At 40.0% G+C, this 117,993-nt stretch overlaps 3 protein-coding genes across 6 annotated transcripts; 1 reads left to right on the forward strand and 2 right to left on the reverse strand.

Moving 5' to 3' along the window:
- Window positions 1-28,429: 28,429 nt before the first annotated feature.
- On the forward strand, window positions 28,430-39,649 carry tecrl2a (trans-2,3-enoyl-CoA reductase-like 2a). Its single transcript, XM_084340486.1, has 13 exons — window positions 28,430-28,558; window positions 32,018-32,068; window positions 32,319-32,370; window positions 32,887-32,931; window positions 35,268-35,371; window positions 35,532-35,647; window positions 36,669-36,774; window positions 37,625-37,697; window positions 37,813-37,856; window positions 37,953-38,010; window positions 38,213-38,301; window positions 38,400-38,445; window positions 38,559-39,649. The coding sequence occupies exons 1-13, from the start codon at window positions 28,535-28,537 to the stop codon at window positions 38,684-38,686; spliced, it is 936 nt and encodes a 311-aa protein (XP_084196612.1). The 5' UTR covers window positions 28,430-28,534; the 3' UTR covers window positions 38,687-39,649.
- A 113-nt stretch (window positions 39,650-39,762) lies between these two features.
- abca4a (ATP-binding cassette, sub-family A (ABC1), member 4a) lies at window positions 39,763-77,525 on the reverse strand (the record flags this gene model as incomplete). The annotated part of the gene is made up of 50 exons (XM_084340485.1): window positions 39,763-40,501; window positions 41,217-41,466; window positions 41,584-41,676; window positions 41,764-41,867; window positions 41,979-42,113; window positions 42,991-43,132; window positions 43,223-43,329; window positions 43,413-43,475; window positions 43,556-43,676; window positions 43,846-43,975; window positions 44,604-44,727; window positions 44,817-44,964; window positions 46,298-46,413; window positions 46,576-46,753; window positions 46,889-47,058; window positions 47,222-47,296; window positions 47,409-47,514; window positions 47,723-47,755; window positions 48,054-48,148; window positions 48,329-48,518; window positions 48,618-48,716; window positions 48,865-48,989; window positions 49,218-49,387; window positions 50,653-50,733; window positions 50,912-50,966; window positions 51,406-51,611; window positions 52,430-52,532; window positions 52,839-53,017; window positions 54,040-54,177; window positions 54,370-54,509; window positions 54,692-54,823; window positions 54,948-55,125; window positions 55,975-56,175; window positions 56,336-56,413; window positions 56,502-56,706; window positions 56,929-57,150; window positions 58,341-58,563; window positions 58,688-58,864; window positions 58,950-59,155; window positions 61,003-61,200; window positions 62,022-62,138; window positions 64,769-64,908; window positions 65,809-66,043; window positions 67,665-67,754; window positions 71,804-72,001; window positions 72,953-73,080; window positions 75,302-75,441; window positions 75,651-75,792; window positions 75,936-76,029; window positions 77,460-77,525. The coding sequence occupies 50 exons, from the start codon at window positions 77,523-77,525 to the stop codon at window positions 40,382-40,384; spliced, it is 6,966 nt and encodes a 2,321-aa protein (XP_084196611.1). The 3' UTR covers window positions 39,763-40,381.
- A 921-nt stretch (window positions 77,526-78,446) lies between these two features.
- arhgap29a (Rho GTPase activating protein 29a) lies at window positions 78,447-115,774 on the reverse strand. Of its 4 annotated transcripts, XM_084340875.1 has the most exons (23): window positions 115,544-115,774; window positions 113,795-114,192; window positions 98,356-98,499; window positions 95,186-95,282; window positions 94,426-94,498; window positions 93,900-93,960; window positions 93,268-93,414; window positions 91,848-91,912; window positions 91,637-91,747; window positions 91,458-91,538; window positions 90,577-90,759; window positions 89,736-89,873; window positions 89,425-89,615; window positions 86,356-86,525; window positions 85,779-85,907; window positions 83,802-83,900; window positions 83,421-83,584; window positions 82,262-82,450; window positions 81,752-81,889; window positions 81,240-81,475; window positions 80,812-81,127; window positions 80,561-80,669; window positions 78,447-80,391 (listed from the first exon to the last, which is right to left on the reverse strand). In XM_084340875.1, the coding sequence occupies exons 2-23, from the start codon at window positions 114,093-114,095 to the stop codon at window positions 79,436-79,438; spliced, it is 4,098 nt and encodes a 1,365-aa protein (XP_084197001.1). In that variant the 5' UTR covers window positions 114,096-114,192; window positions 115,544-115,774; the 3' UTR covers window positions 78,447-79,435. The 4 variants fall into 4 exon arrangements, with proteins under 4 accessions (XP_084197001.1, XP_084197003.1, XP_084197004.1 ...); XM_084340877.1 differs by lacking the exons at window positions 98,356-98,499; window positions 113,795-114,192; window positions 115,544-115,774 and adding exons at window positions 96,258-96,282; window positions 96,365-96,417; XM_084340878.1 differs by lacking the exons at window positions 98,356-98,499; window positions 113,795-114,192; window positions 115,544-115,774 and adding an exon at window positions 96,365-96,559.
- Window positions 115,775-117,993: the final 2,219 nt, after the last annotated feature.

Raw genomic sequence — 117,993 nt, forward strand, 5'->3', positions numbered from 1 at the left:
CAAAAACGGGGGAAGGTGACTAAATGATGGATAAAAAATAAACATGAGCAAGACCAAAATAGAATGATAGAAAAATAAAAAATAAACATTAGATACTATTTCATGTACAGATATGATCAAGAAGCACAATTGTAACATATAATTTATGGTAATATAATCTTCACACATTCAGTTACCCTTACAAGTCACGCTAAAATGGACAAGAGGTGTATACACTGAAAGATGAATGCCACGTCTTCATTGATCCAGCAGCTCAAGCCCACAAAAACATGGAATTAATCCATGTGAGCTGCCATCTCATGCAGGTCTGTATATCGAATAGGATGACCTGCTTTGAGGTGTATAATTCATTGCAATATCAAAAATAGAGTAAGGTTGGAAAACTGTGGTTCAGAATGCTTATTTGCATTCATGTGTGCTACAGCAACAAACCATGGTTTACCAAAGAGCTCAGGCAAGAGAGACACATTGAGGGAGCTCACAAAGCAGAAAATAGAGAGAAATACAGAGCAGCAAAGAACCAGCTCGACAAGAAAATAAGAATGCAAGGATATGTTGGACAAGCACTTCTCCTCGGGCCACTCGCTCTGTCTGCAGGCCTCTCTATAAGGAGCCTATTAGTAACTGGTCATTTTGTATCCCCAGTACAATTTCCATACATGTATGACTTTCAGTATTTTTTAATGCAAATAATGCATTTATATTTTACATAAACGCAGCAAATATTTTTTAATACAATATGTGCTCAGTAATTGTGGCAGGTGAGTATTAGGAAAGAGCCATGATTTGATTTGAGCTCCTTAACTGGTTCTGCACATCACTGTTGCATGGCAGTGTGCTCTGAAGGCTCATTGCATTGTTTTGTTGTTGTCTCTAAGTCCTGTTCATGCACACCCTTGACCGACCCTTCACCTGCCATTCACGCTAATCGCTCATCCTTCCTCCTCGTGCTCATCACCTCCCCCTCTAGAACTTAAGAAGAGTCCAAATTAAGTGATTTTCTTTTTCTTCTTTGTGCACTTGTGAAATGTTCCATCTTTCTTGGATTTTTGCACATTCCTGAACTTGTGGCCTCTTGTTGCAGAATATTTTCATTCCTATCTCCAATTCTGGTTTTATTTTTTGTCTGTCTTCATCAATCAATAGCTCACAGTGCAGTCATGTGCACAGCACATATTTTATTGCTCGATGGCAACAATGCAACTGCAGTACAGTTGAAAACTTGGTGTAGAAAGGCTTGCATCAAACAGGACCAATCAAATCACCTCCTTTCCCTAAACCTATAAAACAAGTGCACTCTATGGCCCTGCAGTCAGACTGTTTTTGTAATAGGGACAAACAGCTGTGAGTGGATCTGCAACAAGGAAACTCTATTCCTTGAGTGGAAAATGAGATAACAAAAATGCACAGAGGAGATAACACTGGTTACAGCGTGACTTTGGTTCTGGAGGAAAGATTACCAACCATGGCAAACTTTTATCGCTATTTGGCAGGAACAGTTTGGCAATATGGGAGATTCTGACATCTGGCTCCAAAATCCCACTGCGTGCATACTAACTGTTCTAATGTGAATGACATAGTCAATATCAAAAGTCGAACAGATGCTATTTAAATTTGGTTGGAACCACCCACAAAACATGGAATTTCAGGGACTGTTGTATGTTTGTATGAATGAATTATTATAATGCCTATGAGTTCTCAGCTCAAATACATTTCTTTTATCAGCATTGTCAGCAAGTGGTTTATTCTTAAAGTGACAACATGGTTTTGGGCCACAAGCCAACTGGTAGCCAGTGTGACTGTGAGGCAGTTGGCTGTATGGTATTCAACATGCAACCCAGTTGGCAGAATAAAATGCTGCAAATCAAAGACACTTGTTTTCTATGTTGCCTTCATAGCATATCATCGTTTCTACAATACATTACATATTATGTTGAGATTATATGAGCTGACTTCCTTATCAGGAGGTGGAGGAGGGGATGCGAGACCACTCGCACAGCATGTGACAACCTAAAGTTTCCAAATATGAGTGGTTTGCAGAAACTTACATTGCCAGCATTTATTTCGGCAATTGGGTCGAAACATAAGGATATATTCTGCCCTCTCTGCAACCGTCCAACACTTTCTCACACTCATGTAGTCAAATAATGATTCAAAGGTGGCCCTACACTTGAAGGTATGATTCTCTTATTATGCCTCTAGAGTCTGTTTTCAAAATAAAAGCTTTCTGATAAACATTTCACATATTATGACTTTTGGACTGGCATTTGTTTGGAATGCAGTTTGGTTAGGTTTAGGCACAAAAATACGTGGTGAGGGTTTAGGGTTAGGGTTATTTATGTAGGTTACTGTACTTATGTACCTTAAAAAGAAAGTCTTGCCGCTTGGTCACACACAGGATTTGAAACCTGCTCTCCTGACGGAAGGTCATGTGTCTGACCCAATAAACCACCCCATCCCAACCCCCCAGCTCACTATTCATACTACAGTGATGGAGGAGCATGCCCAGACATTACGCTATAGAAGTGTCACAGCATCCTACTTTGAGGTGTAGGGCCGGGCTGCTGTTCTTGAGGCGGTTAGAGTGAGAATGGACAGCCTCACCTCTGCACAAGAACAGGCTCCACTGTTGTGGCCCACATTTCTCAACCTTCCGCTCTGTCCCTGCGTTGCCACAAAAGAACTCAATTGTAATGATGTTTGTACAGAGAAAAGAAAATGTCAAGGCTGAATAAAGAATAATTCAGCACTATACAGCCATTATACCCTACAGCTAGCATTGGTATTCAAAAAAAAACCTTTAACTTACAACTGTAAACTTAAATTCTTCTGGTTCAAAACATACACAGCCCCCATCCTGCAGGATGAAGATATTATGTGAGAATGGACAATGATGCATTCATGTACCACAGTGAGGTGGGCCTGGCAGCATCATGACAGACTTTTGGCCAAAAAGGAGAATCCCTCTTCTGAGTCTCTTACGCTGGTACAGTATATATAACCAATCTGGGATTTTCAATGCATTACAGGACTTATTTTGTGATGACGTGCTGTAATTTACTTTCTCAATGTAGCCACATTTTTCCTCAACCTATCTGGTCTACTTCCATTTCAGCTCCTGATTTTCAATATTCTCCCAAATTACTTTGTCTGCGATAGAGAGTGATGGCAAGTTTTTTGTCTGTATTGAGAAAAAGTGAGAAGGAAGAGAGCGCAGACAGTGTTGTGCCCATTTGTTCAAATCACAAAAAAGCTGGCTAAGAGTCTTTTGTTTTGCACCAGCTGCTGATAACCAATCCACGAAGATGCCGTTCTTGGCTGCACAATTTATTCACAGACGTTTAACAATCCCCATTCTGTCCAAGTGGGAAAAAAAACATAATATTTACTCAGATATTTGATTGCACAACAAGCACAACACATGAAACAAAAAATCAGTGGTGGAGTAATGTCTTTTTTTTCCATTAAATCACCAGTCCCTTTGGAAGTCTCTGCATTAGCCTGCACTCTTTTTTAATTTGTTTAATTTCAGAACTTAGGTGCAAAAACAACTAATTTTTTTTAATTCCCAAGGCCCTAAACTGTACCAAACATTTAGTGTTCCCATTAGTTGTTGGGACATTTCACTAAAAACCACAGAGATATCAACTGTTAGATGAAGAGTCAGAGGGTTACCAAAGTTATACAGGAGCCATGAATGTCTATACAAGGTTTTGTGCCAACCCATGAAATATAGGTTAAGGTATTTCACAGGAATAAGTTTTTAATATCTGGTGCAGGACAGAAAAAGTCAGGGGATCACCCAGATCATTCGGGATTCATCCTCTGGATCCGTACCAAATATAATGGCAATCGACCCAATAGTTGTTGAGATATTTCAGTGAGGATCAAAGTAAAGGACTGCCTGTTAAGCCAACATTGTCATCACAGGAGCCGTTCTGCTAGCGTGGCCAAAAAAACCCTTCTTGCAACAAATAGGCAAAGAACATCTCTAAACCTAGATGGATGTTTGCAGCAAGTACAGCAAGTCATCATCTTATCCATCAATAAAAACAATGTTTTATCACAGGTGGATATAACTGTGTAGTAGCAGATTTTCTGAACTCGCTTTCATTGCTTCAGCATTGCCAGGTGTCTTGTTGACAATAAGGTCAGACATCTTAAAAACCTGTTGTGGTTAGGATAATGTTTGTACGTGTTTTGAAACATTAGCTATATATCATATATTTTTCTTTGATCTCCACAAAATCTTATCTTTTCAGGCATCTCTTTCAGAAACATTATGCACCGCTATTGACAATATCTCAAAGACACATCCTTGACAAAGTTTTTCGGCTTCAAAGTACAAGCCGTACTTTTAAAAAGGACACCTTGTCTGCACCACACTGCATTGAAGGCTTTTTTTTATATGCTTTCTGCTGCACCTGGTGTTATTCAGTGTTGTATATAGTAAGTGTCCTCCAGTGTGTCAGCATTTGGCACCAATCAGCCAGGTTTATGTGCCTATTGTGCTTGGTGAGTTTATGTTTCTGGTTCCGATGTGGAAATACGAGTAGGTTTTTCAGCCCTTTGCAGATTGTGATAGTAGTTTACCATTGCTGAATGAAATAATAGCTGTGATCTCTATGATTATCACACTCTTGTGAAACTTTACATCCACCCTCTAATTGCCCTTTTTGCAAATGCATATATGTTTCAGTATTGGAATGAATATCTCTTAGGTACTGTTAAGATACATTTTTATACTTACTACTTATAATAACTGTATTACTTTGCAGTTTTTTAAACCCTTAACCACCCGTAGGTGCCTTCTAATCAGAAGGAAAGGCCTGCTGCCGCTGCTGCTGCTGCTGCTGTTGAAAATGTACCATTATTTTCCAAGTCAAGCCTTGGTTGAAGACTGAAAGCTGATGAGGTCTCGTGAAGTCTCAGCACTCTCAAAGACATTTCCTTATCAGCTGAAGATAAGGTAACTACATTCATTTCTAAAAAAAAATCAGCACATTTTACAGGAAGGTTTTTATAAAATACTTCAAAAACCTTTCATTTTTGTCGTTACTTTACCCCATGCTATTTTTTTTTTTTTTTTTCAGCTGCTGTTCACACGCAATTTATTTTGCAGCCTTGTGGGTAGACAGGTAGCCGGAAGGCTCCGGGTTTAATCTTGCACCAATCAATGTCCATCGACAGACATGTGTCCTGAGCAAGTATCCCTGAGCAAGCAACTGACCCCTTACCTGATCTCTCATTGTAAGTCGCCGGAGGTAAGAGTGTCAGCTAAAGTTTAAGTGTACAGTAGTCCCTAAAGATAGGTCCTCTGTGCAAAAGCAACCCAGTATCATGGCTATTTGTGAAATAATGATGAAATTCATCTCATTCATCCATCTATAGGATTTGTGTGGATGGACATAATGTATTTATGACTTTCATCATTATTTCACAAACTGAAGAAATCACTGTCTTTCCTAGGTGAACCTTTTGATTACATTTTGTGACTGTTTCTTGTCCTGATCTCAACTTAAGTGCTTTGTACATTTCTGCAAACAGCTTTACAGTATGTAGCTTTACGATTCTTTAGGTTCAATTTTAAATTTTATGTGGTGACAATGCTGTACTTAGTCTCTGGTTAGGTTTAGGTACATACAACACTTGGTTAGGGTTAAGAAAAGATCATGTTTTGGCTTGAAATACCTGTTTTGTTGCCACAAACATAGGTGGAGATGTCCCAAGGTCTTGTCACCCCATTTTTTTGCAACACACCCAGCTGGAAATTGTCCTAACTGTCCTTACTTTAGTCACTGGCTTCGCAGTCTTCTCGCTTAACTCCACCGCCATCCCTCCAACACATTAAATGCCAAAATGTTATTCTGACCACTGGGCTGTGCCAAAACTAACCAAATACTGGATGCTAACCTTGGAATCTTCATTCAGTCAAAGAAATGTGGAGCATCACAACAAAAATTTAATTTTGTGCCCATGTTCACAAATCCTATACATTTTATTTTTGTGACTATTTCATGAATTGCTGTGATCTATGTTGGTAAATGTGATATTTTAATATATGCAAAAAGCAACACAGACATATCTTGTATCACACATCATCCACAATGAACTTTCCTTTCATTGTATACTACTTGCATTAACCAGGGTACCATTTCATATTGACATTCAAGAGTGCAGTGAAGAAGTTGTACCTGCAGGCAGAGCGAGCAGGGGTCTTAATTAACATAAGTAAAGGGTGGTGACAGGAAACAAATGAGCCCACACATGCCACTCCAGGCCATTTATCAAGAAATTATACAAGCAAACACTGCATTATCTCTCTATCTTTGTATTTCCCACCCTCTTTCCCCCATCTGCTCAGCCTGGCCTCCTCTCTCTATCCATTAGTCATTCTTTATCCATTTTGTGAGCACGCATTTAGGTGAGCATGGGGAAGAATAAATACAGTGTGAAGTATATTTGTATGGCACACATTGAACACTTGCAGGAGAGATGACAGTACAGCGCTGGTGGATGGACACAGGGGGGAAAGGAAAAGTGTGAGGACAGGGTTGAATCAAACAGTCAATCGAGTCAGCGTGCACCTTATCTGAAAGTGCCACCCGCTTCCTTCAATGGGAATCCACTTCCCCCGCACCATTATGAGAAAGCGAGACTTCTCTCCATAAGATAATCTATACGTTGTGGATTGAAATGACTGATAGATTCTTGGGCTGCAGTGACATTTTTAAGGGTCAACCATAAAAGACAAGTAACATCTGAGATGGAGGAAAATCATTACTCTCCTGGTTTACGCCTGCTTATCATGCTTCAGCAGCCTACGCTCGGAAACATATGCAGAGAGGGGGAATAAAGAATATGCTTGTGTTTTTATGCACGTCAGGTGTTGAGGCTGCAAATCAAATTTCATCTCATCATTCCCCCTGCTAACGTAAATTACACACTTGAACCAAAAACTTGGATGCTGCCAGCACAGGGAAATAAATCTGATAACACTGATACATCTGGCTGGAAGGAAATGAGTCGCGCTACAGAAACAGTGACACGTTTTGAAGTGCTATTAGCAAATCAAGCCTATACTGTACGGAAGAGATTATTCAAATGAAATGTTGAAAAATGTGTACCAATAGTGGTCAAGGTTTACAATTGTCGGTCAAAGAACCTTTTATTTGAGACACAATAGCGTGGCACGAAGATTTAGGAGTGGCTTTATGACACAGTCTTTGATTTCAAAGAGCCAGCCTCTTGTGGTCCAAGATAATAAATCACTCATACCATGCACAGTCCATCCACATTACACCCTACCAAGGTAGAAGCATGAGAAAAATATGTGTAAGAAGAAGCTTTTTCCATTGTTCCTTTCTGAGGCATGCTTGGCTTTGCCTCAAGGCTGAGCTTTGTCTTTGCCTCCTGCTTTCCTTCTTCTGACAATCCTTGGGGGTTGGTGTGCATAAAAAAGTAAGGAACTGATTGAACTTATAGCATGCTGCTATGCTTACAGTCTCTCTGACACACACATACAACAGCTGTGCGAGAGCAGCAGGCTAGTTCTATTTGCGATTAAAAAGGATACAGTCATAATGGCATGCAGCAACACAGTGTTGTATCATTAAGGATTCAGTCTGCTCCGCTCCCAATCGGAGGCTTCTCCAAGCAGAATGGCAGATTGGTCGTAGCAGTATATAGCGAGCTATTCCTCACATCACCTTTCTCATTAGCTGCACATATTAGTGCAGGAATTAATGCTTCAAAACACCAGGGAGGATTGTTCATTTGTAGATCCCTTGTTAGCTGCTACTCTGCTTAGTGGCTCAGTTTGAAAATTCAAGAGAACTGATAGTTCAACGATAGGTTCCTGTCACTGCTGGATAACAATCACTTTTGGGATGCACACAGATCATTTAGCTCCAGGCTAGGTCACCTCCACCCTATATACATAAAGCTTTAATCTGACTTCAGTGGGAGAACAATAGGCCTCCGGTCACCTTTACTGTCAGACTGTCTTTATTGCTAGAATAATGTCGAGAGGAATTTTGGTTTGATGAGACATCAAAGCACATAAAGTTTGAATAATTCAAGTATTTCACAATCACATTTCAAACTTGAGCGCGTCCTTAAAATCCGTTCAGATACATGAACTGTTTTGAGGTTTCAAGAATGTTAGATGGGTGGGTCTTACATTTTTAACGACCCCTACAGGTCTATACAAAAATCTCTGAGATAGATTTGAATCAGTTTCACACAATAAATTCTGCATTGGCTCAGTCTGGCAATGCACGCGTGACAAATTAGAGATGGAAATTACAAATCCCTTCACATTGGTTCAGATCAAAGCATAAGTTTACCAATATGGAAATTCAGTCATTATCTGCTCTCTGGGTGTACAGAATTTCCTAAACAACTGAAGTAGATGGGGACTTGTTTTAAAATGCTAATGCTTTTAGCTTAATGGCTACAGTGAAGATTTTGGCTCATTAAAAGGGTGTGAATATTGTATTTTCAAATAATGTGGGACCTCAGAGCTTCAGATGAGCTATATAGCCATTCTATGTCCGTTTTCAGTTGTAAAACAAATCACCATCTACTACTTCGGGTTTACAAGAATGCTGCAACGCTGTTTTGCTGTGAAGCTCCAGAAATGTTTTGTTGACTGTGAAACTGAAGCCAATTTTACATAGACATTGGAGTGGGTAGATAAAGACTAGATTTTCATTTTAGCTGCAACAATTTCTTCAGTATCTGTCTGGAGTCTGTTTATGGCACAGTGAAAGGAATTTCCCAACTTTGGCTCCACCTGCAAAAGTCCTGATTGTTTGTTTCTCAATTCATATAAAACAACACTAGACCTATGGTTTGAGACAAAATTGGTGATAGCATGGTAATTCCCATGAAAGCTGCTCATTCGCACTTGAAGCCAAACAGATTGGCTTCCCAGGTGTAATATTACCCAGATTAGTGCCTGGTTTAACCCTCTGCTACCTTAAATGAGTTGAGAGAGCGGGCCTTCAAACAATGTGTTGGGTGGAGAACAAGCGATGGTGAGAGAATGAGAGATTGCCACTTCAGAAACATGCACGTGTTCAAAAAAGAACTCATTACACGACAATATATGTGGTGTCATTTGCTAAATATGCTTTTGTAAAGACAAACCCAGCTTCGTGATGTTTTTCATTTTATGGAGGGGTAGTAAAATAGTGAGTAGCGATCTATAACCAGAATCATCAGAAACAATGAACTCTGCAGAGCTGATGGAAACTGCAGGGTTAGCTGATACATTCTCCTTTTCCTAATACATACAAGAAGTGATGCATTGCATTGAATTAATTAAGGATATGGTATCTTATAGATGCAATGTCTTGCCAACTGTTCTAAAAGTAATACTGTTGAGGTAAACTTTGCCTCCACTGAAAGCCACTCCTGCACCAGTCTGCAGGGTTAATATTCACAACCATATCCTGACCGGAAGATGAGTGTCAAACACTTTGACAGTGTGTCAAGTACAAGAACAGAGTGTAATGAACTCCTACATCCCACAGAGATATTATTGTCCTTTCATCTGCGAGAAAAAAAATCAACAGTATGCCTCTGCAGTGAGCTAGAGGCTTGCTGAATAAACCATGGATGAGTCTAAATGTGTGGACATTTTTTGTGTCATGGCTAGGGACAGCAGTGTTGAATCAATCCCTCCAGGCATGGAACAGCCTCAGGCAATTTTAAGGAGAGCTCTTACTGTCAAGCCCAGAGGAGTAACAGTGCTGACAACAGCACTGAGGTGTCCTGAATCAGACGCTCAGATTTGTCTTTAAACTTTAAACTTGTGCGTAGCTTCAGCTATAATTGTGAGATGCAGAGATAAGGGCTAAGAATTACCCTGCTAATCAGTGATGTCTGATTGATCATCACTCTTTACAACACTCGTGTTCGCTTTCTCATGAACTCAGTAGAACTTATAAAGCGCTCCACTCGATCAGCACCCCTGAGCATTTTTGTAGCTACAGCAAAGTAAGCATACTCCAAGCCAGATTTATGGATTTTCCAAAGATATAATAGTGCCTTAATTGCATGTTGACTTTTTGGGGAGAGTGTGATGAAATCCAGAGAAATCTTAAGAGCAATCTTATGCATGTTCAGAAAGTGTGGTTGCTAGTTCATCTGCTGCCTTATTTTTTTCAATCAACAGTATTTTTGAAGTTTATAATGAGGGCGCCAGGGAAACAATTTTAATGCACTAAAAGAGATCAAATGAGAAACAGAAGAAAAACAGCAAAGAAGTCGGCATCATTCAAGGGACCAGTCGCAGAACTGCAAGTGCTGCATGAGCAGCTCTGTGTCAAAAAAGCTTTATTGCATTAGTACCATTGCATGACACAGAGTAGCTGAGGCTCATACATGCCGACCGACTCTTAACAGATCTTTCAACTTAATCCAAATATTCCATTGAAAACCATAATGCATGTCTGACTCCCATTACTTGACAATGCACTGTCATGGTTTTTTGCAAAAAGGTCCTTGAATATGAAAGAATTTGCAACATTCAATTCATTTTACAAACAAAAATAGGGCAGCATATTACAGCTTACTACTGCTAGCTGTGGCTGCCATTTCCAAGCTAGTTAGCCCAGTTAGCTTTACAGGTGTCGGTCCCAATATCTGACTCTGACCAGACTGGGAGCTCCAAACCCTGGTGGAGAGTTGATGTTAATTACACTGCTAGCACAGGAGCTTTGGACCACCCAGAGCTGGTAATGCTTGAGAAAGGTCAAGGCCAAGATGGGAACCAGAACTTGAACAAGGCGAGAGGGCAACTTAATCGTGGCTGCTTAGACTGATGGAGTCCTTTTTGAAAATGTGAAAATGCAGCGCAGAGGTGCTTTACATCAGTTCCAACCAGAACTCTGGCTCCAGGGACAATGAAGACAATGTGTTCAAGTAGCAGGACAGGTGTGAAGTGAAAGAACAGTGAGAGGGATGTCAGGTATCAGTCAGTGCCCATCTCTGGAGAGGATCTTACGACGGGGTCAGCCCCTGGGTGCCAGGAGCCAAACACAGCAAGAATTCCTGTTGTGTGTTGTTTGACTGAGGGCCAGACAGGACTACAGTGACTCATTGTCCTTTAGAAGTATTGCAGGAAAGGACAGGCAGGGGCTTTAGTAAACTTTAGTAAATATCTCTGCAACACAATACATAGACATCTTTGACATAACATTAAAACTGTTTTTTTTTTCACTTTCCACGGATAATCTAAAACCTTAGTGGTTGGAGCCCCATGTTTTAAATTAGATATCGTACAGGCAGCTTTAGCTTTTTATGTATTTCAGTGTACAATGAATATGTTGTCAAAAAATAAGATGACAAAAACTGTGGTGTTGCGGATCATGTAACTTTGAAAATTGCTAGCATAATAAAAGGTTGGCGTGCAGCGAACAAGTCCTGTGATGTGTTTTCAAAAAGTTTACAGCTGCATTATTGCATTTCTATAACTTGACTATTACACAAAAACAAAGGCAGTGAGTTATTCACTGTGATGGATGATGCCTATCTTAAGCAAATTGGGTTTTCTTGGACATTGAAATTAACTGAAACTAATGGCTGCCTGGCAGGTAGGAAATCAATCTAGAAACTTGGGGTATGCATTGGAAAATGGTTGACAGCAATGTAAAGTATTAGCAATTTGTAGTTAATGGGCCAAAGCATGCAAAACCACTGGTGCAGTTTTTAAATCCACCAGGCTGACCCATTATTAGTGGAAACAACACTACCACAGTATCAAGATGTGTTGACATTTCTAGTAAACCTTTGGTCAGCAGTTTGCTTTTATTGCCTCGGGATATGATGCACATTGTGAATAAAAAATAGATGATTTAAAACCCTGACCACAAGTGGGGCTAGACTGTGCTGAAACATTCATTTTGGTTCCAAGCTAAAGATATATTTCTCCATAACGATAATATCACAGACAAACAAAACACGGAATTCACTCAAAACCACAGAGGTGACGATGGAAAAAGAGCATTAGGCGTACCATAAAAACGTCAGCATTGAATTCATGATATACAAAATCATTTTTTAAGAATCAAAACAGGGAAGAGATTCAGATTCAGATGATTATCTTGCTTTAGTCTATAGAACGAGAAGTCCCCTTAATCCAGTTCTAAGGGCTATCATTCCCCCCCCCAGCCTGATCAGAAGCATCCTTTGGACAATATGAAAATCAGGGGGGATACAGAAGGTGATTCAGGAGAAGACTGAAGAACAACCGTCAGACATGCATTTCAGATTTTAACAAAGGGATTATAAAGATGAGCTCCTCAAGGGAGCTTATAGAGAGGCAATATTATGTTACTGCAAAGACTTGCTCATAGAGAACACAAGAGTCTCGAAACCCACATCAGCTTACTGCGTGAGCCAGAGGTGTAAAGTGGTCTTGAAAATCAAACACATAGAAAAGGAAGAATAAGGCAAGTCTTCAATCGGACCTTAGTCTATCCATTGCTCACATCCTCTTTTTTCCCATCTGATTTGCTCAAGTTTCCAAGGTTTGATAAAACGTGCCCTCTGCGTGCCAGAATGAACACAGCCTTAAGAAATCAATTTGATTCACTGGACACAGTTTAAAAGTTACTTTTATGGCACTGCTCTGCATATGTATGTTTTTTCTTTGGACCTGGGGGTCTCCCACAATTTCTGCTCTGTTATCTATGTTAATTTGGCCAACCATGAGATACATCACTCAGGTCCAGTTCTATGTCTGCAAGCCAAGTCCTGTCAGTAAACGCCAAACTAATAGAAAACAAGTGTTTTAATCCCAGAGTGATGATATATTGACATTTTGGGAAATACTGATACTCACTTTCTTGCTGAGTGTTGCATGAGAAGCGCAAAACATTATATACGTGAACCAAATACGGACGGCATTGCTTCAAAGGTGGGTGCTGTTCAAAGACCTGTAAACTGCTGGATTACAAATATTGCGTCGCGAGTGTTGCCCTGAATCACTGTGATTTGTTGCAGGGGTGACGTCTCACTCTCTCTCTACAGTGTTACTCTAAAAATGCGCTCAGTTACCAAAATTTGGCACCGATTGATGTAACATGAATTTGTACTCTGTAGTAGTGATGTGATTTGGTCGATAATGTTACTTAAACCAAAACACAATTGGCAACTGACTTATTCTGTCATTTCTTTCACGACGTGTTTAACGAGATAAAGCGTGTTGATTGGTAGACTGTAATCGTGCTGGTAGGTGAATTGTGCTACTTTTGGATGGAGCCAGGCTAGCTGTTTCCCTGTGTTTCCAGTCTATGTTCTAAGCTATTAGCCGCTAGCTTTTGCTTCATAGTTACTGTACAGACATGAGAGTGGCATCAATCTCCTCATATAACTCTCAACAACAACATGAATAAGCATATTTTCCAAAATGTCAAACTATTTCTTTAAAAATATAATGTGCAGTTGTTGGCCTCTTCCATTTAAAAGCTGTTGTTCTCCAGTCAACTCTAAGTCCTGGAAGATGACTGTTCCAACAAATCAATAGCAAAACTCAACTACACACACAGGGCATCCTGCAGTGGACTCTCTACTGTAAATCAAACAAGATAATGCATGTTAACATTGTTCTAAAAGAGACATGAGTGGAGTAAAGGAAACAGTAAATGCACAATTATGTAGCCAAGAGCTGAGGTTGAGGGGAAGGTGATACTCAATGCTGCCACTTCTGCTCGCAATGTGCAAAAGGAAAAAAGGCAACATAGTAAAATTGCAGTCTGCCTGATTTTGTAACCCCTGCTGGAAAGGATGCTTGCATGTGTTGAATACCTAACTCAAAAGGACTGTAAACTGCATAGAAGCACAGCAGCAGGCATGTCACAGCTGAATACAGACCACCATTGTGAGGTCACAGAGGGAGCCATCTGTTCAGGCGGCATCTGTAATATCCCCCCAACATTTGAAGTGGGACACACGCGTGGCAGGTTCTTGACAAAGTATCAACACATTGCCCTCTTTGCAATACAAAACACACTGGGTAACTTTTAAATAATAATAATAATTTTCACCAACCTATGTATTCTGCCTTTTTTCTTTCCAATGGCTGACAATATTTCTGGGGGGCTTTGTTTGCACAGAAAGAAATTTTGAAAAAATAATCAGTTATCATGAAGAAATAATGCAAAAAAAGCCTGAAGCTGCAAAATCTCCGGTGAGAAATGCAAACGCAACAATTTAGTATTTCCCAAACTTTAGCATTTTCTATTTTTCAATCACCCAGTTTCTATCAGATGTCTCACGTTTGTTTTTTGCTCCCCACTCGAATCCCCTCTGTGCACAATTATCTATTTTTATCAGTAATTTGTCTTTTTCCTCAAATTCTTTGTCCTTGTCCTGTCTCTTATCCTGCCCGAGTCATTGTGTTTCTCCTCTAATAGAATTCTGAAGTTATCCATTAAGGTGCTCTTGTTTTTCTGCTTCTTATCTGATGTTTCTAGCTGCCTCTCTGATTCAAGTGTGCTTCACTCTTTCCAAATCTGCTTCCATGAGTGGCTTGTCATTTTCTCTCAGCTATTTGTTACCTTTCTCTTCGCTTGACATAATGCATGGTTTTCAGTTTCTGCCTTCCATGTGGCTCTGAACATTCTGTGCCAGTGGCTTTCACTTTCTCATGTCTGTCTTAGCTGTTCCACTTTCCTGCTCCTCTGAGTCTGACCTTTACCACACACTGCTGCTTATTACCCATAAGGTCATTTCTATTTCCTCGTTTTGACTTAAGGGTCTTTTCTTACAGTTAACGCCTAGATTTTCTCCCAGGTGGCTTTTAGTTAACAAGGCAGTCAGAGAGTGCAACATCTCATCGCCTGCTAACATGCACAGTAAGCCCATAGGTCAAGGTCTTGGATTTGATTTTATCCTAAAGCTCCACGGAGCATTCTGAAGCGCTTTTGTTGGATGTTCCTGCTGCCAACAGTGAAAAATGTCTTGGTGACTGAAAAATATGAATTTAATGTGATTGATGAGTGACTGTAATAATTTGCTTTATCTTTTTCTTTCATTTTCACTTAAGCGATTCTTGAGTGTCCACAGTAAGTTATACTTTACTGGTCATCATTCCAAGCGTGTCACAATACTGAGCCATTGATTCATTCATCATTATATTTTTGCCCACTTATCCTGAACTAGAGACTGGGTAAGATTGCCTGTCTCTGCTCACATTGGGAGAGGCGGGCTAAAAGCCTGGAGCAATCTGCAGTCTGTCACAGGGACATATACAGGCAGACTATACTTCATTTATATGGATAAATTAGAAACTCACGTAACCTACATGCCTCTGTGTATGTAGATAGATAGATAGATAGATAGATAGATAGATAGATAGATAGATAGATAGATTTTTTCATCCTTGCCTAAAAACATTTATGTATCACATGCAGTTTTGGCATTAAACACAGGGTGGTGCATTAATTCAGGAAATGCATATAGCTAAGCATCAAGTGAAAGGGACAGGTGTATGAAACAGAAAACAATCATCACTGACATCATGTCAATCTCGCTTTAGCAATGTTATATTGGTTAAAGTTAATTGACAGTCGTTTTTGACAAACAAAGACAAACTTTGCAGAATCTAAAGTACAGTGGTTTAATTATTCCTGTATTCGATATTTTTCTTGAGTCATTTAAAGAAAAGAAAAAAAACAGCAACAACATAACAATATCAGCTGAAAGGTCCCATATTATAGAAAGTGAGATTTCCATGTCTTATTAATTGTAAAGCAGGTCAAAGTTTTATATAAATACTGTGAAAGTATTCAAATGTCAATCTTGTGCCTTTAAATGGGCCATCTGGACTTACTTAAGGTTGTAATGTCAACTGTACACTTGCTCTCAGCCTTGGTTGCAAGAACACCGGCAGAGCTTATTTTGAAACACGATGGGCAGAGCCTGCTCAGGCCCGTGAGAGCTGACCAATCAGAGCAGACTGGACATTTTAGGAGGGGGGCGTTGAAGAGACAGGCACTAAAACAGAGCATTTAGACAGAGGGTGAATAGAGGTGCTGCAGCAATGAACAGTAAGGGAAATTAAAGCATGTCAACATTTTCTAGTGGACACCCTGAATAAAGGTATGAACCTGAAAATGAGCATCATATGGAACCTTTACAATGATTGCACACTAACATCAGGAATCAGTATCGCCAAATGCAAATTGTATTGTTATTATGTAACCCCACACAAAGATATTTCAGGGTTCCTAATTACAGTAAGAATACCGGTGTCGATATACAGATAAAAAACCTCATTCAACTAAACCAACATTGTACTTACTGGTTCAAAAGTATAACGGAGTATCACTGGCTCACTTTATTATTGACTCAGATCTAAGCTGTAGATGAGGAATATGAATTTAACCGCATTGTGCCACTGCAGCACAAGGTCAGAGCTTTTGTGTCTCAACTTCAGATTAACAAAGAGTCAGCTCAACTTACTGTTTATAATGTGCTCAACTCCGGCCTGTTCAAAAAGTCTTAAAAAACAAATGACTTGCTGCTACAGATGCCTTTATCATATAGAGTGTTATTCATTGAAAAATGACTTTCCTGATTACAATATTTGTTGGAAATTTCAGTTATGTTTAATCTATGACTATGTATGTATGTTCTATCTATGACGTTGACCTGTAAAGGTGAATAAGGAACTGATATATCTACAAATTGCTGGTATATGTCTTGGTTTATAAACTGATAAAATTACATACCACAGATCAATGCAAAATACTGGCATGATAACAAAGCTTTGTCATTTATTTTTTTGCTTTGAAAATGGAGCTTTTTAGCTCTAGTGAAATGCTGAACAACGCCAACGATGCACTTGTAGTGCAGTGTAGCACCATTGTCGAGTAGTTGAAAATGCCTACTAAAATCCCAGTTTTAAAAGGCTTTTTCATCCCAAAACAGAGGCTAAGTCAGAAAGTGAGTTCTGAAAGTCAGAATTCAGTGCACTCGGCCAAGTAATCATTGAGTCATTGGTATTGATCGACAGCTCTATCAAACCTACACAGATATACTATGGTCACCTTTGCTGAAATGGGACTTTTGGAATTTTGAAGGATGAATTTGTGAAGAAGTGCAGGTAATGCTCCTGCAGCTGCTGTTTGACATGATGTGCTATACTTTCACTGATACATTCTTAGACTCCATGCTTTCTCTCCACGTCCTGGAAAACTAAACAACCTTAGACAGCAGAGTGTTTGATTTATGTCTCTTGTGTCTCTCTCCCCTTCTGCTGCCTACTGTCTAAATATTGTAAACCTATAAAGGATGATGTGATTGAATTGTATCCTGAGCACAAATTGTTCCAAAAAATGAAATAAACGGTATGACTCCACCAAAAAAGAAAAAGAAAAACGTTATGGAGGGCATAACAAGGGCTTTGAAAAGACATTTATGTATTACTGTCAGGAATTGAAATTGCACAACTTTATCCACATTTTTCCGAAGGATTTGTAGGAAGTTTTCTGGAAAGAAATATGGAATGTAATCTTGCGCTAATATAGGTAAAGCCCATGTTCTGAGATGTATGTTTAAGCTCATGAGTGAGGGTCTGTTGTCGAATCCTGGAGGATGGTGCGTCTTATTAAATAAAACTTAAATATGACTGAACAGCTGACCTAATAAATAAATAATAATACATGGAGGTGGAGGACGGACTCACGTATGTTGACACTCTAGAGGTCACGCTTACTCAATTTTAGCTCACTAGTCAGTTAAGGGGAATGCAAGGTAAGAATCAATAAAAACATTTCATAACAAATTCAAAAATTATGATCCTGAGGTACAAAGAGGATCAGGAGGCTGTTGGATGCTTCCTCCTAGAGCTTTCATCACCCACGAAATCAACAAACACATGCAGAGAGGAGTACTGAAATCCATTCTAGTGTGGAAAAACATGGCGAATCAAAAGCTCTTTAAAAAAGAGAGAGGGGCCAGAGATGCTGTGAGAGTCAAACTTGTTTCTTACTGGTGCCTGTGTAAAAATGAGCCCTTCAGTCGTAGTAACACTGTACCAGTTTAACTACCAGAGGGGAAAAAGAAACAGCCATTTACAGCCAACAAAAAATACCGTAAAGGGGTCTGGTGATGACATGAGACCTTTCAGTTAATGATACTCAAGTTTGTATTTATATACAGTAAACAAAACAAAAAAAAATCAGTGGTGGGTGGGGGGCAAAGCTGGTGGCGTGTTCCATAGTCTGGGGGGCTGCAATAAAACTTTTATAATGGCTGCCACTGCAACTGACTGCTTTACCATCTGTCTGGACAATGAAGATGACATTACGTAAGTAAAACTAATGAAAACAATGATGTGTGAGGTTGCTTTGACATGTCGTAATATGTTGACTGATTACTTGGGATCTCTTCCGCAGCAACGGTAATATCTTTTCCCCATAGCACTGACAAGGCAACAAAAAGCAGCGATGACATCCCTCCTTATGAGAGCCAGCAGTTAATGTGCCAAAACATTTACTTAGTCTTTGTTGTGATGCAGATCTCACTGTTGTTAGCAACAGACATTATTGTCACAGCCTCTATTGTTTACTCACGGCAAACTCCTACTGTAGATGAGGCCAACTGATGATGATGTGTACATTTGAGTGTAACTTTGTATTTAGTTTATGTGATGGAGGGGAATTGAATCATAAAAAATGCATAGAAAGTGAGTTAGCAAACTGATTTGAATATGTGCTGCAGTCGATGTTTGGTTATTATCATACTCGGCCCAGTGTAATATGTTGGCAGTTCCCGTTTCTGCAGACCACAAATACCAAATTGACATTTCTACAGAATGTGTCTTATCAGGTTCACATTACATGTAAATGAGCTGACTTGAGAGGTGGCAGAGATGGCAGTGGCGTGAAAGCTATTGACCAGAAGGCCAGGGACTGTTGATAGAGATTGCCTTTTAATATTTGTACTTGTGAAACCATTGGATATTTTTGACAGGACATCTTGACATTTTCCAGCCTTGTTTGTGGCAACAAACCAGATATTTTTGACGAGACATTGGGACATCTCCAGCTCCAGGTATTTTTAAACCAAAACGTGATATTTTCCTAAGCCCCACCAAGTGTTTTGTGCCTAAAACTAACCAACCTAAGAAGAGCACTGTCACACCATAAAATGGAAAACTTAACCTCAAGAAATGTGAAGTTGAAACACAATGAAATGTGATGTAACAACATATCCGTGGTTTACAGAAACGTTCTGTACATTGCCTACATGTATTTTGGTGACTGGTTCGTAATACTAGATGTAATAGTTAAACTATAACTATTTCTGTGCATCACCTGTCAGTGTTAGGGTTAGGTCAGGGTCAGGTTAGCTCTTACTTGTCATGTTTGTGTTTGACAAGGTGCTGTACTTGTGCCGCCTGCCACTTTTTGGCTAATATGGAATTGATCTGCTCTGAATTAGATGGTGTTGGATCGGGGGTAGTTTAATCGTGTTCATCAGCAATATGTTTTGCAGCCTGAAGAAAAATCAATCTGTCTGACATTGTACTGTGTTGAATGACTTACCTGGCTGTCTGGAGTCTCCTATTTTTCTTCCTGCAAATGGATTATCATAAAGATCATTTCACAAAATTCTCATTATATTTTGAGCAAACCCATTAGCTTTCTTCAAAATTAAAATTTAAATATTGGGTTGTTTTTTTTGCCTTTATAGGTGTATCAGTGTCTCCAGTCTTTTGTAGCATCATCTTAGTTCTTTTGGTTCTTCACTTTGAATGAATGAATTGAATTGTCGGAGGCGGCCCAAAACTAACAAATCAATACTTCTAAAATGCTATTTAAGTTTGATAATTTACCTCCGTATGCATGTTATACTATAATTGTACTGTGTATAAATGGAGTCAAAACTACAATGTCTACAGCTCATACTTAACTGTTATGCATGCACCTACTAATATTCACAGGCCACGTTCCTTCTTACAAAACAAGTTAGAGAAATAAATAAAATACAATAGTAAGATTACCATTTACTGTGACACGATGTTATACGATGTAATCATTAGTCTCCTTTACATTTGATTCATAGCTGTCAAATTGGGAATTTCCCTTTTTCAAGTTTCTTCCCATCTTTAAAATGAAATCAAATTCACTCTCACCTGCTGTAAAATTTGAACAGTTGACTTTCAGTTCACTTTACTCCACCTAAACAGTAAGAAGAACAAGAGGCAGCCACAATAGTCCCCCATGAGCTACATACCTCGACACAAACCAGAATCTGTAAAAAATCATCAAACAGAAAAACATAAAAGAAAGTAAGTTAAGAATTTAAGAGATTCCTGCTCTATCCAACCACTGTTGTGCAAGGTCACCATCTCCCCCTACTGGAGAAACACCATTTGTACTGGGGAACATGATCAAACAATGTGCAGCAGACCGTATTAGACTAATACACAGTCTCTACACTGCAGATTAGTTTATGGATTGTAATTTGCAGCAAGCACACTGCAGTGTGAAGAGGTTGAACAGTGTAATTGTTGGACTATAAAATAATAAATATATGGCTGTAAGCGTGCACCAGTTTTAATGCAAAGCAGACTGTTTTACATCAGCATGCCAACTGACAGGCTTATTTGTATTCCAGTCCATGCCTCTGTAACCCTTCCAGGCACCGGCACATGAGGCTCACATGGGGACTAGGTGGGATAACTGCTGCAGGGCCACCAACCTGTCTATGTCACAAAATGGGTGGACTACAATTTAGTCAAGGAACGTGCTAATGATTTTTACTGATTAATGTTTTTTTTTTGGGAATATAAATAAAACTTGTATGATAAACATGGGGCTGTCTGAAAATTGTAAAGGGAGGAAAGGGGGTCAAAAAACTTATCTTTAGGCTGAAGGTAAGGCAGCCTGACATATTGGGGGGAGAGCAGAGGAAGGTCTTTAAATTTTTCGTCCTAAATTCCAGCCTTCCTTTGCAATGCATTTAATAGTTAAATAAATAGGTGCATCATGAAGACAACATTTACTGTGCCATGGTTCATAAAGGTGAACTTTGCCTTGAGTATTTGCTACTAATGGGTCGGACTCGACCTTCATTTTGATCTTAACTACACACCTGTAAAGTTTTGTGACTGCATCTTTCACAATTGTGATGCTATCGAACTGACACATTTATCTACAGACAGACAGACCGACATATAAACACATTTCAAAGTACACAAAACTGCTTCTGTGTCACTTCCCAAAATAAAAAGTGTCTCCATATGTTGACATGATGAAACATACACACACACACACACGCGCACGCACACACACACACACACACACACACGCACACACGCACACACACACACACACACACACACACACACACACACACACACACACACACACATTTTTTAAATCAAGATGAGGATTCAAAGAAGCATATTTATTCCCACTCACCACCCCAATCATTTTCATATAGTCCCTAAATGGATGTCTCCATGGTGGCAAGCCTACACTGTCATATCATGTAAACATCAATGCACACACATATACAGTGTATTTTCTTCAGTCTTCTCCAGCATCACAAACCTGTCTTCACCACTTCAACATCAAAAGGTCGCATATGTACTGTATATGCTGTATGTATACTGTACACAGTCTTTCTGCACTGTGCCACAGACTAACATCTCTGCAGGGAAAATGTGAGGAGACGTCATGCCAACCACCATCAGCCCACAACCACCCCACCCACCCTACAGTGTGTCAATTGCATTTTGCTAGCCACCAGCCTCTTTCCTGACTGTTGGTTGCTCATTTAGAGGAGCTACAACAACTACAAGTTAAAAAAAATAATCCCCCAAACTACAATGAACTGGCATCCTGACAGGTTAGAGGGTGATGCAGACTGATGGAAAAGTCAATAATGACCCTCCAGACCAGCAGGTAATATGCCCTGGCTGTGATATACTACCAGACCTTTGATCATAGAGGGTTGACTGCCATTACTAAGCTTCCAACTATAAAAAGAAGAAAGTATTTCATGAAATGTTGATGAAGGTTCTCAGTCATCCAGGTCATGGTGCTGTCTGAGTGCTGTATCGTAGGCAACTGGACTTGTTTCACTTTCTTGAAGACATTTCACCTCACACCCAAGAGGCTTCTTCATTTCTAACTAACTGGAGGGCAGTTGCAGGCTTTTAAACTCTGTGTGGGAGTGTCCTTACAGAGTCATTAAGGACACGTGTGAGCTCTGAGTTTCAGAGTTGTTAGGCCCACTTCATGTGCCTTCATGTGGGTTGCTAGGACTAAGTGAGCCCAGGTGTGAATGGTTGTTAAGCTGACGGGGGAGAGAACTCAGTACTGCAATTGAGGTGGGTGATAATGTCATAGGCCACCTCCTCTGTTCAAAGACGGTCGTTCCAGTTTGACATAGATGGATTCTTTTGAAAGAAAATGGATGCACATAGATGGATTCTTTCAAAAGAATCATCCATGTCAAACTGGAATGACTGAAGTGACCAAGTTTACTCGGTCACTTCAGTGGATGAAGCTTGAATGTGTAGTGTAAATACAGTGATTGAGAGCTGGATGTATATGGTATAAGATAGTAATCAGAGGTACTGGCCATACTGACCAGCAGAGGACAGTGTCACCCCATATGGAGGAAGCCTATGGGGAGATTTTAGGGTGGGGGTGTATTCAATATGTGTCATATGGTTCAGTCAAAACAGCAGATTTACCTATTGTGTTGTCATTGCATAACAACAATGCAGATACCCCAAAAGAAAATCTGAAAATTTACAGGGCAAACATCATCAAATAGGTATTTTTCTCTTGTGTAATGTAAACATACTGTATAACTATTGTGAAACTCTAATTAAACCAGACTCAAAGTTAAAGACTTAAAGTTACCAGACACTATACATTGGATGTTAAACATACACTCCTATCTGTGAATCTGTACTTCTTCTTTTTTTAATGCATGACATGAAATGGACAAGGTTCATTCTCTAGGAAGCCTGAATGTGTTTTGATATTTCTGACAAGTAAGCATCTTGGCCAACTTGTGTTGCTTGTGGAAAGGTCAGGGCTTATTAATAGTCATCTTCTCAAAAAAAAATGTGAATGAACATGAAGATCAACAACAAATTTCATGGGACAATAATCTTTGATAAAAGCTCAACCCAAGGCTGCAGAACACTACACAGATTTAATCAAAGGCAGATAGTCTGATCAACATTCTTCTGGCAGTCGCTCAGGTGAGAGTGTCTTACAGTGAAGTAAGAACAACATACAGTAAAAATTCTTCCATTCTTCCACTTTTTTAGATTACCACAGATTTTCATTACAGATCTGCTATGATTTCAATGAAGCTTAACAACAAGATTAAGGTAGTAAAATACGTGCATGATATTATCCTCAGATCCAGATAACTTTGTAAAATATTAAAGGCATTTTCCATTTATTAGAGCACCTCAAAGCTACAGTTAACAAGAAGAAAATGTGTCTTTTAACCTCCTCTCTACCAATTACCAGCTTTCATTCTATTTTGAAGATACTTTCGCATTTTTAACACTACAAGTGAAAACATAATTTTTTTGTGTGTGCTGTTCAAACATTAGATTGTTGGCTTTATCTGCTTCAATAATATTTCATCTTTTACGTGGAAAGAAAATGTCCAAAATACAAATTTAAGTTTTGTTTAAGTTCATAAACTGTCTTTAAAGGCCACTTTCTCAAAATGTTTTTGTTTCATACTTTGAACCGGAATTCTCCACCTCAGTAGCATTTACATACACCGAAGATTCAAGTTTTATTTCTTATCTCTATTCTGAAATAGAGATAAAAAATTCCCTATGTAAAAACCTTTGACTTTAAAGAGGTCATATTATGCTAATTTTCAGGTTCATACTTTTATTTGGAGGTCCTAGAAGAATAGGTTTACATACTTTAGTTTTCAAAAGACACATTATTTTTTTTATACGGTGCATTGCGACAGCATCCCTTTTCACAATGTGTCTTGAATGCTCCGTTTTAGCAACATAGTGACACATCTCGCCTTTGTTCAATCTTTGGTGAGAGTTGCACATTTGCATTACTTAACAGTCAGGATGTTGCCAATCAGGGGCAGAGTAGGGCTGGTCATGACAAGCAAGGTAGTGTGATCTAAAATAACGCTGCTACAGCAATAGCAACTGCATATCTGCTGACTGATGGGAGTGTATATATTTTATAACAAATATATACAAATATATTTATATAATGCCTGTTACATAGTGACACACATACTGTAAGTTACAGAAGTAAAGGATCGATAATGCCTCTCTGCATACTCAAACATAACATTTCAAAGAACCTGTCATACAAATAAGAAATGTCTTAATGTAAGTGATCAACTGGGGAAGTTTCTATCTATTAGTTAAAATGTTTACATAATTTTTACAATCAGCGCTAAGTAACGAACTAACCTAAATTATAATATTTATTCATTCCACCGTCCACAGAAACAAAGTTTAAAATCTCATATTTTTTGCTGGCAGCTGTTGTTTGAAAATGTGTTGGATTATTATTATTATTAGGCGGGCTGCATAAGAAGATTACATTTATTTCTCTCACTGGCACTGTAGCACTTCCATTACTAATTCTAGATGAGGGGTTTTTGTGTGCCTGTCTAGGACTGGAGGTGAGTGAAAAATATTGTTGAATTGAAGAATAGTTCAGGAGGCAGAAGTCTGTGCACAAAACCTTTTCACATGCACACACTCTTATCCAAATAATTCATTTCTATGTCCTGACTTTGTGAATAACAGACTGTGCAAAAGCTGAAGTGTTTACGCTCACCAAAACTAGTCTCCTCGCTGCCCTTGTCTCTGTCTCATTCTTCACTACTTCCTGCATGGTTTACATTTGCCTGAGGCTTTCAGGGTCTTGTCCAGCTCTATGACATTAAATGAATCCTCTCGGGCGGCACAAGTGAAGTATTGTGAGTGAATACATGGCCAACTTGATTATTTTCATTGCTTGGCTCCACTTTTGAAGGAGACAAGTGGAGAAAAACACAGCTTAGCAAACAAGAAAGACTAGATGACAGGGCTGGCAGAGAAAAACTAAAATGCAATTCAGAGAAATTCAACAGGGGAAATTGCCCTTTGTCTCATCAAACAGCTTCAGTCATTCCTAATTCATCTGTCTGTGTTTACTCATACCTATCCAATATTAAAGATGAATAATCTGTCAAAACAGGTTGAGCCTCAATCTTGCTATGTATGTTTAGTACAGACACTCAAATGTTTTTACTGTAACAGTCATCTTGTTACATATTACAAACCCCACTTTGCCACTCTACACAATTCATATTTTGAGTGGCATTAAAAGGCAAACTATGAAGGATTTGTCATTGCGTTTGGTTAACACAGAATTTAAGTTAGCCCCTCCCCCTTGGCTCAATGGTGGAGAGATAGAAAGAGGGACAGAGAAAGCAGGGATGGTCAAATTAGCAGAGAGTCAATGAAAGGAGGGAGTGGTGTAAATGAGAACAAAGCAGTGAATCAGAGAAATAAAATGTTATTTTCTCTTTATTTCACTGCGATCACTTTTCTAAAACACAAATAAACATGTCAACACCTCAGTACAACCCTCTGGATTTTGTGTGAATGCAGGCTTCATTCGGATCCTTGCTCTTTGCCTCTCGGTAGCTCGTCCCACCCTCGGTCAAACAGACACACAGACCTGCAGCTCTTTATACTTCTGTAATAGATAGAGAACAGAGGAGAAAGATGTACGCAGAGATGTAACCTGCTCACCATGTTTTTTTTTTGTGTTAACCTTACACTGTTATTGGCCGGGGGCTATACATCTCTATCAAAAAGTTGGAGCCCAGAAATGTCCCAATCATATCAAAACAGGAATAAAATGAGAAAATACAGGCAGAGGGCTTATACAGCCACAGCCACACACTTCTAGTTGGTCATAAGGGATGATTGAGAGGGATTATTTTTGCAGTCTATGTTGAAAAAAACAAAAAACATTGTTTTTTAGGAAAATCCTAGATGGTATACCTTAAGTTCTAGATGTGTGCTAAGCTAATGGAGCTGGTACATTTCTCTAGTTAAATGCACTAAAATGCAAACAGAGGAGACTGAAGCCTGAATGCTTTGTGTTCATATTGAACAGTTTCAGTTATACTACCATCCAGAGTGCAATTGTAGGCTATAGTTCTCACCTCTTCTTTCATTCATCACAAGTGAAAAACTGAGAAAGGCATAAATATTGCATCAAGAAGCCAGTGTAATAAGCTGCTGGATACAAACCACTCACTGCTATAGCGTTCAGTAGCTGTACTGTTAAATTTGTTAAAAAGACCCACATAATCTATCAATAAATACTGGCTTTCAAGGTAAAAATAGCAATGTCAGTAGAAATTAACTCAACACAGAGGCACATTGCAGAAATGAGAAATTGTGTGATGTGGTCCACCCTGAGTTATGTAAACACCAGCAGGTTTTATCTCATTGCTCTCATATTATACAAAGACAGCATAAACTAGGAACTATCAGAATACAGTATATGTGTGTGGGAGAGAGAAAATAACTGACCACTGAAGAACACTATTGTAGGGTTCATGACACTTTGGTCCACAACAATGTATCTCAAACTTTACAGGATGAATTCAAAATCAATTCAAAATCAATCAAATCAAATTTGCAGCAATTATTCAAAGTTCTCTGAGGGCAAACTACAAAAATGCTAGTGATCTTCCCTGACAGCATTATTAAACGAATGGTCAGTTTACCATTAAATTTACAGAACACCTTTTTACTAACACCATAGACTAATTTACTCTGAAAAGTCATTTACAGTACAGTTAACAATTTTTATGATTTTCATTAAAAAACATACTGCGAACGCAAGTGGTTGATTCAGTTTTAATGCTGGTGAGGAAAGCCATCATGGTGAAGTGGGTCAGGGATGATCCTCCTTCTTTGATGTGGAAATCTCTGGTCTGCAAGGTTGTGACTCTGAAAAAATAGGACACTACATCGATGGAAGGACTGCAGAAATGGAGGAAACGGTTGGAATTTCTGGACTTAAGTGAGGGGGAAATTGGGCATGAATCAGATCCATACATGCAATAATTAGCATTTAATTAAGTCCCTTATTCTTTAAGTTTTATCCCTTATTATTATCAATACATATCTATGTTTTTTTTTTTTCCTTTTATGGACCATTCTTGGTATACTATATTTCTATATGTATGATTCTTGACAAAGATTGAATAAAATAATTTGTATTTTACAGAAAGAGTATTATGGGAAGCCCTTTTTAATACATTGGCCAGGGGACCACAGATGAAACCTTTTTTCTAATCCTGGCATTTTTACTCATGTATTACCATGTATTTTATATAATTTGCACTGTCCCTTCTTAATGAAACTAAACTAAAAAGAAAAACAAACTACATACTGAAACTTTAACTTCAAGCTCAAACAAGCCATACATTTCACTTTTAGACATGTGCAGTACAGGTTGACCTTCAGTAGTTTTACCTCTTCATGTGTGGGATATTTTGGAGCTCAGTCTAGCCCCAGTGGGTTCATCTTCTGCTGGCATATGGGTCATATCAACTCACCCAAAATCCAGATCTTTTCCCAGGTCACGTCGTAGATTTTCTCGACAAAATCCATGTTGAAACTTCCATTAAATTCATGAGACCTTGCAAGATCCTAAAGCTGTAATCCAAATACTTTTTAAGTTGTGATTTTTTTTTTTTTAAAGTTTGGTCCTCTGAGCTAAATTTCAGCACTTTTGTGATTCTCTGTATGTGTATTCAAAACCTCACTAATCCAAGGGACCCAAGGGAAACTTGGAATGACCCATATCTAAGCGCTGCAGTCTTTTGCTGACATTTGGTGGGATGCAGTACATAATATGACTGTGTTCGATATTTTTAGTATTTCCACAAGTTTATCTAAATATGAAATCCATTTGCCATTCAACCGTTTGTGGTCTTGTTTATTTGGGCCAGTGCTCCTAAAAAATCCTACTTCCTAAAGAGTTTTTAAAGTTTTGTATCATCTCATGTATTTTATTATCCTTTGTCTTCTCCAGCATCAGTGCTGTTCAGCTGCCTCACTCTCAGGTGGATATCTGCTTACTGGAGCCAAGTTGGACTCTGCCAAGTGCTTCTCTCCAAAGAGGGGAAAGCAGGAGGAAGCAGCAGGACAGAAAAGCAGGAGGGAGAGCATGTGCAGGGTTTCTGGAGTGCCTCTAGTTATTCTGTGTCCCAGCACCATCTTCTCAGTGAAGAGCGAGAGAGAGGGAGAGAGAGGGAGAGAGAGGGAGGGAGAGAGAGAGAGAGAGAGAGAGAGAGAGAGAAGGAGGCTGGGAAGAATAAGGGGTCAGTCCAGAGTTTATCCTCGAAAGGAGAGGAACTACTTGTGTATGTGTGTGAGGAATGAGTGTGTGTGTTGTGTTTGCTTGTACTGATGTTTAAGGTCATTGTTCTTTCACCCTGTACACAGAGGACGTAATAACAATCCATCGCCATGAGTCGGCCTACCTTCTTTGAGGTAAGTCTGAATGTACAGAATACTTTGGATTTATCGTAAACTTTTTATTGCCACTTTCTGATAGATAATTTAAAGTTTTAGATTGCCTAGTTTCACTAGGCCTCAAATGAGCCATATTTAATAGAGGCCAAGCAGAATTTGGTCTTCAGAAACGTATTTTTGCAAATACGGTACTTGTATTGTGAAGTACTGTAAACACAGGATGACATCAGACATTGAAGACAATACACAAAGGGATACTGAAGGAGCTAAAACTCATTGCTTTTCAAATTAATCTCAGTTGAACGTTAGGGCAATGCTTCTGCTCAGCAGCCTCATGATAAGTTAGAAAAACAAGATTATTGCTTTCTGCATTCCAAACACTGAAGAGGTTCAAAGTGTCATCAGAGTTGAAAAAGTCTACGCCAGAGTAAACAAGCTGAACTGGAGCCCCTTTCATCAGTTTTCTCTTGCCTCCAGTCTTGTCTCACAAGGACTGATGAGTACTAATGAAGACTTAGACAAGCAATTCACTGTAAGTGCAGCAGGCCTATGAACTCAAGCTAATTTACAACATGCTCTGGGATGTCTGCCATGTTCTCACTACACTGTTAGATGACAGCTGCAAGCCAGACTAGTAAATATTTGGATGGTATGAAAAGTTAGAAGACTTGTGTTTAAAAGAGAAAACAGAGTTACATTTTCAAGTCTGTAAGCTAAATCCTATGCTACAGCCAGCAACCACTTAGGTAGTGTTAGCATGGCATAAAGACAGTTAGCCTGGGTCTGTTCAAAGGTAACAATATCTGCCTTGCAGCACTTCTACTGATTTACATGTTGTATTTTATTTGTTTCATCTATGCAACAACCTACCAGTAGGATTATTTTCAGGCCAAGCACAGTAACTCTCTGTATTAGAGATGCTGCTGTCGTAGGCAAATTTTACTTTTGGACAGAGCCAGGCTAGCTGTACCTGCATGTTCTTCAGTCCAATCTAACCAGCTGCTGGATATAGCTTCATATTGAATAGACAGACACGAGAGTCATATCGATCTTCTTATCTCTCTTGGCAAGAAAGTGAATACATGCATGTCCCAAAAGGTTGAACTCTTCCTTAAAGCTGAATGCCCGAGCATGCTTCAAGCCTAGGACTACACTTTTCAAGATTTGTGGACAGGCAAGAACTTTTGACCGACCAAATCAGATTTAAACAAGCTCTCAAATTGCTCTCTGTATTTCTTCACCGCTTTTTAGAGATAACCACAGGAAATTCAGCCTGGCTAATTAGCACATTAGCAACCTCAGAGCCGACGGTCCCTCCGCTTTAGGAGCATAATAGCATCTTGTCTCTCAAAGTGTTAGTATTAGTTTCAGTTGTGTTTGAAAGTTACACTCCAAGGTAAAGAGTCTTTCTTTTCTGAGTGTACAGAGACAGATGCTTGTGGATTTTCAGCATGCAAAGCGTCAGATGAGGGCTTAGTTTCATTACATTTCTTGGTTAAAGAGAAATTCTGTCCAGTTTGTAAAGTGTGAAAGCAAACGGGACAATGGTAGCTTATACGCTGCACAGCCATATGCAGCTGATCAGCTTCAATAGTACCATGCACAGTGTTTGAAGTAATGATCCTGTGGTTCAAGCACAGCTCATCAGCTTTCACATTACGAGGAGCTATTATTGCTAAGATACTTTCATAGTTGGTATCCATTATTATTAAACAATATATGGTGAAAAGAAAAAACATGTACAAGTACAAGTTCAATCCCCCTCACACACACAAAGCCTTCAAAAGCCCTCACAAGCACGTACGCACATGTTCTGTATATGACCTGTGCTGTCAGCAGTGCCCTGTATTCCCATGAGAGGACATGGGCGTCTGATAATCAGATTTACAAGGGCACGGCACAACTGAGTGCACAGCGCTTTACAACGCAGCCCTAATGACACCCTTGATGCTCTTCGTGATCGCGCAAATGCATCAACATGTGCCCCTAGAAGGCAGTTGGGAAGGTTGGCAGATGGAAAGCAAAACAAACCCATCTCCCAGGATGCCCTTTGCTGAGACGTCAGCATGCTCTCTCTGCTCAGATCCTGCAAAGCATGAACACACACTGCAAAGAGTAACAAGAAGAAATACTCATGTTTTATAGCTAGAATTGTAAAGTGTACAGCAGGGTTTTTTGGGGGGTAAAAATCTCCCTGTATTGGGAGGTTTTGCTGGCTACAAGAACTTCATGAGAGTGTCTTTTTTTTTTTTTGAAGAGAAATGAAATTCCAGCTTTTTGTTTAAAGATATAATTGATTCCGTAAAGGTGAAGTGACACAAATCAAAAAAGAATTAATGACTAGAAGATGAAATGACTTCCCAAACTTGTTTTTTTTACAATGCCAATAGCAAATGGTATATGCTTAGAGCTCTCCCTCTCTCTTTCTCTCTCCCCCATTCTCTTTCTCTCTTTCTCGACTGTGCACTCAGCAAATCTTTAGGTATCCATTAGCGGGTTATTACACTGTCCAGTAAGGGAACCAATTTAGCTAGGACAGCTCTGCTGAGCAGCACAGTATGGAGTGCTTTCAGGGCAAATTGTGGGCCGCCACCCACCATCCTCCTTGCATATGCCGTACATCACCACTGACATGGTCTAATTAAGATGAAAAAGATGTGTGCAAGAGAACAGCGGGACAACACAAGTCCTTTTTTTCCTACTAGACTCACCCAGCCTTGTTATCCAGATTGAGATTACTCGGCTGATCAGGACACTGGAAATACTTGACAGCAGGGCTACTGAGAAGAGTGTCAGCTGTGCCTACCCTTACATTTTATTCTCTGATTTGAGTTTGAGTTTCATAAAATTGAGACCACATTTTATATAATTCCTACTGCTTGCATGAGTAACAGCCAAGGACAGTCTAAAGAACAGCTAGTATGTAGCTATACTGCACATAGACTGGGTAACATTTAGTAGTTCAAACCATGAATGTTCTAAACTGGCCAAACTGATTGATCTTTATTTTAATATTAGTGTCAGGATCATGACTTTGTGTAAAAGAGCTAACATATGAATCTTGAATTGAAGAAAATAAAGGACTAAACACTTGAAAAGAAGAAAGAAGAAAACATATATGAAGTGTAGTTTTATTATAGTGTATATAAACTATGACAGGGATAAATACATAGTTTTCAATGTACTCCCAGCCTTCTGGCAATGGAGAGGCGGGATCTTTACATCTTATTCTGAGAGTGATGTGAAAGTAGATCCAGCTTTCACTGCCTGTGGTTTTGCTGCTGAGGCGGCACATAGAGGCCGAGCCTCCTCAAATTTACCACAACGTGAATATTAAGTGAATGAGTTTGAGGCATGAATGGAAATGTCTTTTAATCTCTTGAATGTGTGCATGTGTTTGTGTGCGTGTGTGTGAAACCTACAGTACTGCCTGGGCTTTTTGCTGTATAAAAAAATGGTATATTTTGTTTTCTTCAGGTGAAGGTCCTGGATGCCAAGACCAAAGAGCAGCTTTGTTTTTTAGATAAGGTATGCAGACATATTGCCATGTAAATGATAGTTCACTATATTGCCGCACCACATAGACAATATTTTGAATGATTTAAGACACATTTCTTTTGAAATAAATTCATGTGGGTTGAACAGCTTTTGGCTGCACTGCATGAGTGTTTAATGCCTGTGATGTCTTTGCTTTAGGGTATTAAACACAAGAAACACTGTCAGTCTCTTTACTGACAGTACATAAATGTTGCATACTTCATGTTTGTATTTCATTCAGGTGGAGCCCTACTCTACAATAGGAGACATCAAGAGCCTTTTTCACAAATCATGTGAGTGTTCATATGCTGTCAACCAATGGGTTTGATGGGCCTGAGTGTTCATGTTGTTTACTGTAATGATTATGTTATAAATTCTGCAGTACAAGATATCGATTTATTGTAAATTAAAACGATAATAAGGTTGCTATGCTCTTGAGTGAATTATTATCATACAGTATCACACAAAGCCCCCAGAGAGAGCTGTCCTGTTAATAACAATTTCTTGTTTACTCCTCTTGAGCCCACAGTGGTTCTGTCATCAGCGTGCGTCTGGTCAGAAATGTTACCAAATGTTTGCCAAGCCCGAGGCCTTTAGCATCCATCAGAGCAACAGAGCTCAACATTATTCCATTGTGATCAATTATTATTGGGCCTAAGGCCAGAATCTGTGTGTGTGCAAGGCCAGCTCTGCACAACCCTCTGTGTGTGTGTGTGTGTGTGTGTGTGTGTGTGTGTGTGTGTGTGTGTGTGTGTGTGTGTGTGTGTGTGTGTGTGTGTGTGTGTTGTGTGTGTGTTTGATCCTCTCAGATCCTCACTGGTATCCAGCAAGACAGGCCCTGAAGCTTGATCCCAGTAAGTAGCCATGTTGTGATTATTTTAAGTACAGTATGTGTGTGTATTAGTGTCTCTTTAACAACTTTAAAGCTACAGTAGGCAATGTAGTTCCAAATTGCCTTGGATGGCAACTATTAACAGTTTAATACTGTTTAAAATTTTGATTTCATTAGCCAAAAATACTGTGTAGCAATGTCAGTAAACTATGAACAGCAGTGACTATCCAGTCACCCAGGCCCAATCATAGTACACCCCTTCCTCCTACCATTTAGCCCCACAACCCCTTAAGAGTGTTCACGTCCAGGGGTAGCGTATCCCCAATTCTGGTGGTACGAGATGTCGGGGCTACATGGTCCTCCAAATGCAGGTCTCAATGTATGATGGTCCTTTTCTTAATAACAAGCATAAAACAATCATTGCTAGTTTGCTGATGTCTCAGTTGCTAACTAGCTACTATTAAATTGTTGCTGACTTGCACATGACAAAGTTGTTGCTGCACTCGGTACCGCTCCCCTCATATCAGTAAATGGACTTGTGTTTCTATAGCACTTTTCCAGTCTACAGACAAAGCGCTTTACAACACTTGCCACATTCACCCATTCACACACACATTCATACACTGATGGCAGAGGCTGCCATGCAAGGCGCCAACTGCTCACCATGAGCGATTTGGGGTTCAGTATCTTGCTCAAGGATACTTCAACATGCAGCTTGGGTAGCCAGGGATTCAAACCGACCTTTCAATTACTAGACGACCCGCTCTACCTCCTGAGTTACTGCTGCCCCACTGCAGACTGGCAGGGTTGGTGCATGGGTTGTTATGTTATGTTATGTTAATGTAAAAAGCACCGCTGACGTAATGATGCAATATTCTTTTTTATTTAATGACTTGATTGATAATGTCAACAAACCATCCATGCTTTACTATTTCCACCACATAAATGGCAAATTGCATTGTGATAACATCAGGATTGTCACAGTAGTGCCAGAGAAATCACCATAGCTGAAGAGAGCATACTGGAGATGTCCGGTCGCATCTGTTTATATAAATGCCATCGACAAAAACATGACGTATGAGGGTCTAGAAGGGTTGTCCAATTTCATTAGTGGAGATTTCAGCCACTAAACCTTGTAACCTTGTTCTGAAGGGCAAGGCGGTGCTTGAAAACGAGGAGTAGGGATAGAATGGAATGAGTGCTCTTGCAACTAGTCAGAGGATAGCTTGTGTTTTGTCTGTAGGATTTTACTTATCTTCTCAGTTGAGATTAGAGGTTAGCATCACGATTCCCATATATGGTGTATATATTCTATAGTCTTTTTTTCCTGCAAAATACAGCTGTAAATGTCATGTGTATCACGGAACATTATTTATGCAGCTCTATCGTCATTACACAGGTAACCTGACAGAAGAACGCACATAACGTTGTTAAGATTACAAATTAGCAGAGGGCAGTTAGACATAGCATGTGTTCTTTATAAAGAGCTCACTCTGTAAAAGGTTTTCCACATTTTACCTGTAATTTATTGAGAAATATATTTGTTCCTTCAGGCTGTTCTGTCATCTGTCATTGGTGCGATTTGTGGTTTGACTTTTCAGACATAGAGTTCATGTCCACAATGTGAAGGACATAGTTTAGGAACGACATTTAAAGAGGGGAAGATTTTATATAATATTCTATATTATAGGTGTGACACAGAATAATCAATAACATTTGCAATGGCCTTCAATCTGGAGGTGAATGAAAGCATAAAAAGTCCCCATCGCATCGACTGTTCTTCCTTTGTTTTCACAATAAAAGGCACACTGCTTCATGTGCATCCTATCCTATCCCATCTATTCATTTTTAGCTTAAATTATAACAGAAAAGACAAATACAACACATGAAACACAAAAAAGAAAAACCTACCATGAGGTATGATGTTGGAGACCTTTTGTTGAAGGCTATCTTGTTACTAAAAAGCAGAGTAGAGACTTTGGTTAAAAGCTATGTGGGCCACTTCCCCCTGAGGATATTCTAAAAATGTCATCCAATTAGTAGAGCATATTATCTGTGGCTGTGCCCCCATGAGCCTTCAGGTAGAGAGAACGTGTGCTGAACACTGATCAGACCTTCATTAAAAACACTCTGAAACATCAGTTTAAGCCACAATGCTTTGCACACGACTGCTTACATTTACATACTCATAACTAATATCTGCATGACTGTGATTGCAAATTCTGTCAATGTGGTCATTTCTCAACTCTGGAAAGGTTGATAACCCAGAGCCAATGTTTTTCACTGTATGTAAGACTTTTTACGCTTCCATTTCAGATGAAGTTTAATTTGTGTGCTTACTTTTTTCTTCTTTTTCAGAGGAAAAATCACTTAGAGATGATGAAATCTTACAGAGTCTACCGGTTGGGACCACTGCCACCATGTACTTCAGAGATCTTGGCCCACAGTTAGGTTGGACTATGGTAAGAATTGATCGCTTGCTTGATTGCTTGATTGCTTGATTGATTGATTGATTGATTGATTGATTGATTGATTGACAATATGGTCGGCCACCTGTGTCCTGCAGGCCCCACTTTGTGCAACCCTGGTATAAAGTGATTTATAAAGTGATTTTGCCTCCAGGTGTTTCTGGCAGAGTGCATTGGGCCCCTTCTCACCTACCTCCTCTTCTATTTTCGAGTCCCGTACATTTACTCACACAGATATGCCTTTACCTCCAGTCCCCATCCTGTTGTCATGTAAGTGGAATAAAGAAATTTAAACTATTGTTGTATGATTTGATGATGCATCTTTACTTTCTTGTCAAGATATCCACCTTATTTCTAGCCCCCATGATACCATGGGCGAAGTATTAGTGCGACTTCTGGCACGTCCTGTCACTTAACTGGAACCAGCGTTTTTCATGGTAACAGGACACTAATCTTCTTTCTTAGAGCGATTGATATGCGGCATCATTCATTCATAAGGATCTAGGTTAGCCACTTTATCAAGTATATACTACTAACACTAATATTATTACTTAACCCACTTAGCTTATGGTGACTCAAAAAGTTACTTTTCTAACAAATAGGACCTTTAATAATTATTATGTATTTATTGCTTGTCATTTACTTTGTATTCTGCCTATTTAATGCTTCACTACATATGGAATTACATCTACAATGTAGTAAAAGTCAGTCTCTGTAAAATTACATCAGACTCTGAACTGCATCATCTGATGTCGGGGTACCATCTTTTCTGACATGATTAAGGCCCAATATAACTGTTGTTTTGAAAGAAGTCACTATTTTATTGCACTATGACAGGATGGCTCAGACGCTCTTTTATTCACGTTGATCTGTTCATTGATCCATTGTCATTTTATTGTAGCTAGTACCTGAAGGAACTTTCCACACCCTGCAAAGTGGGATTTTCATCATTGTTATCTGTTTTTGTTTGTATTCAAATCTGTATGAATTTTTAATATTAAGTCCTGTGTCGTTTAAACAATCCTTCTTGATTTTGTTTTGCAGCTTGTTGTGTATGTTTATATTAGTCTTCTATTATTTACAGTCCATTGCACTTCTTTTGCTGAATCCAAAAAAGTTTTGTTGCTGCAGTGACCCATTTTGGCACAGTGATCATTTAAATGTAACATTTTCTCATCTGAAATTCTAAACCTGCTGCAAGAATAGTGTGATGAAGTTGCATACGATGACAAGGATGTAAGCAGTTAACTGTACATATTAGTACTTCTGACCTTGTCCCTCTGTCTCTCAGACTAGCCTGTGCCTGTCATTCCTTCCATTATATGAAGAGGTTGATAGAGACTATCTTCGTGCATCGTTTCTCCCATGGGACCATGCCTCTCAGGACAATAGTCAGGGTGAGGACATCCCTGCTACCCTTGAAAAGATGAGCCTCTGATAATGTGCTCACCTCCTCTACAATGGGTGGCCTCCTTTTCCCTCTCCCATACCAGCTGTTGTGGTACTGATTTTAGCCTAAGGACTTCCTCTGCTACAGAATGCTGCTCACAATTGAGCTAGTGTCTTACAGGTCTTCTATAGTGTGTAGTGCAAAAATAGAAATTGAATCAAAGTTAGAAATAAATTTACATCTTAATTGTTTTGTTTAATGTTCATTAAATGTACATAATGCCAAGGCCATAGCCATGGAGTCAATCAATGGCCATCCCAACCCCCCCTCATTTCCTGCTATTCCACCAGGCTGAAGTGAAGTGTTATTGTTTGTATGGTGTTAGTGTACAACTAATGGGAGTATCATGGGAGGAATTGTTATTGGATAAATAACACAAGCAACAGGAATGAACATAGAAACAGGGCGTTTGCACTGCATCGCTCTCAGCCAGTTAGGACACTCCAATAGGAAACACAGAAATCGAGCTTTTGTTTTTTACTTTAGTTACATGCAGAAAGGACATGCTGTAACATTGTGAGACAATAACCATTCATAGAAAGATCATTTTCATACCACGGAAATCTACAGTGATGTAGCCTATGTCCCACTCATTTTACCTTTGAGCTTTCAACACATAAGAGTAATGAAATAGAGAAACAGCTCAGTGTTTGACAAGTTTTTTTTCTTATTTAAATGTTTTATATCATATATAGGGAGACATTTTATTTATATATTGATTACTATGCTGTATCATGCAATGATAAAAAAAAGAAAATAATTTTTACATTCATACATTCTGTTTTCTTTCCTCTCAGAATTGTGCCTATTACTGGGGTTTCTCAGCTTGGTTGGCATACTATATCAACCACCCTCTTTATACACCTCCATGTGAGTCAGCCCATGTACACACACACACACACACACACACACACACACACACACACACAATGCTGTTTTTTGTCTTCCGTGCAGCTAATCAACACCAGCATATCTCTCTTCACAGCATATGGAGAAATACAAGTTAACTATGCATTAGTCATGTTTGTGGTATGTATACTAGTGTTCACTCAGATCTAACATACATTCTGTGTGAATGTATTGTCTGTTTGATAGTAAGCTGTGAAACTCTTATTACTCCTCCAGATGTGTGAACTTGGCAACTTCTCCATTCACTTGACTCTGAATAATCTCAGAGGTGATGGTAAGTTGTACTTGAAGGAGGAATAGGTCTACACCCAATTTTGAGGACATTGTACAAACCATCAATTTAGATATAATGTGACATCATAAACAAAAACCATCTAACACTGCCTGAAACCCTTCAGTTGTCTCGATTTGATTATTCATCATTAAGAGAGCCACTTAAAGTTAAATGTTATTTGATCTTTTTATTTATTTCTCAGGATCCAGGGCCAGAAGGTTTCCAGTGCCAAATAAGAACCCCTTCACATGGCTATTTTTCTTTGTATCCTGTCCAAATTACACTTATGAGGTAATAGAAAGCACTTAGAGTAATTTATTATGGCAATTAATATCACCCATACTCGTATATTTACCTATCTATGCCTCTATGTTTGACACATACTGTAGGTAGGAGCTTGGGTGAGCTTTTCCATAATGACCCAGTGTCTGCCAGGTATGTACAGTACTTTGTTTTGGGTTTTTTTTTCATAAATCCACTTACTGCACCAGTAACAATAGTTGCACCGAAATGTGTATGTTCTATTAACTGAATATTTTGTATTCCAGTGGCGTTGTACACATTATTGGGGTTCATTCAGATGTCCATCTGGGCCAAAGGGAAGCACAGAGCCTACATCAGGGAGTTCAAGGACTACCCCAGCCTCCGGATGGCCATTATCCCCTTGATTCTCTGATTGTGATCAAAAACATGAACTATTGTAGCTAATAAGGGGATGTATATTTACTCCTCAAAAGTGTTTCTCACTAGACAAAGATGTTTGCTGTCCAGCACTATGCAAGTTTTTTATATCACTGAAAGAAGTGAAAGGAGTGGGAATGAGAGCAATAATATTATGGCAATACACTGGGGCCTTTTAAAAATTGCCTGGAACATTTTAAGTGTTTCAACAACAGGTTTCAGTTTCTTCCTAGTAGTTTGATTTAGCATTGTTTTTTATTTCTTTTCGGTGATGAATGTTTTCAGCACTTCTAAAGTAAAAGAAATAAAACAGCTCATTTTGAAGTGCCTGCGGGAAACAAACTAACAGACTAAAGCAGGAATGCTGATAAAGCAGACATTTAATTATGCTAATATTAAGCTTCTCCACTATATATATCAGATTATTTTCTTCAGAGAAATTGAACTGTACTGTAGAGGTGTAACTTCTGGTATTAATGTGTGGGGAGCTTAGCAGGTTGTCGGTGATAACTGCTGTGGTTCTCTAGCTCTTGCTGTCTAATCTCAGGTTTTGTTAAACTGTTTTCTATGAATGTGAAAAGTCTAAAGCAATTCTAGTGTAAAAAAAAAAGAAAAAAGGCCAACATTTTATGGAAAATGTAACTTTATTTGACTTGATGGTCTTTTCAGAAACATTGCTTTTGTGTCATTGTGTCAAATTCCGCTAATGACACCAAATGCTGGTAGAACGCAGACAGTTTACCAAAGTCGCACTCATGTATATGATAAAGCATTCATTCACAAGACATTGGTGGCATAAAAATAACATATGACATCAAAATGACTTTCATAGCAGCAGGAGGATTTTGTAAAAACGATTAGCTGTATTGCACTAGCAGATTTTTTTTTTTTTTTTAGCAGATTGCTTAAAATTGTGATGCTTCAATTAAAGCTGCATCAATAAAGTGCTAGGACCATGCTTCTCTGAGTGCTTATTTCACATATCTAAAGAAGGCATAAACAGATCTTGCTTGGCATCTGAAGCAAAAAATATGGACCAATGCATTCTTCACAGTTTGACTCAAGCTCCCATTGCAACCCGATATTGAACTTTTTTTGATGTATCATCAATCAAACTCATGGTCCTTGTCATAAATCTAAAGCTCTGCTCCATTTAGTTTTGCAAGGCCTACAAGGTGAGCAGAACGTGGAACATATAGCAGGCACAGAAATGCTCCACACTTTCCAAATTCAAAGCCCGCTAACCCTGTTTACTGTGGAAGCAAAGTAGAGCATGTGTAGTATTACATGTCAAATCATCAGTCAAATGTGACATATGTCACGTCCCGTATATGGCTGCCTCATTCACAGACGGAATATCTAGGCCTAACACCACAAAATGGATCGACAAGAAATGCAAAAGACTTCTTTTGCACAAATCTGGGAGAGAAAACCAGTTTATCTTCTGTGATTTTAGTATCCCAAAACTGATCGTACACCAGTTGTTTGTCTCTACCAGGCTAGGGGCAGGATTTCATGATGGAACTATATAGAATCTTCTGCAGATTGTCTCATGTGAGAATGAGATTCGGGTTCTGCCAACTAGCTTTCAGTCCTCCGAAGTACACACACATTGATAGACCACTTTCTTTCAACACATTGGCCCTGGTAATTGAAAGTCCACCTTTCAGTTGAGCCCATTGAGCTGAGTTCACTTCCCCAAAGACCTGATGGATGTGGTGTCAATATATCGCTGTGCCCCGGCAGCTTTTGGATGCAACACAATAGCGTCATCCTCTCTTGACTGTTGCTTGGCGAAATTCACAAAAACCTACAGGGACACAGAAACATTAGGATCGACATGTTTTCCTCTGAACCAAAACGGCTGCTCTGACCTTGAAAAAAGTGATTGCATAGTGTCATTGCAAGACACTAGAGAATGGAAAGGAATGTAGCATGATTTGTTGGAACATTGACTGAATATAAAGATAAACCAGACAGCTGCCCAAAAGTGAAGCCGAAACATGTGATCACCCTCTGGTGGCTGGTTGCAGTATAAGTCACAGAACCCTCCCCTTTCATATTAACAGATGTGACATGAAGCAAATTATGAATTAAAAGTAAACTTCAAATACATGATTCCCAAAGCTAATTTTGTCATAGAAGGTGTTTCTTACTACTTACTAACATACAGATGTTAGCAGGTATAATGTTTATAAGGTTTACCATATTGGTTTAGTGTGTTAGCATGCTAATATGTGCTAATTAACGCTGAACATAAGGTACAACAGAAGCTGATGGGAATGTCATCAGTTTTGGTCACAAACAGTGTGGGTTTGACAATCTAAAAAATGTTAAAGTGAGGGGGCTGTCAAAGTGATTACAATTGAATCTGTAAGTTCAATGAATGCTTTCATCCCTAGAGGATGAGCATGGCTAAAAATAAAAAGTTCATGACTTATTCACGATTTCACTAATTTATTGGCTTTCAATACTCAATTCCCTTTTCGTTATACATGATGTTGTGTTTTGTTATGCTCATTTACCTGATCAAGAGTGGTCTGTGACACTGAGTAGTCTTCTATGTTGAGCTTGTCTTTGTTAGCTAGGACCATTTGAAAGATCCTAGCCAACGAGGAGGAGGATATCTTGTACTGCAGAGTGTTGTAGTGTTTCTCTCTCTGGATGCAGCCTGGGAAGGTGCTCTCCATGAACGCTTCAGCAGGGTTCAAGTCAGGGGCACAACCGGGCTTAGCTGCCCTGATCTTCATGGTCACCACGTAGCCATCACCAAACCTGTGTTCACATTGTTGGACGATGAGCAACTGAGCAGAAATTTAATTGGATTTTGTATATATTTTTACATGAATTTAATATAATTTTGACACATGGAGATGAAGTAAAATGACTAACTTGTATTTGAGATGCTGAATGGTTCCCAAACACTTAAATGATCCGTTAACCATAATTGCTAAGCGGGTACACAGCGCCTCACATTCCTCCATACTGTAAAGAAAGAAAGAATCAAAATCTGTGCAAATAAAAATGCACGAAGGTAGACACACAGTCAAACACCCACAGCATGTAGTTCACCTGTGTGAGGTGAGGACCACAGCTCGTCTGTCCTGAATAACACTCATGATGGAGTTCCACAGGAAGCGTCTGGAGAGAGGGTCCATGCCTGTAGTTGGCTCGTCCTAATGTACAGTAATAGTTATACATTAACATACACACAGAAACACCAAACCATGCTCATATAACCACAACTACAACCTACAACCAAGCACTGTCATTAGTGTTGGCCTCACCAGCAGCACCAGCGCAGGGCAGCCTATCATGGCAATGGCTGTGGAGAGTTTCCTCCTGTTGCCTCCACTGTAGGTCCCTGCACTTCGGCCTGCGTCCTCTGAGAGACCCAATTTCCGGATGGCCCACTCTGCAACCTGAGCACAAGATCGAAAAGTGTCTCAGGCTACAATTCAGTCAAACTTCAGTAAAGTAAAGCTGTATCCTGACACAGAATGGATCCAAATGACTATAGTACACAATGTAGATTCAAAATACATAGGGTCTGAACTTCGTTGAATGATAGTATTACATGATGACCACTTATGGTCAACTTCTCCATTTCATTTTCTTGCTGATATGCTGATATCTCTGTTTTCTCTGTTCTAACAAGCTTGCATTTGGTAATTTTTTTTTTTTTTAAATCACCTTTTTCATTAATCTTCATGATTTTTACTGTAACTTCTAAAAGAAGGGGAATGGGGGTTAATAAGTTAGACTTGGGGATTGCGATAATTTTAGATTTGTACATTATATACACAATATAGTGCCATTTCGCCTCTCTGTTTTTTTCCCTGTTTTTTCACGTTTGACGTCACAAAATAGGGAATAGTAGGAAGTAGCATGGAAGCCGCTGACAAAGTTATGCTGGTTACTATTACATATCTTTTATTTCAGTCACTCTTTCAAACTGAACAGTGACTGAATAACGTTAGTACGCTGCTTGAACAGAGATGGATGGAAAACTAGTTATGCGGCAATGCCCTTAACATCAACACGCGTCATGAAATTGCGCTGGAAAAGCTGATCAGAGCTGGAGCCAATAAACACCCATGAACACTGCAGAGTCATTCGATCCCTGAATAATTGCCATTAGTGCCCGTCCCCACTGAAGACAGAAGCCAGATTTGGTGGGTGTCAGTGGGTTTTTTGTCCAGTGTGAAAGGGGTTAATGATATACTTATCTTAAATCATTTTACAGTGTTGCTAAACCTCTTTAAAATTATCTATTTCTTGGCTAAGGCTGCATCTCACCCTGCTTATCTCAGCCTCTGGAACTCCTCGGAGGCGGGCATAGAGGTGTAAATGTTCTCTTCCTGTCAGCAGTTCATCTATGGCATCAAACTGTGGGCAGTATCCCATGTTTTGGTGGACATCCAGGATGTTGGTCAAAACACTGAAGATTTAGGGGAAAAACACTTTCTGATCAAAAGCCAGATAAAATTCCATATTGGTTACTGCCTGTAAAAAACAATATATTACAAACCAATGACCAGCGACTGAGGCCTCTCCTGATGTAACGTCAATGTCTCCTGTCAACATCTTAAACGTTGTGGTCTTCCCTGCTCCATTTACCCCCAGGAGACCAAAGCACTGCAAAGGATCAGGAGATAAAACATGAGAGATGAACAGTGACCAGAATGTTTCCTCTGTGGAGTGAAGTGCATCACACAAACCTCTCCTGGTGATACTCCAACACAGATTCGGTCCACTGCAGGGATGATTGTTCCTTTGTACGTCTGGCAAGGCAAGATGAGACAAAATGAGTACAAAAATTATCCAGGATTGATCATAGCTTGAGAAAAAAAAAATGTCTCACCTTGGACAGGTCTTGTACACGTAAAATGTCCTTTGTTTGTTCACTCCTATAGATTCGTTCTCTTTCCTCTGCCACATCGAGATCTTCATCCAAAATCGGAGGCTTTGGGCAATCTGGTTTCCTGCCAATGAAAAATGAACTGCTCATCAAATCAGCTCCTAGTCACAGCACATTTTCGGTTGTGTTACAGCACCCCTGCATTTTATTACACACATTGTAATTTTGAAAGAGCAATCACTGAAGTACATCTGGCAAAGATGGTTTTGAAATACAAACTCTACTGCACTTACCAGTGATTTAGGAAGAAGCGATACTGGAAGAGAATGTTGAGAATGAAATAGACGAAACCCTCAACAGCCATGCAGAATAGATTCTTCCCAATAAAGTCCCAGCTGTAGGGGTCTGGAGTGTAGTCCTCACCTGAGAACAAACATGAATGTTACACAACTGTCAGTCATGTTTTTACACTTTTTAAAACTCCTATATTATGCATATTCTTTTAGGTTCCCATTTTTATGTTGGGTGTCAATTATAATATGTTTACTTGCTTTAATGTTCAAAAAACACACCTCATCTCATTTTCTTTCCGCTTTTTCCCTATTAGGGTCACGGGGTGTTGCCGCTTTTATCCCCCCTTTCGGGGGGTTGCGGGGCTACTGGGGCCAAATCCAGCTCACAGGGCGAAATGCTGAATGAGACGCCAGTTCATCCAGGGCCCTCTGATGGCAGAGGCTGCCTTGCATCTTGCAAGGTGCCAACTGCACATCAGGAGCAGTGTAGGGGTTCAGCATCTTGCTCAAGGATGCTTCGGCATGTAGCTCAGTTCCGCCCAGGGGAGCCCGGGTTTGAACCAGCAACCTTCTGGTGGCTGGTCACCTGCTCTACCAACTGAGCTACAGCCGCCCCCAAAAAACACACTATTTTTCTTATACTGTTCATTGCCGCTCACAGTTAGAGGTTTTTGTTGCTACAAGTATTTGCTCTCTGGGACTGTGAGGAATATGCATATGTCTTGCATGTATGTACGTATGCGTGTGTCTTGTATTACCAAATCGAGCGTAGATGTCAGTCACTGCCTGGTTCATGGCCATGTCTATGAGGCCTCGGCCCAGGCAGTAATGGGGGAAGATGAGCAACACAGTCTTTAACAGCTGGTTGAGCTTATACAGAGCCTAAACAGAAATCCAACACACAAAAATAAGTGCGATACAGAAGACGCATGGTAGATGAAATTTACAGACACCAATCCCTGTGGGCTTACCGTGGTGCCCTCAAAAAGGTCTAGGATGAAGGTGATGGCACTGCTGTTGATGCCGATGAAGAGGTTGATACATGATAAAGAGACGTAGGCTGTGCTGGGGACACTGAATATAAAGGACATGGGGTACATCATGGGTGTCACAGACCACCTACAAGAGAAAGAGAGAGAGAAAAAACAGCATCACTTAGGTGCCATTATTGTGGCAATCTAATGCCAGACACGAATGATGTACTATTATGCAAACCAGTTGTGGGCTCTGCCTGCTAATCAGATTTTTAAATCCAACTTATTGATAAAGTGGTAACGTGGATAACGTGGAAGCGGGTCTAATTTTATATAAGGCATTAATCTCCAGTTCTTTGTAAAATACATTTATATTTTATAGACTATCAAAGGTGCAAAATGTTAACATCAGTAAATCATCCCTATCTTAATTATATCTTGAAGATATGCAGCCCCATCTCTACACTACATCTGACATCGAGTATTAAACTGCTGACAGTGAACAAAATGTAAAAGATGAAAAGTATTAAGTTTGTAAAAGCATTAAATACAGCAGTTGTAATATACTGTATGGATGTGCATAAATTGTTGAGTTTGCATGTACACTGTGAAAAGCTATCCGTTACACTGATTAGACTGTGGATATTTTGACTGTGACAGGCACTCAGCTGGGTGTGTTATTAGAAAGCATGAGCTGCAGAGTAAATTTGACCCACAGGAGCACAACAATGATCTGGTGGTGACAGCTCACATGTAGGCTAGATGATGAAAATGATCTGCCACAGGAGGCACTTGAAAATCTACCAATGTGTGCAAGAAGTTAAGTGATGATAATTGATCATTGTGGTCACAGAATGAAAAACAGCATTATAATTCCTGTATCCTCCAATTGTTAAAAATCTGCCAGTTATTGTGGAATCAGTTCAAGTATTAGGATTTAAATTTTCTTTTTGATAGAGAAAATGTTTCTGTTTTTGTGTCAACATTTGACAGACAAAACCAATTACGCAGATTGCAACCAACTGAACACACCTCCACTCGACACCCTTCTAAGGATGTAAAATAACCTACAGTGGCCTTCGGGGAACATAAGAATGTGAAAGGCTCCCTCTAGAGCCAGTGTTTGGTTTGTCCGCTCTTGGCTACTGTAGCGGTGCAACATGGCGGACTCTGTGAAAGAGGTCCTGTTTCCTCTGTAGATACAAAAGGCTCATTCTAAGGCAATGAAAACAATACACTAATGAAAACATAACTATGAATATTATATTTAATTTCTGTCAATAGATCATCCTAAGTCTTACACACTGGACCTTTAATTGTGTTGGTTTACTACAGGACACAATACTAGCACAAAATTCAAGTTATTGGCAGTGTCAAAAGTAAAAACAAGCATTTTCAAGCAGTCAGGTTTATACTGTAGCAGGGTTCTAATTTAAAGAGACAAATACAATTAGAGCTTCAAAAAGACAAGCACCTACCCATAAAGCATAAGCAGGGCGATAAGTGGTTGGAGATTAGTTGGTGAGGTGTAGCACTTCTTATCAAAAAAGATGAAGATTTCCACCACCATGGCTGCACTGATGGAGTAATTCACCTGGAGGAACAACACAGACACAGTAGATGCTATTGTCTAAAAATACTTCATGAGCACAGAGAAGAAAACCTACTGACACATCTTTGCCCTGGTTGTTCTTTTACAACATTAACATTTTCAAGGCTTTGGTACACATCTCATAAGGTAACAAGGTCACTGTACCATGTCCCAGAGAAAGTTGGCTATCCAGTAGACCAATGGACTGACACCACTGACAAACTGCAGGTGTTTAGCCTGGGTAACCCTCTCCTGGATCAAATAGAGGACAAAGCTGGCTGGAACGAAGGACATGGCAAAGATCACACAGATGGCCACCACTGCATCCACCGAGGTGGTCAGGCTGGGGAAAGGACAGAGGGAAACTGTCAGCTAAAATATCAGGAGTAAATGTTACGATAGAGAACGGGTATTACACAAGTATCACAGCCTAATTCTACTTCTTTTTCTTGCAAACACCTAGAAAAAGGTCACTCACACAGTGATCTCAGACAGCTGTTCTTTGGTGAGATTCACCGGATGATTGATGGCAGTGATTCCATATTCAGCCAGGTTAGCTCCTTTGGGCAGGTTTGCACGGAGGATGGCGTTGTTGGCAACATTCATGAAAGAAACCATTGCATGCCAGCCCTTATTGTTGTACCATACCTGTGAAAGAGAGTGAACGAGTATTGATGCTTTATATCGATAATAATACAGACATGTCATCCATGTACAACAGCATTTACTTGGTTTGTAACAAAAGTATGACTGTGTTATACAATGACGCAAGTTGATCACAGTGATGAATGTGAGGCTTTATGAAACTGACCTTAACATTATTTTGAGTCTCCATATACCTGAGGAACGTCCCTATGTCCTTCAGCGTTTGTTTCGAGTGTTTACCCTGCAACGGAAATTTCAAAGCCCATTAGAAAAATAATAAATCACTCAAGAGCAAAGTAATGAACACACACAAACATAAACAAACACATAATGATGAGTTTTAAAGCCCATACCCCAGTAACGTTGAGTAGCCGTCCCAGCTGTGTGGCTACATCCTGGATGGTCTTTGGCTGTACATCTAAAACAGGAAGCTGTCCTCCCACTGATATACCTCCATACCTGGACACCACAGAGAACAATGCTGCTGACATCTACAGTCATTTACTGTAACTCCAGGAACTTAACCAAACCATTAAAACTTCAAGAGGGAGAACTGCACCAATACATGTAACATAACTGTCCATGTAGTATATTCCAAAATGTATAAGGGCTTGGCTTATTTGGACTTAACCATAATCAGACAATGAAGCACTTGGATACTAATTACCTTTGTTCATTCACCCAATACTTGCTCTTCAAGCTGGAAAGAGATTAAAAGTTCAAAATTAAAAGAAAATAAATAAATAAATATCACTAATAGGCTCAGAACCTTTTAATATCTTATCTAAAATGAACAGTTTCACCAACATTTTTTCATTTGTACACATCTTATATACATTTCTGATGTAACAGATCAGTTTTTCTCTTTCTATGCAGCTATAATTTATATCATCATTGTTATGAAAGTATCTAGAATTCTTGAGTAAACACAAAAGTTTAGGTTAATTTAGAGACAATTGATAAATAAAACATTTCATCTCAGTTTCAGGATCATATACCTAGTTCTGATGAGGCTGGGGTATGTCTTCACCAGGTAGTCAGAGATGTTCCTGCCTGTTAGGTCCATGAGAACATCTCCTGTTGATTGGATCCTCTGATAAAAACAATATCACACAATGTATATTAAATAAGGCCTCTCAAAAGCAGTAGTGGACCACCAAATGTATGTTGTCTCAGTGATACAGTATATAAGAGTGTGTTGGAGACATGCATAAGAGGTCGGATTTTGTGTGTCTGTCTGTACATTTTCAATATCAGTAACCCAACCACCTACCTGTGGAGGTGGCAGCCCTCCAGCACCCTCAGGACATACAGGAAGCATGGTGAGTTTCTTGGGTGTGCTGCACTGACACACTGGAGACGGTCTGAGGGAGCTCCATTCTGGGCTGTCCAGCATTTCTATCAGGGCAGGGTTAACCAGGGGCATCTCCCACTCTGTGGTGATGTTGTTACATGGGAAATCTCTACCAGTAGGAGAAATAAACCCATATAGTCAAAGAAAACAGCCCAGAAGACAGTCAGGAAGGGAAAGAAAATGATCTAAATCTGTGAAGGCGACTCACTCTAGTGGTTCATCCACCATGCAGCGAGTCCCAAAGCCAGGGTTGTCCAACAACACCTCACCAAAGTATCTCATCTGAGCATCCATGGGACGCTCATTACTGCAATGAACAAAATAATAAAATACACATCATTATGCCCATTTAGCTATTTTAGTCGAATCCAATTAGAAGTAATTGACTGATCTCATCAAACTGGTCTCCTAAGTCTCCTCATGATGAAAGGTGACATAGTGTCCATTACACCCACCTGAAGAAGGTGTATTGTCTCCCATACATCCAGGGACTGAGAGTCAAACTTGGATACTCTCCGAAAGGTGGAACGATCAGAGTGAATGTCAGTGCCAGGAAAACAAAACTGGCTGGCAGCACAATCTACCAAAGACAGAGACATAATTGAGACTAAAAGACCCGACAAAATATGTATGTCTCATATAAGCATCAAGGCCCAGGTGGGTACCTCTTCTGATTCACTGTAGTCAACCTGGTTTTTCAAATTCTTTCAGATCTTCTACAGCTAAGCATATGGCAACACTTAAAACATAAAATGTTAGTATGATAACTGACAGTGCTGCAGTGGATTACGGTTTGATTGATCGTTACCTGGGCGAAGAAGTCTTTATAGGAGCGTGTCGCGTGATGCAGCCTCTTGATCAACAGAGCGAAGAACTGTTTGATGGTCAGACACAGGCCTCTGACCTGGTAGGAACCCCTGCCAGCACTGCCTTCTGGGACATCACACGGGCCCTGGCCATTGGTGTGCAAAGCTCCATCTGCCTCTGGAATATAGAGCTCCAGTCAAACACTCACAGTGTGACTTGCACTAGCATTTCAGTGTAAATACTAGATTAAGAGGCCCGCCAGCAAGCCAAGCATGTTTAGTCTTCTGTGAAGAGTGATCAAAAAGCATATACCAGCAGCACTCTACTAGCCTTAGGGATGTAATTTAGCATCAGAACATGTGCAGTGTGCCAGTGAAATCTCCAGATTGAACACGTGCCACAGGCCATCTGCATTACACTGTTGTTGGGAAAACACTTTTGCCAATATACCTTTTAAGGGCTAGATTAAAGTTGCAATATGTAAGAGCTGGCCACCTCACAAATTCATATCCCAAACGAATAAGGGGCAAAATTTCACCGGAATAACCAGTGACTGTAGCTGCCATTAGCTAGTTAGCCTTGCAGCTAGCAGTCGTCAGCTGGCTCAGTCAGGACTGGGAGCTCGGAGCACCAGAGGAGTGTTGGCGAATGTAGGCAGGGGTGGTTCCAGAATGGGCACCAGAACATGATACTGGCTAACAGGCAACGGAACTGGGCTCAGCAGCCTCCTGCTGAACACAGCAGCACCAGGACTGAACATAGCCTCTGACGGAGGCCAGTTTGACAAGAAAATACAGTACAGTTGTGTTTGAAACTAAAATTCTTACATATTGCATCTTTAAGGAATATTTTAAAAAATAGTTTGACATTTGGGGAAATGCGCTTAGATGGGAGGCTTGACAGCACTTTGTTTCCATAAGGTAAATATGTGGTCACTGCCAGCAGCCGGCTAGCTTAGCTTAGATCTATGACCAGAAATAGAAGAAAACAGCTAGCCTGGCTCTTGCCAAAGGTAACCACAAAATGTATGAAAACACCTATCAGCAGCTCTGAAAGTTTATGTGGGTTTTTCTGTGCCAGACCATTTTCTTGGTCAGGAACAGCAACTCCCTGGAGATTTGTTCTCATCCTGAGGCTAGATATCATGTGTAAATTAGTGCACTTTATAAGTGTTGGAGGCAGGTTTTGTTCCCTTTGGACAAAGCCAAGCTAGCTGTTAATCTTAGCAGAAAGACTGTTTTCAGTCGAGCAAGGGCATTTCTCAAAACATCTTACTATTTCTCAGTTCAACATCACATGTTCTTTTTTTCAAGGTTGAACAGGTGCCATCTTACAACACATAACAGACTATAAAGCCTCTTAAATTACAGAAACTGATATGTTTTTCCCCCAACAGCAGCATTTGTCCAGAGCTGTAAGCTGAAAGCTAATGTCACCTTTTGCTGGTTCCATATCAACTGCCACTCTGTTGAATCCACAGAGACTAGTGCGAGAGATCTGTTGCAATGATTTCTTCTCTGAGAGTGTCAGAGAATGGGATACAAAGGATATGATTCACATGATGAGGGGTTAGACGAAGAACAGACAGCTACAAGACAGTCAACTATGTATTCAGTCACACAACAAAAGGATGAGAAAAAGAAGTGAAAGGAAAGTGCAACAAAAACTTTGTCCTTTTTGTATTTTTTTTTTTACCTTGTATACATTTCCTGTTGGTTGCATTCCCATCAGCAGTGACCTTTAGGAAGATCTACAAGGAAATAGCTTATTTCATTGTCAGGACCCAAGATAACAGATGCTCTTGATTACAAAGCCATATGAATCAAAGCCGAATCACTGTGAAGGTGAAAGTCAGGCAGTGACAGATTGCCTCAATAAAACTATGCTTGTTTTCTTGTGTACTTGCTGAAAAAAGGGACAAAAATTGCTGTTTACCACTGAAAATGAAAATATCAAATGTACTTCTATAACTAATAATCTTTCTCGTTTAGGGAGCTCATTGTCAGTTTGATCTATTGTCTCATTTCTTTAAGTCCTGGGACTACAATGTAATTTGTAAACAGAAATTATCTTTTTGATTTTCCTAATAAATCACAGCGTGTGGTTGTTAAATACAAGCAGTGCTATCATAACTCTAACTGATACCATTTAATTTTTTTTTTTTTTTTTTAAATATTTAATCCATGTACCTCCTCCAGCGATGTGTCGGACACACCAAAGCTGCTTAGGCCGATGTCCACCAGGGTTTCCTCCAGCTCTCTGAAGAGGCTGGCATAGGCCCTGGGCTGGAAGTTGCGGTTGGGCAGCAGGTAGGTCAGCTCCTGGCCAATAGCCTCAATGAGACGAGCCTGCGGGACGTGATGATGGATCAGGCCTGTGATGCTCTCCATGTTACCTGGATATGAGTGGTAGAGGTTGGCTTTGGCTTGTATCAACTTCCATCACAGTTTTGTTTGTTTAATTTCATTTCTTATTACCAGTAGTGCAAGAAGTACTCAGATCCTTTACTTAAGTAAAAGCAGTAATACCACAGCGTTTAAGCATTCAAGAACTTTTATTTTTTGTTGATTCTTTCAGCCTGGGTAAGTCAGAATCCAACATGGTGACAGGCACTAAGAATAAGAAATAGCCAATGCTGATGGTCTTGTTTGCTTAGGAAGGTCATATCGAGGCAAATTAAGTCGATACTGTTTCATAACCAGTTAAAAGTCCCATGTAGTACATATAAGTAAAAAAACAACATGTGAGTATAAAAAAACATTATTAAAGTAGCAAAAGTAAAAGAAGTCTTAATACAGGATGGCCCATTTCAGAATTATATACCATATTATAGCACAAGATTATAATCATTCTTTAAGCAGTAATGTATACATCACTTTAATGTTGCAGTGATTTGGAGGTAGAGGGGGAGGTAATTTTAACAACAGAGAATACAGACAAACACATTCAATTACAGCACATAGTTACATAGTTTTTACCTTTAATAGGTCTACATAGTACCCACAGTAGCAGGGTGTTTCTAGGTGTGTAAGTAGACTGACTACAATCCAGTTTAAAAGTGCTATTCATCAACATGACTAGGAGATTATCCTCCATTTCACTATTAAGAAGTTGAATAGACTAAAAACTGGTTTAAGGAGGTCGACAATGAACACGGCATGACATCAGTCTCTGAAATTCACAAGACACTAATGGAACCGATGGTGACCTTACCATCCATCTGTCTGTCTGGGGTCTGGCTCTCCCCCTGGTCCACTTTAAACTTTGAACACTTTGAGCATTTACAGGAGCAGTCCTCTGTACAGTCACAGCTGGCCTGCAAGACACAGTGTTAATGGAAAACATCATTTAATTTTCTTTTTTTTATATCTCTCACACATTATTGCTCCATCTTATTCTCACAGGGACTCATTTACATTCAAATAAGAAAGGCGCTCGTAAAGGCAAAACCATTTTATTAGTCTGATGTTGAAAATCCTCAACTAATAAATGAGATGTTGTCCCATGTGTTCACTCTGCTACTTGGTTAAATCTTTTTATAAAACTTTTAAAGCTACAATTGTACCATTTAGAGCCTAATGGACACAAACATACACAAGCATCCTTCTTCACAAGTTCCCACCTTTGGCGCGTCATGTTTCATTCGTCGTACAAGAGTGAGGTAGAAGCCTGCGCCGAAACAGTTTTTGAGGAAGATGGGGGAACCACAGCAGTACAGGCGGCCCTGAGAGATGATGGCCACCCTGTCACTCAGCAGGTCGGCCTCGTCCATGTGGTGGGTGGACATGATCACAGTGCGCCCTGCAACGCGGGACAGAGAAGGAAGATGAAGAATGGATAAATAGAGACATACTGTATGAAAGAAGGATGGATGATTAAGGACAAACATTCTCTCTTAGCTCAGAGAGGATCTAAAAATACTGAAAAAACTAACATTTATTTTTAATATAAGGATTTCAGTACAGATGGCCTTAATGTGGTATCATAAATTCTGTGGGCCCAAGAATATATGACTCAATTGCGATCGTTAAACTCAAAGCATCTGTCCTTTGGCATTTAAGACAGAGAGCTTCCATTGTTGTACACATTACAGCTTTAGCTCAGAAAGTTTTTAAATTTTAATTTTAAATCAGTTTGAGGGGGAAACTTACAGACCTTTTTTCAACAGCGGCATCAATGATGCAATGTTTTGTGCAGGGCAGAGGCTGAATTATTTGTGGCCTAGCCTGACAAACTTGTCAGGTTTGTTCACCATCTACATGTCATGCTGTATAATATAGCAGGACAAGATACACTACAGTTGCGTTATCGGCAAGGCTCAATTAATGTCTAACAGTAATAATGAAACATCATTTTTAATATTGTGTGTTTAACACACTGTGATCAAATGGATTGCAGTCCCTTCATGCAACATTTCCCTGCATACAGAAACTTTAACTGACTACACATGACTGCCATTTATTACAAATACAACATTATGCTAAAAAATAAAATAAAATAAATTCAATTGAAATACAAATAATTAATGAATAAACATAATTTAAAATATAGATTGTCATTTTGAACTGCTACCTATTTTTTAACAGATGAACTGTTTCCACATCGGTGCTCACAACACAATTTAAGGCATTTAAGTGCATGAGACAATTAGAGACAGAGATACAGAGACTGTAACAAGCATAATATAACAGTAAAAGTTGGCTATCTTAAGGAGCAACCAAAAACAATTATTCGTCTGTTGATATTAGAAGAAATTCTGCCTATTTAAGCAGCTGATGCTAAAAACTCTATTCCCTCTTCCAGCCAGCAGGGGTCAGTGTTACCTGCACGATATTTGAGCAGCAGGTCCCAAATGGAGCGTCTGGAGTAAGGGTCTACCCCTGAAGTGGGCTCATCCAGGATCACCACCTTAGCCCCACCAACAAACGCCAAGGCAACTGACAACTTCCTCTGCATGCCCCCTGGATCAGAACATGATGATGCACTGAGTATTGGTTTGCATCACAGTGAGCATTAATACATATGTGCATACACCTGCTTCCTACTGTACCTGTGGTCTATCTATCAAAAAACAAACCATACAAATAAAACATATCCATATGAACTTAGTAGCAGCTTTTTCTTCCTGTGACAAAGAAGCATCGCAGACAGACCTGAGAGGTTCTGGGTCAGTTCGGCTCTCTTGTGGGGAAGACCCAGATCCTGCAGCATGTTCTCCACCTCCTCCTCGGCCTCTGCTATTGGACGGCCTTTCAACAGTGAGTAGAAGAGGATATGCTCCGCTACAGTCATACTGAGAACAAAAGATGGAATGGGAGGCAAAAATCCAGTTATGACTGTAAAATTGTACAAGCCATGCACTTCAAGCATGTTTGTTTGTCACATTGCATGGTGATTACTAATGTGGCAAAATATAAAATGAAATTTAATCAACTACTTGTTTATGATAAAGATTGTACGTGGAGATTTACATACTGCTGAAAGAGGATGTTGTGTTGAGGGCACATTCCCAGAGACAGACGGATGCTGTCCATGTCTGTGCGGATGTCCTTGCCGTAGATGGTGGCTGTCCCTGAGGTGGGAGGGAACATACCGGTCAAGATGGACCTGGGAGAAAGAAACACGGAGAGAGAGAGAAATTAGTGGAGGTAATGTTTGACTAATTTCTACATATAAGCATATGGTTGTGTTGTGTGAGTATGCTTGGATATAAGGCATCTGTTTGACATACATGGTGGTGGTCTTCCCAGCCCCATTGTGTCCCAGAAAGGCAGTAATCTGGCTCTCATAAAAGCTGATGCTAAGGCCATCCACAGCCGGTCTGAGGCTACTGCCGAACACCTTGAACAGGTTCTGGATACAAACACCCTTCACCAGGTCGACTGGCTCTGCTTCAAAGAATTGTTGACCTACATACAGCAAAAACAACCACATATACTGTTTATTACTTATTTGTCTGGACAAGGAATGAATGGTGCTTCTGCACTGTCTGAGAATTTAAAAAGTAAAAAGAAATCTACTGAGGCAGGCACATCTATCAAGTCAACAAAGCAAAAGACTGAGCAAATTATAAAAAAGTGACAATTACATATAATATAATATATATTATATATTATATATTATTATATATATAATATACCTATCACTTGTCAGAAAGTATATGTGTGTTATTTTATTTCCCAAATGTGAACAAAAGAGGCACGCAACATATGAGATCAGGGAATTGGAATGTCATACAGCATAAAGAAAACAGTTTACATTACTTATTAACTAAGCATGAAACCGAGCAGCTAGCAGTATGTGTGTTCACATATGCCGACAAGTGCAAACACACACAAGGGCACAGAGTTCCCACACAAAGAATTTGATTGGCAGAGAGAGAAAGTGAGAGCAAACAGAGAGATGGCCTCAATCCTGAATGGAGATCAAGTGTTTGCTTGGATAAATATTACACCAGCAATATTAATGAGATCTGTAATTAATTATGTGTGGGATTATGCCATAAATTGTTCACCAGATTTCAGAATGAAGCAGAGTTGTTGGCTAGTTAATCAAAAGCAGAAGTTAATGTGTGTGTATAACAATATAATCATGATAGAAGTGTGCTGAATCCATTAAACCCCGTGGTGGAATATAAGATCTTGTAATAGCTCTGCACAGCTATGGTTATGGATTTAACAAATTGGACTTGTCTGTGTAAAGCTCTGTGCACCCTCACAATCTGATGGATTTTACACAAATGAATATGAATATTATACCATCTTTCTCCTGATTCTCCTCTGCCTCCGCTGGGCTCTCCTTCTCAAGCCTCTCACGCTTATCCTGGTGCTCACACGAGGCTGACCCCTCCAGAGTCCTGGGTTTCTCCTGGTCTTGGTTTTCCTCCTCTTCTTTTTTCTGCTGTTCTCCTTGGTCTTTGTTTGCCAGGTTATCAAAGCCTTTCTTATCCAACTCCTCGCCTTTGGAGAAAAAGAACTTAAGGACTTAAGGTTGAGACTGGTACATTTTGTCGCTGGATAACAATAACTCCTAACAGACCTCTTTATTTATCAGTCTTAGCATAAATCTTTTCTTATTGGCAGTGAGCTAATAGGGAAAATGGTAAGTAAGTAAGCTTACCTGAGGCTGGAGCCACACTGTTGAGCCAATAACAGGGCAGGAATGGGAAGTAAAATGGTCGCCCAATTCCATACTGTCCTGTCATGAACAAATAAATGATATATATAAATAAATAAATAAAAATGTGTTTCGACAGCAAACCTTCATTTCTTTCTCATGCACTGACCAGGAAATACATTGTCCAGGTACCAGGCCAGCACAGCGTACAGTATAGTGTCCAGGCCCATCATACAGATGGAGGTGAGAAAGGAGAACTCGTCCCCCTCCAGAGGGCTGGTCTGGATGTTATCCCACTGCAGGCCCAGGCCCTGCTCTTCGTACCGTGACAGGTACTCAGTCCCAAAGCCAAACGCCACTTGGGACAGTAGACTCTGAGGGAAGAGGTAAAAATCATCTTTCGTCTACCGTTGATAGTCAAAGCTTCATTTATTCAGTGTTTTAATCAATCTAATTAAGGAGCAACAACTAGCTGTGTTTTATACATGGTTGGTAAATATATCAAATTCAGTTCCTATATCTAATAATATACATAGGAAGAGTCATGTATTGAATATTCTGAAAGACAGAAGGAGACACTGAGCTGTGACACCCACCACCAGGATCTTCAGGTCCTTGGTCATGCTTTCCTGCCAGGCAAAGCAGAAGATGTGTGGGAGGTAAAGGGTGAAGTAAACAATGCCGCAGCAGGCCGCTGCCAGGTTGGCATGGTTGAAGAAGACGCTGAGGAGGAAGCATTGCATGATGGTGGCCATAGTGAAGGTGAGCAAAAAGAGGAAGAGGAGGACGGGGTTGCTGTAGTTCAATACCCTTCCTCCCTGTAGGCCAGAGATGGACAGAAACACACAGGATGATGTTTTCAATTGCAAGACCAAAATACATACGGTGTATGGAGGAGAAGCTGTGTCTTTATATACATGCTTTCTAAACATTTTGGCAGAGAAAGTGAAGGAGACAAAATTATACCAAAAACTGATTTCATTGCTTTGGATATACAAGCTAGATTCTTAAACATTGATATTTAGTATTTAACGTTCCCTTAAATAGCATTAAAGTTAGAAAAGCCATTTTTTCACACTGTATTTGAATGTAACATATGCAGTGTATGTTGTATCTGCATTAGTTGCACATAATGGTTGAATTGAGTGGATTATTCAAATAAAGGATACTGTGTGTTTACAATTAAATCAGAATGATTCACAGTGTCTTCCTCACAGTCTATTTGAAATATGTAAACACATCTGGATGTTACACTAAATTTAAAAGTAGCTTTAAGTTAAATTGCCAAGTGAACTAAATTCTAATAAATCCCACATTGGTGACATGCAATATAAACATTAGTTGGATTATCTGGGTTTAATTCATGGCCTTACACATATCATCCACTAGAGGTCACAACAGCCCACCTTACTATAATATGTCAGTTGATGCACTGGCTGACTACAAGACAGGACTTGTTAATTTTTCTAGGGTGCTACAGTTAATCATTGACAATCCCATTCCTGCAAGGCCGCTGACATAATTCCCATGATGTCATGGTATTCACACTTGTTTCATTAATGATTTATAAGTATAGTATCAGTGAGCCAGTACAATATTATCAATCAAGGAAAAAGATCTGCTAATGATTCACAGTAAAACTGGGTGATATCCTGACATTAACAAAAGTTGAAACTGATCAGAGACACACTTAATTAATCATTAAAAAGAATCATTAGCTTCACAGCTGGATTTGATATTTCTGTAAAATAGCTGGATTGTTCTAATGCCTGCTACAAAGTGAAAGACAAGATTAAGGTTTTTATCAAAGTGCTGGAACATAGTAGAATCGAGCCTACATGCACTCAGGAAGCCCATGCACACACAGTACTGTAGACTGTGTGTTATCAGGGTTCAAACCACAGGTCATACAGTCGTCTTCTGCCCTCACATTAAGTGTTTGCGTGAGATAAATTAGATGGCACAGGAATGAGGATCTTTAGAAGCGTTTTGGCAAATCCATCCTCACCATGATAATGGCGGTGAGGAGAGCGGTGCTAGTGCCCATCATGAGGAAGCTGTCAATAAACCAGGTGGACCAGATGACGCCATTGGTGACCCCCATGGCCTTCAGGGTCTCCTTCAGGCGGAGTTCCTTCTCCAGGACAATACTCTTGACTATCATGGACACGGAGTAGACCCAAGCCAGGACCATGAAGATGGGGAAACAGCGGTTCAATGTCAGCATGAAGCTGGACAGAGAAGAAAAAACAGATGGAGGGAAGACACTGTTATTGAAGCTGGGAACCAGAATTGTGTGATTTTCACAATGTATCAGGATTACTACCAAAAAGGTAGTTAACTAACTCCACTCACAGATCATCCACATAACAAGGGTAGGGCATCTGCTGTAGGTAAACACCTAGTGGCCACTCTTTTCCGGTCTGAGTCTTGATGATCCCATGTTCTATTATGTCCTGGAGGTAAGCAAAGCCACCCCAAACATAGCGAAAGTCATCCATAGGATCCGCTCTGGGGCCAGGGTCCCAATACCTGAGCAATACACATATATTTATTAGTCTTTACGTTTATCATTCTCATACTAAACCCATCATTTCCACTCGACTTAGGTTCTAACCTGTCTTTGACCTTATTGGTACGCTCAACTGCATCAATATCCATACGGATCTTGAACTGAACATGAGGTGGGACATTGGTGGTCCAAGGGAAGATATTCACAAAGACAAGGCCCGCCCAGAACTTGCTCTCCTCCAACAGGTCCAAAGCCCGATAAGTGACGGTGTCCTCGTCAGGCAGAGGCACAAACTTATCCAGGACCACACACTGGAAGAGAGAATCAAGAAGAGAGACAAATAATTGGACAGGTGTTAAACTAGGGTACCAAGGAAGCCCCCCAGCCAAACTGTATTTTAAAGGTGCAATGTGTAGGATAGCAGATTGTTAAGTCTCATTCCCATGCGTTTACCAGAATCGCTTACTGAACCTTAGTGCTGTCTGTTTGAAGACTATTCGGTTTCGCTTTAGACGTTAACCACAAAAATCCTTTCCTTTTAGGTCATTGCCAGCATTACTTGAATTACTTGACATTTAAACATGAATGTCTCTACAAAATGTACAAATTCATGACAATGCATCCAACAGTTGCCAAAAAATTTCCCAAAAAGTCAAATGTACGGTGACGCTAGGGAAAATGAATGTCTGTACAAACGTCCATACATGTAGAAAATATTTCACTGGAGAAGTAATAATTTTGACCTGCTGGTGGCGCTAGAGAAAAAGTCAGAGGATCATCATGAATTTATCCTCTGGGGCCCATGAATGTTTGTGCAAAATGTCAAGTCAATCCACGCAAAAGTTGTTGAGATATTTCAATCTGGACAAAAGTGTTGGACCCACAGAGCGACCTCGCCATCCTTAGTGCTGAGCTGCCAGTATGGCTAAAAAGGTAAAAAGATCAGAGTTGGCTCATGTCACTATGATGCACACCCAGTGACACCGCAGTAGCAGTTGTCTCTTCCCTTCAAAGCGTGTCTGATGTTGCCATTCACTGTAGGCTAATGCAAAGAGGGAGGGCCTTCATCCAAAAAGAAACACTCCAAAACTATTTACTCCTGAGCTCCCATGCAAAGATTCCCTCCCTAAACCCAAAACACACATACACGCAATTTGCAGTCCAAACATGCACATGCATCCAAAACACACACATACACTGCATACATTTACAGACACAATGTACACTAAACATACCCAACAAATGATTCAACTCTTAAAGACCGTCCCTTAATTTACATTCCCCTACTAACACAGCAGCCCCACTGTGTGGGTTGATATGCATGCATGCCACCAACGTGCAGCCAACCAGCCATCAAGCCCATGGTCATTGTTGCTGCTTTATAAAGGATGGTGGATGGAGTGACAGCTGTATCTAATCGACCTCAATCGTTCCCACTCTCCTTGTCACACTCAAGTGCTGTAAGCTTCAACTTGGACAAAAACAAAGAGCACCAACCATCCACCCAGCCATGCCCCCAGGTGCCCCCCATGTCACCCCCCAGTGCGATAGGCCTCTCATCCCGATTAGTCTCCGCAGGGAAAGACCTGATTTTAACTTTGTTTCAAATGCATCGGCCCACTAAATGTGGAGGGCCCTCACAAGAGAAGGTTTGTGATGTTATTTTTTCGTACCCCCCACTCCATCAGCAGTAAACAAAAGAGACTCGACAGCTAGTCTGCTGCTCTGGCTCTCGCCCACCTGGGTAGATTGCCATGTCCCTGGACGGGGCGACAAATTGCAGAGCCCAAAGGCAGCTAAACGCTCACATCGCATCAAGAAAGGTTTTGGCACATTGTGGTTAGGCAACCAGGGTTTTGAAATCAAGTGTCAAGACCTGTGCTTAATTGGATTATTTCTTGAATAGGCCTGTCCTAGAACTTGAACTCTCAGGTGAAGTGAAATGTAGAAAAACAGTCCACATTCTTTCTCTCAGTGTCCAAAACAATCCTGACACTTTGTTTTCATCTGGAAATGTGGAGTCCCCTTTGAATAGTCAGTATAATGCCGCACGTCTCTCAAAATCCAGTCAGTGGTATTTGAGAAGCAGGTAATTTCCCCCTCTACAAGATGAAGTGGATGCTAAAAAGATAAAAGTCTTTTGGTAAAGCCCACTCACATCCCCATACTGGTTGAGCATCCGAATGACCCGGTCAGTAAGGTTAAAGATGTCCCGCCAGTCGAAATCAGGCATGTCGGCTGGACGGTCCTCCGGTGGGCCATTGTGCAGGAAATTGAGGATGTGTTTGGAGGTGAACGGCGTCTCCTCTAGAGTTCTGTCAATAAAATCCATCACTGATGGATTGCAGATGGTGTCCTGAAACAAAATAAGGGAAATAAGGGAATAAGCTTTATTTACCCTGATATTTTCCATTCTCTAAGGAAGATCTTGCTAAGTCATCGGCAGAACTACAATCCAAGCAAACCCAGAGGAAAAAGGAAATAGAAAAGATGTATATGCAGTAAAATGCAACTTAATTTAGCATTAACAATGTTATTAAATTTGCCTTTCACTGAAAAATTAAAACACAAATTGATGGCAAATGTGACATAACGAGAAAGATAAGAATGTTAGAGATAAGCAAACAAGGACAAAAAATAAATAGATGGATGGTGTTCACAGGCAGAAAAGACTAAACAAGAGGGGCAGAGGGGGGGAATAGATGGAAAAGGGAAAAAGATGGCATATTTTTGAAAGATAAGGTTCTATATTCAAGCAGGAAACTTTGTGAACTCCAGAGGCCTCGGCAGAAAAAAATCAGCGAGGAAAAGAGGATGAAATAACAACAACATCATTAATCATTTCATTCAAAGGAACAATTGTTTGGCATTGGATGTCAGCTCAATGGCGACACAAAGGTAGATCCTGATCATATCTGCTGTGTTAGGTACAGTAGGGCTGGTACGTGGATGTAACTTAAGCCAGGATTGAAGTTAAGTCAGCTATAGTGATTTAAATGCAGTGATCTTGCATTCAGTCTTTTATTTTGTTCAACGATTCTTTCAATATTTGGATGCATTTTTAAGGAGTTTCTACCATGGGCACATGATTGGATAAAGTAACATCATACGTGTCCTCATTACTAATGGTGTCCTGTTTAGACCTAATTATTCAGTGACACTATATTATTATCCTACCCGGATCATCTTGACTTGGACCCCATCTTGGAAAAAAGCCCAGATCTGAGGTGCCACTTCTTCCCAGGCCTTCCCCATCGTCCTCAGCCTCTCCAGCTCCTCAAATGTAGTGTTTGCCTACAGGAGAGAGGTTAATGTGTGTGTGCATGTGTATGTGTGTGAATGGTTTGTGTGTCAAGATTGGAAGGGCAGGAAGTTATTATCAAAAACAAACATGCACACACAACTATTTTCACAAACGTTGCACAGTATTCAGAAATATAGAAAAAAACATGGAAATACAAACATTTTGCAGCCGCGTATGAAAGAAATCATGGTGGGGAAAGCTTCAAATGCACACATGTATACACGTGCGCGTGTGTACACAACATTGAGAAACTCAAAACACACACATCCTCCTAATCTCCTGCTACATACCATTCCCACATTAAACTCTCTGCGAAAACAGGCTTTGCAAAGACAACACACACATTCTCACACAAAGAATTCCCGCGGCCCGCTCAGATAACCGGCAACTGTGCGACAAATGCGCTCTGTGCCAAATCGTCAAATATTTACTGCACGCTTATCGTCGAAGCCTTGGATGTGTGTGGGTACAGTGCTTTGTGTGGCAAATACCAAAGGCCGGCTATTTCAGTATTCAGTCATGTGCAGTGGGGGATGAAAGCGCTCAAGAGTACACCCAATTAAACGCCTTCCTCTTGTGTGTGTCTGATTTTGGGTGACAATGGGGACAATGGAGCCAGGGTGACAATGGAGGCCATTGGTGACAACTGGCCGAATGCATTCAGCCTGCCCAGTGAATCCCAGTCAGGTTCCCACAAGTGAGTGCTTCCTCATTCCCCGGGGCAGTTTAAAACAGCAGGCAGAAGCAGGAGGAGGACTGGGGGATTCCTTGAGGTGATTTCTTCAAGGGGGTAGTCGAAGGATCTTGTAGCTGGTGGATATGTCGGGTATTTTGTGCCTCACTTAATATAAACCTATATATACTCCTACTTGAAAAAGTATTATGGAATGCCACACAAAGTAGAATTTCCTACTTGTAAACTACCCCTGACTTCACGAACGAGCAGTTGTCTGACGTCACACAACAATGGCAGCACCCATGGGGAGGGGGTAGGAAGTATTTGTAGACTAAGCATTTGTATTAGGTAAGTGAATGGAATATTTAGATGTTTTCGAGTATAAGTGAGCTGTAAAATAAAATGTATAATTGGGCCTGTTACGCCTGTTTAACTCCTCTCTTGCAGTCATACACGTTGTGCACCAAGATCAGGGTGGAGGTTGGAAATTTCAAAAAGGAAATTTACCTCAGACATTAACTGGAATGCTGCATTAGTTCCACATGTATTATGTGTTATGTACTATGCCCTGAGTTATACAACTCGGATACATCTTTGCCTCCATGCAAGAGGGTAACAAACAAATCAAGTAGTGTGCTAAAACAAAAACAAAAAAAAGACCTTGAATATGGTGCCTATCAGCAATGCTTGACATCTGATAAAGCCAAGGCTACTCTACTGTTAATGAATACAAGGCCAGTGCAGTATTAGCAATAGATTATCTGTGATTAAAACTATAAATGAATGCCAATGCCTGGGCTCAACTTCCTGGATAAAATCCTCTTTTACACTGTTTATGTAAGACGTCTAGCATTCATTCAGCTGTACTTGCTAAGCAGCATATAAAAAGGGTTTAAAGATACACTTTTTAAATTGTTCCTTAACATTATAGAATGTTCGGAAACTGCCATTACTGAGTGCAAAACACAAAAGAAATGAGGGCTCAGAAGTAATTAAATGAAAAGTTGGCTATTACCCTGCATACTTTAATCAACATTAACTTTAATTCTGAAAATGTTCAGTATATAATCATAAACTATGAAGAAATATCAATTTTGATGCCTTTAGGGAAATGTATTTATCAAGAGTGATCAAGTAAAAGAGCAGTACTACTAGCAGAATGCAGATAAGACCTGCAAAGCTCATCGTTACACAAGAGCAGTCGCATAAAGCGTGACAACATATGTTTGAATGCATGGTGTTCCTCTTGAAATACACTGATGCATGACGGAGTTAAAAGGAAGTTGGATGTTTTTGCTCTTGTAAAGTAATGGATTAACCCCTCAGTCATTACTTTCTTGGTGCAATTAAGATCCCAATCTGAGGGAAGAGGAAAACAAAGAGGGCACTAAAGGTCGGGAAAGAGAGGAAACACAAATGTGTGTGTGTCTCTTTGTGTGCGACCACACGTCTTTAAGGACCGACTCTTACTGCTTACATAACACTGAAAAAGCCATGGCGCCAGTGGACTGTGTGGTAGTCACCACAGCCGATGGGCTTGTGTTCTTCCATTGCGACCAAGCCATCCATGACTGCTGCCCCCCTGAAGGGCTTTGACCGACACGTATCTACATCTAGATACAAAGGGCTGGACATGACATGAGGAAAGTTGATCCCTTTTGAGGTTAAAAGCATTGTTCACTGGAGGCTTGCTCACTTACAAAGAAAATAAAAGATATGGATGTCACGGAGTAACAGAAAGCATCTGAAGGTGGTAATCTGGGAAATCTTAATGTATTTTTATACATTTTTCATTCTCTCTCTGTCTTTGTGTTTCTCTAGAAGCCACCTTTATCTTTGTTTGTTGAGTAAGCTCTTGTCATCTTGTCTTGTCCAACAGAAACTAGTGAAATAGACCACTCTGCTTTGGATAAACACATCCACCAAGTTGTCAATGCTGCTTACATTTCGTATGATCTGCCTGACAGCCGGTGAGTCCGGGGCGTAGAGGATCTGTCCCATTAGCATTGGCTTGACAGAGTTCCAAACAATCCTGGTGGCAGGGTTGGATTCCAGATCTTTCATCATATCATTGCAGAAAGGACCTGAGGGGATGGACTATGTATTATTAATGCATTTTATTGAAAGGAATATGGAAAATTGGTCAATTGTATCTCTGCTTATCCACATATACTGACTATATTCTGAAAAATAGCTTGCACAGAGAAATGTTAACTTAAAAATGAGAGCCTTTTGTACTTTATCATTACACAGTGACTTACAGAGCTACTTGCTAAAGTAGTTTCTAATGTCTCCTCCCCTAACCCTCTTGGACATTGTGCAGTTTTGTTTGCTGTACAGTCAATTAGGCTGCTGCGATTATTTTAAAAAATGTGAAGCTAACTTTTCTAGGACTGGATAACCTGTGGCCTTGTGCTTAGAATGAATCATGACTTCTTGTGATGTCTTCGTTTCTTTACTTTAGGAATACTTAAAAAAAGTATGCATGTATAAAAAAGGTTACATGTGCACTCAACCTTTTGCATTTTATTCAGAGTGTTTTTGCAATTTCAACTCCTACCGCTGCCTTCTTGATACACTGTTATGCAAGTTTTTTCTGTTGAAATGATCTATCCTGACCTCATATCTATACTCCCATTACATTGCCTGAAACTGCATATGCTGAAGACATTTTTAAAAACTTTCCACCAATTTCCTCCAAATTTTTATGTTTTGAGGTACCGTGCAAACTAACAAATAAGTTAGACTGAAACCACAACCTTTTTGGCAGAGGTAATTAAAGTGATAGTGTACAAAGATACATCCACTGACATGAACACAAATTAGAGTAGTAGGATTATTGAAAAAAAAAAAAAGGGCAGAGGCATTGCTCCAGTCTCATGAACAAGTCTGCTGGTTTTAAAGTAAAACTGAAAGCCTGTACTGGAAGAATGCTTACTCTATTATCTGTCATACTAATATACTTTTACTAATGGTCTACTCACTGGAGTTGTTGTCATACGTGTAGTCGCCCTGCGCCCTGCCGCCGCTGATGCCCAGGAAGGCTTTGTAGTTATTGTCCTCGTACCAGTTAAAGGATGTGACTCTGGAGAAAGCGCCCTCAGTGTAGCCACACACCAGGCTGGAGGCAGCAGCCATCACCTGTCTGAAGGAGAGATCCTTCTGGAAGAGAGGAGTCATGACCTCGAAAAGCTCACTGAAACTATTCCTCTGGCGCATCTGTGGAGAGATAAGAAGAAAAATAGAGCTTAAATAAGAACAGAGAAGAGTGAGCTTTTAGATGTAATGTAGTCTAGTTTTTACATAAATTTCTTTGTTGAATCTGACAGCCCCTGTGAACAAAAGCGGTATGAGTACTCCTCCGCCTCCAATGGTAAAGATCTTGATCTGGCTAGCACGCACTTTTGTTTTAAAAGCGAAAAAGTACAAAGCTGTACTTTTGACATTCACTAACTATGGTGCAAGGTTTTGTTCCTGGCTGTAGTCTCAGATTGCAACAGTTCAATATTGTGAACTTGCTACAGCTCTGATTGGCACCTCTGGCTGATCACAATACTAACTTATATGTTTGCATATCTATGTTCACCAGATAAAGGACCATTCACGCTGATTCTATGCCTTTTCATCCAATATTTATTTAACCTTAAAAAATACAAGGTACAGTAATCCCTTGTGTTTATTTAGAATAGAATAGAATAGAATAGAATAGAATAGAATATACTTTATTGTCCCCTAGGGGAAATTTGTCATGGACTCAAAGTACATAGTGCATAGTAGTAGCTGCCCTTACAGACAATAAATATACATAAAATAAAGAAAAAAAATACACATGACGGCTAAAGACGTACACGTAGGCAACATACACACTCATGACATCCAATGAAAGATTAAAGCAAATAAAAACAAAACAAACAGAACACCCAATTATTGCACACTTCCCAGGCCTCAGCGTACGGATCTATTTAGAATTTTGATATTTGGCAACAGACAGGCAATCTACCTATTGTCGCTGTCTGATGAAAACCATGTGTCTCCAAATCCTGGATTTTGGATTTTTCAGATAAATTAAAGGACGGAATGTTCCTTTTTTAGTTGAGAAAATTCTTAAACTTAATCTTAATTTACCTGGAAAATGCATTGGCACAAAGCTGTTTTTTTAAACTTGTGTTGTTGTTTGGTCACAGTTTTTTCAGTTGTTGAAAGGATCTTTGGAAGCCTCGTAGAATCTTTGATCTTTGATTTTAAAGGCGAGGAATGACTCATCACCTCGACCTCACGACGACAGACTGTCTATCGTCGGAACGGAGACAAGTGTCTTGCCAACAGGATGTGGGACTGTCAGCTGCACTTAATATCCCATAGAAACATCCACAACAAACAAAACAGTGTTTCCACAAGCCCACGTTTGACTGAATGTTTCGAATACAGGTACATCACAAATTACATTAATGAGACACCTCACCAAAGTGAAAACATGGTCACACTGACAAGGGCAACACAAGCAAATGAATAGGAATGTGAGAGAACAACAAACACAAACAGATCACTCAATCAACACTTGTGGTTAACCTGTTCCATGTCTGGAGGCTTCACCTGTTTTCGCAGCCTCAGTGTTGTTTCGACTGGGTTGGTCCCATAGTGATGATGTATCTGTTTTTGAGGCTAAACAGGCCTGTTCTGGATTTAGCCTTCCTCATACGCACTAAATGATATCCCCCTACTGTCTGTGTTTGCGTAGAAACTCAGGCGAGAGGAAGCAACTGTTTCCTGACAGCTAAAATTAGCAGGCAGTGAACTTTTGAATGGAGCTAGATTGTGGGCTGCGTGAGCTGTGCCTTACCTCTCGCAGTTTGTCCGAGGTGGCAGAGATGACCCGTACCCAGAGGCGAATGTCAATGCCTTGAGAGTGATTGTCCAGCACAAGAGGAAGCTGGGGGAAAAAACACAGATACATCATTTAATCTTTTTAAATATAAAACTTTCCCATATTTCCCACTTTTACTTTGTGCAAACATTTAAACTCAAAACTGTTAATGTGCAGCATTCTGTTTCCCAAAGGGTAATTCCACCAAGTGTGTTTTACAGGTCTTGAGGAGTAGTACTGCATATGTGAAAAAGTAGGATAACGCATTTTGTGGCTCCAGAGGAAGCTGCATGTAGCTGCTGAGTAATTGCCCCCAGTGATGTCCCTCAGCATTGTGGGTAATGCAGGCACCAGGTTTCGGTGAAGGAAGAAGACTGCATGTTTTTAAACTGTGCATACTGAGTCCAACAGTGTTAGTGGAATGCAATGCTAAACCAATTGACTGCTTTCAAAAACCTGGCACCTCCAATACCCACAATGCAATTAGCCATTGAGTGACATCACTGTAGGTAATTCATCAGATTACATGTAGCTTCCTCTGGAGACAAAAAAAGACCCAACTGAAAAAATGCAACTGTAAACATGTGTGAAGTTTTCTTGAACCTGAGAGAAATACCTGCAAATTGCCACTATCATTAACATTTTATATGTTGTTTATATCTGGTGGACACTGTTTTCTCTTGAGGATGTGCAGGTTTGCCCAAAGATCCTCCAGCCAGCTCTCAACACAATAGGCTAAAGGTCCAGGAAACAGCATGAGGCCAAGACACAGAACCAGCAGAGGAGACATCCTTCCCTACTACATATATAGATTCAGCCTATCAGAGAGCAGTGAGCACACGTAGACTTTCCATGTTGGACAAGAAGCCCAAACGGCAAACTTCCTTAGGTGTTTGCTTTTCAACTGTTCACAATCCAGCGCCTGTCCAGATAAAATAAACAATGCTTTGACACTGGCACGTCCTACATAGCAATCCTTCTTTGAGGATCCCGGACTAACTTCATTCAGACAAGCACGTAACTTAAAATACCGTCTCGTCTATTCTTATCTTTAAAGACCTCCATTGTCCATTTAAATATCATCTCAACTTGCACTCACTGCTCCAACTCCACTGTTGCAAAGGAGTATGTGCATCCACAGACAGGGATGAGATTTAAAATCCAGTCCTATAAATTGCAGTAGCAGTCAGATATCTATATATTGAAATATCTATGCAGTCTTTTGTATAACAGCCAGGAGGATTGCAGAACAAAAACATGCTATTCCCATTAAAAATCTTTATAATGCAGTGGCACGTCATTATGTGAATACAAATCATGGGCTGCCCTCTAGCCTGAAATCCTCAGTTACTGAAAATATTTGCTCATCTCCTAGGGGAGGGGACATGGTAAACAAGATACTATGCAAAGAACGTGACTGGATCTATATACTGAACACAATTGATCATATGGATTATGATGGAAGAAATTAAATTATATATGTATGATTGTTCTATTCAATATTTCTGAAAAGGTTTGATAGTTTCTATAATATTTGTATGCGTACTATGCATATATGATGTATACATTAACCAGAACCTGTGACATACAGCTATTATCTTGGTGCAGGCATTAAAACATCTATACTACCACTGCCTCTTTAGTTGAAGACCTCCTTTGTTTTCTTAAAGTTAGCACCCTTTTAAACACTCTAATCACCATGTCCTTCAGATCTCATTTTTCCTTCTTTACTCTCTTACATTTCTTCCTATCTCAATATATGTCTGTATATTTGACTAAAAACTGTTTTCAAGTGTAATTTCACGATATGTCAATGGCTGTATTGATGATGGACAGCTCCAAGTGGCCAAGAAAAGAGATGTGATCTCAATGGGACTAACCTGGTTGAATAAAGGCTAAATAAAAAATATAAATATACTTTTAGATTGAACTGTTGAAAATGATAGAGAAAAGCACTTTAGCTTCCTGCCTCTAGCACAATGAGAGACAGACAATTGGCCCAGACTTGGCCCAGTCCCATGTGATTGTGCCTGGATTAGGTTAAGGCAGAGGGCAGCCATTGTTGCTGTCTGTCTCATTGTGGCCCATGTTTACTCTCAGTGCCCTGTGATTACTAAAGAGAGGAGTGTCTCGTCACTAAGCTAATTACAGAGGCCAAGTCAGCTCAGCTAATGCTTATGGCTGTTTCACAAGTAGTCTGCATCACTCCTTCTGTACCTATATGAAGCACATTGGCAGAGCTGCAGCACACTCTATATAGACTCTTGCAGATAAAAAAGGCCCTGCTTCAGTGTAAGGTCTTCCAGGAAATTTCTTCAACTGAGTGGTGGTTGCTCAATCACATTTGGGGGGTAATTTTGTTATGTTTACATACAGTAATGTTGTGTGTTTGTTGTGTTTATAAAGTATTACATTAATCAGACAGTAAATCAAGGTAAACAAGTGGGGGTCAAAGGAACTAATTCAGTCTAAGATTGAATCTAAACTTGCACAAAATTCTGATCAAACACCAGGAATTAATAATACATGTTTTCTCAGCTATAGTTTCCACATATAGATTAATGGTCTCCACATGTACAAACTCTAATCCACATTAAAAATTAAAATCTTGTATGAAAATCTTGTAATTCACATGTGAAAAATTAAAACTTCTTTTGTGGAAATGTTCATTCACATGTAGAAATAGCTTGTGAAAATGCCCATGACATTATTCTATTCTTATAATTATATTATTAAACACACTTGACATATAATCATATCTAACACTCAACAACAACATGTTGATGCAGGTTGATATCTATATTTCAAATTCCCCATCCTTTATGGAAATGTAAATACTGTCACATGAAATGTATTTTCAAGCTTATCTGCAATATGCACGTTTACATTCTTAAAAAGCAGAGTTCTTTAACATGCCTGGGGAATGATGTAGTCCTATTACTCAACTATAGTATAATTTGGACTTTATTTACTTTAGACACAAAGCCAATTTGTATTTCCCTGAGAAATATTTGTCCCACCCTGTGAGTCAGTGCTCTTATAAAAGTAATAGCAGCTGTTTATCCACTGCAGCGCCTGCTTTAAACAGGCTCTATGAGAGGCCTGTGTGAGCTTGTTAAGTTTCGATCCAGATGTGATCTGAGCACAAACTGCTGATGTGAAGTCAGACAAAGGCTGCAACCAGGAGCAAATAACCTGAATGTAAAAACAATGACATCTTCCGTAAGTGGTTTGATGATGCAATTAGGGATCTAATTTACAATGGCTCTAAAATATATATAAAATAATAAATATATTTCTTCAAAAATAGTTCATAAACATGGCTGTAAAATGTAGACAGTGAAAATATCACGTTGTCATGAGAAACTAAAAAGGGTAGATCCTAATATAAATGTGGCATTTTCAATTTCCAAAATGGGGATGTGATTTATTTTCATTACTTAAAAAACTAAATCTCTCAAGAAATTAACCAGTCAACCAGATTAAGGCATCACTCAGGCACAAACATTAACGCTTATATGACACTGCTTGATATCATGTCCTGCCAAACACTATACTGCCTTATGACAGCTTAACTTCAAGTATTTGTGCCAGCTAATTAGCTGACTGTGAATAGCAATCAAAGATTTTTGTAAATAAACATGGCAACATCCCAAATGGGACTCATCCAACCACAGCTCTATACTGGCATTTCCTATTCATAAACTATAGGGATAACTGCCAAATTATGTCAAATGTATTTATTTAAAATGATGTTTCTAGAGGATTTATACAGTCAGAGCACAATGTATGGCTTGAAAAAGTCTGTCACTGGTATGAGCAGTGTGTAAATGAGGAGCAATGGCTCCCAATCTAACTATGACTAAATGGATTTTTGATTGTAAGTAAATAAAAATTAACTGATAAGATGTAGCATTTAGCAAAGACCCATGGCACATGTCCACAATCTACTGGGGTAACAATTGAAGGTATTACTTACCTAAAAACGTAATAGAAACTGCTATATCTTTGTATGTAATTATTGTTAGGTATACCTTTGACAAGATCATATATTCAAGCCTATAAATCTTCTACTAGCAAATGTTTAAGCCCTCTAAGTCTCAGCCAACACTGACCAGCCGGAAGAGTTTGAAAAAGTCAACATTGGCGTAGAACTTGTCCTCAATGATCTGTAGCCGCTGTGGGGTAAGGATGCACATGGCGTTGCGAACAGAATAGAGTCCTCGGCGGCTGGGGAAGATGAGGAATCGCTCCAGCAGAGTCAGGCTGCAGGCAATGTCCTTTAAATGCAAGGCTGGAACCCCAAAGGCAAACTGGGAAAATGGAAGTGGACAGGAGACATCCTTAGTTGGTTGGTTTTGAGAAAGGACTTGAGAAAGCTGATTGCTGATATCGTTGCACTGTGATGTCTTTTGTTGAACTTCACAGATCACTATTTTCTAGTCTATTTCCTCAATTAAAATGGCTTCCAAAATCAAAGAGTTAAACACTGCAGCCTGTCCCAGAATGCACTGCGCAATGCATGCTGGGACTTACTTTAATTAAAATTTCATTAACTTTACCATTATTGACGGTTATTATACAGCGTCAACTTTCAAATTTGATGAGTTATCTGTATTTCACGTTACTGTTGAGTATAACATGGAAGGAAACTCATGAGGCAAACCAACCCCAGGGACCATCCAATGATGCCATTACTGGGTTTACCGTATAAACTTGCCTGCTGAAGTGCCACACAGGTGCAAGCAGTGATTTACTGAATGCTACAAACCACAGAAGAGGGAGTGGAGTGTCAGTAGACTTGACAGTTGGCCTCATGTGTCAGGATAAATTGCCATAGATTGATGTATGTGTGTCTTACTGTGCAGATTGCCAAAGGAAAATTTCGTCCAGCTGTTTTTCAGCGAGGATTACTGGTACCATTGAATCAGATACATCCATCATACCTGAAGTGAACTTACTAAACACAAAAAATTAAGTAGATGTGCCCAGAACTGCAGAGGAGTGAGTCAAAATATTTTCTCGTCCTTAACAGAATAACTGATGTTAACATCCATGATGTGGTGATTACATGTTGGCTGATGCATAGCAATAATTCAAGAGTAATGTTAAATGAATGCGATACATTGCAATAGCTATCCAAACCTGTATTGTGTGTACACGTGTGTGTGTGTGTGTGTGTGTGTGTGTGTGTGTGTGTGTGTGTGTGTGTGTGTGTGTGTGTGTGTGTGTGCGTGCGTGCGTGCGTGTGTCTGTGTGTGTACCTGTTCAGGCCTGATCTGAGCATTGACTAGCTGATTCACCACAGACTCTGTCAGAGGAACGTCTCTCAGCAGGAATGATGTCAGAGTCTCATCGTCCTTCAGGATAGTCTCCACCGTCACACCTCGACCTGCATAGACGGATAGATGCAGTTCATATGAATGGCAATGGCACCTAAATGAGTGTGTATGACTGCTTCAGTTAGAACGACAGGAGACCAAAGTGATGATTTACATCAAACTATGGTTTCATAAAAGTAGTCTGTTATTTTTCATTCTGTAATTATGTATTCATTTTTTGGTGGATGTAATGATTTTCTACTGTCTACCAACACAAATTGATTACCCTCCTAACGAGTCTGACAGTGGATACTGGATAAGTTGTAAAAATCTGGCTACTATGTGCACATATTTGGGCAAGTTGTGACAAATCTGATGTGTTAAAAGTTTAGGAACACAGACAAAGACACTCCACCTCTGCACTGTCTCATTATTTCCTCTGACCTGTCTGTGCATGAATAAAGTTTGCTCTGCCAAACAAAGTGACGGTGTGGCCTGCTTCCAGGTTCAGCCCTAGTTTCACTTGCCTTTGGATTCCCATGTTCTCAACAGAAACAACAAAGAAACTGAAAAGCGAAAAAGGGTGAGAAAATGTACGTTTTGGAAGACCTGTCTCTATCCAAGATGTGTTGGGAAAAAAATTGTCTGAAGGAGCAGTGAGCCAACATGACGATGGCAAAATCAAAAACTGTGATTCTGTTGGTGTTAACTGCTTGTTTTTTTAACTGAGGTTATGCACACCACTGACACAAACGTCTTTGGGGCTGTCAAACAGCTGGGTAAAGCAAGTTATACAGTCACAATAGAAACTTCATCACCCCACTGTGCGTGTAGGGCGACTGTAAATTAGTTTGTTTTTTGCCTTTTGTTAGCTTAGCTTAGCACACAGACCAGAAAAAGGGGTCCGCTAACATAAACTAAGGACCGGCCTCCAACACAGCACAGAAGTTCCACAGAGCCTCTTTAATTAAAGAGGTGACATTAGAGGCACTGGTAGGCTGATTTTGGCACACCAGGCTAGTTGTTTCCAGTTGCTAATAGTCTTGCAACTAACCGGCTATCCTAGCTGTATCTTCATATGTATGCACAGATATGAGCGTAGCTATCGATGTTGTCATCTAACTGTCAGCTATCGATGTTGTCATCTAACCCAGAAACCCAATAAATAAATAAAACCAGATTCCTATAAGAGCATTCCCTTATTTCCTTTAATAACTTTCCAACAGACAGAAGGCCTTTCTTTAGGGTTATATAATCACATGGATATATACCTATGGACCCACGGACACAGGTTCATGCACACATTAATGGGACACACACGCACACTTGCTCACAATCAAGGGACTTGCATATGAATCACACACATCCACACAAACTGTTGGCATTTTCTATTTAATTTGCCCGGTCAGGATGAGTCCATTTAAAAAATTATATAACTTGGTTCTCAACATGATTCAATTTTCTTTCCAGGGGCTCATGGAAACTTGTGTGGAATGTAGATCCATATCACTGTTAGTCCATCTCCATAATTCTCCATGAGGGAGGCAGCATAGAGCGCAACCAGACATAATCATTTACAGGCTGGAATGCACTCAGCCTCATTTCACTCCCATCATAAAGGTTTATTTTGCCAGCAGGGAAACATGCTGTATACACAGTATAGGTTTATATATAACGGATATGATGACATGAGCAGAGAATTGTTTGCATTGTTTAGTGTCCCTTGAGATGGGATCAGTGTTTCTAAGTTCTCTCATGGAGAGAGGAACAAGGATAGGGAGCACGTGATTTGCTTTCCCACCAAATAAACAAGACGCTGGTGGTGAAAGTAAGCAGATTACATTACAGGCCACTCTTAAACCTGTGTGACGTAATCCTGTTATGGTGTAAAGATACACTTACAGACTGATGGGAAAGTGTGTGACATCTAATGGAGACTGTGACGCGATTTCTGAGCAGATGATTCAGACATTTTCCAAGTTTTTATAAATCATGACTTGACATTTATCGCCCATTTCTCTCACAATTAACAAAGAAAAACATATAGTCACATAATAATATTATATCTTTACAATTTACAACAGCAAGCCAATTTGGGTAGAGGAATGGTGTTAAGTGCCTGGAACCAAACTCTTTGTTTGCTCTTCTGGGAACAGAACGCTAAGGATAGCTTACAATGCTAAAAGTGTCATGCTACATACCAACTAATCAGAATAACCTAATTGACCTTGGGTTTGCCTCTGGAGACAATTATGTTTTCACAGTATGTTGATGAAAGGCTGGAGCACTGACCTGAGATCTGTTCAGGATGGGTGCGCAGTGTGTCCATGAAGTTACTCATGGCATTCAGTTCCCTCCAGAGACGACCAAGCTGCTGAAACTCTGGGTCACTCAAAAGAAGCTCCTGGGCATCCAAGTAGAACCGAGCCAAACTGAGGAGCAGGGTCAGTAACAAATCACACACATTAACAGCAGATTAACAGTATATTCATTCACATATGATTGTATGTACACAGCAAGGCTTCAAAAGAAGTAGAACCCATTCAAACATATTCTCTTTGACCTCATTGCATAATTCAAACATTTCATAGGAATGTGACACCTCAACATCTTGCCCCTACACACCCAAGGTGATGCTTACATGGAGTTGTTGTAGTTGGACACCAGGCCAGGAGATTCACCACGGGTGGGGTATTGAAAACAAGGGTTGTTGGCATTACAGAGGATTCCCTGGATCCATGGCAGGACCCCTGTGGAGGGCATGGCCTTGTTGGGGAAGTGGCCTGAGGTAGAGGAGATACTGTTGGCTTTCAACGCTTTACAAAAGTAATTTATAAATATTTGTGAACAGGGATGCCATGTACATGACAGGGCATCCTATTTCTTTATCTATGGATTAAAATGTTTCTGATAGTTGTTTGCTTACATTCATGTTGACGGTAGAGTGGATTCACTCTTCTTAGCCACACTAGTCCCATGAACAGCATTACAGGCCACATGATCTCCATTAAGAAACGCACCTGGATGAGTGGCACAACATAAACTTAATATGTTAAACTTAGTTATGATGCACATTGTTTTTAAATGCTGTTTCCGGGCAGCAAATGAGTGATTAAGATGCAAACCAATGTGTTTGCTGTATGAAAAAGGTTCAAAAAGTGGACTTGCATAGGCTAAACGTAGGCCTACAGTTTGACCATTGGTAAACTGGCAAAATAGAGCAACAAAGCCCCAGCACTATGTTTTCACTTGATAATGAATCTCCTGTGAGTGCTGTATGTTACGGCTGAGTAACATTGCTAATGTCAGTTAGCTCTGGCTAAGCATTCAACAGCCATTAAAGCAACATTATGCAACTGGGTTACCTTAAAATAACTATTTTGAAATCATTCACGTTCACTAAATCCATTCTGCTCCCAAAACGCCTGTTGCACTATTTAAATTGGGTAGGTTGTCTTCTGAGAAAGATGGGGTCCGCCCGCTATTCCGACATCCCGCTATTCCGACATGTCTTTATTTAGACATGCCGCTATTCCGACATGTCTCCGACAATGACAAAGGACAGTGTCGAAATAGTGGGACGCTTGAAAAATAACTTTAATGCCGCTATTCTGACAATTAGAGGTCACTGTCTAAATAGCGGCATGTCGGAATAGCAGCATGTAACCGAGAAAGATAAGTGCCATCAACACTGAATGGGCACTAAGTCACAGACCACCAGTTATGTTAGTAAAACTGTATCATATTTAATGGAGAAAAGGTTTTCTGGTTTTCTGTCTGATGTCATCCGGCTGCTCTGCCTCGACTCTTTGTGGCCGGATATATAGCTTTACTAATTGCTGAAGTAACCACTGCTGCTAACCGTTAGCTAGGAAGCTCTGTTAGCTGACTCTGCATGGACATGACTGGGAGTTTGGGGCACTGGGGGATTGTTGGTGTTTACACCGCTAGCACAGAAACTTTTGGACCAAAGGGAGGAGGAGGTTTTCAGACCAAAAGAGAGTGACCGAGCAAGAGGTAGAAGTAAATTAAGAGTTACTGTATTGTAGTCTTGTTTTGTTACACTTGCTTTATGTGTGGCTGCGTTAACAAAGCTGTCGACTCTCTAGTTTTTTGATCATAAGTAATGTCATCATAATGAATGCAAGTGTCCATATTTACAGCAGTGGTGTACTGAATTTGCAATTCAACGCTGTAGGGATGCCAAATTGGAAAAATAAATAAATAAATAAATTCTTACATAATGTTGCTTTAAAGAGGATTAGTTAACTCAACAAAAAATATGAAGCGTGTTCCTGTAGTTCATTATAGGGCTTTCACATTGCAGTTGATCGTTTTCATTAAAGGAGCTGGTATCCCCTGCAAAGAATGACACCTGAAAGTGTTTTAGCCAACTCCAACCCTCATGGCAATAAATGCAGTGTGTAATTGATGGATGAGAGGATTTTACCCTCTGCCTCCTGCGGACTGTCCAGTTCTTCCACAGCAGGAGTCTGACCTGTCTTCCTGCCCCCATCGCTCTTCCTTTTCACCCCCGGGGGGGCTGGCACCAGCCAACAAACCTGTATTCAACCAGTCCACAATACTCTTGTTAAGCTAGATAAAGTTACCACATGCTTTACAAAAATATGACTTTAAAAGGTAATTTGGAAAGTTTAAATGTATGGATGAACTCCTGTGTACATCATAGAGGTGTCCATCCGTTCATCCAGTGAGCGCTATATGTGAAGGCTAGCAATAGCTCTGTAATGAGGTTAATGAGCTCAAGACACTTCACATGGTCAGCATAACGGGCATAGACCTTTAAACAGTCTATAAAGATTCTCTCGGTACTACTCATTGTTATTCTATCTGCCTAATAACACTAATTATTGCACATTCCCCGTGCTTGTAACAATATCCACTTTAATCTAGGTAAGTTACAACTATTGTGCAATTTTATGGCTACTGCATCACAAATTGTATTGACTACATTTCAAAGTGGTTATAGTCTAGCAGGATATATCACTTACCTCGGAAGAACACCCGTTCTGCAGATTGTTATCCAATAAGTAAAGCATAACACCACATATTCTACCGAGTGTGCCTTGGGGTTGCTAACACAGCTCGAATCCAGACCTTGTGAATAGTTAAGCAGATTGATTTAATCTCCTTTCTCAGTGCTGGAGGTCTGCTAACACTCTCATCCATTTGTGGAGCCCTACATGACCCAACCACCTGCCCTACGTTGTACTGTATAATCCTCTCTCAGTTATACTCCTACAACTGGTAAAAGATAAATATGCTTATTATAATGACAACTTAACATAAAATTGCATCTCTATACATTCCGTTTGTTTGCTCAACAATAACATTGATTAACTTCAAGTAATCATGGGAATACTTCTATGTTATATACATTTTTAAAGATCTGAAGAAGAAAAAACAAACCATCATGGAAGTTGTCAGATATATTTTAATAAGTTACAAAAGGGTTTTTGTTTTCATGTACCTGTTTTTTTTACACTGAACTTTTCAACATTCTGTCAACCTTGTACATTGCCATAAAAAACAGATACCATTTAAATAAATGATGCACTTCCGATTACTTACAAAGAACCTGTAAGGTTTAGGTTATTGATGAAAGTACTTCAGTTGTGAAAAGAAGAACAGCTTTGGCTAATAAGAAATGTAAATGTTATCTTAAAATAAGAAAGATAATGCCATTATACAATCCAGGGGTACTTCTAAAAGCTTTTTTCAGATCAGTTTAAGTTGACAACATACAAGTTCAACAGTATAAAAACAAGTGAATGTATACCCTTTGCAACTGGTGCTTTAAAACATTACCAAATGCCTATACAGATACCCAGTACAGCATGTAACAAAGGTCATAATATTGCTTTATACACAAGTTATCAAAATTATTAGTTATAACCTAAATGTAACAATTTAAAACATTCTGACAGTTAACATGACTCAGAAAAGATTTGTGGAAGAGTATTGATGTCAGATAAGTGCACCAAACTTTTTTCAAAAATGTGGCTACATGCACTATTGTAACAATTCAAACCGTTTTTTGGTATATAAACATATATAGATAGTGAGCCTGTAAGAACTTTGTACAAAATTGTTCAAAAAAAATGGAATTGCACAGTTTCAAAAAGAATCATAAATATTCTGACGAAGGGCCAGAGTGTACTGAGTGATTGGTAAATGAAATATTGGTGAATCTTGTTAAAAAATATACAGCATTTTAAGTGCATCTTGTTTGTCTTCTGAGGACCAAAAGGTACATTTAATTGCCCTCACAGTGCCCACAATCATAGTACATCTGGAAATCGTCTTTACGGGTGTTTCTTATTCTTTTTCCAATAGAATATGGCACACATTGTTAGCATCCGAGCACTGTTTTTGAAGATCTGATAGTCCGGGATGCTCAGATAATCACACAAAATGAGCTTCTCGATGTTCTACCTCTTGGAGGCGTCTGGGTCTCAGTCTCTGGTACACTGGTTTGGCCTGGTTTGGGCCCAGTTCCTCAGGGCTAGAGCTGGGAGACATGGCTGCCTGCTCGGCCTCAATGCCTTCCTCAAGAGGCTCATCTACAGACACCTCTATCTCAATCCCCAACTCCTCTTCCTCCTCATCCTCATCCTCATCATCCTCCTCCTCCTCATCTTCCTCCTCAGCACTGTTAGCTAATGCACAGTTCTGCAGCGCTTTTGTTTTGCTCCCTGACGGGGGCTTGTAGAAGGTCCCTGGGGGAGGCTGGAGAGTTCTGGGAGCCCTGAAAGCTGTTGCAACAGGGTTGAACCTGGTTACATTGTCCTCCCTTCTTAAAGTCCTGCTGGGTCGCACTGCGACAGTATAAGGTCTGTTGGGGTAGATGGTGCTAATAGAGCTCCCAGTAGTCCCAAGGGAGAAGGATGATGAGGACACAGACGGAGATACATTGCTGGCATCCACTGCTGTACTGTCTGTGGGCAAACTGGCCACAATTCTTACAGTTCTAGAAGCAACTTCATGCTTGTACTGTTTGTCCCAAGTTCTGCGTAATGTCTGTGTGTCAATAAATGTACTCCGGTAATGTGTGCCCGCTCGCAACTTTGTATTCTCAGTTTCGTCCACCTCTTCAATGGGCTGGTCGCAGCTACCGCTTCTCCGGTCATCTTGGTCAGTGCTGTTCCGCGTGTTATTCTCGTCGACCTGGCCCCGGTTGAACATTTGTTCAGCCGGCATGCTGACTGGCCTGGAGGAGAGTTTGCTGCGAGGGTGTCGAAGCTGGACCCTGGTGACAGTGATATGCTGAGAACGACTGAGGCCTCTCTCGCCAGGTTTACGGACCTCATCGACGCTTGATGACAAAACCCCATTGAAGGTCTCTGAATCCACTTCATCAGCTTTGTAAAGAGAGATTAACAATTATTAGCATATCAAGTAAAATTATGTGGACTTCAGAAACTGTAGCAATGAAAGACAATATCCAGCTGCCAGAAAAAAAGAACTTCTGGAATAATGGACTAACAGAATTGGCTTCTTTTGGTTACCTAGCTTGATAACAATACTGACCAGGTTCAAAGTCACTTCCGTCAAGGCTTGGCATGCTTTCCTGAACCTCAGCCAATAAGTGGGAAGAAGGAATTATGGAGGAATGCCTCTTATACACCTTAGAGCTCTGCTGTAATGACAAGACAGACAGGAATCAGGATCAATCTACCATTTAATATTAAATGACAAATGGACAAATGTGCTGTATGTAACACTGATGTAAAATCTTGCTACATACCGTGCCAATAAAATACAAACAAATGTCTAATTACCTCCTTAATGTCTCCCAATGACTTTGAGTGCCTGCTCAGCTGCTGCTCCTTCTCCTGGTGGGTGAGGCGGGTGTCAGGGCGGGGTTGGGCATCGATCTCGGTAGGTGAGGTGCCACTCAGTGGACTGAGTGGGGTGTCAAAGACCATCTCGTAGTGCCTGATCAGGAGCTCAACAATGAGTGCCTGATAGGGGTAATCCACCAGAGAGGAAAGGGAAACTTCGGCATCCGCCTGCCTTGGTTTGATCAGTGTTGGACCAAAGATGATACCGAGGTTGCTGGCTGTCATCTTATTCTCCTCTGATTGCTCTGTCACCCTGGAGAGAGGAAGGATTCTTGGTCATAAATCGAAAAAAAAAAACTGACCTGTTCAAAGCCAATGATCAATTAATAACTGAGCAGAAATGTGTTTGACTGAAGCTGCCATACCGGTGCAGATGTTCTATGAGGAACTGTAGTGTCCTGTAATGAGCTGGTGGCAGTTGCTTCAGCAGGTCCTTGATCTTGAAGAGAACCCGGTTGAGCTCCACACTGACCTGGGCTGGGGCCACTGAGGTGGGACTGAGCCGCAATGCCTCCAGTTCCTCCACAATGATACTCTGACTTTCTTTGGCCAATCCGATAAAATCATTGTAGTAGCGGAACAGGATGAGCGGCTCTGGAAGCTGCAGAGGAAAGTATGAAGGAAATAAAGAACCAGAAAAATAAATGAAACAAGGAAGTGAAGTATAAACAGAAACATCAGAAATGTGTAAGTAAATAGACAAATGGTACAAAAATAGAAATGAGATTACGAGATGAGAGGTGGGAGTTATGGACCACAAAACAAACAAAGACAAATACCACTGCATTGGCTTTGTCCTGAGTTGGATACCCCCCGCAGTAATTTTAAAATACCTACAGTATATTTTAGGAATCATAAGGTTTCAAAAGCAGCTCACCTGTCTCAGGTAGAGTTTGAGTACGTTGCTAATGTCGTGGGGATAAAGCTCAGAGAGCTCCACCAGGTGCTTGCCATTCTCAAACGCCTGGCACAACTTCTCAACTCGAGACTTGGCACCATTCACGCGGTAGATCCCCTTCACAGCACAAAAACAAAATGCATTCAACAGTGGAAAATTAGATGCAATTTTCAGGATCACCATGGCAAAACTGTCTAACAACAGCTGCAGAATATTAACAGGATATAGTTGGAAGTTAAATTTTGAATCACAGCAGTGGACCCTCTTTAGTGAAGCCAATGAGAAAATGTTGGATGCAGCTACATCCCCTTTTGAACCAGAGGCAACACGATCTTAATTGTGACCAACATCATCATAAACAATACAGCTGGTGTGGAACAGAGGCAATCTATAGTACCAATCATCTTATGGTAATATTTTTTACAGTAATTATCCAAATCAAACTCTCTATTGATCTGGCTACAAATACTCATATTTGGCTTAAAATACCTTGATGTTGAGTGCTCTGTTCTCGATTTCTGATGTACACTTCTGTATGATGAAGGGGATGCCGTCCTGGCTGTTCTTAGCTGCCTGCGTGAAGTCAATGCCGAAGAGGTGGAGCCTCCCCTGGAGTTTCTTATGGCCGCACTGGATGGCCAGGGTTTCCAGACACTTCTTATGGCAGGCTAACGAACACTGCAAACATGATGACATGTATCTCAGTTATGAAAGTGACAGTTTAAGACACTGCTGAAAAGCAGAGATCATAAAAATGAGATGGAACTAACAGATGAACTTTTGATCATTACAGTAGCAGCAGTGAAGATAACACCAGGATAAAGCTTAAGTTCAGTGATTACACATAACCAATCAGAACAATACTACATACACACACTCACTGGCTCTCTGGATTGTAACTGCAACTAGTGTAAAGAAAAACATGGGGCGATTAATCCAATTTAAACTCTTTAGTTAAATTGACCCTGACCAATAGATGTACTTCTTGCTACATATCTTCCACTGAAGCCAGTCAAACCCTCAACTCCTGCTGGTTCGAGCTATTTACAGCCTAAAAGTTGCTTGCTTTTGAATTGCTTCATTCTTGTAACCCGTTGAACCAAAAACATGGAATGTTTCCAATACACTGCAGAGTTGGTGTCATTCTTCTCTTGTCAATGTCTCTACCAGCATTACATAACCTAACAAATTCTTTGTTATTTTTTTGTGTATCGTCAGTGTATCTAATAAATATGGAAAGAAATTGGATCAAAAATAAACAGTGGGGGGTGCAGGGGTGATGGAGGCGACTGCTCGGAAGATGAACAAAAGGTCTTCAGTTTCCACTGCCCGTTCCCCGACTGAGACCAGTTGGTGGACTTGGTCTCTGAGGAGAGCCTGTAGCCAGTTTCAACTTTTCCCTTTAGTCAAAGGTTTTGATGAGGGGAGAGGTGGTCTCTCCCTTTTGTTTTTGTTTGATTTTTGCTCACCATGAGTGATAAAGAGGCCATTGTGAAACTTTGGCAATGTTCATCTTGAACTTGTAATACTCTGAATGCTGTGGACTCACTACATTTAACATTTAAGGTCCAAATAGAGGATCATGTTTGGATCGTGTTTTGTTTCATTTGTTCTAAAACAAAATAAAAAGAAAAGAAACCAAGGTTACCTCCTCACACTCTGCTCCATGGAACACAACCAGGCTGTCGCACTCCCTACATTTGGATGGAGCTCTGAGCTTCCTCAGCTTGTGGGTTTGGGCAGCCTTGGACATCTGGGTGTTTCTAAACGGACCTGGTGAGCTGGCTGTTTCGATTATCATCTCACTTAAACCTTTAGAGTGGAGGACGAGAAAGAAGAAACAGAAGCCATTATTTTTTCTTCTTCTGTATAATGTAGGGACACTTTTAAATCCCACTGAGAAAAAGGGCAATTCTCATACAAAAAGAACAACAGATTAAACATATTAACAGATAAAATGTAGCATAGTAAAATAATACCTTACGGTCTAAAAAACACACAAAATACATGCAGAACATGAGGGACTCACCATTATCAGAGGGAGATGGAGGCTCTCTCTCATCCAGGTCATCAGCAGATGACATGGTGCCAGTGGAAGGGGTCCTGGGTAATCTTCTTTTAAAGTCTCCTGAACAGTAAAACATCACACACCAGTTAGTCCACATCTCCACAGTGACATCAGGTCAATTCTGCTCAAATCTCCAGTGGTAGATCTCAAGTAAGTACAGTAGTGGGAAGTACTGAGCCCTGGAGTGAGAGAACTCTCTTTAAGGAGTGGTCCACCTGTGCCATTGACTGTCGTCGTTAATTAAATTCCCAGTGGGGGATTGTTGGTGATTTACACCTTCATTGACTGATTAATGCTGTTCAATAGGCATTTCATGAATGTTGTGGATTTTCTCATGAGCCCAATAAGGAGGCTCATTAGGAATAAACTCCTACAATGCTTAAACTCTGGGGGCTAGATGGACGGTTGGTGGGCAGGGGGTCACAGGTACTTACCTGGGTATCTACAAATATCTGCTTATGAAATAAAACCACTGAATGTTATATTGCAGCTAGTGGAAAGTGCAAAGAATAAGCCATTTAAAAAACAACAACTATAGAACTATATTAATACTACACATAATCAAAATCTGGCTGCAAGAAAGTAAAAAAAATGTTTAGTTTAATACATTTTTGAAATGAAAGATTCTCCATTCAGGTAAAAATGATTTGTTACTGATTTGATTACTGTAAACACTCTGCAACAACTACTGAAATAGGGTTTCTGGTGAAAAATAAGTATTAGGTGAGGCTTAGAATACAGATACAAAGAATTGTAAAAGTTATAAAATAATGATATTCAAATTTAGCTTTGGGGACCAAACTACAAAAATCCATAACTAAATAAGTATTTGGAGTCTGATGACTTTAGTTTTTAAAGTTTTTGTATTATTTCTTGAGAAAATCATGACATGAACTGGGAAAACAAATTCTGGGTGACTTGCTATGAATGACCTGTTGTTAAGAGTCGGCTGTAAAAGCCCACCTGATAAGGAGAACACATATCAAAAGATCTTAATCTACACAAACTGACACTAATTTGAATGGAAATCTTTACTACAAACAATTGGAGGAGGCCCAACACATTACATTACAGGACACGATAGGACATTACACTGTGACACACATGTAACACAGCAACAGAGGAAACACTGACAAGATCCAACCTGCACCAGAAACTACTATTTGATGTGTTTGTGTGGTTTGTAGACTTACAGAGTTGCATAATGCTCAACACAGAGCCACCACTGTCAGTGGTTGCTAAGCCACTTGATTTTGACAAAACACTGCAATAAAGTTGGGTAAATATCGAGTTCATAAAAAAACATGTTTGCCCCAGGGGCACTTAAGACAGACAGTGCTGAGGAATGTCCCACCTGTCTATCATGTGCAATGTTTGCTTTCTTTATCAATGACATGCGACTGATAAACCTGATATTTAGAGCTAGGTGTCACTACGGAAAACAAGATGATTAGGCTTTCTAGGGGGTAAACATCAAAGCTGGACAGAAAGTAAATGGGTTTTATTTCCCTGATAGCTCAGATGTCAAAGCATGTAAGTATTTAAGTAGAAGATTACAGGTAAATATTAAAGTTGTTAGATAAATGCCCTGTTAATGAGCCATTTAGTAGCACACATACCTATTACAACATGCACAGATGGTTAAAGCCAGTAATGTGTTGAGGACATTTAAATAGCTCTTACTCAACTGATAAGGAACCCTCCAGGTCAAAAAACCTAATAAATCCTTAGCATATTAATTGACAGGAATACATTCCACATGTTTTGGTTTATTTCTTATTTCATAATGTTTTTTACCCAGTTTTACTCATTAAAAAATACTTTATTACCCCAAAAAAACAAAATTAAATTTAAAGCTGAACAAAATTGAGTAAACTGCGGTAGTCACAGTTTGAGGTAAGCCTTAGGTAATGAAGCTGGCTGCGTAAATGGCCCTACCTGGGCTTGCAGTGGGTGAGTCCATGGACCGGGACTCACTGCTCCCTCCGGCACTTTCCGAGTCGCTGCACATTCCTCCACCCTGGCTGGCTGAGGCCCACGGACGAAATGGGGCCTGAATCCGAAGTGCTGGATCAAAACAAATTATAAAAAACGCACAACCTTAACATTCAATCAACCTGCAGAGTGTAATGGACAATTTGCCATTACTAAACTTCAGTCTTGTTTGCCTATGGAGCTTACCACTGCTATTTTACATTTAAATGGGCCTTAAAGTTGTGAGCTCATTACTGCACTCAAGGATACGGGTGAATCCAACTTGCACAGGTGAATAAAACAAAATGAAAGATAAAGATAACAACACAAGGAAAGTGGTTACAGTTTAAATCTTCTGTTCCCTTTACCTTTCATATTATTTGGACATGTTTGTTATAAAGCAACAACCAAAAAGGAGGCTCATCAGAGATAAACCTTTTTACCATCTAAACGTTGGAGGTTGGATGAAATTTGCCCTGTAAGACAGTGCAATATAGCACCAGTAGAAACTAGCTTTTGCCATCTGACTCAACCTGTGTACCTTGGATGTCAGTGCTACTGTTGGATCGCCTCTCTGCGATCTTGGCGTGTTGGGCACTGATGGGACTGTCCACGTCATCTGCACCGAGGAGGTCAGAGGTCACGGATGCCTGTGATAGGTTACTGTGGGATGAGTGGCTGCCACTGAGCGAGCGCTTGTTGAAAGGCATCCTATGGAGGGCAATAATAGAAAGAAAATTATTGTATTGTTGATATTAGACTAACAGTGACTCGAAGTTACCCAGGTTTAAGCAACATGCATTTTTGAAGGCTGAAACACAGATACCATAATCTTTGGACTCATGATGTCAAATATTTTGTGTCTTTATTCACTATCTTTTGAGGTGGAATATTGCTAATCCTATAATAGTAAGTATTAAGGTCAGGTAAAGTCAATTTTTATTTAAATAGCCAGTAATAACAAATTTGTGTCAGAGGGCTTCAATCAATACAACATACAACACCCTTTACCCATCGGTACTAAAAAGGGATATGGATTAAAAATTCACATGAAAACAACTAGAGCTGCAACAATTAGTCAATTAATCAATTAGTTGATAGAAAGAACATTGATTGATAATCAGTCGTTTAAGTCATGTTTCAGGCAATAATGTCAAACATTTGTTAATTTCTGCTTCTTAAACTCATTTATGACATCATTAAAGACAAAATTATTTAATTTTAAAGACTAATCAATTATTCGATTAATCATGAAAAACAATCGGCAGATTAATCAACTATGAAAATAATCGTTAGCCCTAATATTAACCTTTAACAGGACAAAGAAGAAATCTCAAGAAGAGCAAAAAAACGTAATTTCGTTCAATCCATTTTCTTCCTGTCCAACAGCGAAAATTATACTGAAATTTCACAGTATTCAAATTTAAGACCAGCAATAACACAGTCTAGGATTCATGTCTAACTTAACATTCCTCTTTTCAGACAATGTTAAAGTAGATCTGCATGTCATTCCTATGTCTCATTTTCAAATTGCCAATTATATTTTGTAATTCCATCAGTGCTGAAATGATCCCTGAATAATTATGATATCATGAGATCAGCCTCACCTTACTATCAAAGACAGCTGTTGGTTAAGAGTTTAACGATGATTAACTCACTCTTTGCATGGTTAGTACATTAGCCAATCATCAGTCTTTCATTGTTATTTAAAGTCCAAGTCCTACTGTATCTCACAATATACAGAATGTAGGTCAGCAGTCTATTTTTAACCTTTTGAAGACCATCCATGTGAGTGCGCGCGTGTGTGTGTGTGTGCGTGCGTGTGTGTGTGTGTGTGTGTGTCAAAGTTTCATTTCCTCTCTCCCAAGTTGAATTCTTTTGATCAGAGGGATCAGAGTTGGGGGGCAGGGGGCAGCGGGAGAAAACTAAGGAAGAACAAAGCATTCTCTTATTTCCATCTTTGTGTGAGTGTGTGTGTGAGAGAGAGAGATGACAAACCTGTGTCAACAAATTCTCTAAAGGAAAACTAACTTTTTTGAATCCTCACAAGAACTTGGTACTTAATTTGCCCACTGACCACAATGTTTTTCATGTTTGTCAGAAGCAATGTGTGTATACTTTGAAAGCTACTGAAAACTTTCACAGAGGTTTAGTGATATTGATGGTAAGCCCACCGCCCCAGCTCCTCTTTCCCGTGACCACAGTCATTTCCGCAGGAAGCCCTGGCCAGCCCAATTGTTTTACGCTTTCCAAAACAAGCTTGCTCACTCAATCACTCTACCTCTCATCATTGAGGTCTACAGGACCACAAACCAATTCATTTCACTGGATTTACAACCATTGTTTACTATTTATAAATACTAATCTTTCCACTGAATCCTGTGATGCAAGCTATAAGCAGTTGACATTTAAATAACTGTATAATTGCCAACACTATGTGGAGAAAGTGACACTTTTTTTAAATTAACCAATACAGATACTGAAATTAAACTAACTTTGTTTCGGACTGTGAATCACTCTGAGAACCACCACTTACGAAAAAAAATCAGTTATCAATGTTTGTGTTTACTTTCTCAGATTTGAATCAAGGAAATGACTAAGGCTGCATTTCCACAGCATGGTACAACTTGGCTCCACTCAACTCCACTCTTTTTTTCTTCCCATTGTCAAAAGTTTGACAACTTGTATTACCTTGTATTACCTTGGTCCAGGTTCCAAGTGAGCTGAGCAGATACTTAAAGGTGGAGTTAAAACACTGCAGACCCCTGATTGGTCAGAAAGACTCATCACTAGAATCGTCACCTGCGTGACACAGACATCCTGCACACAGGCCACAAATAGCGATGCACAAATATTTATTCACTTAAACCAGATTAAAGGAAAAAAAAGCAGCCCAGAAATCCTGTGGTCTATTGACAAAGTGCAACTTTTCCTCTGTTTGGTTGCCAATGAAAAGATTTCAAAAAGGAAAGGATTTCCTCCATTGTTCCTGTTTGTGTGTCTCGTCTTGAAGATGACGTCACGGCAGTTACACCATGCGTCATTATGATGATTAGCTAAAGAATCCCACCTACACTGAGTGGGTACAAGCTGCAGTGGAAAACGAAACTGGGTAAAAAGTACCTGATGCCATTGAGCATCAAGTCAAGTGGAGCCGTACCACACAGTGGAAACACGGCTCAAGGGGGCAGATGTCGTTTAATCTACGCACAATTCCTCTATAATAAGCATCAGATCTCAGTGTCAGTGGTTTTCAAACTTTATGTCCAAGGTACACCAAAGGGCAAACCAAAATCACAAGGCACACCTGTATTCATATCCGTGCAAAATAGCCTCTACAACACGTTTCTAAAGGATTCTTTTAGGGTATTGAGTTTCCCGCTGTATTAGGAAATTAAGGTGTACGACATAGGATAAAGTAAATTAAAAACTCATCCATGACTTGTTGTATAGTTGTATATTTCAATAATAATGTATGGTTGTAGCAAGTTCAAAATTATTGTCAGTTAGGTAAAAATACTATCCATTAACTTAAATCACTTGCCCCACAATGATAACAGGAGCTATTGAACCCATGTCTTACTTAGCAAGCAGTATCTTGATGTCTCACCCTGTGTTTTGTGTGACAGCTGAATCAAACGAGTGGGACTCCAGGCGAGGCCCATCAGTGGGTAGACTCCGGACAAAATCGATATAGCGCTGGCCTGGCTCGTACAGTTTGGCATTTTCACACAGACTCTGGTGGTTGACGGGGAGGGATACGACCTGGGCCTGCTGGAGCTGGAACCAGTTGACTGTCACCTGCAACAAGGAGCAAATAACAGTGACCTCATCATGGGTAGAAAATTATTTCCGATATTCAAGGTGGTTGGAATTTTAAATGTCTGATAAACATTTAGAGCAGAAAAAGTCAGTACTTACAGCCTTGAGGGTGAGGTCGCACTGGGAGACCATCTCTCGGATCTGAGTGATGATCTCACTCTTGGTGTTGGCCAGATCGAGTCTCTTCACCCCAACATCAATCTGACAGGCTTTGCAGTGCTCCCTGGCCTCCTCAGCCTGCCAACAGAGGAATGATGCAATTATTATTCAATTTAATTTAATTTGTATGAGGGAATTGACTCTGATGCTAATCGGCTCAGACTAGTGCTACAAGAATGAGTTGTAAGTGATGGGAGGGCAAATGAGCTGCCATCTTTAGTGTTACATGAGAACAATTTCCTTAAGCCTGACTGAATGTTCACCAAACAGAACACTGTCATCCATCATCCCACCAATTCCTGTATCATGTGTTGTAACAAAAAGGAAAACCAAGAGCTGATAGTAGGACCCTAACAACTTTAAAAGATTATATACACTCTAATCCCGTTAACTATAGTTTAATTGACATAATGCACTTCAAATAAAGATCGAGTTTGTGGTCTGAGGGGGCCTGCTATGTGACGGAGACAGAGTCCAGCCAAGTATCCATTCTTATGCATTTCTACCCATTTCTGTCTCTCTGTACTTTCAAAGTCCAATAAATGTCAACAAAGTACAGCGAAACAGGAGTATGTGTGTAATGCCTTGGTGCAATTTATGAAGCAGCAACTATGTTACTAAATGAAATGGACTTTTAAATGCCAAATAAAGTTACCTACAATTTAAAAAGCAGGTCAAATTGAATCACTAAAACCAATTTTAACAAACAAAAATGTAATTCAGCACATCTACAATCTACCACATCAAAGGAGCCACAGGCCCAACAGAAGAGATGCTGTACCTTCTGCAGGGCCTCCTCCTCCAGCCTGCGCCTCTTCTCTAGCTGTTTGGCTGCTGCTGCACCTCCTCCTCCTCCGATCTGCTCCTCCTCCAGGCGGCTGGTGGACACCTTGGCCTTCTCATACTCCTCCTGCCGCTGGGCCTGCAGCAGCCGGGCCTTCTTTAGAGCACTGTCTGCCTCGTGCTGGAGATGCACACATGTATTTCAAGTTCATACACAAACAAAGAAACATAACACCACACATACAATATGAGCAAAAACAAGAAGTATAAATGGTGCAACACTGTGTACACTCTACCATCGCCAATTTTTCTTTGTCTTTCTTCCAGTGGATCTGTCTACTCAAATGAAAACTACTACTATAACAACTGTCTTTCCAGCCCAACCCCAAATCCAACATGCTAACTAAAGCCAACACAAAAATATAGCTTTTAAGTTTATAACCTACTCGAGTTAATAGTGATCTGTATTACTTAAAATCAATATGAGAAGACAATTTTAATAGAAATACTGGAAGCCAATGTAATTTACAGTATTTTACTTTCTAATGACAAGTGTGGGAGCTAAGACAATAACATGAAAAACTAACTGAATGTAAAATAGCAACTCATTTACAAATGACTAACCTTGTACTTGTAGTGTTAAGTGTTATTGGCTAAGTTAATGATGCTGCTTCCGTCATAGGTTAAACTGAATTACAGCTTACTAGGCTGCATCACTACATGACAAAACAAAGCATTTGTATGCATGCGTGTAACCAGGCTCAGGCATTTCAAGAGCATTCTTGGATCAAGCCCACAGGTCAGTGAAACAACTTCAGATTCTGTATGCATTTGTGTGTGGCCCTTTACAAAATGCAACCTTTATGTCAATCAACTCACCATTTTCTTTTGCTCTCTCTGCCACTGCTCCTTGACCTCTTTTCTTAGTTTGTCCAACTCATTCTTTCTGGCCAGGAGAGGCTGAAAAGAAACACAAAAAACCCCACACAGTAAGTCCTTTTGTTTCCATTATACAAACCAAGTGCCATTTGATAAATGCATCTTTTGATTTAGATTACCTGCATGAATTTGTTGCTTTGGAGTACTGCTGCAGTGTGAAGTACCAGCTGGCTGTATTCAATGTCATTTTTGAATGCAGTCATGAAGGTCTCACGGAAAGGCATGAATTCCTTAAATGAAGAGGAGGAAGTCTAAATGTCAATCCCAACAGCTAAAAGACAGCAGCGAAATTGTAATGTGTGACTCAAATAGGCTGCAAAATCTACTCACCTGCTGACTTGCAAGAGTCTTGGCAGATTCTGCCATTTTGGCGTAACTCTTTGCACATTCGATATCTGCAAACAGACCACACTAAAGTTGGCTTCAATTTAATAACATACACAATCCTTTGTAATGGCCTAGGAACTTTCCTCAGTGGCGTGCATTTTGTATCAACTGTTGGATCTCAATAGTTACTCAAAATTATTTAGCATTTTCGGAATAAAACATGTCCTTGAGGCATGAGGTAAATCTATAAATTGAATCAGTAAATAAAGCATTAACCAAAGGGGATGTGTTAAACAAACATGCATGCATGATAACACATGTACTGTACAGCCTGAGTGAGAGCATTGTTTCAGCTTGTTGACTGGCCAAGTGACTAATTACTAGACTGAAACCATTCATTAACCGGTGAACTGAACAAAAGCTCCCACACTGTGCACTCAACCTTGAGCCTGGATAAGACTTTATTATCCAACTATTTAAGTACAACTCAGGTGATAGAAAAAATTCTCAGGATATTGGCCTCTGATTAATCCCCACATTTTTGGCGCAAAAATGACATGAATGTAAAGGGCCAAAAACTGCATTCAGAATTGTACTAATTTAAAGACATTTTCAGCAATCTGTTGCTGCCAGGAGCATTCTCAACCCAAGGAGAAGCCGAAAGACGGATTATAACCCTATTTCAAATTGAAGCTTCAGAGAAAACTGAAACTGTAAAAGGGGGAAAAAATCATTGCATACAAAAAGTTTTTTAGTAAGTTTGTCCTTGATAAACCTAAAAATGGGTGTCCAAACTGAATGAAAAGAAAATGATTTAATGTAAAGTAAGTAAAACCGTCAACTACCATTTCACAGCGTGTCTATTAGAGAAAACTTAGTTTCAAACACTGCTTCAAATGTATTAGTTAAGTACCTTTCCTCTGTATTATATATATATATATGTGTGTGTTTGTGTTTGTAGATGTTTGTGTTTGTAGAGTGTTTGTAGAATTCATAAATATAAAATCTACAACATATAATACATATTCATAGATTCTGGATTTTAAATTAGAGAGAAAGAGTAGAGTAGATGCAATTTGAAAAAAATGTTTTGCTAGGTCATCAAAGTTTTTGTGGACACCACAAATCAAGTCAAAGTATTTTTATGTCTCAAGGATCAGGGGATCTTAAAAAAAGTTAAATGCAGTCAAAAAATGCAGTGTTTAAGATATTGTTGCTTTTTCAGACCAAACATGTACATGACAGGCAAATGAAAATGAAATCTCATGGATATCCTGATAAGAAAACCTACACTTTAGTATGTAATGGAGTACTGAAGTTAAGTACCTGGTCCATGACGCTAAAGCATGATAGCTGACTTTTTGACTTCACTGTGAAAGGTGCTACTTAGCTGCTTCCTCCCTCAGCCTGTTCCCTAACTCACCCATACTGAGACGCTTCTCCACCCACGCCAGCAACTCTTTGGTGTACTTGGACCAGGCCTTGGCGTAGAGCAGCGCTGACTCCACCCCGCTATCCTGCCGCTGCAGTGTCCTGTCCACCTCTTCTGGCCGAACCGGCGGCGACGGCCCTGTGAAAACCACCGGAATCCCACATGGCAGGTTATAGAAGATGGGCTTATACATGACTGCAAGCGATCAACCCCCATCCAACACACATGCTGCACGTACCATGTGTAAAAATTGCAACATCTGTGACTGTGAGTCAGCGAGAAAAGCCCACACTGACCTTGGGAGACTAGGATATGAGCTAATACCATTTGAAGCAAAGTAATGCTGACAGGAGACCGACTGCTGGATGTATTAATAAGTGCTTAAGGCGACTGGTCATCAAGACATGAGAGCTGGTTGTGCTCTTACCCTAGATAACCCCACACACATATCCCAATAGCAGTGACACAGCACAAACAATGCCATAACCCACACTAATAAAGCAGTAAGAGTAGGTCGGCTTAAGACTGATTTACAAACAAATTTGCCAGGATTTGATTCCCCTGACACTTTCACAGAGCAGCACCAGAGTGCAGTAGCTGTGTGTTATAGAGCTCTGTCTTACCTGGCGGATCATCTTTCTCGGGACCGGATCCTCCAGATTCCACAGAGAGGTTCTCAAAAGACTGAAAAACAGACAGATGGGGGAAAGAAATCGGAGGATGAAAAAGAGGATGAATTTCCTACTCAAGGCACGGTATGCTCTGCTTAAAACAAAGCTTATCAGACCCTTACTTCCTCTTCAGAGCAGTTATAAAACATACAGCAGGAAAACAATACATAACATCAATCCATCATTTGCGGAGGTTGTCTCAGGAACATGCGTCAACACACAAGTGCTCGCTTAACCCCTGAACTCTGCCAGGGACAATTAAGGGGCAGTGGGCCACATCCTGGCGTTAATGGATACTGAATGAACAAATGAATGTATGTTGACGAATGGGTGCTAAATAAATACATTTATATCAGCCTTCCATTTTTTGATGCCAACTACAGTTCTGGAAGGTGGTAAGTGCCAATTTCATTCCTCAATTGTGCAGAATTAATTAGACCATTTGAACTACACAATATAAATAATGTACTTTTCTTACCCTGCTTCTCTTAGTCAGGGGGAGCCCCAACACTGATCCATTCTCTACATCTCCCATAAGGAAGTCAGACACTCTGAGGGAAAAGACAAATTAACACAATGGGTTGAGAAAGGGTGAAATTGATCGAGAATGCACTCCCAAAAGGCAGATTTAAAAAAGAGTGGTCAAAATCAACAGAGCAGAGGCCGAGATCTCCTGACTTTTAATATCTAGCATGGGTCCATCTCCAAAAAACCTGGCACCCGACAGTTCCCATAATGCAACTCTAGTAATCTTTCAAACACCTCACTACCAGTTTGTACTGTAAAAAGTTGTGAGCCCAATTCAAAATAATGATTAGATGACATAATCAGGGTAATTTTGGTAACTTTCAAAAGCACCATGTATCGAATCGGCTGAATTCCCCTTTAATCTTGAAATGAAAACATTTATTTTCTTGTTTTTTCTTCATTTACATTTGTCATTATAAAGCTTTATAAATAAAGTTTTAACTTTTTCCATGTTTTCTCTATTGTTTTCTATGAGTTTAATTATTTCTAATTCCTGTTTGTATGTTACCTTACATGTTCTTTCATGTTTCTGTTAAAATGTGCTCTATAAAAACTAATTTATTGACAATGATTATTTACTCTCATAATCCCAGAATTGACTGGAACAAATACAGTGGAAAATAACCCACACTTGATTAAGAATACATAGAGTCATTGTGTCTGCAGTTTGAAATGAACCATGGGAATCACAGCGATGACATCATACTTACACATTGCCAAAGGTGAATGCCAATGTGTCGATAGCTGTGTAGATCTCTCCGAAAAGCTTCTGTTTGTTCTCTTCGTTCACCTCCTTAAAGTTCACCCCTGTTAAATTGTGAGGGAGAATGACTGAGTCAAGCTTTGGTAGCAAACCCTGCATACTGAAGACATCCTGCGCTGGCGCCATTGATATAGCCATGTTTAAGGCATGAATCTCACTCTATGATTCATCATCCTGTGCCTGACGTCAAGGACGGAGTCAGTAAAAATCTCTTTGAGTCATGCTGTACTCCTTCAATCCCACTGAGAGCTAAGTAATTGTTCACTTTGAATCTCAAATGTGGAGCCATTTAAAATTCCTTCAGAAGCATCCAAAAACAACTTGGTACCTCAAATCAGAAAAGATAAGCAAAGACTGCAACTGTGTATATTTGGCTGTAATCTGTGAAGGCAGTAGTTTCCTGCTGCGAGTCTAAACACAGTGTTGACTGAGAACAGAATAGGGGAAAAACACCAGCATAAATACAGCTGTAATCAGTCTTCACAATAAACTTCCTGTCCTGACTAAGAAGAGAGAAAATAAACTAGAAGAGAGATGCTCAAAAAACGAGACCAAAAAGCAAGCAATAAATCAGTGATGTCACTGACCACTGTGCTGCCTCCATGATTTCCTCAGCCTTTCCTTTCCTTTAGAACAATGGAGATTTCTAGAGTTCAAATGGAGCAGACATTTTAAATAGAAAACCTACTGCTTTTGGTTACTGAGCTTTCTCTGATGGCTTTGTTTTGGAAGTTTCTGTTGCGAATCATGTCTTTGTGACAGAAGACAGAGAGAGAGAGATTTTGACAAGTTGGGAAGAGTCCAAACTTATTTACTTATTTAGTTATTTTACATTAACTAAACTAAATGTAAGAATATGTAAGAAAGACTCCAATAGTCTTCCACATATGTGCCATATAATGAAAACTGAAGAGCACCCACTTATCAACACCTAACAAATACAGGCACATGAAGGTCTTTTGAAAAGAGTTGTCAGAGTGGTAAACTTTGCTACAAATGGTAAAACTACCATAACCCACCTCAAAACTTTCTTCAGCATTCCTCCTGTTTAACAGAAATGAGCCGCCTTAATTAGTAATGACTACTTTAAGTGGTGACGAAAACACGATTTTTTATGTCCAAATACCTTCAACATGCCAAGAGGTCCAAAAGTATGTTCCTCTATCCCGCAAAGAGAAATAAATCCAACGTAAAAATTCCTTCTCAGACTCAGGCACAGGAAGTGTTAAGGCTGTCGGAAGGGTGCAAAAAAAAGAGAGGATTTTGACAGGTTCCAATGTCCATGGGGCCCTGAGAGCCTCTTTCGACCCCAGCCCAGCTACTGTAGCCACCACCATTCAAAGCACGCAATTCCCTTTTGCAGTTACATCTCCTACTCTTCTGTCCAACCCCTACCCCCAACAGGACATCCTGAGGCTTGCTGGAATACAATGCCAGTACTCGCTCAGGCCCCAACCAGTGGTTCAAACGTGGAAGTTACATCATCGGGAAAAAATGGTATTGTTTCAGTTGAAAAGCTCAACAATGTCGAAACACTCGACAGCCAAAAAGACCAACGCAGAATTCAGGTCTAAGAAGAACTTTTTTTCCAATAAAAAGTAATGCGAAGGTGTAGCAACTTGGCATGCAATGGGACATGGAGTATCACAGGATGGAGGAAATTCATACAAGACTTTATGAACAACAATTTGATTTAGTTTTGGCGTGCATCTTCAAGTGTAATCATGTATAAATGTAATACTAAATCCTCTCGAAAAAAAATACAGTAATCTCTTATCAGTACAATCAAATTGTACACCTCTTATCGTTTTGTTTTTTAATTCATGTCAAAAGAAAACATAACCTCCTGGACACACCTCAATAAATAATGGCATGAGAAGATTTAACATCTTCATGTTGTGTATCATTCATAGCTTTCAGATTTGGGAGTGAAAACAGGGGTTAAAGTGTACATCTGATATCACCATGACACAATGTGAGGGTCAAGAAGTGGACAATTCTGGCCACCTAGTGGCAGAAAAGACGTTACAGCACACATCACTGCACATCCATATGAAAAGACTACATCATTGCAGCTACAGTAAGTGCTATGCCTGTAAATACTATTTGCTAATTATCAATGGCATTTGTTCAAATGTATCACTAATACTGGTGTCCTTAAACCAGTAGCTATTTATAAGCAACTGCTTTGAAAAACAGATGGATTTTGAATCTACATACCTAAGAATCCTTCCATTCATTAATTTCATTTCATTTCATTAGAAGCCTAAATCAAACGCTTCTTTTGAACAACTATTAAGCTGTCAAATCTGTCTTCCTTATTGAAAAGGTCCTAATATGCGTGCATCAACATGTCTGAATGCCACACAAAAAGTCAAGTTGCTGCATGAAGGATGGCATGTAATGTTTATGGCACACACACATGCACACACCCATGTGTATGTTTGTGGACTTGGGGTTGGTCCTGGTCAGTTTATATGCCTCCTCGGCATTTGTTCACTTCACCATGTCACCATTCCTTATTAAGGGTTAGCTTTTCAAAAAGCTATGCAGCCCCTCTATGGCCCTTTTTGCAATGCAAATTGGGAAGAGGTATACTCAGGGGATTCTTGTGTGGCAGCCAAGTTAAGAATTGACCTGCATGCCAGATCATAATCTCAGAGAATGAAAGATTGAATAGGATTCCTCAGTGTAGTTCCCTCTGGACTGGCAGACAAAGCACAAAGGACACCCGCTTCTCCCCGCCTCTTGAATCAGGTATTTGACTCCAAAATATTATTTTCTTACTCTCTGTATGGGGTTTGAAACACATGCTGGTGTATTCTAAGCACTGGAGTGACTTCTGAAGAGCGTCTTTCTTTGAAGCTATATGAAAACTTCTCAGAAACATTCCCTGGGAAGTTCTTTAAAACTTGGGAGGACAGTGCGAGAAAGAGGACATAGTAATAGTGGATGTCCAGTAGATAAAGCTGTCGAGGGAGAAGGGGGATTAGATAAGCAGAGACAGAAAACAGACCAAAGGAAGAGTGGAGGAGTAGCTGGTATGTTTTACAGGAAAGCTTTGAGTTATGTGTGTGTGTGTATGTGTTTAAGGGAGCTTGGGTCATCATAGCTCACCTTTGACCGTGGCAATGACGGTTCCAGCTGTACTGAGGATGTCCACCGAGTTGAGGCTCTGGTGTTTGCTGATAATGGCCTTCAGGACTCGCAGCAGCTCTCCAAGGCGCTCGTGGACCGCGTGATGGAGGCAGTCCTGGTGCTCTGGAAAGTTACAAAGTTACACTTTTATTGTGACAGTTAATGCTTTCTTAACTTCCTTGAGTCACAACGCTTTGACTCCTTCATGCTTTCATTTGAGTTACGTGCAGCCTACCTTGTAATACACAAACTGTTGCTGTATTATGGAGTATAGGGCTCTCTTTGTGTGGTCAATAAACTAAATGTATTGTCCTGCATGTAGATGAACTCACAATGGCTAGTGAATATCAAGCACTGAAATCTCCGTGACAGCTACTACATTATCCATTATCCTTGTTAACCTTTGACCAATAAGATGATAAGAGATCAGTTTGATTCAGTGTTCCTCTGCTACAATGATGACAAGTCTATACGCAATTAGTCAGGTTTGTTTTGCTTCATAACATCAACAACGTAGAGGCTTTACCAGGCACTATTTTAAGCTATGAATTGTGCTAGAAAAACGTGTTCATTATGTGACTGTATTTCACCGCAGAGGCTTAAGAATGAATGTGATGTAAAACCTGAGCAGATTGGACCTAGAGCTCAACTATTTAAAAGTCTCCCTGCTTTAAAATGAATGGTGAAACCTCATTGGAAACAGGATTACTGCATGACATTCCAGCTTTGTTGGTTGAAAGAGTGACCATGGCAGCCATGTGAGACTACTGCCATCCATTCACAGCAGTTCTAGTCAACACTGTAGCAATCAATGGCTTGTCTAGTCAAACACAACTCAGCAAACCTACACTTAACCTGACAGACCAGTAATAAATAAACATGATCTAATGTGTTCTCCCTGCAGTTAACACTTAGTTAGTCATTTAACCAAAGAAAACATCTCAGGTATGTGGTTCTGTGTACTAAACTCAACTTTACTAACGATGAGTCATCACCATGTACAAAGGGACCAAATGCACTTTGCTATCAAGTAACCTTGACAATGTGCTCTTGGCATGGTTGAGGAATGAGGTCATAAATGAGAAAAATGTAAATGAGTACATGAACTATGGCTAAGGTGGCTTTTTTTATTGGAATCCACATAATCCCAAAGATGACTCAGAAGGAAATGGTGAAGCAAATGGTGACACATCTCTCTTTTCTCTGTCACACAAAAACACACGCAGGAATACATACTTGGCATTTTGACAAAAAAAAGCCTCAGTCCTAGACTGTAATTAAACTAAGTATATAGTAGGCGGCTTTACAAGTTGTAATCATCTCATCCGATCTAGTCAGTCTTGTGTATCAATGAGTTTATTCTTTGTAAGATCTCGTTGCACCTTCCTAGTAAATGAAGTTTGCGAAAGGAAAGAAAAAACACAGATATATAGACACACACACACACACACACACACACACACACACACACACACAGATGCACACACAGTCACATAGACACATAGACACACACACAAACACAAAGAATGGATACAGGCAGTCAAAGCCACATTTTGTGCTGACGATCACCCCTGGATTACCCCTTCATGGAAAGGGGGATCAGAAAGACTTTAGCTGTCTCCCATTTTTTCTTTTATTCATTAGCCCTCTTTTTTGGAGTGGGACAAATAGTGCCGCCAGTGGGGCTAATAATGCTGGGTCTGTGTGGCCGCCATGACAATGCTAGCTGAGGCCTGACCCGGAAATCCAGCCAACTGACCAGCAGGTGACAAGTTCACATTGACCAACGGGTCACAACATCACAACAATAATCAAACATCCAGTATGAAGCACTACAAAAACAACACAATAGGCAGGACAAAATTCACTCACCAACTGCCAAAAAAGTGGACCACACTTGTGTGTTTTGTTTTCTGTACATCGTGTTCAACCTTTCTTACAGGAATCTGGCAGCCCATGTTTTTTCCCCTCAATCAATGAGACACAGCAGTCATAATGTGCCAAATGGCCATACATGCTGCTGTTTTACTGACAACTTAATTGCAGCTAATCAGCACACCCTGCAATCCAGTCAACAATGGGCCACTTAACATAAACCAAAATATCTGGAGTGAGTAGGTGAGGTGCAATAACTCTAGGAAATAACACAGCAAGGAGTTTAAGAGGTAATTCCAGGTGAACATCAAGCACTTGCACACGATCCACATGCAAACAAATCAAAAGACTGCTTAAAACCCAAAAATGATTACATAAGACAAGCACAAAGCAAACTGTCCCACTATCACATGAACTACTCCATGCCAACATGCCCTGGTGCTTCTAGCTTGCCAAAAAGCTTCACCATAGGACCTGGAGAGTCCTATCCTTCACCATAGCGACCATCTTCATCCATCTTCATCAGATGTCATGCGCAGCTCCTTCTAGTGCCAAGGACCTAGTGGTTTTTGATGACGAAAGCCTCTCGTCCTTTTGTTTCATCTGCCCAACTCCCCACGAGGCAGGAAAAGGGCCAGCAGTGCACTTCTGGCACAACCACACGTCAAACTGAGATGTCTATACAATCTATGCACATGCGGTATACATCAATACACATGTGGTACAGAGAAGGTCAATCTCTTTGATGGTACCATGGATTACTATGTCACTTGGAAAATGATTGTATCTGAGAAAAACTGTGCTCAGTAATTTTGTAGTGGTATAACATTTACTCTTGAAAAAAGAGTGGAGAAAAATACTTGACAGTAAGTCTGCATTAACAACAAAACCCAAATTATGTAGATTTTTTGGAGTTAATGCAAAAGAAAAGATGATTTGCAATGCTAAAAATATGTCATATTTTCGTTCAGCCAAATGTTTTGCCATGTTTATCCTTTACTGTCAACAGAACCCAGTCTTCCCAAAGACTTTATCTCCTGCAGCCTTATATGGGGATCCCAACCCACAATGATTTGATAAGGGTCAAAGTTTACAATGAGCCGCTTCAACCCCTGAGCCCTTAATTGGTCCTGGTCAGTTTAGATCCCATTTATGGACATTATCCTTTCAATGACAAAATACACACAATGGCCTAAATCATCCCCACAGAGGCTATACACCCCATTCATCGACCGAGTAACTGAATCCCAAGTCCTGGAGGCATCAAGCCTGGGCAAGCTTGAGGTTTATTAAGGACGAGCCTAAACCATGAATGCCCACGAGACAGAGGGTCTTCCCTTGCAAAGCTCTATGGGCTTCAATCCTCAATGGCGGTTGTGTGGCCTATTGGACCATCCTAAATGGAGGCTAATTAGCAAGACATTATGGTTGCGTCCACCAGCCCAGCAGGACACGGGATAATGTACAGAGACTGATTATTTAACCCCTCAACTGCCATTCTGAATGAGACACAAAGAGAAAAAGACTTGTTCCCACCAGGAAGGGCTGGTTAAAGGAACATCTGACTGGTGTGTTTTGTTTCTGTGGTAATATTGTCGTGATTTAGATCAAGGAGAAGATTTGGAAAGGGAAAATCAGTGGAAAAAGTTGCAATGACAGAAGATGTTTACATTTTTAATATTGGCAATCTGAAAATTGGCAAAAAACAAACAAGCTGCTAAGATGGTTGTTCTGTTTTCCCCAGGAGACAGCACTGAGTTTTGCGCAAGGTCTTGTTTGAGAGCCGAAAACTTACTATTGTCCCTGGGGCCACTAGCAAACAGAGGGACTGGTCGCCTCATGGGCCTGCCACATGAAGCATTTATGGAACAATAAATCACAACGGCAGCTTTTCACTTTTCACAGCGAAGAAGGAGTGTGTGTGTGCATGTGTCTTTGTCAATGTTTGATGGTTGGTGGTGGAAGGATTGTAAGAAGTGATAGGGGAGGAGTTTTGGTGGGTATAGAGATTGGGGGGCTGTGTGTTATTTGGGGTAGTACTCTCCCTTGGGATTTGTCCCAAATTTACCCCTGCACCCCACTTCCCTGCTTCAGTGGGGGTTATGAGAGAAGGAGCGAGTGAGAGACATTCCTGGGCATAATAAGCCCTGGTGAATGAAGGCTACAGGGGGATCAGACTCTGATCCTGATGAGAAGGAGGCCGCGGATCAGGAGCTGCTCTGAGGCTGCCAGTAACACATTGCCAGGTTTTTACTTCATTAGCGTCATGGAAACCCAACATTCCAGCCTCTTGTTTGGGAGAGAGGATGGGAGTTGCAGGAGCGAGGGGAGGAGGGGGATCCATAATGAAAACATTGTCAGATCATTCACCATCGAGATGACACCTCAGTACCAAAACATTCTGATGCCCTTCTGGAGCAGAGACTATCTGACATTAACATGTTATCAACCTACATATACACACTTACATAAGGCCAGAGGCTCTCATTTCTAATTTCATTTCTATTCTAACATATTTGTTGATTTTTGTTGATTTGAGCTTTGACATTTGAAATCCATATTTTTCCCTTTGTCCAGTATTCCCTTTACCCCCTGACCCACAAGTCACTCAAGTGTTTTTTTGGGAAATTTTTTTTGTGGTACTCCACTTATAGTACAGGCCCCAATGCAGGTCCAATTAACCTGCAAGGTAAAGCTTGGTTATTTGAGTAACTGTCCTGTTTTAACACAGTACAAGAGAGTTGGATGTACCGTTAGTCACCAACAGATATTATAACAAATGCAGAAGGAGCTTGTTCCATTCTGACTTGTAATTAGGGATGGGGAAAAAAATATTCTTCAGTGCATCTGGTTAGGGTTGGGAGGGTAGATTCTTGGATGATTTCAACTTAACTCTTGAAAGATTGTGTCTCTATGCAGAACAATCAGTAATTTTAAATTTAAAACTCAATCCGCTATGTCATAATCGCCTTAGACTGGGATGTACATTTCTTACAGAACAACGAATTGGATAATGATACTTAACGAATAAACAACATGCATGTCAATGCTGTTTCTGTTCCTTACAGCTGAACCGCACTGATGATGAAGTAATAGACACAAACGTGTCTTTAACTTGTAAGCTGGGCTACTGTATGGTGAGGATGGCTGACCGTGAATAAATTTGTTTGTTATGGATCTATACAAATACGCTTTATAATAAAAGTAGCCTGTAATCATTTAGTAAGAAAAAAAACAAAAAATGTGATACATTGATAATCAGTTTATAATCACATTGTAGCCCTATGAATCAGATAAATATCCAAAAGTTGTACAAAGCCAATGTTACTCAAAAAAAGCCACACGGTACATATTCTCCTTACCAAATGAAAGCTATTTTCATCTGTGTTTTACATTTATGTGTGCACGACTGCTTAGTTTTCGAGATGTGTCAATTTGGTTGCATTCTAAGAAAAGTGACAGAAGAAGGATATTTAGGTAAGAACTAAAAAGAGGTAATTTTTTTGTTGCGCAAGACCATAAATGCTAAAATGAAGATGCTGATGCTTATTCTTAATGTGTACCATAAGGAAACTATCTGACTTAGGGTACTTGGCATCAATGGCTTGACTCTTTGAAGCACACAACTTCCACTAGGGCCTGACACAATATGACTTGGCAACATTCCTTTCGCTTTGACCCTAGCTATGCTCAGTCATGCATTGCAAATCATGGGAGCAATGTATTATTTATGCTTCAAAACATTTGAGGGAATGGAGGGGTGGTTATTGCCACAAAGAAAGTGTGAAATCACTAAACATGTCACAACTGGGTTTGCAGAGGTCCGATCAAATGGAAGCAGCTCTTGGCAGAGGGGGCTAAATAGGATGTTGGACAGGCTAGCCATGACCAATGTCAATCAAAACCTCTCCATGTCTCCTATTGAGTCAGACCACAGCTGGACATTCCAGCAACTCAACCCTACATAACCAACTAGTACTCTTTAGTGGCAGTTGTTTCAAAGAAATTGTGCATTCATCAAAAGCTATGGTAAGGCTAGATTTCAAGGGGCTCCTTTGAAACTTGCCCCCTTCTTCAGAAGACAAGAAAAAAAACGTGGGTCTAATAATCAATCACTGTGTGACTCAATAACCTTTACTTCTTTCAGATGGATTCTTCTTTAATTGGCTGGGGTGAAATGCCACATTCTTTCACATAACCCTCCCACATTTTTAAGGCATTTATATGCAATGCTCAAAATGACCCTATCATCATAGGAATCCAAAGTTTGAACTATTTGCCCAACTATAAGGGGTCTGTTAAAATGGTTCCACTTAACCTTTAACACTTGGGCAGGGTCACTGCAACGGGTGGCCCATACATCCTTTGATATCCCCATCCCGATGTACTTCCTGTGGTCAGTGGCCCTGGTCAACCTCTGTCGACAGACCACCGGCAGTCCACTCTTCGGATTAGCAGATTACATGCAGCTGGTAAAAGGCAGGAGAACCTTGCCTTCCCAGACTTCTATACTCATACCGACGCATTCCCTGTTGCTACACCTTTGAAGCTCTTTTTCCCATGACTGGATGCACAAAGAGCTGGCGTTTAAAAAAGAGCCCTAGGCTAGACACACAGCACCTTCCAGCTAGGTGGGGGGCTTTTATGTTCCCACTCTGCGGGCTGCTGCCTCTGTCAGGCTGGCTAGCTGTTAGCTCAGGAAACCAAAAGTGAATGAAAAAATATCCACAATGAAGGCTGAAGATAGGAAATGCATTATGTTAAATTTGATATGGAGGAATACAAGATATAACCACATATTGCAAACTTCAGTAATAAACATCTGATAAGGAATTGACAATTATCCAAGGGAAACACTGCTAAAATGATTCAAAATCTCTTTCAAGTCAACAGACACATTTACCCATGGATATTTCTCTCTTTAGTCCTTCGCATATAAATGAGATACCCAGTGTGGAGTGAGGAATTTGTTTTTCCCCCTCTTTCATTTCTCTGTGGAGCTGTCTGTCACAGTGAGGAAAGACAGGCAACCTTTCTCTATGGTTATCCCCCCCACATCACCACCACCACCACCACCGCCGCCTACTGTTGATGCAAAGCTCTGAAGGCTGGCATTCCAACTATGCTTTCTTTAAGAGAAACTGCAAATCCCCCCACCGTGCAACCTCTAGCTGGCAGCTAAACTGGTCAGGAATTAGGATGAAGAGACTACAGTTGCTCCCCAAGCTCTGTAATGTAGGCAAAGGAACATCAGCAGGCCAGAGCTGTCCAACAAGTACAAAGACGGGCTCCTTTAGTACACCTGTCAAGGGGCAGAAGTGGGAGGTGAGGGGGCTGAGGTTGGGGGGCAAACACTGCATTGAGAACAAGAGGACACTGTTTAGTTTTACTTGCATCCTAATCCTGAGAGAAAGGGCTTTGTGTGATGAAAAGCTTGCAGTAGAAAACTTAGTCTGATAATTGTCATTTAGTAAGTTGTACAAAAAACAACTTCTTCTAATTCCATAGATCTTTGGGCAACATCAATGGTTTAAAGAAGATGAGTTTTTTTTAAAGCATATGGCTAGAGCAATGCTGATTATTACCTAACATTTAATTCAGATAGATGATAAAGAAAAACATCTCTAGACTTGGAGATGAACAAGGCACTGTTTTGCGTCTTTCCATGGATACAGCTTGAGCAGACACAGGCCTTGATTGGCAGTGAAGGTATTCTGGGCTGTGGAGGCAATGCTGCTCTACACCTGGAAGTCCTGTAAAAGGTACTTAACATGTTAATGCCAAGGGGCCTTCTGCATATATGGGCCTCCATCTCCATTCTTTGTTTCTTATCAAATATGCAGCTTAAGAAGCTCCTGAATTTAGTCCAAACAATTGGTTCACTATTTGTTCTAGGAAGCCATTATCAGTTTGGAGAAGCCAATTCACCAGACATATATGGGTATGTTGCTTGTGTGCTGTGTGCTTTGGCAAGTTCAATAACACCCCAATAGCTCCCCTTTCCTCCCATGCCCCTTTTACACCTCAGTGGGGCCTAATTTAAGTCTCACAAGACAGGGCAGACCCCAATTGGTCCTGGCTATGCTTCACGCTCAGTCTGTTTACCTCCGCATCAAACAGGGTCCCTGTTCCTTTCACTGAGCACAGCAACCGAGTTCCTTAACCTAAAATGTTGTGGACAAAGACAGTAGCTGGTTATCCTTCTTGTTCCCATCAGCTCCATTGGCCTTTAACAAGTTATGAGCTGTGCCCAGCATGGGGCTGACCCAGTCACATGTGAGAATGCCATAAGGTTGGCACTGACAGAAAAACAAGGCCAATTATGCTCAGTATAGCTCTTGCTACACAGGGAATTACACCAATTGCAGAGATTAATTTAAAAGACATGAATACAATTTAAAACTATTTACCGAAATCTCACACAACTGGGAGACTAGAACACCTGCGTCATGTCATGAGTAAACACAGTTAGTCCCTGTACTATTAGAAGTGACCAACTGGTTTTCCATATGACAAAAACAGGATGCTAAAACCTATTACTTACCTTGATGACATGCTGAAACTGAAATAAGCACCTATCACCTGCAGCATCTAACCAGTTCACTGACTGAAAATTCTGACTTGCAAATTTGACTTGCTACATTGTTATAACACACTGCACACAGTGCACTTCACTCACCACATAAATAAACACATCTTACACATCCAAACACTTGAGGCAGTCCATGTTATTTTCCTTCTTGATACAAGGATTTGCGAATGATCTACGAATGGTTTATACGGACTTTGTTTTAAGTGCAATCCAATTTAGTGTCTGCTAATTTATCAGGAAAATCCTGCGTCTTCCACAAAATCCTTCAATCTTGGATGGCCAGTTGGTGAGTAACAACAGACAGTTTGTTTTATTTATAATTCAAATTATTTAGCGTTTAGAGTTTATTTCATATATGATTCATATAGTATTCCTTATCAACTACAGTACATTTAGTATTTTTATGAGCTCTTAAAATAAATATTATTAAATATATTAAAAACATATTATTATAAACATGGAGAAAAATCAATTAAGGCCATTTCATATTGTATCAATATATCAATTGTATCCCTGCCAGCGGATACATCTAAATTGAATGACTGTATTAGTGGATCACTAATTTGCTCCAAACATGTCATATGGAGAATGTCAAATGAATGCTGCCTTGTCTAATGTCTAATGACTTTAATCCAATGCAGGGGTAAAGGCTACAGATTCAAGGGCTACTTAAGCTTATTCAGAGGATAAATTTGTCATCTTCGTTCCAAAGACTTAATCTGAGAAGGCTGAGGGGAGCCTCTGATCTGATCTTCTGATCACACAACCAAATGGGTGTTGGTTTAATCTGCCATCTTTGCTCTGAGTTATGTGCCCAACTGCAACAGTTGGACAAGAAACCTCAACTCTGCGTATAACAAGTCTGCAGTTAGAGTTTCTAAAGTACAGCCCCTCATCAGAGAGCCCACAATCCTTGGCTTCTCATGTGTAGTGTGGGAATACTGGAGTTTTATCTAAGTGTGTGGCAGACATCGACAGCCTCCTGGAACAAAGTCGCCCCAGCAAAAACAGTGCCCATAACCATAAATTTTAACAGAGGGGAGGAAGGAGAGAGACACACAGAGAAGGAGCTCCCTTGGGTTACAACTTAAAAACAGCGTACAAATCTTAAAGTGCAGCCGGGCTATTAAACTTGACAGGTCAGCATGGTTTTGCCACCTGTATACAGCGTGACACCATTGTGCGTTGCCAAATGATTGATTTTGAGTTAATGGTGCCCTGTACAGTATATGATTCATGCTTTGTTTCCTCAGGCAGAGGGGATAAATGGACCTGCCATATGTCACAATACATTTAATCCCAGGGGGTAACAATCCAAAGATCTAACCCTTGTGCTTCAACAAATAATGCTAAGACAGTAGCTGTGCTTTTCAACAAAGATCATCCAAAACAATTAAGGTAATGTAATAAATCCTGTTAGGCAGCTTAGTCAGTGAGATAAGGTTACAGTATGATTAAATGGAGATCTCTGGAAAATTTAATTTGGAGAATGCAACAAGAGACGACTTTAAAGAAAAGAAGGCTAGTTGCTTGTGATAATTTACAGTGGCTTAACAAATGGTCACAGTAAAAGAACCATAAAAGGAACTTTTTTGAGCTTGCAATGCTTTACAGTGGATCCCAGACCCAGTGGGATAGACTGTCTAAACACAGCCCAGTTACAGCCATTAAGAAAGTCTGGAATGGTTTGTGAAAAGCCCAAGTAGGGCTAATTTTAGGCTGGTATTTCACAAGGGGTGATATGTAATACAAATCACTAAAATAGCATTTAGGCTTTCTCCGAGGACCCAGACCAGAATAACTTTCCCACAAAGCTTCAGCATCACGGTAGAGTACTCAACAAGCAACCAAAAAAGAGAAAAGGCACATTTCCCACATCTTACAGCATATTTCAACTAAAGGCACAAATATTAAGCCCAAATGCAGCTCAGGGAAGTTTAACATCAACACAACCATTGTACCATACTGATTACTGCCAATGATTTGAAGAAAAAAAAACACAGTAACTCTAAAAACATTTTTGGCTACTTGCCACAAAACTCTGAGTGGTCAGGTGTCATTATAGTGTATAACTGATCATTACACAACACCTGCAGAACATTTTTAGTATGGAGTTATCAATCATTAAAAACCCAGAACCACACATTCACTGTAAGGAGAGAGCCTCCAATACTAACCAATACTGATTAACTAAGGACACCTATGACTCAATGCTTATGACTCAAAGCAAGACACAGAGCTGACATGTGGAAAGGGGGGCGCACGAGTCATACACTGACACTGACAAATCAAAAGTGTGACTAATGATGATGGAGCTGTGACACCAACCTGTACTGTTACTAGAAAGAATGCCTGGCATTGCGCAATATTTTGTTTGTTAGTCTTATTTCCATTGCAAGGATGGCCTAGTTGCACTGGAGAGAGCCCATTTGCCACAACCAGGTTTGGGTAGTTTGACATCCAAGTGCTGCACTGAAAACTGACTTGGATTTTCTCAGATAATGGATGATTGAATACATGATTTTAGGAGTGAAACTACATATTATTTTCAAAACTATTCATTTAAAGTAAATTGTGAAAAATGTTCATCAGCATTTCCCAGAGCAACATCGTGCCTTCTTTTGCCTAACCAACAGTCCCAAACCCAAAGGAAAGAAATGAAATCCTTACATTTTTGATGGGGAAAATCATCACTGAAACCATTAACTGATTATCAAAATAGCTGGCAAATCAGGGTACTTTAAAATAAACTTTTTTGTCCACTGGCCAAATGACTAGTAGTGAATGTTCAATTTTTACCAGCCATTCAACAGTATTACCATAGTTTTTTTTTGCTCGAGTTTAAAGCAGATCTATCAGCCACTTGTATTTTTTAATCAGTATTTGGTTGCTGGTTGGTGTTAATTTTGTGCCCTGCTGACAATTAATTTGCTTTCAATCGACTAATTAACTAATTGATTTATCAAATAATCATTGCAGCTCTACATGATTTTAAAACTCATTAATGTTCCGACTGTTTCACAACTTTGCAAAAGCAATCAATAACACAAGACAAACACAAACTGTCTGGCAGCTGCAAAGGGGCAACTGACAACAGCATTAAGTTATTAGAATGAAAAACCCAACAAGAATTCCATACAACTGACCTGTTTCAAAGCAAAATCAATATTCTGTAATTAGACAGTTCCAGATGCTATTTAGAAAAGTCTAGATAAGTGTTCATTGTTATTAATGAATTAAGAAGCCTTTCTGTAACACCTCGTTCTCCTCACCTTCACTCAGTGAATAGCTTGCTGGTGCAGTTTTCCTTCCTAAGCAGCTGACGCACAAAATTGGCCATCATTCTGCTTGGCAGCAACGGAGCACGAAAACAATGATGACACACCTGTGCCAGTCAGACGGGCAGCCACAACAATACACCATCAATCCTAAAATAGATGATGAGATGAACAACAATCCTCTGCACAGCTCCAGCAAAACACGACGACTACAAAACAATTTCAGAGTCTGTTGGTTGTTGAACGGAGACACAGAAGGGCCAAATGTTTGCTACGCTAATCTTAGGATGAAGAGCTTCAGGGGCCCCATCACCGTAACAAACACAAAGGGGCCACAGGGACCACCTCCACTGCATCATCTGGTCTCCAAACGTCCTCGCTGACCACGGTTAAGACCAACCTTCAAAATAATAATCCCTTCCAATTACTGACATCTCATTCACAAGTGGCCACTGGACACGGTCGACCTTAAAAGAAGAATGTAACCATGTGTCACACTGTGTGAAGAGAGCTCAATGCTGACCTAACAGCAATCAAGCCACATAAACAAGAATGTCTTCTCAGGCACTAGTAAAAAACAAAATGCAGTCATGCGTCATTGACTCAAACCGCAACGCAACAGCAACCACGATACAATGACCATTTATGGTTGATGTGCATTGCAAGAAAATAAACTTTTTTTTTTTTATAAACACTGTCATAATGGGATTGGCTGAAGAAATCCCCCAGGGACCAATCCCACAGGCTGCAGCTATTCTTGACTTGGGAAAGTATCATTTCTGTAAAAGCTGCCAGTTAGCAGCAGCATGCTAGTCTGTGGATGCCTCCTGGGACAATGGGTGTCAGACTCACATCGTTGACTGTGAATGCAGGCACTGTTGCGAGGGCTCTAAGCTTAATATTGCTCTTGACTATTGGCCCTGCGTGGTAAAAAAAAAAAAGGGAGGGTTCAGTGAGTGGCCGGGGTAATGACAGGTTTGAACTATTGTGAGGCGCTGCAGAGACAATATGGCCATAAATTAGAGGGGGATTTAAATCGCATCCAATCACAGCGCAGGTCAGTGACTCCCAACAATCTGTTAGCAAGCTCTGCTAAAGCTAAAGAGCGCTAAACCTCACAATGGCACTCTGAAGATGTGTCAAGCACAAACCATCTTGATATGACCAACAAAATTAAATCCAAAGACCTTAACATGAGGTTTGTGTTCGCATACACTGAAGTGAAATCACTGATTTGTTAAAGACTCTCCTTACAGGGTTCCATCACCTTTTCCAGAGTCATATTCAAGCATTTTCACGTTGCATTTTCAAGCTTTTCCAGTACCTTACAGATGTAGTCAATTACATATTTAAATACATATACACTTTAAATGATTATTTCACATTATCACATTAAATCAGATGTTATTGTGCTATAAACAACCAAAATTATGTTCGATTTCAGCATCCCACAGAGGGGTGCCAAACACAAAAAAGTTCCATGTTTCAAATGTGTCACCTGTCTGTAGACATGGCACCAAAGACAGCCTGGCTGAGTCAACATAAAACAATCACGTACACAAGCTAATTTATTATAAAAGTAAGGCAATTATAATTTCAAGCACTTTATCCAAAGTCCAAGCGCTTCTCAAACCCCAAAAACACCACATTATCATCACATTGGATGTCACATCATTTTCAATGATTTCCATCCGTGCAAACCCTGAACTTAACTTGTTCCTGGAATTTGAGGCACAATGGTCTCTTTGCTTGTTTCCTCACCAGTGGAGAAGAGGCCTGCTTTCTACATCCTAATCAGCCTAATTTCCCAAATCTGCCCTTTCCTGTATTTAGCCCAAATAAGCCCTCTAATGGGAATACTTTGCTTTACAATCACGTGTTGGCATCTCAGTGACTCAATTTGCATAATTGAGCTTGCGCTTACCGGACCTGTAAATTGTGTGCAGTTACATTAGCAGCAGAGTGGGCACTCACACTCACTGAATTCTGTTTCCTGTGAGTTTGTTTTTAAGCCCATTTAAGGTCTGGTGTTCTGATGTTCTGCTCAGTCTATGCAGTTGTTATTTAGAGAGGACACAGATTATAAACCGGTTTCTTTATGGTAAGCAGCAAGGGCAAAATGTCTAGTATGACAGCTATGCAACCTTGTTACATTGCAAGAACCTGTGTGTACACGCCGTGTGTTTATCTGCCATTAAACGGACCAAATTACAACTGTATCTGCGGTTGATCATGCCTGACTAAGTCAGAAACAAAAAATGTGGAGCCATAAAAGCTCAAGCTATATCTCACATTTAAATCAAGCCTTCCTTAACTCCAAAAAGCTGCAGACATCAACCTCTTGCACATGATTATTTACTGCTTTGATGCTCAGCATGCTGACAGGTCACCAAAATCTCTCAAGCTTAAAAGGTGCCTGCTGCATGGCCCACTCTGACATGTCCAGCCGGGTCAAGCACCTTTACTGACCCCTCCAGACAAAAAACAAAGCCTGGGATTCCTTTTTCCCGGGCTTGAGTGTCATGGCACAGTGGTAACGGAGTGGAAAAAAAGGCTACCACCTGCACCTTCACCGCATCTTATTTAGACCCTCCTTAAAACAGGTATGGGGATTAACAAATCTGGGACTGAGCCAAAAGCCAACGCAACACACACTAAGTCAGGAATGTCATAACCGCCCACACAAATATACACAGTCACACAGACAGGAGCACATCTCAGCACTGTGTCGACACTTCCCTATGGTTTGGAAATGATCTATTTCATCACTGATGAAGGGAAGCCTGTTAATTACAGACTTAGAGGGTGTTTTATACTGTCTAAAAAAGCATCAGCTGGAATGCTGCTGTTGTTAAATGTGGCCACAGAGCAATTTTGAAGCATTAAAAGAGGGACTCCTTATCATATCAGGTTAAAATGTCCTTCCACAGTACATTACTCTTTCTAAACCCAGAATTTTTGGCAAAAAAACACCCTTTTACCTGTTTTTAGAGAGACAAGTGAAGGCAAAATCTTGGTGTTTTCTGCTTTACAGAAGGGAGGGCAAGAATCAAACTAAAAGTGAGATAAGGCTGGTTGACTGACCGAGCAGCCAAGGCCACAGCAGGACAAAACAGGTAGATAGACCTGGGTCTGTGTACATTGTGGTAAAAGCAACAGTGTGTACACAAAGAGTTGACGGGCAGCTTCGGTCCGTTACAAATCCCTTTGGCTGTGTTTACACTATTCACCCCTATACACTGCTGCAACAAGTTCAGATATTTAATGACGCACAAAACTTGAAAAATAATAATCATGTAATAGAAAGGGCTGGGTTTAACCACAACGATGTGTTCATGTCATCACAGGAAATAAAACAACATGTCATAGCAAATTCCTAGAAGCAATTGCATGTGTAATTTACTGAAAAGTCCGTATTCACAAATGCCAAATTTTTGTGGCAACAAATCAATAACAGGTTACCTCCAGATACACTTTGAAAAATAGCAGCAGATAAAGCTCAAGTTACTTTTTGAATCCATTAGTGTGAATATAACTGATTTATGATTTATTACACCAGGACACCAGTTCCTCATAAAGGCATTGCTTAGTTAGATGATGAAAAGGCAACTCACGCATTAGGAAATTACAAAAAGAACATTGTGTCTTTAGCAACATTTCTTTCCAAACATACCTTTGGAGTTGAAAACTTCTTTGAGTTGTAGAAGCACATCAGCAAACTTGCGCACATCGCTGACCAGCTGCATAATATAGTTTGGATCTGAGGCGGGGATATCTGGGCTGTCCGAGCTCACAGAGCCGCTCTTGGAGACCCTGCCTGGCACCCAGGAGCCTGCGCTGGCAGGGCTCGCTGAACCCAAGCTGGAGCTGGAGAGTCGGGAGATGCCCAGAGGAAGTTTGGTTCCACCACCACTGCCTGTTCCGCCGCCTCCTGATCCTCCGCCTGTACTCTGGCGCAGCATGGCAGCCAGCATGTCTTATTGGTCCAGCGGCCCTCGGGCCTGGTGGCTGTTACTGGCAGTTCAGCTCCGGCTCAGACCCAGCACTGCAGCACAACAGGGATGAAGGAAGCTGCCAAGGAGAGGAAAAGACTTAATTCTCACAGGAACCATATAAAATGCCATGACAGCACTGTTATACAGGTGTGGCACATTACCAGCTGGATTTTAGCAGGACATCCACCCTGACAGGTTTAAACAAGTAAACTGGACTCTTCTTCATCCTGAAATTTTACTACATATGTTCTTCATGGTGTTCAGAAGACAATGAAATATTTTTTCTCTGCCATTTGTTGGCAATAATCAACATGTGGATTATCCATATTACCTCTTGAAATTGACAACAATAAATCTGCAGGGAGTTTGAAAGGGTCAATCAGAAGAAAATGTTATGTGTGTGGAAGCTGGACAGTTCCTGAACAGTGCCGCTGTCTGCCTGCAATGTTTCACAAGCACTAGTTTACTGTTTTGGACAATTTGTGAGGTAATTCAATCAGGTAGTTGTTGGAGGGCTAAACAGGTCTCAGTAGTCTTGAGCTTAATACAATAATGATACAAATTACAACCCAAAACATAATGTGACAGAGCAAACCAGTCTTTAACTGTGACATGCCAAACATGGAGTCATCCTTCAGAAGACATGTATCACCTCATACGGACATGAAACTTACAGACATATTCAATCAGTGGACACAGTTTGTGATGACAGCTTTCACACTTACAAATGTCCCTTTCTATATTATGCTATACCCTCTGTGTTTGATTTAATTCAATGGTATTTGAAATATAGAGTCAGTTAGAGTCAGGAGGTCCAGGCGCATCCCCCCCTTCACAGGTCATCATAGGACACGACACTGCTGGTTAAAAGTCTCAGAGTGTGATGATTTCTCGCATATAGCTGAATAAAACATGACGAGTTTAAGCCCGGGTAAGAATATGGGTTGATTGAGGTCCACTGGTTAGTTCGGCATTCATACAATCTACCAAGCAACACTTTTTCTCATTTAAATCTCGTATTTTGCAAACAGTTCAGACCGCGGCAACCATTTGTGTTTCACGTCAGTTACGTTAGCTCGGAAGAAATCTGAACTTTGGGATTTTGTTGAAGTCATACAAGCTTTGCGTTTTGAAGGTATGTCGAATGTGTGTGTTAAAAGAAAAGTTAAAAGTTAAAAGTAAATTAAGATCAAGAATGAATAACGTTAGGCGGTTTGCCGGCGAAATGCAGCATTAAAAGGCTAAATGTGGACGGAGTTCGCGTACATTTCAGAGTAAAACGTAACGTTACGCAGCTAAATTCAACCGTGTCCAGACACTTTTCCTCTTTCTTTAAATGTTAGCTAACAATGTTAGCAGAATGTCAGCAGAACTTCACTTTTGTAGCTACTCAGACAAATGTTCAATTCTCACACACTAGTACACACCTGCTGTTGGATTCTGAAACATTTCAGCCGAAAGAAAAAAAGAACTGAAACGTAAAAATATGGCCAATCTTGAGAAAGACAAATTAATCCACAGACACAGCGCCTTATGTCCTTATGTTTCACAGCCGTGTCCCCAGAGCCCCTCACTGTCTGTCCGGCTCCGCTCCGCTCCGCTCCGTTCAATCACCTCCTCTCTCCATGTGATGTAGGCTGTAACTTGTGATTGGTGTGTGTGTGTGTGTGTGTGTGTGTATTCCTCCCATAACAACAGGTGTCTAGAGTTTTAAAGTGTCAAGGTATCCATATTTAAACATCAAACATCCGGTTGTGCCTTTCAAAATAAATCCCCTGGATGGGAATACGCCACAACTTGCTGCATGTGAATTGGTTAGTGCAATTCCGAAAGGCTTTTTTAATAAAATCCAAACCAAGAATGATTGGGAAATTTGAATTTAGTAAAAAAAAAAAAAAGAAAAAAAAAAAGTTTTAAATTAGACTACAATGTATCCTTTTATCCACATATCATGCCTCATATTCAAAAGCTACAATAAACGACTTAGAAACTATCACGAAATCAATTTTAGACATTGTAACGTATAAATGTGTACATTTTATTCATATGCGCAAGTGTTAATGTAAAATTGGTCTTAAATACCAACCAACCTGAATTTAAAGCCCATACATTTAGTCTCAAAAGAACATTGTGAGTGACACGATAAACTTTTATTCTGAACACAATTTCCAATCTACTTCCGGTATCATTCTGACGGACTTGACCTCATGCGACCAATCTGCCTTATGTGAAACGTCTTGACTACGTCACTCTGTTAAAGATAACCGGCTCAATAAAAGTCCAATGACATCCATAAAGTAGCCTGATTAGTTTTTATTTCACTTCGCACAAGAAGCACAGTGATAGAGATAAAATGCACTACCGCCACAGAGGCTGCAGACACTTTATTACGTTTGCCTGGGTTGTAAATCCCTGCAGTTTATATAGAGGCCTACTTGAATAGCTAGTGTGTTTTGCAGGCATAGTTTGCACTACTCTGCTGCCTGCAGTATGTTTCTGTGGAGCAGGGACATTGGGACCTTCTCCTGAGAAACACACACAACCTTCAGTCCTTTTAAATTAGAAAAAGTAGTGGCTTTCCTGTTCTTAAATTTGTTTTTCTTGAGTGGGTTGTTGGGAGCCCTCAGCTAAAGGAAATAACAAGAGGAGATAGTGGTGGCTGTTTTGATCATTGATTTACGATGAAACGTTTTTTTTATTCTATTAAAAATATACCCAGAGAGAATTCCTTAAGACAAAATCCACTGAAATTGGGGGCCTGTGGTCTAATGTGCATCTGTCGTGGGGTGGCCTTGACATGAAAAAGTTTGGGAACCTCTGGTCTTTCTCACAGTAATAGAACTGCACTTGGTCATCCATATTACCAACTGTCTGATGTCATCAGTGAATCAATGCCATAAGAAGTAGGCCTTTAATAGCATTTCATCCACATCTGCGCTGTTTGCTAGTGTTTAGTCCCACTTTATTTTAAAGTACAAAAATATCTCTTCTTTATTTTTAACACACAACATATTTTATAACAGACTTTCCATCTGTGAAACAAACTATTTTTTATTTATGCATCAGCTGTTTACAAAACAAAATACTCTTAACCTTTAAGTTTTTCTCTGAAAATGGATCTGATGCTGGAGGCTCCGAGTAACACAGCGCACATGACTGACATCTGCTGGTGACATGGCTGTAGTGCAGTCAAATGAGGTAGAGGTTCATTAAGTCATCTGTGAATCTCGGTATTCTCTTTGGATATATGACTTTTTTTTTTTTTTTTTTTAATCAGTTTAATATTTATATTATGTGTTTAACTAGTGTAAATCTAAATGGTGTTTCATCTCCATTATGTTTCCAGAGAAAATGGGATTATAGAAGATTAGTCCTGCACAATGTGCCAGACCATACTCATACTGTATGAGACCTAGAATCTTGAATGGTCCATTAAAATATTCACCAACCAGCGAAAATCTAATCATCCAGGAAAACAAGGTTGCACTCATTATTAGAAGTAATTCGCACCACAAAAAAGACTTTGAGGCTTGTTCACTAGACTTACATGAGTCTAGCTCACTAGCTGCAGAATCATGAGCTTTCACTGCCCTCCAGTGGTGAGAGCGAAGAACTGCAACGTATTACATTCATTAAGCTAGCGCTAATGCAGCCAGTATAGCACGGCAGTACTTCTGGTGGATATTTCCAAAATATACAATCAAATATGGTGTTAATAGTCAAGTACAACTACCACTATATGTTACAAGTGAAATGTACTAATATTGCATTGACTTTTTGATTTTGATTTTGTACTTTGCTTTAAACAATATCGGGCAATATAATAATAATAATCAAAAATCAAATCATTCCAATAAGCAGCCCTGAAATGAATGTC

This window comes from Pagrus pagrus (genome assembly GCF_965226575.1).
Source record: "Pagrus pagrus genome assembly, chromosome: 20".
Classification (NCBI taxonomy): Eukaryota; Metazoa; Chordata; class Actinopteri; order Spariformes; family Sparidae; genus Pagrus; species Pagrus pagrus.

Bases quoted from the DNA above. Each gene is read 5' to 3' on its own strand.
- tecrl2a (XM_084340486.1), top strand. From the start codon at position 28,535: ATGAGTCGGCCTACCTTCTTTGAG. The intron at 35,372-35,531 runs GTAAGAATTGAT...TTTTGCCTCCAG, and splicing joins CACAGTTAGGTTGGACTATG to GTGTTTCTGGCAGAGTGCAT. The intron at 36,775-37,624 runs GTGAGGACATCC...CTTTCCTCTCAG, and splicing joins CTCTCAGGACAATAGTCAGG to AATTGTGCCTATTACTGGGG.
- arhgap29a (XM_084340875.1), bottom strand. From the start codon at position 114,095: ATGCTGGCTGCCATGCTGCGCCAGAGTACAGGCGGAGGATCAGGAGGC. The intron at 98,500-113,794 runs GTATGTTTGGAA...GTAACTTTCCAG, and splicing joins AGAAGTTTTCAACTCCAAAG to AGCACCAGGACTGCCTCCAT. The intron at 83,901-85,778 runs GTAGGGCCATTT...TTTACTGTTCAG, and splicing joins CTCACCCACTGCAAGCCCAG to GAGACTTTAAAAGAAGATTA.